Raw genomic sequence first — 144,179 nt, forward strand, 5'->3', positions numbered from 1 at the left:
ATACACAGGTGCTGAGACAGCTCTTTAAGCTAGATTGTCCCCTCCCTCCCCCCTCCTTCTGTCTCAAACTTTCTCTCTCCCGCTGTTTTCCACGTATGCTCGCAGGCAAACGAAAGAGGACGCGGAAACACACTCGCAGTCGGGCACACACACACACACACACACACACACACCACATTTCACACTATGTGCACTCGCCTCCTCCGCTGACACTCAAGGACGATTGAGTTTGTCCTCTCAGTGCACTGATTCTGATGAGTTCCACTTATTTAACCACCTCACGCACACACACACACATTCAGAAGTCTAGGGAGGTGGGGGGGTGGCAAGGTCAAAGGGCATGGCATATGCCAAAGTTTTGGAAGAACACATTTCAAGGGTAAAAACACTCTTACAAGACAATGTCTTTGCCGCCGACTCTCGTCCTTTTTTTTAAAATGAAAATTATAGATATTTATATAAACAACAAAGCTACAACACTTTTCTTGGAGCCCACAACGGCTCCTGTCTCCTCTGTGTTGATTACATATAATGATTATAGCTGCACAGTTTTTCAGTTGAAAAAAAGTCACAAATATTTAATATATATATATGTATATGTATACATATATACACACACACACACATATATATATATATATATGTATATATGAAGTCACTTTAGTGCCCACCGACATGGCTGTAAATGGCGTGTTTCGAGTCAGAGGTGGTGGAACTGGTGTGTTGAATCTTTGCACAAGCGAAAGAAGGAAGTGTGGTGCCCCGCCCCGCCCCGCCCCCCCAGCTGTGCTCCTGTGCCGCACATTCTCCGTTTGTGTGTAAGTGCATAAGAAAGTTGTTTTGAAGTGTTAACAGGAGGTCGGTCAGGCGTCTGTGGACAGGGCAGTCCGACACATCACGACTCCCACGGGGGTGAATGAGTGGCTTGTGGGCAAGGCGAAGGTGCTAGTTGTTCTCAAAAAGGGAGAGGAGGTCGTCGTTGCTGTTGGTGGGAAGGTCGGGAGGGTCCAGGTACGAGAGCAGTTCTTCTGGATTCGCCAGTTCGGGAAGCAACTGTGCACGAAAGGCAGAAAAAAACAAAAACATCATTTCTTTTGTTCTTTTTTTCAAGGAAGGCAAATTTACCTTTTCGAGTGACTTCATATGAAGTGTTGATGCTAGCGTGCACATAAACAGCTACCACCGAGAGTCAAATGTTAACAGAAAACAGCAGAGAGATGAGAGCAGCTGCGGCAGACAACAGGTCAACAGTTAGCTTACGGCACCCAAAGCAGACACACTTACATCCAGGGAGGGTTCGGGCATATCCTGGGCTCCCTGACCCATCTGCCCATCTGAGGAGGGGTTAAAGTTCAGATCGCTGTGAGGATGACTGTTCTGCCCGGGATGCTGAGGCTGCGGCTGAGGCTGCGACTGGCGAGGCGGGTGCGATGATTGGCCACTGTGATGCAAGGGCTGCCCTGACTGGACACTGTGATGTAAAGGCGGCCCTGTTTGGCCGCCGGGGTGGGGAGACGCATGCAAGCTCTGCTGCTGCTGCATGGAGTTATGGGACTGATCGGAATGGGACATCTGCAAGTGCGAGAGGGCAAACAAAGAGCGACAGTGAAGGAGAGACGGGAGGGGAAAAAAGGAGGAGGATAAAGCGAGAGAGACACAGAGAGGGAAGGAGAGAGTGTTAAGGGGGGAAGGAAGGGGGGGAGCGAAATGAGTTCCAGCGTGAATAATATGGAACAGGCTTTCTAAATGGAAGCTGCGATCAGCAGACATGTACAGCTGCAACATTATACGGTGACATGAGCATGTGAGCATGACTGAGCACACATGCTGGCTAGAGGCACAGGCTGCACCTTGGTCAGATAAGAAATACAGGTTTTCAGTACGGCACAGATTCTCTAGAGTTTCTTCCTCAGACTAAGCAGCAAACATGACTAACTTAGCATCGCATTAAAAAAAAGCCCAAATATATGAAAAGCTTAATGTGCAACTTGATTCCCATAAACCATGAGCAGCCAAAGTCAGATGTACTCACTGGATCATTCATGCTGTGGCTGAGGGGCTTATCCTGTGGGAGGAGACCACCAGGCCCGTCCGGAGGATGGGATAGCTGAGGTCCATGGATGAAGTCATTCATAGGGGGACCTCCTCCACCTCCTCCACCGCCAGAGGGGTTCCCGTGAGGGAAGTCGAAATTCCCCTGGGTGTGGTAGCTGTTGCCTACAAGGAGAGAAGATAAAACACATCTTTTGAAGGGGCTAACTGCAGTTTGGTCCCGCTCACTCATTTGATGAGGAATCCCTGATGTTGCAAATAAAATGTACCTTTATCAAAGCAGTTACATAACAGGATATACCCATTCTACTTTTTTTTTACTGATGAGAAACATTTATCAGAGCAGGAACATTTTTTAGAACAGTTTCAGCATAAAACTCTCCTTGGGGCTGTTTCTTTGTTTAATGCACTAGAGACACATCAATAGATCCTGCTGCAAAATGCACAACGGCTCATTCTACCGATAAATGAGATGACTCTCCTGTTATTTTTCTACACTGCAGGACGCTGCCTGTTTTTCATTACCTGCTCCCGGGTAATCTCCCCCGTTGCCACTAACATGTTGACCGGGGTGTGGTGGGTATGGACTCGGCCCAGGTCCGGGTCCAGATCCTGGGCCGGGGCCTGGCCCTAGCTGTGCGATCATTTCCATCACATTAGGCATGGTCATCTGACTCGGGCTCATTGTTTTAAAGCGCTTGGCCAGCGGTGCGTCGGGGTCTTCTTTGATGTGTAGCTCAGACTTGATGGGGACAGGTCGCCAGCTACATGTGGGGTCTATAGTTACCTCCTCAAACTCTGAACTATTGGAGGAGAAAACAAATCATGTTGGCTTCACGTCTAAACAATTTGTGCGTGTAAAAACAGGCCAAGCAGAGTGAACTTACTTTTGGATGGCATTCAGGATTCCCCACATGTACTGATCCACCTCCAGACCTTCTAATAACGCAGTTTTACTATAAAAAAAACAGAATAAAAACAACACATAAGCTACTGGATGGATTCCCTAAATGTATTTTTACACAAGCCTCCTTACTTGCACACAGGACACCTCCATGTCCCCCTCTCACAGTTGAGCTGCAAGTAGGACTCCAGATCAAAGCACTGCAGACAGAAACATCACAAATCCTCATTAGGATAATATTCTTCCATTCACTGCAACACCAGGCACGCATTTCCATTAACATTATTTCCACTTAAATGCACGCAAACCTGAACATGCTTGCAGTCATGCCCCCTCGCAGGTAGCTGGATGCGTCTGAACGTGATGGGACATTTCAAAGACACTTTAATGGCCGTCTGCTCCACGCCGTCTTCCCCGTTAAGAGTAGTGTTGCCCGCCGAGGCCGCAACGCTGCTGAAGTTTCTCTTAACTGAAAATATAAAGTGTCACAGAGGGAGCAGTCATAGATGTGCTTAAAGAACGATAAAGAGAAACAGGGTTAAGTTTACTGAATTTGGATGTATTATTGAACATTAACTACGCAAAGGAGCCGTACTCTTGGTGATGCAGTGTTCTGCAGGGAGGAGTCTCTTCTTCAGGAGCCCCTGGAGGACGGATCGCACAGATGGCCTGTGGACCAGCTGAAGCACAAACAGGTGGGACTGCAAAGAAAAGAAGCCATGAACACAAGCAGAATTAGTACAGACAGCTGAATCTCATTCATACTCCAGACAATGCAAATTGAAATCACGTGTGTGTAAATCACTCCAGCTTGTCTGAACTAATGAATGAAGCCGCTACATATCAAAGCTGCTGGTCGGTGCTCTGAGAATGCGAATACTCACACAACAGCATGCGGTGACCGTAATTTGGATGGTGTTCCTCCCGGGTTGGCAAACGTGCTTCAGGTGCAGGGGTTTGTGGGAGGTTTTGTTGTCTCCCCTCTCGATGGTGAGAGGCGTGGCGTTGACGCTGACCTGGACGGAAGCAGGCCAGTTGGTGTTCATTTGCCTGTCTTCATGATGGTAGCACTTAAACTGCAGCTCGAGGTCAGACCTACGAGAGTAACCAGAGGAATAACAGTTAGTGGAAAAAACTGGGAAAAACAAAACGACAACCGCACAGTCTGTACAATACATCAGGCACAAATAGAGGTTAACCAATTCCAATGAGTTTGAAAGTCAATCTTTGGTTTTTTTCTTGTTTCCCTTCCTTAGGATGACTTATTGTCAGACACCCATCCACTGAGACCATTTCTGATGAGGCTTCATGAATAGCAGATGGATCAAGTGAAGGGTCAGATGCCAGATTTTGGATTTTGCCTGTTTTTTAAGACCTGTAACCTCATCTTTTGCCCTCCACGTGTCCAATTTACTCAATTTTTTAAGAACATACTGCACACCCTGAAGACATATGCCAGGTTTTTGGCTCATGGTTATTTGTTTTTGGCAGCTATGAGGAAAGAACTGAAAATGACTGGAAAAGCAGGCAGTGCCCAAATAAAAACTTTGAAAGATCTCCAGAAATCCTGGAGAACTATTGCTTAAGACCACTTTATAAAAAACACGGGTGCCAGTTTAGCTCAGGGGGTGAGGAGATGTCGCAAGGCTGAATGCAACAACTCGGGTTTGATTCTGACCCACGGCCCTCACTCTCCCTCCTTTCCTGTGTACATTCACTATTACATTATCTGATGAAGGCAAAAACCTTGCAAAGAAAAGAAAAGAAATCTGCCTCCTTCGATGCAAATACAAAGAAATGAGGCGGATTGTATGTAGGCAACACTGTGCTAGCTTATGACAAATCAAGATTCTCACTATTAATAAACTCTGCAGTAACACGTGATTTAGTATAAATCTCACGTCTGTCACATTCATGTGACGCTATAACAACAGCTGAAAATAACAGCACCCACAATGTAGCAACTTTCACCACACATCCATTTTAGTGCTTGCTGTGCACATGCTGCACTAGTAACAACAAATACGAAACTGCAAGGTTTTTACCTCCACATGAGGGTCTGGTGGACGGACGGTCGAAGGTGGAAGACGTGGTTGCTGACAGCCAGATTGTGCTCCAGGCGGAACGGTTCCAGCACCACTCCGTCCCTGACTGGGAACGTCAGACGTAGTTCCTCGTTGGGGATAGCTGCAGACGAGGAAAACGGGAGAGGATGGCTTTTAATCTCAGAATGTAAATGTCAGGAGGTGATATAAAAGGATAAAAAGGACAAAAACAGACGAATGAGTCATGTGAACGACTCGTTTCAGGTCTGCTTGGGTACTTACTTGGAGGGGGCGGAAGCGCTGTCATATTTGGTTTCATGTCGGCTGGAAACGGGGGCTTCACATCCTGGTTTGGCGACAGATATGGCGGAATACTACTTCCCGGGGTCATGGGAGGTGTGGGGTTTCCGGGGACTGGAGAGTGTGGGTAGTTACCAGGCCTGGGGGGCTAAAGAAAGGTGGGGGAAGTGCAATAATCAAAAGATCTGTTAAAGTCATTTCACAGACATGAAAGGCTCAAATCTGGCACCAATGTCTTCACCTGCTAAGACAGAAATTGGACTTTTACATGGGTACGAAGGAAAAACATACCCCACTGCCTTGGCCGTAAGAGTATCCGCCTCCAGAGAAGTTGGTGCTCTGACCGTTGAAGGGCTCCTGCTGAATAAGGAAAAGCAAAAAAGAATTGATACAGTTCCCTTTAGTGCCAGGGATGCACTATAGTTTAGGTGACAAGGGTTCAAACGTCCTGATCTTCTGAACAATTCGCTTCCTTTGCCCCTCTTCTGACCCTGAATATGCATAAATGATGGACTAACAAACCTTGTAGTACTGGCTCATGGGCATGCCAGGCGGGTACTGCCCTTGGCCCTGTTGCCCCGGCATCCTCTGGCTGGGGTAGTTAGGAGAGGGCAACGGTCTGGAGGCATTTGATGAGGGATATTGCCCCTGCTGTTGGAACTGACTGTTTGGCCCATACTGCTGACCTCCATAGCTTCCCTTCAAGAAGAAAGTTAAAAAAAGAAGAAAAGACATCATATATATATACATGTCTCAGGTGCTACAACAAGAAGAATATTCATGTCTGATATTTCCACTCACATCTCCAGGATATGGCCTTTTTATCCCCTGCATGGGTATGGCCTGTCGAGGTCCACCGGGATAACCTTGCTGAGGCATCCTCTGGCTGTGAGCTCCAAAAGGCGCCATGCCTGGGGTTCTTGCCTGGTTTATACCCATTGGAGGCCCGCTCATATTGGGGTTGTTCATGGCAGATCCCATGCTGGATGGATTCATTCCCCCAGGGGGACCTCGTGGGCCTGGCTGATTCATAAACTGGCTATTGTAGGCTGGAGCATGGCCCATCTGGAACGATGGACACATCTGGAGAAAACAATGGAATAATTAATGGCTACATTTTGCAGCAGGTAGTTACCGTGTACCTAACATCTTCCTCCATCAAACTGTTTGCCTCATAGCAGATGTGTACTGTACCTGTCCATACTGGTTCATGTCTTTATTCTGGGTTTCCTGCAGAGCCGCTACAGTGGCTGTTGCAGTGGCTGTCGCGGTAGCAGCGGCGGCAGCAACAGCAGCAGCTGCAGCTGCAGCAGCTGGCTGGGTGAAGTCACCAGGAGGACGTGTGTGGGAGGCCATTCCCATACCTCCTGGTGGTGCATTCGGTCCTCCAGAGTAACTGATGAACACACGATTTATGTTTTAACCACTTTTTTTAAAACCGGAGCTGCTGTCTTAATGAATAAAAAAGAAGACTGGTATCCTGTTTCTCACCTCCCGCTGTATCCTCCAGGACCACCGGGGTAGCCGGGCCTGCCGTACATGCTCTGCTGCATGTATGATTGGCTGGAACCGCCTTTATTTGGGAACTGTTGCTGCTGCGCATTGAACTGGGGTGAATTGAGCCCTGCTGCATTGCCAGACATGCCCGATCCCACTGGGTTACCCCCAGGATTCATGGGGTTATTGCTGTTTGCCATTGGGTTGCCCAGCACCTATATTTAACAAAGAATCAAAGAGGAAGTGAAACTATCTGCTAGGTTTGTGCAATAAACCTGTCTTAAAACTGTTTGCTGAACTCATATAATTACAGAGTGGGTGCTTTTCATGCATGGACATACCTGACTCTGTGATGTGTTGGTAACGCCCCACACTGTTGTAACCACGGACAATGACCCAGGGGGCTGGTTGGCGTTTTGTTGCCAGGGGACAGAGTCATAGGGAAATGAGCCATCACTGGGAAACAGATCAAAACACAAACATGTGCCTGATGTCACTTAAAGTTCTGAGTAACTCTGGGGTTTCTTAAGCCGAAATGTTCATTCAATTTAAATGTCTGGCTTTGAGTTTCACACCACATTTTGAGCCAGGGAATCTGCTAATGACTGCACAAGTAAGATGAGTTAAAATTTCCAAATGTGCCGATAAGTACTCGTCTGTCCGCACGCACCGGTAAACATCTAAGTTCTTCGGATAAGGATAGGTAGTACACATCTGGAATGTTAAGCGTTCAGATTTAAAACAAATAGAGTAAAATATGAGATTCTGTTACACATGATAAACAAGCTAAGTCTCCATGAGGGGAGAGGCAAGTGGCCAGCAGTGTGGGAGGGAACTGCTGCTCTTGGAAGGCACCCTGTTTTCCCTCAGAGGTTAGGTCTCAGAATGGACGACATGTTCAATATTTCCTCATAAATACACATTATCCCAAGATCTTCAGCAGAAGCAAACAGGACTCTTGGCTAACTCCAGGCTTTTTTCCCCCCTTCTTCTTTTTTTTTTTTTTTTTGAGAGAGGTCCGAGCACACACTGTTCTCTAAAAGCATTACCTCACATCTGTCTTCCCTCTAGGTTTGCCCTTGCACTTCATATCACTTCACTTCCACAATTTTCTTTGGCTTTTCTCCAATCAGTGGAAACCCTCATGAGGCCTGAATGTTAGATGTGAACCTTAATTTCTTTAATGACTTCCTCTGATGCCTTATATACACTATATTGCCAAAAGTATTCACTCACCCATCCAAATCATTGAACTCATGTGTTCCAATCACTTCCATGACTACGGTGTATTTAAGCACCTAAGAATGCAGACTGTTTCTACAATGATCTGTGAAAGAACATGTTGCTCTCAGGAACTCCAAGGTGGTACTGTGATAGGACGCCCCTTGTACTGCTAAATATCAGTCAGCTGTTATAACAAAGTGGAAGTGATTGGGAACGACAACAACTCAACCATGAGGTTGTAGGCCACGTAAAATCAGAGAGTGGGGTCAGCAGGTGCTGAGGCGCACAGTGCACAGAGGTCGCCAACTTTCTGCAGTCAGTCGTTACAGACCTCAAAACTTCCTGTGGCCTTCACAGTGTGTGGCAAACTTCATGGAATGGGCTTCCACGGCCAAACAGCTGCATCCAAGCCTTAAATCACAAGCTCAGTGCAAAGTGTCAGATGCAGTGATGTAAAGCGTGCCGCCACTGGACTCGAGAGCAGTGGAGACGTATTGCCTGGTCTGACAAATCACACTTCTCCACCTGGCAATCCGATGGGTGAGTCTGAGTTTGGCGGTTGCCAGGAGAATGCTTCTTGTCTGACTGCACTGTACCCAATGTAAAGTTTGGTGGAGGGGGATTATGGTGTGGGGCTGTTTTCAGCAGTTGGCCTCAGCCCCTTACTTCCAGTAAAAGAAACTCTTAATGCTTTAACATTTTGGACTTTGTGGAAACAGTTTGGTATGGAAGAACTTGACTGGTCTGCACAGAGTCCTAACTTCAACCTGACAGATCACCTTCGGGATGAATTAGAGTGGAGACTGTTATCCAGGCCTCATCGTCGATTATCAGTGTGTGATCTCAGAATGGTGAAAAATTCCCATAAGCACTCCTAAACCTTGTGGAAAGCCTTCCTAGAAGAGTTGGAGCTGTTATAGCAGCAGAGGCTGGGCCGACATAATATTAAATAATAATAATAAACCCTATGGACTTAGAATGGGATGTCTCAAGTTCACATGCATGGGAAGCTGGCAATATATTGTACATTGGTGATTCAGATGCAGTTTCCTCCCACCACACACTTTATTGAAAATGTGACTTTACTGCGAGCCAACTGCAGCAGGCTTTGTAATCTGACAGGGCATGTATCTCACCTGTGCGTGAGGCCGGGCTTCATGCTGTTCATGCCGGGCTGCATGGGGACTTTCCCCTGCGGTTCGTTCTGTCTGTTCTTCTGGTGACGCAGAAGGAGGAGGCGACCCAGCTCCTCGCACCACGACGACAGCAGGGCTGCAAGGAGAGCACAATGACAGGTTCATGATTCCTCGTGTGCACAACTGGTCTGCACTGGGTACTCATGTATTATCAGACGCATGTTTATGGCTCTATGGTTGCAAATGATCACACAGAATGTCGCTTATAACAGAGTTTTAAAGTTTTCCTTCAATAAACACAATTACAGGTGTCTAACGGTTGCAGCTTGATGTTACTGCTAAAGCCTCCAGGGGGCAGCCTAATGCAACACTTCCATTATCAATCGCTTTGTGTAGTTACCACAACAGCTGCCTTACACGTCATATCAACCTGCAGAGTCAAATATAAACTGAGATCTATGTACAGCACAAAGGACCTCCCAGTTTGCTCTGCCACTATGAGGAAAAAGCTGAAATGGAGCGTGAGAGGCAGACACCAGTGAGTGATTGGGGTTACAGATAAGAGCCGTGTAGAAAGTAAGAAACAGTAACATCTTCAGTCCTCCACTTCCTTCATTCATCAGCACCACTTTATTCTTTGCCTCGTTGTCCTCTCATGTCTCTAAGGACTAATCAGACAGCCTTCTCATCCTGCCTTCATGAAGATAAGAGTTGGGATTTTTTGTTCTTGTTCCAATGATGTGCCAATTTTATTTGATTTTGTTGTGTTTTTTCCCAATGTCAATCAAGTTGTCTTCGATGGGTTATTTGAAAGTTGCCTTGACAAACATCAGCCTAACAAAAGAAAGGTTACCGTGTTCATCATTTTATTAAATAGTTTAAGATGCTATTTATAGCCTTGTAGAGCCAGATACAGCAGCTTTTAGAAGGTGCTGTTACTAGGTTTGGGGTGGGGGTGGGGGGTGTTACAAAGTCCATGACACTGAAATTGGCACTGCATTAAGATTTACACCATGTCTAAATGAAAGGAAATTAAAAACATGACATGACAAGTGATTATTTCTGAAGTCACTCGAAAAAGACAAGGAGTGAAAGGAACAACAAAGAAAGGAGAGAAGGGAAAAATAAAGAAGAGGAGCGGTTACATTTTCCTCTGCAGGGTGGAGAGAGCCAAGCCTCCTAGTTAAAGAGGAATTATTCCACCCTGCCATTACGGAGAGCTTATCTCCCCACTAAATCACCACCTCCACACAGAGGGACTGTCTCTTCAACAGGCAACCCACCATTTAGACCTAAAACTCCAAGCTCGAGTGATGGGAGTTGCTTTGAGGCAGGGAGAGACAGGCAGAGGACAAAAGAGAGCAATGGCGACTTATCACATCAGTGTGGTTATGAGCTACTGAATCTAACAAGCTGCCAAGGCCAGATGTCATTCATAATAGAGTGAGGGTCTGCTCTGGGCGTCGTGCATATTTAGCGAGCTTAGTACAGTGTACATGACCTTGTTTTCACCTCACAGCCCCCTGTGTTAAAACCTCTGCCAACACTATCACACACCCACAACTTGCCCGCCATACTCCTCTCGCTTTACCTCTTTATGGCCCTCCTCTTTACAGAGCCCCGCATGCCCTCGGTCCTCATACAAATTTAAATAGCATTCTGATGGCATCTGTCTCTACTACTATCCATTAAGTTGTTTTGTTGACTTCACTAATGGAGAACATGAGGTGCAGATGTCAAGCGTGCAGACAACCCAGCCAACAAAAACAGAAGAATATAAAGACAAGGTCTCTGTCTCATTACACCTCTCTTTATTTCATCTTTCTATTCATTCCTGTTGAATGAATAGAAAGATGAAACTAAAGCCTTCAGTTTGTTCTGGAGGTGCTAACAGCTGGCTGGTTGAGACAAGTTAAGGTCAGCTACTTAAAGATTCTTCTTTAAAGCCTTTCTCACTCTCTTCCGTCTTTTGTTTCTAATATTAAAGAATGCCATGTTTCTATTCTCTGGTATCTTTAACATGATTGCAACTTTACTTAAGAATGAGAGAATCCTGAAACCAGCAAGATTACTGAGAAAGCTTTGGGAAATGGTACTTTTAAGAGTGATGGGAGGTCTTCTGGCTCTTATGGCTCCCAAATGGCTCTTCAATCGGAGCCTTCTATTTTAGCCTAATTTATTAATTATAAATATTTTGTGTGCTGGGAAACTTTTTTTAATGCATCATTTTGACACAAGTCTTATTTTTGTGAATTCAATACTGCTATGGGAAAACATACATGGGGCTTAAGGCCTGCAGTCTACAATATCCTCGAAATGCGTCGTTACTTCACTTTTTCCTTGCATTTAAATTCGGCTCCCTGTCTCTTTGTTGCTGTGTTCCAGATACCTTGGAGTTGCGTCACTCCCTAGTTAGCACGTTCCAGATACAGTGAGGGAAAATTTATTTTGGTTCTTAGCAACTTAGAGCCATTCAGGTATCACTAGCAACACAGCATAATACTTATTTTTATGCTCTTAAAAAACACAATCGTGGATAAAGCCTGATCTGTCACATTTAGTGAGTTACAAATACACAACAGTGGCAAAACAGGTTCAAAGTTTAGTACTGTTTATGTTCAGTGCTGCCATCTTGGATCGCTAACTCAGGTTATGTTGGTCTGCTCCAACTTTCCGGGAAATCCAAAGTGACGTGGTGTTCCACAAAAAAATCATCTAAGGGAACACGAAAATTTGTACCCGGTCTGTACGACTACCCTCGCTGTCTTCCGAACTGATGCCCCCCTTCCTTCTTTTACATAATGGTATAATCTAAGTCTGAAACTGCAGTTCCACAAATGACCACTTGAGGCTCAAAAAACATCATAAAATGCCCAAATTTTACAGCACAATTAAACGTTTTTACGTTTCTGTACCAGCCTGACATTTAAAGTGTTTTGGTTCTTATTCCTATATAAATGTCACCATTCATGAAAAGTATGGAGTCAGGTGGGTCTTGACATAGTTCACGAAGCCTTTTTCCACCCGACGATCAAGTGATCATTCCTGCTGTACATCTTTGAGGTACACCGTCTAAGCTGCACGTGTAGCCGGTGCACTGTAATGTAAATTCTCTGCAGACAAATCAGCATAGTCACAGGTGAAAAGCTAGTGGGCCATTTAAAAAAGCTAGAATGAGTTTACAATATATAACCCAAGCATGGCCACTTCTGGCTCCAACCCCCTAACCCCCAAAAAACCAAACAAACCAAATGGTAACCTAAAGGCTTCACAACACTCATCCACTAAACAACGGGTTACTCACAGTGGCTACATCTAGCTTTAAACAGTGAGATTACCCTATTTCTGCTGAATAGCTACACTGTCAGGGCTACTTGATAATGTGCTGACAGTTTACAGTTGGGTAAAAAAGCATAGAGATTGTAGCTGATGGAGAAAGTGTTCCTGAAACTACTTTCTCGAGGCATCAGTCTGACAGTCTTTCACAACAATAACATCATGAACTGCTGTTTTTACCTGCATCGAAGAGTCAGCTCTCAGTTACGCCGTGCTGTGCTTTTAAATAGTTCCATCATCAAATTCTTTCGAAAGCATTTAATAGAGAATCTCCTTGTCCTTGACTTGCAGCTGGTGAGCCCACAGATATTCAGCAAATGAGTTTATCTAAGCTAATCTCACCATCTGAGACTTTCTAAAAAGCATTAAAAAAGCTGACAGAGAGTCAAGCGCTTCTTCCTAATACATGACTAAAACCACAGTTGCTGATCTGCCTGACTAATATCTGTAGACAACGGTGTCATTCAAGCCTCTGGGGCTCATCTGAAGTTACTATTCTGTTCTAACAAGTTTCAGTGAATTCTCCGGCCTTAAACAGAGCCTCCTCCTGAGCACATAGACTGCTCTGCAGGGAGAGCTGGACATAAGCTGAAGCTCTCGTGAACCCGTTCCAACCATCTCTGTTTCTTAGAAGGTGGGACTTTTAATTGAATAATGCCCAGAGACATATGGGTCCTCCTCACTCAAGCTGTATTTAATGCTATATGGCTGACTGATAGCAGAAGCCCTGGCTCATTCTCACCTCACCTCAGCCCCTCTGGGAGCAGAAGGGAGGGAGAATAAGCCCTGGTAACAGGCTGCAAGGCCCATTAACTAATGACAGAGTGTATGTACAAGTCCTTTTTACAAGGAAACCCAAATGCTAATTACTATGAACTCTGGCAGTGCTGTGTGTGTGTAAGCATCTGCGTGTGCGGTAAAAGCCTTCTGCTACTGAGCATATCATTTCCCTTAGAAATCCTGACAGATTGCTAATACTTTAAATGTATCCGCCCTAATATAATTGAGTTAGCCGCAAGACAGCGACCCCACTTTGTTGATAAACACCTGACCTGTTCTGAAATATGAAGCCGGTGCTCTGCTACGTATAAGCGCAAGGTATTCAACTTTCAGCAAAGATGCTGAAGGCAACAGCAAAAGAGTGCTGCTGCGCTGTGGCCCTAAATCACTGTACTAAGTGTACTATTGTGTGGTTAAAGATTTAAAGAGTGAACACAGCGAAGCAGCCCTGTGTCTGAGCATGCCAAGTGCAGAGGTAAAGTGAACTTCCACCCACTCAAACGACTATTTCAGAGGGTGACATCTGCATTAAAAGAGGAACAGAGTTCACCACGCATTTAATACAGCGTAATTATAGTGTGTATAAATAAAAGTAAATTAAAAAACAAAACAGGCAGGCCATTTTGGCGGGTGCAAGCACTGGCATATTACACATTTTATAAAAATGACTGAAGATGTGAAGTCGCTTTAAATATGATCAATACGCAAACATTAAGAAAAGAAGCTGGGCAAAACTGCCCCACCACGGGGTTTTTTGTTTTCTTTTTTCATTTTCAGCAGAAGAACGTAAAGACAGCATCAGCTGAGGTGCAATATCAAAAGTATATTATGGCAGCCATGTTTCCAAAATGGAATTAAAACAGTAGAAATCAAAAGAAAAGAGAATGAGCTGATGTCTAAATACCGTGAACTACGACTAAAAGAAAGTACTGTTGAGTTTTCAAAGCCTGTATGAGAAGAGTGCTCCGGAGCCCTTTCCCTTTTCTTTTTTTTAAAGCTTGCATGGCAACTGAAATTCAGTGCAAGAGAAGTGCACCTGTTTCCTCTTAAGACTGCAGTTACAGCCATGACTGCACTGTGATACCATGACACTGATATGGAATATCTATTACTGACACAGTATCACGTAGCAGCTGGAGGGCTTGGCTGTTTTATGCATACATATTTAAGGGTTAGCTGCGTTCAAGAAAGCTGCTAAAAGGAGATGTTACATAAGACTTTCTGAGCCTCATTAGTTTGGATGGCAACACAAAGAACGGCTGAAGGAGTTTTATGAAGTAGAAACAGGTAGAGATTTCTTGCTGCTCGTACTCCTCTTTGTACGATTCTGACAGAAGAAGCAACTGCAAAGTATAAACTCGGTTAAATAGCTTAATGAGGTTGGTTTGCACAAAAGCTCAAACACGTTTGAGCCACATTCAGCAAAAGCATTGTCCTAATTGTGGAGGATTTAATCAGTTTAATCTTCAGCAGGAATGCACATCCCTCATACTGTACACTCTCACATCAAGCCTGATCCTAAAATTACCACAAAAAAAAAGAAGAAAAAAAGCCTCTGTCACAAGTCGCGGCACGCTTTGATAGAACATAACACCGAACATGCAGCTCTACTGTAGTTTTTGTTGATAACAAAACACACACACACACACAAAAAGAAAATACTACATGAAAAATTACACTTTCTGAGCATGAACACTGCGGCACTAGACAAAGAAGCCTTCTGAGACAATGTGTGGGATGATAAAAAAGAAAAAAAAAGAAGCAATTTATAATAGATATAAAAAGCAGAGGTCTGTAAAACACTGGCAGGTAGAATTATGCTGTGTGGGTACAAAATATTATGCAAAATACAAATATGGAGGGGATATAAAATCCTGTGGAAAAAAAAAAAAATCATGCTTTTTGCCGAAGTGTAATGGAAGCCATTTAAGCAGTCAATGATATCCCCCTTCCTGCCCCCTCTCTGTTAAGCCAACTTCTTCCAAGAGAAGAGCATATCAAATGGGCTTTAGTCTCAACAGCTTGGAGGCAGAACAACTCAAACATGCCCTGCAGAGAGAAAGCTCTATGTCAAAAAATCACAGTCGACCAAAACCAAGCCTTTAGTTTAATGTTCACACGAATCACAGTGTTCCAGATCTTCTAGCTTGAAAGTGCCTCGTTTTGTTTGGATTTTTCAAAAAGACTTGATTATTGCTTTTTGTTAATTTGAACTGAAAAGCAAAGCGACTTCCTCATCGGGAAGACTTCCATCCTCAACCTCTGGCTGTACACCAGATATGAGGACAGAGGGGGGGGTGGAGGATGGATGGAAGGATGCTAGACAAGAGGACAGGTGGAGATGGAGGGAGTAGGCAGATCCCCTCCTCCCCTGGATGTGTGTGTGTGGGTCACAAGCCAAAAGAGATGCTGCAGCCCAAAAGGGAGGGTAGCTCTACCTGAATCACTCTGACATCTCCTGCAGGTGCTGGTTTCTGTGGGGTTCAAATTACACATTTTTAAATGTGGCAGAGTTATGAGAATCAGAATAAACACCAAACATAATGCAGTATGATGGCTAGATCTGAGCAGAAGGTTGAAAGTGCTGGAGGATCTCCGTGCTGCCACCAAAAACACTCTTTATTATGTTTTTAATGTATCCATTTGCAGGTAAGCTGAGCTTGACTGAGACTCCCTGCAAAGATTCACATTTCCTGCCATAGTATTTATTGCAGATTTAAATGGTCGCTCTAATGCAATAGATATTTTCATTATGTGTGCCATATATAATATATTAAACTACAAAATACAAGCCAATCCTTTGTATATAACACATATATATCCCTAAAATGCTGGTTCAGTAAAATCAAAATATACGTTCTGGTTAATCTACAGATTATTTACTGCTTGTTTAACCAACCAAAAGTCCAAAACCTTGAAATAGCTTTTTTACAGGGACATGCAACTTAAATAGTTGCGGACTCGTTTTGCTTCCCTTAAATCTTTCGTGCGGGGAAATCTTCATGCTTGCTTTGGTTACATTTGCTATAACTGGGAGTATAAAAATCAGGTGACTTGCATCAGATGCAACAGAGCATGTCCTCCATAAACTTCTCAGCCCTGGGGGGTCACCAGCATCCGTCCGTGATCACACAGCCACAATCCACAATAAAACAAAATGCGCTGTTGCACTCAAAGGAATCTGGAAACAAGCATGCTCGCATACAAGGACAGAAAAGCAGCTAAAGTAAATATGAAATCTGCGGTCTGTGCTGGTGAGCAAACAAACACATTCGGTCTCTTGGCGTCGGGGAAGATGTGCTTAAACAGTAAAGCACCTCGAATAGCTCGAAAGAACATCAGAGAGGAGCAAGCTGTGAATGAACTGCTCTTATCAGCCACGTGCAGCTCGCCACCACTGGAGGGAACGAGCAAATATCACATGCTTAATTATAACTAGACACGCTACTTGTCTCAACTTCCACAATGAGTCTTTCATCTCACACTGTTGTTGCTTCAATGAAATCATTAGGGTGAAAAACACAATCAGAAATTCTGAGATTTCCCGCGGCTGCTCTTTCATAATCTAAGACAATGATTAAAAAGTGATGAAATTCCAGCTACGGAAGCTGGGTTTTTTTTTTTTTTTTTTTGCACATGAATCAGTAAACAGCGATTTCACGAGGAGCGGCCATGAGAGGCCATCAGCACACCTCGACTAGATGGGGGAAGTCACCGCCAAGAATGGAGAATTTCACTGTTTCCTGAAACACTTCCTGCTGTCCTGCCCTATTGCTCTTCCCCCACTGATCATATCAATACCCGGCATCGGCTTGTCCTGCCAGAAATCCCTTGCTCAGATTCTCCAGTCATAAATCGAACGCAGTTTCGCTCGGGCCACACTTGCTCGTGGTGGGTGGAGTGACACATGTAAGGCATGGTAATGATTCACAGAAAAGAAAAAAAATGGCAAAACAAACTGCAAAAACAAAGTAGGCCACACACACACACACACGCACACAAACACATCCAGTTCAAATGTCAGGAATGAGTCACTAAACAGCCTGATGGGAAGTACTCAGAGTGCACTCACTGGAGTTCACCAAAGTGTGTGGAGTAAGTGATACAAACAAAGCGCTGGAGTCAGAGAGAAAGGAGGAAGGCTAGAGGGGGAGAGCGGCTGCATGTGGCTGCGAGGTTGAGGATGCAGACGGTTTCAGTGGTTTACACCCTGCTCAGGCTAACAGGAAGTGCTGCAGCGCCACTACCGCTAGCTGGAAGTCATATTGTGCCATAATATAAATATGTATATTTCTTTTCTTTTTTTTAACCGCCGGTCAGTGAATGGTTACGATATTGTTTACAAGGGCCATTTGCTAATTAACTTGTCAGTTTTAAGGTTAGATTAAACACTGATTGAATACCCTGCAGCGTCCTCATGTTTTTATTGCCTGGCTGCCCTTTGCTCATTCAAATTCTGTTACCCTTTAAAAGACGCACAGCTGACAACACGGCGGACATTAAACACTTTTCAGCATCACTGAAAGACTGAAAGAAAAAAAGAAAAACTAAACCAGGCCTTTCTGTGTACTCATCCAACTGCATTGTCCTTCCATGACTACACTCTACACCCCCCTCCTTCCTCCTCTCCCTTCTTCTCTCCTAATGAGTGGACAAGCAGACAGGCTCTGGCTCCAAGCACAGGTCAACAACTTAAAAAAAGAATCCACAATGGAAAAGTGGGTCATCTTTTCCTGACTGAAAGAGGGACACTGACGCACGTAGTCCTAACACCAACATGAGCACGACCTCTCTTACATTTCATAAATCTGAAGGATTTTACTAGCTATACGATGCTGCATAGCCACCAGGGCTCATACAATCATAGTGTAGCACTGTAGCATTTCTATAATTGTAATATTAAACTGACAACCCTAAATCCTAACTCAAGATAAAACGTAAAACAGCCTAAGTGTAATGCACTGTGAAGTGTGTGTTTGCACACATGAAACAGGCAGTCAGTGTAACCCCTATGACAGAACAGCATGTAGGTCAACCTGTGGTCAGCTGATCTCTTCTGATCCTCTCTGGTGTGTTACACTACTACAAAGCTAGAAGCCTGTATTATTAAGCCTGAAATGCACAAATGTCAAGGCACAGCTGAAATGATTATTCCTATTTTAAATGTACTAAAATAACATACTTTAAAGAAACACTGCAGCTAATTGTTGCTTTTTCTTCTTGTATCAATCATAGATCAAAAGCAGTTGCTCAACTGGCCTCTGCTAACCCCCTGATCATCCGCTATGCATACAAACACACTCGCTTAATACGCCAAATAGTTCTGTGCTAGAGAGGCACGTGGAGGGGGGAGCACACACACACAGACACACACACACACTCTCTCTGACACTTACCCAGAGCCGGGCAAAGTCCCTGCACATCTCATCTCATTCCCTTCATAGCGCAGAGAAAAGACTCAAGTGTCACAAATGCTCCTATTTCTGCAGAGGCCAGTGGCAACTCTCAAAGCTTTTTGCTGCTTCCAAGCCTCCTGTGCCTGTGCCTTATCACTCTCACTCTCTGCACAGATCTCTCACTCTGCTCACTCTTTTCTTACTTCCTCTGTCCTCTCCTGTCTTTCTCCCTTCTCTCCCTCTCGCTCTCTTTTCGCTTTCTTTCTCCTTCCTTGCTCTCTGATCTGTCTTTTTCCCTTGTCCAGCGTCTGCACAATGCACATCAATTATTCAGAGGCAGTCTCCCAGTTTCTCCAGCTTATCCAATCAGAGCAGGGCTCTGCACTAATGGGCTCCTGCTGTACCTGCTACCGGCTCCAACACACTCTTGAGACAGCAGAGAGGAGGAGGAGGGGGGGTGGATAGACAAGAGGGAGCAGTGGAGGAGGGAGGATGAGAGGAAGAGATAAAGACAGCGAGGCGACGCAGACAAACAGGACTAGCGATAGAGACGGCAAGATATTTGCAGCGCTTCTCACCTCAGTTGTAAGGTGCCGTTATTGATGTGTAGGTTCTAGCTCTCCATTGCTCTGTCTGTCTAAGCTGTTACACAGTTCACTGAGGAACACACACATGCATGATCCAGCAATGTGACTGCCATTTGTCAGGAAGGGCAAAGAAAACCAGAAGAAAAAAAAACAAAACAAAAAAACCCTGCAAGCTCAGATTGCAAACTTGCATAAATGGGTGGAGCTTAAAACGCTGGCTGGAAGCCTACACACGAGGAAGGAAGTGGGAGAAGAAAAAAAGATCAATCTTTTCAAAGACAGACAAGAAGTAAGTTATCGGGCTTATCAGAGAGGGGGACTCCTGCCCGCAGGACAATAAAATTGGCCACTGACAGCGGCCACTTTGCGCATCCAGCTAAGAAGACACGCCAGAGACTAGCAGAATATCTGAAGCAGATGAATAAAAATGCGAGGCACACAAGGGTGAATCTGAGTTCATTGTCTTTGCGCGCCCACCTCTTAATAATGAACAGGAAAGACCTAACCTGACATTGTTCTCGCTGCCCTTACCTAAATGCTAAGATGGGGCCGCACAGTCAAATAAAGAAGAGGGAAAAGCCCACGGGCCTCGTGACAGCTGAATAAAGTTTTTCTTTTGTGTGGTTTTTGTGCAGCGTACGCAGTCATTAACAGTTTCACAAATGTCCCACGCATAATCGAAACGCACAGACACAACAGAGGCATTGTTGGCCAGAAATATAACTTTAAAAGGGTGTGTCGAAAGCCCCTGGGGGGGAGATGATGGTGGGGGTGGGGGTGTTGGCTGAGGTCCTGAGATGTGGGTGCCAGATCAGTCAACCCTGAACAAAAGGAGGATTTAAATCATTTGCTCATCCGGTTTTGACAAGAACAAAGTCTTCTGTGTGTGTGTGTGTTGAGTACAACTGCACTGTCCTGTCAGCTGGGATATTACTAAAATGAATTCGCTTGTAACTGTATAAACCAAACCAATTAAGGAGTGTGTGATAGAGGGCCCAATCAGCCAGAGGCAGCAAATGCAGCTTCCATAATAAGTGTTTCCCCGTGAGTTTTATTTCTATAAAATTAATAGTAAAGTTCTGAAGGTAGTTTTGGGGGTTGCAAAGGGGTTTCATCATCTAAAATGAACCACTGGAGAGTGTCAGAAGAGAGGCACGTCTGCTAAAAATAAACCCAGTTTCCTGTTAATAATTCAGAGCCCTGCACTTACTCAGCAGTAATTAAATATAAAAGTCTGTAAGGTTGATTGGGTCAGTAACAAAGGATGCCTACACCTTCCTCTAGTTGTACATACACATGCACGACTCAAAGATGGAAAGAAAGACGGGCCGAGAAAATCAATCAGGTGAAAGTAAATTGAAGCAGATAAGTGGAAGACATGTCAGATTGTTGTAGGCTAAGAGAAGAAAGACAAGGGTTTGTGTCTACGCACAGGCGCTCACACGGTGTGCCTACACAGAGGCTAATAGGAGGACTCATTCTCTTGCAGTTCTTGTTAAAGTGAGGGAGTTTACTGGCTAGTGAAGTGTGTGTTTTCACAGGACATGGGGGTGAGTTACAGCCACACCCTGGAAGTTTTCTGTCACTGTTGACACAGCAGAGCGGCTGTTTTCCTGATCTGAGCTCTGAGCGTGCTCCGCTGACTGACAGAGAAACACCAGCTTTGCCAATAAATTTCATAAATGTCAGATTGTCAGTCGAGTGGGTGGAAGGGACTCCACCAGCCACCTCGAACAAAGCCTTCTCATCATTGTTTCCTCTTTTTTTCTCAAATACTCGTTGTTAACCAGCTGAAGCAGGGAAACTACCCTAACATGCAAAACACAACGCAACACACTGATCACTTGTGTAGATATTCGTAGATCTAAAATCGCCCACTACACCAATGATAATGTAGTTAGTAGTTAGTTTATGCTCTGCTATGCAGACATATCCATTAAAGCCTAACAGATATAGGACTTTTAAAACCGATACTGATATTGGTGATTTTTAAACTAACCAATAGTTTGATATATTAGCTGATATTTTTTTTCTTTCAGAGACACTAAACATAAACAGATTTCATTAACATTTGCTATGCGTAGTTACTTATTTACTTGTTTACGCTCGTGGTTGTGTTTATGGCATTGCTAATATGTGTCGTGGAAGATTCAAAGCGCCCTCTGGTGGGCAAACAATGCAACGTCAACACTCGTAACATGGTTGAAGGGTGTTTCTCCCACCTCGTCTTTGTATATAAATTTTCATTTATCTGCTGTTATAAGTGCAGACACAGACAGATTAATATCAGCCAGTAATCTCTACCCACCTATACATTTGTAAGTAACCTATCTTAATAAGAAGCATATCTCTTTAGCATGCATTTGATTAATCCAGACAAAGCGGGTATGCGTCACCATGGCAACCAAGTGACCATAGCTTTAAAACGTTGTATTTTAATCCAAGGCACAATCTTTTTCTAAACCCAACCTCACAGTTTTAGACCATAGCTTTAACCCAGTAGTTTTAATGTCCAAACTTATTCAGGAAAATATTTTTAAATAATAACTTACTATTTTACAAACTTTTGTGAGACTGTGCAAGAGTATCTCTGTGAAACAGACAAACAGAGAGGAGAGAAAGGAGAGGAGACACAGGTCATGTGAAGATGATGTATTTGAGTTTATGACTTGTTATGCACAGCTTTCCAACAAGTGCACATCCATCTAAATTCTCTGGTTGAGATGAAAGCTTTGTTTAGTTCTAACCTTGAGCACCTTGCCATTGTTCCGTGTTCTCCTGGCAACGATGGTTCTTGTTTTTGCGTTTTCCCCTCCGCTGACTGGAAAAGCACCTTTTCTGTTTTACTGACTTCTCCTTTCACAAACTAAGCAGGAGGAAAAAACCTACTGCTTAAAACTTCAGCACCGGGAACCAGTATTGTGAGCGAGACTTGCTAGTACAGGAGAGCAGGCTACAGGAAAGCTGCTGAAGGAGGGGGTGGGGACTAGTTTGCAAAATCATATATATATTTATAGCATTACACGAAAGCTAGAGTTAAGTCTATGCCATGTTAAGGCCTGGAAAAAATGTTAAATATCTCATTTTAATGTATGCAGATAAGGTTTTACAGTTCAAATCATTGTTTGGATAGGGACTTTAACCTTCTGTGTAAATTACAATAACACTCGAGATTCCAGTCTAAATAACTATTACGTCTTTGAGTTAGACAAAGGGAAAACAAGCAGCAACCTGTGTGTATCTTAAACATTAAAGCTAAAAAAGCTACCATTCCAGGGAGGAGCCGCCTCTAATCCAGGGCATGTCGAGTCACGCTGGAAACATATACACATTCAAAACAATCCAAGTCACACTTCAGATGTAATCCGAGTACAAACAACAGGAGGAGATATTGTCAAGGAGATGAAGTGACAAGCTGATAACTGCAGATAACTAAAGCTGATCTTGGTGACAATTTGTGAAGCTTTTCCTTCATAAAAGGAAGATAACTAACTGTTTATGAGTTTATATTCAGAGTAGCAGATTCGCTAAAAAAGGCAGCAGAAAAAGCCTCGACAGATTATGTGGTTAATCTAATTTCTTATGTGTTGTGTTTTGTGCATTTGTAAGGTGGAAAGGGCGCCTCTATCATCTAATGAACCTCTGAGGTGTAAGCATATTTGTGCTAGACTACAGATTATTGGGTGTAAAACATAAACACAGATTTACTTACGTTTATTTTTCTTTTAACCTGAGCTTATAGCATGCCTACTCCAAAAAAAATAAAATAAACATGGAGCAAAACATCAGTGCTAACAATCCTACTATGCTAACAGCAGTAATGCTGTGTATCTTTGCTGGTTCTGAGAGTTAACAGTGCTAATGCTATGTTGCCTAACAGCAGATAGGTCTCTTCTCTGGCTGATTCCAGATTAGAGCAACATACTAATCCCCCAGGCTTCACTGCAGGGTCACAATCTCCAGACAGCTCATCGTCAGCTGCCTGCTGTTGCTGAAAATCTTTCTACTTCACTCGACAGATCTCACAGTCAGCAGTTTATACTTTCATACTGTGCAACTATGTCTTTGTACTTTGTTCATGGGTTCAATTACTTGTGAGACACTTAATTGAGACACACAAAAGAGTTAATTAAAATTAAAATGCAAAATTAGCCTTCTTGGAAACCTAAAAGTTTAGTGATTCGTTTCTAATATGTTCACTCAGCATCTATTTGCATTCATTCTACAGTCATTTGTGGCTGCAGTTTAAAAAAAAACACACAAATATAATTTTAAATGTTTTTGTTGAACTGCTCAAATGGAGGGTGGGGATAATTGTTTTATCAATTTCTTATTTGACTGATGCTTTCAAAGAAAGTGTCAGTGTGATTGATCTGCAGTCTGCCTCCATCCCTGAGGAGCCTACAGATAGCATCCCAGACTCCTTGGCCCTTGTCTGGGCTCTCAGGTGTCAGATTCACAGGCTTCTGTCGCCATGCAGACTCCAACAACATTGTGCAGGAGCTGCACAATTAGACACACACGCATGCATAAATGCACGTACATACACACGCGCACGCAAGGCAGGTGAAAACACACAAACAGCCAACACTTCCCTGCATCTCTTTCTGAGCGCATGGATGTATCTTTGATTTCATGCACACATCTTGTCTCCGCTGTCATCCCCTTGTCTGGCTTCTCAGACAGACGTCCTTGTAAGGGAGCTAAGACGGACGCTCAGTGAGTAAGATCTGCCCTGAGTCATATCTGCTTCCCACCCCAGCAGCCTGTCTGCCCTGTTTAATGGCTGGCTGCATCATATCTCACATCCCTCCCCCAACCCCGCATAATTACACTATAGTACCCATTTGTCTCCTGTACATAAACAGCTCTTCCTGAAACCCTCGTGCTGTCTTCTATTAGATCCCAGAACCATCAGCAGGCCTGAAGATGATTCTGACTGTCAGTCGGGCCCAGCCCAGCCCAGCCAGGCAGCCTGCCAGCCAGTCCGTGCCATGGCCTGGACAACAATCATATTATCCCAACGCAGGAACACAGAGAGAGACAGAGAGAGAGAGAAACACAACAATCAATAATGTACAATGACGTCTGTCTGACCACTTAAGTTCCTCCCAACAAGATGCTTCCCGCCACAACTGAAAGCTGATATTCACCCTTAGCAAATGTTCATATCACGGACACTTTGGACAAAAAAACAAAGCAGAAACTCCCTTCTGCACATTTAACTGCAACACATTTAACTGTAGCCTGTATGAGGAATTATGGGATAAGATTTCAAAACCGTTACTGACATAACTGCAGTTCCTGTTTTCCGACAAATGACACACGTTCAACTTGTCAGAAAAACAAAGAAACCAGACAAAATATTTGACTCTTATTATTCCTACTCATGCAACCGCCAAATAAAGGTTTATCTGTGCTCTGACTGGCTGACAACAGCTTTGTCAGGTTTCTGTCAGGCAGAGCGAGTGGTCCAGCACACATCAGCGACACCTCTCCAGCCATCCATCTCTTTCTCTCTCTCTCCTTTCTCTCCCGCCTCTGCATGTTTCACTTTGACAAATGTACAAGAACAGGCAGCTCCTGCAGGACTGTGGGAGGCGGAGAGGCGGGGAGGGGAGGTATGGATCGGGGGAAATTGGATTTGATAGATAAATGTCTGAGGATAGCATTACTGCTCACTCTTTCTCTTTTGGCTTCATGTGTATGTGCGTGTAGGCTGCACGCACGCAGTGCGGAAACACTGTTGAGTGGACTCTTTTTCTCAGGCTACCTCTCAGACGGCTCATCTCAATAGCACATCAATGTTTAATGGGAACTAAAAATAACTTCACATTATAATGCTCCATGGACTTTTTGTGTGATGTTTGTGGTTGCTGGTAGAAATCAACCAACCACAGATTCATGGTGACTTTAACAGACATTTATTTTCTTTTTATTTATTGAAACTATACAGTTATTTAATTAATAAGCTAAACTGTCTGTTAGCATAAGACTTTAAAATGTGATTTTATGATATGTGACTTGTTTTGTATATAAAGAAAAGTTGTTGTTTTTTCTAAGTGATGGGTCTTACCTGCAGATTTAGGAGTGAATTTGTCCCTGTTGGCAGCACATACAGCCAGCAGCCTGTAGCCCAGGTCCAAGTCAAACCCCTGCTGAGCAGCAACGCGACTCACCACCTGGAGAAAGAGCAGCGGATTGTGAGTATAGCTGCTGTCTATCTATCAAAAGTCCCCAAGTTGAATTTCTAAATATTCTCGACTGCTGAATTTATTAACTGTGCTCATATTTTGAGCCACTTTTGTAAATAAACTTCATTTCTCTTCAGAAAGAGTGAATGCTCACACACAAATACACACACGAAAAGACAGACAGTAAGATTAATGTGGAGTCTGCAGTCTGGATCGCTCCAATGATCCACAGTTGGGACGAGTTTGATGACTGTATCCTCCTCTAAGAGAGGCGAGAATGCCAAACCACAGTCACTCTGCAGAAGCTTATGAAGGGTCACCTGAAACAAGTCTGCACTGACCAGGAAGTGAACTGGCTAGAGCGCGACACCCAGCCAGCCGGAGCGTGAGTCAGATGTCCAAACAGATGAGGAGAATGTGGGACTTTTTCATAGTGCTAGTAACTTTTTACTTTTTTATGAGATCATACTGAAAAGTGCAGGCTTTGTTGAATCTATATGCAACAGAGGAAATACTATGTAATTCTGACTGCGCAGAGCCCAATATAAACACACATTCACTAGGAGTTCCCCTGTACTCGCTACCAGGCATCCACCACCCAACTAAAAAAATCAATCAATAAATAAAAAGATCACAAGGTGATTGTGCATTACCAGCTGCTGGCCGGATATTACATTGCCCCAGATGTTCTATGAGTGGCTCAAATGAAAACAGGAAGGTATGCAGTTCCAGGGGATGTCCAGACTAACCTCTGGATAGTCTCCAGAACTGTCTGCTCTGAAAGTACCTGAAATAATAGATATTGGGGTATTTTTCTGTCGATTCAAGCTTCAGTTAGCGGGTAAATATGTCTAAGTTTTTCTAATCCATCTACTATTAAAACACAAAATTGGAATAGTTTGCACGTTTCTATCCAGTTATGCTTTTACTGCTCTGCCAGTGTGTTTAGGATTATTGCCATGCTGAAAGATGAGGATCTTTGCTGCAATCAGAGGATCTCCAGATTGTAATGCATGGTAAATCAAAATCAGACTTTTCCATCATTTTAACAAGAACCCAAACACCACTGGGTGAAATGCAGCGCAAAGCCATGACAGAGCCTCCACCGTGTTTAACAGATCCCTGTATACGGTCACTGCTGCACCTCTCTTCCAGTTTCCTCCATATATATTGATATAAAATTTCAAATTTGAGTTTGTCGCTCCATCAGACTGATTTTAGAACAGTCTTATCTAAAGTGGCATATCTCAGCCTGAAGAATGGCTTCTTGACAGTCGCCCTTCCACTGAGACCATTTATAATAAGGCTTCGGTGAACAGTAGATGGATGAACTGAAGGAGCAAATACATCTATCAGGTGGCAGGTTTTAAGCTAACAGGTTTTTGGGAATCATCTTATTGGTGCAAAAATACTTTATGCCTGCTAAGCTGTGTTAACTTTGGCATTTTTTTTATAGATTAAACAAAAAAGGGAACAAATGATGTGTTTTTGCAACAGGATGCTAGTAACAAGGTGCCAAAAGCTACAACTTAAAACTGGTTCTTTGCTAAGTCGCCTGTTATATGTAGACACAACACTGATTCATCTTGTGAGTTAGGTTCCTTTTTTATGCTTGAATGATTCATAGGCCAGTGTTACAGGGGTAAGCACACTAAAAACCTTCCTCTTAAAATAATTATTTATAATGAGTAGACTTAAAATGAGTCAAAAGGCAGCCAATGTCCAAAGAAAGAAAGAAAATATGTTTCTCAAAAACACTTTAAACAATTAGAAGCAAGTCTGGCTCCTTGGAAGCAAAACACAAAAAAAGAGAGGTGGCTCGACACTTGTGCACAATAGTGTAAAAAGCTTGGGAGGTGAAAAAAGAGAGAAAACTGGTGAAATGATGTCAATAATAGGGTTTATTTGATTGTTCGATTCAGGAGAATAAAATATGCAATTCTACACTTCCAGTGCAACTTGCATTATATCCATCTGAAGCTGCTCAGGACACATCAGGATTAAGCAAACTATTCTGACAAACGGTCAAATCGTGTTGTTGTCAATGGCTTAATTTCCTGCGTGAGTGAGTCTGCCCTACAGTTTATACAAGGCAGGCAGCCAGTTACAGAGGCTAGCATAGATTCAACATGGATTTAACAGTGTTTCACCTCATAAGCCTTTTTCAGCTTAATCTCCCTCTGAGGATGTGCATCCAAGCACATATTTCTGTCAATATGAAAACAGCGCTGTGAGAGGTGCTGAAAGGGTTAGTAGGCCACTCACTTTCTTGTTTATCTATTTGCCAAAGAGAAAAGGAATCAGTTTTGTAGTTTATTTTTAACTGCTGTTGAAGTCATTCGTGAAAGACGGCTCCTTGTGAACTACGTGGGAGAATTTAGAAAACTGTGGAATCATATACAAAAATAATACATATGTCTGCATCCACTACATTACCGCCCACACATTTTGCATAAATATAAAGAAAGAAACAAAACACAAAAAAACACTACACCTGTCATGTAAAGTGATTCTAACAGTGCAATACTTGTTATTTGCGTCATCTCTTCCTGATTCTAAAGCCCCCGGGGAACAGACGATGTCCTCCACATGGAGCATGCGTTCAATTAACAGTCATGTTTAAATTTCTCTTTGGATCTCTGATACACAACCGGCACAAAGACAAAATCCTGAAAGAATGCACAGACTTGTTGCGTGTTCTAATTCTCCAGATAAGCAGCAGTTTGCTCTAAGTCTGACGAAACAATTTAGCTGATGGAAACCGCACCATGCTGAGAGGGATCTCAGTGGGGGGCTCGATTGTATAGCTCCTTATCGGCCTTTAAGAGGCTTTTATTGTGATTTACACATTAATGAGCATTTGTCTGTTTGCTCACGTGAACGCTTGGGCTGGGAACAGCGTTCTTTCAGTGCTGCAAAGGCTTATCTTTGCAATAAACACGTGAAACACGCAGGTCTTTGCTCTAAGGGCTCGCACACATGGCTGCGCATGTAAGTACGTGTGTGAGAGGTTTGTACACACCTGGTGAGAGCCAGCTCTCTGGCCCTGTGCCCAGATCGATGAGCAGCAGCTAGCGAACTGAAAGGCGATAGCCAGAGGTGACTGGGTAGTTACAAACCTCTTCATACCTCTTCTGTGTATGTGTGTGGTTTTGTGTGTGCACAGCACAATGTAGCAGCAGCTGACGACAACTTCTGTCAAGAGCCTAAGCAGCTAGATCACCTCTGGATCCAAATTACAACGTGCTATTAACAGCTTTGTAAAACAATCTGAAATATCTACACGAATATTACACGAAACTTGTGTGTATACGATCCTAAACGTCGGCTAAAAGCCTCAGAGGTGGACACATCCTTATCCAAATCTAATTACTGTTTTCCTTGTCTTCAAAAAAGTACCTGAAAAACTCAACAAAAACCATAATTAGTGTTTGCGTACCGTCAGACATCCCATGAGACTTTGCTCGAAAGGTCGCTGGAAGGCCCGGGGATCTCCACACCAGTCGAGCAGCTCTGTGGCCGCTGAGTGGAAGTTGGCTGGGTTCTGTAAGTGCTGTGCAAACAGACAGAAAGGAGACTGCTATTAGAGACAATGGGAAATAATGAGTGTTATTTTTTTCGCATTAAGTACAAATTGGAAAAACACTGAACCCAAGTAGTTTTGCAGCCTTGTTCTCCCCTCTTAAACTGCCTTGATTTAATGTCTTGTGTTTCTCCGCAACCCTGTGAGGACCTTGACTCTTTCCAATATACGCCCACTCAGGGCTCAGCCGCAATGTGGGAAGAAGATCACACCCATATCAACAATGATGCCAGTGTTTCTTGTTAATCTCTCTTGGCAACACCCATCCCTCACCCCCATGACCCACACAGCAACCAAATCTTTCCCTCCAATTCTCCTTCTCTCACTTCCCCTCATTCTCTGCCTGTTCTCAGTGTAACAGAGCCCAGGCACCATTACTCCACTGGCTGACTTGGCTGTGCACAAAGAAAACAACCTTGGTCCTGGCAGCTATGTGTGCAGACTCAATACGAGCCGTTGGTGTGTTGTCTAATCTCTTTGAGTCTCTGTCTGTCTCTCTCGCTTGTTCACTGAGGCCTGAAACAGTTGAGTCTTTTCTTCCCAGTGTCTGAAGGCTACTGAGGCTGGCAGGACACAATAAGCGGTTTTAAAATTGGGCTCCCTTTCTTCACGGCTCAGGAGGTTAATAGCTCTGAAATGGCGCAGAGCTGCAGCTCGTTCACTCGGCGAGATTGAGCCCACTTGAAAGCATTTATTATTCTCATCTAGAGCTGAAGCGTTATGTTTTGTGTGCTCTTGGAAAGAAGGTAGAACTATTGTCTTTAGGGGGCAGCAGAGGTGAGCATTTCTGAAAGGGCAGCTTTCTGGCAACGTGTGACAAAAGGGACTCCTCGTTGCAAATGCAACGTGTCAGGCCGGTGCCCGCCCACTGAGAAAATCTCTGAGAGCGTCCAACGATATCATGGGCTTCAAGAGAGGCCTTGAGTGACTCATCTTTTGTGATGTGAAGATTAGGCATTATAGAGTTAGTTGTAGACTCTCACAGGAGTCTGACTGATGACGAAGAAAAGCAGAAAGAGTTAGAGAAAGTGAGAGATGCTCTCGTCGAGGTTCAGTGAGAGGGAGGAGAGGAGCCTGCTCTAGATGAGTGATATAATCTGGCATTATTGCTGCTTGATGGGAGGCGTATCAACCTCCAGCGCGAGAGGAATCAGAACTAGCACAGCAGGGGCTGTCTGTCTAGATCTGAACTCACAGCTCCTCCTGCCGCAGCGCTCGCCACCAACTCTGCCTGACAACCTCGACTCTGGTGTGAGGGGGAGGACAGCGGAGTGAAACAGCTCAGCTGAGTTTCAGGAGGAGGATGGGGCCTGAGCTGTTCCTGTTGTTGTTTAGGGTTGGATGAGGACAAGAACTGGGAAGCGGGGGAGAGAGAAGCGCAGCCGCAGCAGTGATGGGGCTTTAGCACACCAAGAGACAGACGTCTGACAGACTGTCCTCAGCAAGATGACGGACCGACGTACTCCTCTTTTTAGGCCAGCAGCGGTTCAGGCTGTTCAGTGCTTACCTGGCTGCATGAAAAAAACACGACACAGAAAAGGGCATAACAGCTTGCTCTGTGCCAGCGGCTTTCCCCAAACCAAAACAACACCCTGCTAGCAGAGCTACCACAAGCTCAGCGCTCAATGAGTAGCTCAGAGCCTTTGAAGTCAGGTTTACTACAAGCTCCATTACAGCAAAAGCTGAGGAGTACATAAAACAAACTACAATTAGTGCGTTTATTAAGCCAGACGTGTTAAATCCTCCTATTACAGGCTTATCGGTGACGCCAAGGAAAGTAAGCGAGGGGGATTTTAGACGTGAGCAGTGTCAGTTACTTCAAATTGTATTCACTTGAAATGAGCTGACGTTTCAAAAAACAGAGCCTTTCCAAGATTTGGTGTCGTGCAAAAGAGCCGAGGCGATCTGAGCCTGTTCAGATGGAGGTTATTATGAAAGGTGCGCAGGAGTTTAGGAGGGAACGCGTGAATAAGGGGGTGGAGGTGGGAGGTTCAACAATGGGTAAAGAGAAATTGCAAAAAATCACGAGCTAAGAAGCTCCATCATTCACTGAGTCACTCTAAGGCATGGTGTCATATGGATGTTTTCAGATATAAAGCATCACACCCACGTAGCATAAATGAATATGCCCACAGCCAGCCAGCTAGCCAACCAGTCTATGAGCTCTTGTAGACGATTAATCACAGGCAGAGGCGGTAGCCCTGGGTTATGTCTGTCTGTATATATGTGTGTCTGTGAGGAGTCTCCTGAAAGCTGACAGTCAAAGAAGTATTTAAGCAAAACCACAACAAGGGTAGGCAAACGTCAAGAGTCAGGAACGTGAAGTAAGAGAACACAGGACCAGGAGAAGAAGGGAGGGGGGCTGTTATGTTGCTAGTCGCTTTGAAGTCTGTTCCTGTGTTAGCTGCCAGATTTGCCTCCCCCTCTCTCTCTCGCTCTATGACCCTGTGCAACTTGATCTGTGTGACTGGAGCTAATGGCCAGAAAAACTGATGCCCAAATAAGGTGCTGAGGGGAGAAAGTAATGCAGGAAGGATGAGGAAATGTACATTCTTCTGTCTTTGCCTCTAAAAACTGTGTCTGCAAAGGAGTAAAACAAGGAGGAGGAGAGGGGGCTTCTACACACTGCTCTGCATACACACCTGTTTGATGCACTGCAGCCTGTCATTGGTCTGCTGGATGTGCCGGTCCATTGATGGTAGCGTGTTCATCTTGATGTCTCTATCGGGACTCCATTAAAGAGCTGTTTTACTCTGTAAAAGAAGAGGATGGGGAGAAGTACAACTGTTACAACAGGTTTCTGTCAGGTCCCCCAGTGCGTGCAGAGTTTGCAGGCTGTAAATTTCAAACAGTAGCTCAAGAAATTTTTCAAACTGAGAAGCCAGCTTGTTTACGCGCTGACTCACTGAAGGGTTTGATCAGCCTCGAGCGCATATTTTTGGCAAATGCACGAAACTGAGATGTCCTGCAGCAGCAGCATTAATGACAAACGGAAACACGATGAAACTGAAAGGAAACTTTTGCAGCTTTTTTGCTAACTATGTGAGAAAAGTCTCACACTGCAAAAGAGAAAAGACAGCTGTTAGCAACCCTCAGAGATGAAGTTCTCATTGTGCCGTGGACAAACAAATCAAACAGAAGATAAGGGTCTTCTTTTTCTCTTTCTTTGCAACAACATAAACAATTGCCACCGTGCGTTCACTTTTCTGAGCATCTCAGAGAAATATGCTGAGATTTGGATTAATGGGTATCGTGCTGATTTGCCAGCGAAGCCCCCGTCCCTCACCATCCCTCTGTGTTTATCTCTATCAGTATTGGTCCGCCTCACATTCCTCCACACAAAAGGCCAACAGAGAAACCACAGGTGGGGGTGGAAAGCTGCTCAGCACTGATAAAGGGTCCCCCAAGATCCCCTGCTGCGAGAAACAGAGCGAAAGAACAAACACGATCGAAACACAGTGCTCAGCCTGAGAGTTTTCATCTGTAGCGCTCAGTCTTGTGCACCGATCTTAGAAAGAGCACAGCAATATGCACACTCTCTCTCTTTTACACATGCGCGCGCACCCACACACACTCTCGCACTTAAGAGCATGTAAACACAAAAGCTTGAATTCTTCACTTTGATTAAACGTAAAGGTAAAACTTCAAAGCAACACTTTAAGAATAAGACTGTATTACTAATCCTCCGAGCTTAAGCATTACCAGATTAGAGTTACACAGAGTGCACTTACAAAGTCTTGAACATCACCAATACACTGCTTGCATGAGTAACAAGGAATTCTGGAGCAAATGTTGTGAAATGCCCGGCAGGGAAATGTCTCATCACGCTGCGCGGTGTGGGCGCTGACTGTCCTGAGGAAACTGCTAAATACGTACAGTGCGAGCCACAAAGTCACTCTGACTGTGCAAAACTTGACCCCTAACTTTGTGTGGCCTAATTCTGCCATGCTGCTGTGCCTCCCAGCGTCCAGCAGATGTCTCCCTCTCCTGCTGCTAACCAGCATGTCTCTTTTTATACACTACACCTGGAGCAAGTGGTCCAGAGAGGCCTCCTTTAAGCCCTGACAAGTGCTACAAATCCCCCTTCAGCAAGCAGGCAGCTCCACAGACCGCTAACAGGGCACACTTCGGCCCAGCGCTGGCCGTCTGACCTTGTGGCTATTGATTAACTGTTTCTCCTCCAGCTCCCCTTCCTGCTGTCCCAACACATCAAGACTAGAAAGAAAAGAGGAGGGCCGGAGGCTTTGGGGTGGAGATAGCTACATATTTTAACCATCTTTCCCTCCTTCCCTCTGTTGCACTTTCACAAGGTCCAACACACACACACACACACACACCCTTCCCCTCCCCATCAACATACAGCTCTTTTGTTAGTCGATGAAAAGATGGGCCCTGAGGTTCTGAAAGGAAAATGAGGTGGAAATGTGACTGGTTGGCCAGGCTGCGCTCAGTCAGCGGCATTGTAACTGAGACTAGAAGCCAATTCACCTGATTGACCGACCGTCCGGGCTGTCAGACCACCCAGCAGCACACGCCCGTGTAATGTGTTGCGTAACAGATGATGCTCCATTGTAGACGGAGCACAACATCTCCCAGTAACCCCACATCCTCACTCCTCCTCCTGTACTTTCAAAACGAAACACGCTAATCTGTTATCTGATCACTGGGAGGGGAAGCTAAATGTTTTACCGCAAAATGTTGAAATCTCTGCTCTCAGTTTTCCACAGATTCACTGATTAGGCTGGGGAAAAAAAAACTTATGTGTGTGTCTTAGTGTAGCAGTTGACTTTTTTCCCCCTCCTTTCCAGTGTTATATTTTTCTGTTTTTGGGCAACTTCCATCATTGTTTGAGCATGCACAAGCCACAGACAGACCTGCCTAATCTTTATTGTCTTCCCAACATCTTAATCAGCAACAGTCAGCACTGCTTACCCGAGGTGCAAAGGAAAGCATTACACATCCAATTATGATGTGCATATTACGACCTCTCTACAAAAAAGCAGTGGGAGGATGCTGCTATGAATCAGTGCAGAGTAAGAGCAAAATATAAGCAGTGCTAACATCCAAGGAAGCTTGTGTTCTTTTTTTTGTTGTTTCCCTCCTTCTCTTTCTGTTTCTGAGCAAAAACGAGCTGGGAGAATCGGGGCAAGAAGTAAGCAATCCTAAACAAAAGCACAGTGATATGAAAGGCCCTGAAGAATGGCAGGAAGAGGGCAAGAAGGGCTAGGCTCGGTGAAGAGAAGAGATGGAGAGAAACAAAAAAAGAGAGTGTTGAAATGATCTCTTCATTATCAACAGCAGCAGCATGCACGTGCACAGACAAAGCGTACGATCGCTCATAGCGCGAGTGATTTCTCATTTCAGACAAATGACTACCACCTTTGTCGAGTGCAGCGAGCTTTGTGAATGTGATCGGTCGTTACACGGAGGCAGCTGTGCAGGAGCTTGTGACACATCGCAGTGCTGTGCATTGCGTGGGAATACATTAGGAGCAGGGTTGGATGATATGGTTGCAATCAGCGCCTTGATAGGTCAATCACAGTATTCTCCAAAATCAATGTGCAAGCAGTGAGATGCTAATGAATGCAAAATTACCTGCGCAGATATCAGCTGACGTTACAAACTAAAACTGTAGAAGCTGTGTGCTGTGCACTGATGAAAGAACGGGCCCCTTTGCTCCCTCGAGGGCCAATCTGACGCTCACTTAAATAATCTGTTCACACACACTTAAAAAACAACTAAACGTGTTAAAAGCACATTTAAATATGTTATAGGTTCATAGCGTGCCAGTAATACATAATAATAGGTCCAAAGTTAGCTTTAACTTAGCTCTGTGGTCACAGAGCATTAGTCATAATCCCATATGACTTTTTGATGACTTGCTCATCATCTTTACAAAGGCTGCATTGTTTCTGTCAGTCACTGCAGGTCGGCAGTTGGGTCCTTACAATTCGCTTTTGTACTTTAGACAAAAGGATGTAAATGAGATGACGAATGAAAAGATTCATGTGCAAAATAAACTCCTTGTGGGAGTATAGCAGGACCTTATAATTTATTTTATTAGTTCTTAATTATAGCCTGTTGATAAATAATAGTGATGTAAAATTATCTGCCTTATTGAGGACCCAAACTTCTGCAGCTACGCATGTAAGTGCAACATGCTGTCGCCGATTCCTTGAAATTTCTTTAACGTTTTTTAAAGTTGAAGTCGGAAAAGGTTTCACGGTGCCTCGGGACGGGTCTATTTCAAAATAATGAAGGGCTTTTACATAACCGCGTGGAAAATTATATACTGCTTTAATGCTGAATCTATGCTGTAGGTGAAGTGCAGAGGGGAGTTCTGAACAATGACAAAAAAGAGCAATCTGATGAAGTCTGACCAGTGATCAACTTCATTTTGAAAAGGAGAACTCAGTTCTCTGGACTCAGCGGGGGATCTTCACTCCTCCTCTTCATCTTCAGTCATATGGCCACAGATTTTCTTTTCGCTCTCCTCTCCTACAGCCCCCCAAGACATCATTAGAGCCACCCAGCATGCGAGTCCCTTACACCACCTTCCATTTTCCATTCTATCATTTTCTTCTCCCCATCCCTCATATCTCAACCCTCCTGCCACTCTTCTTTCCTCCCTCACTCCCTCCCTCTCTCCCTCCTCCTTCCCGGGGCCCCGTGTGGGAGCTGCCATAACAGGAGGTGGAATGGATTCATTTGCTCTAATGTGGTTTGGGCTGCAGCGTGGCACGGCACAGAGCGACACTTTATCCCAGTGCACCGAGCTTCTCTCCCTCTCTTTCTCTCCCTGTGTGCAGTTCATGTGTTTTCAAACAGGCCAATCAACACCACTCAGCTGTGATGGCCTCTCTTTACCTCTCCCTCCCACAATCTCTGCTCTCAGTATGTCTGTAAAAAAGCCACCAGCCATTTCTCTCTCTCACACACACATACACGTTATTATCTTTAGTGGCAAACTCACAATGCCATACAGCAGCTATTTTCTTTATATTCTCCAGTCCACTCCATTTTGTCGTCAGCTTTCTTCATTTTTTTTTCTTTACAAACCTCCTTGCATCTTCATATCTTTGTTTTTCTGCCTTGTTTCTGTCTATTTTGTTGACTCCCTGCTAATCCTCTCCTCCGCTAATCTCTACCCTTCTCCTTTTCCCTCTCAGCAAAGCCAACTATTAGTCATATCGCTCCCTCTGGGCTTTATAAAACTCAAACCCTCTACACCATCACAACCACCAGCCTCTATAAAAATGTGAAACGACTTGTCCCAGGGGTGGAAAAAATAAACTCTAAATGTTGCTGTTTGTTTATCTTCTGTTTTAATGTGACAACCACAGGAGCACCGGGCAGCTATGTGACACCCAACACTGCAATGCAAACAGCGGTGATGTGGGGATATGCGAGCGGCTCTGCTGCCGTCTATAAATATGGAGCTTCTGTTGTGGAATATTAAAGGTATGCACCACCAGATACCCCCGGGAACAGACGATTATTTCACCACTCTATATGTAAGTTCAAAAAAGGAGCACCATGTGCTAAGTGAATGGAGAACTGAATCCTTTAATCTTTTAAGTTAATTTTAATTAACACAGTCATGGTGATGACAGCTGCTACAATTAGTTACCTTTTAAATGATCTTTTTGATTTATTTTTCTGTTTATAAGGTGAAAAATAAGTTTTCATGAGTTGCAGTACTGTGCAAAGGTCTTAAGCCATTTATATATTGATTGGAAAATAAGAAATAGGCACAGCAGTTTATTGAAACACTGGCAAACATACACGGAGATTGAATTTGTACACTTCTAACAGGCTTGAAAGTCAATATTTGTTATGATCACCTTTATCCTTGAACACGATTTCACTCCATAAGACTTTTCTCTCTGCTTCCTGCTTATGAATGACAGCCATCCTTCCACTGAGACCATTTCTGATGAGGCTTCTGTGAACAGTACATTAATCAACTCAAGGACCAGATGATCTCAGGTCCTGTGTCAAGTCTTTGCTGGATTTCTTTTACTTAACAACATGACTTTATGGTACTTTTTTTTAGACCTGCCACTTCTTCTTTTCTCCTCTATTTGTCCAGTTTCCTCAATTTTGTTAAATGCAGAGATATGCCAAGTTTTGAGAATCACCAAAAATACTGTATTTGGTGTTTTTTTTGTAACAAAATGCCTAAAGATACAATTTAATTTTTTTCTCATAAGCTGTGTCTTATATGTAGCCACAACACTGGTTCACCCCTTGAGTTGTGTGCTGTTCTTATGCTTGAACGATTCATCGGTCAGTGTTAAGTGAAAGAAAACATGACTCTAAAAACGGTCAGGTACAAGGACCAGCAAATGACCAAAGAAAAACTTTGGAAGACCTTCAGAAAGCCTGGAGGTTTGATACTGTCTTTAAAAAGCAAAACAAAAAAATGACTTCTTGGAAGCCAAAAAAACCACACATAAGGAGTGGCTCAAGACCTCTGCACAGCACAAAGCACTAAAGCAGTGTCGACAGGTGGTTAAACTTATGATTATTTCAGCTCTACCAGGACAAGTTTAGAAATATAAGTAACACAAAGCCAGTAGTGAGATAATTCTACAAAGCTTTGCTATCTTTAATGTTTTACCACTTTCAGAACCAACTAGGAAAACAAAATATTTAATGAAATGTTCTGTATTAACAATGGGTCAAATATAGTTTTGTCTGTGAAAGATATTCCCCGCTGAGAGAAATTCACGGATAATTATCCACTGACTTTGTAGTTCCATTCAGCTTTGTGGAGCTTGTGAGCTTCTTAGCTCTCTAACGTTTCAGCCACATCAGAAATCTATTTTCAGGGGAAAAGTTCTGATAAATTCTCTATGCATCACCTATAAACAAAGAGAAACCTGGAGAGGAGAGTTTCGAGGCTCCCTGGGGAGTTAGTATGCAACAAAATGGCCAAAGACATTTATTTGCACATACTCTCCGTGTGCTGCATGTGCAAATAAAGGTATGCTTTGTCATACTTGCGCTTGCGCTTTGACAGCATTACAGTGGACAAATCCCGGGTTGCAAGTTGAGCTCTACCACCCGATAACTATAAAGCTAAATGCTCAATTACACCTAATCCCATATTTTAACATAATAGCACAAACTTTTGTCACATTATTATTCAGGTCCAGCTGCGTTTACATTTGTATTGTCTATACTGGAATAATAAGGAAAGGCCATTTATCTAACCATGAGATACAAAAATCAGGTCATCCATGAGCAGAACAGAGCTTTGAGCATCACATGATGAATGAATGAACTCCTTATTCCATACAATGTTCCAGTTCCAGTTCCTGAGGACTAAAAATACCAACTGGGGGAGATTGTATGTCCTGGCTGCCACATATGATTTTCCACTGTCACCAAAGGCGAGATTCTATCACTAGAGATGCAAAAGAGACGAAGCAATTGAGCATATGTGTGTGTGTGTGTATGTAACATTATGACAGTGTGTGTAGCCTTCAGGACTTCAGAGGCGAGTCTGAAGTTTATTAAGTGGGATAATGGAAGTTTAGTATGTTTTTAGGAATGTGTGAGTGGAGAGGAGAGGAGAGGAGAGGAGAGTGATTGACAGTGCAGTCTGACAGGCTTGTGTAAAGCTAACCTTATGGGCCTGACTCCAGCAGAGCTGTTAGCTCACACACCGCCCCCTGTGGCTGCTGAATGGGTAAACTGACAAATTCCATGTCCAGCACTGGCAAACTGCTGACCCAAATGCAATTAAACAACATCCACCAGGGTGAGTGTAACACATCAGTGTACGGTAGCATATGAATGCGCATGTGATATGTCTGTGTGAGGAGAGAGTGATGAAGTGTGTGCAGGAAGGAGAAACAGAGAGACAGGGGCAGAGGGTGAGACTTACAAAGAGTGAGTGTGATTCAATCTGCTCACTAAGCCATGAAATGGTATTGGTGTCATTAGGGAGAGCAAAAATATATCTGTGCCAGCCTGCCCTCCACTCCCCTTGTCTCAGACACTCCAAATGCACAATCTTACAAAAAAAAGCTCGCAGTCCAACCTCTTTGCACATAGTGGAACAAAATGCCCCACTGTGCTCCAGCTTCTGCTGAACATCCTTTATTTATCCCTGTGGGCAAAGCCTTTAAACCATAAATAATATTTTTTAAATCTCCAGAAGTTAAACTATAAACATGTGGACTAACCTTTGCATGTAACTTTACATTCTAACCCATACCCAGTTGCCTTTGTATTCATTTGTTTTAAACACAATATGATGCTATTTTGACAAAAGAGTAATGCTAGGTCTGGCTAGCTAGCTGGCTAGGTGTGTTAGCCCTGTGCTAACACAGAGGGGAGGTAACCCCTCCCACCTATAACTAGCATATGCTCCAGCCCGACAACAACCCTGATTTTGATAAGTGGAAAAAAACAGAAAGCTTGATAATATTTTTATTAATATAATTTTAGCTAGTAAAAAAAAAGGCTTAAAAATTTACTTACCAGAGTGTACTTAAAGCTTCTTTTACTAGCATATTGCCAAAGAAGACATAAGTCTTTATAGTCTTTATACAAACGGGGGTGTTATAGATAAAACATTACCTAGCTTTATGGGAGGGCGGTGGTTAACAAAACTGTGCATTTGTACAAAAAAAAATTCTAACACGGGAGCCCCCTTGCGGGCATTCAGGGAACTGTAGTTTTTGCCACTTTTACAAGAGCAAATTTTTTCAGCTCCAAAATAAAACCACAGTAATAACAGTACAGCACAGATACCAAGTACTCCCTTCCTCATTCAGTTACCACAAATCATTAACATTACTAATTACTAAAGGTCCTGTCTTCATCAAAAGCCTTTTTTAGGTAAAAAGGCATTTTTTTTACCTTTAGGTATTTTGTGAAAATACCTAAAAAAAAAAAAAAAGAAAGAAAGAAAGAAAGAAAAGAAAAGAAAAAAGAAAAGTTGGCAATTAATGGTCACTGAAGTTCACATGCCTTCATCAGATTACAAGTACTATAATTTATAATGACTTGTTCTTGGCATGTGTTACTGCTATCCAGCAATAAATAAACAGCTAAGATATTCTAATGTTAATCTAAAAAAGCTACAGAATCCTTATTGATTTTCCGACTGCCGTGTCTATAGCCGAGCATTGCCTGGAGTCGGCACAGAATAAAGGACTTGTTCAAGGACACTCAAACAAGACTTGATGTTTACCAGTACATGCACCAGGGCCTCCCATACGAGAACAGTGTGTATCAGAGATGCAACAAACCCAAACAAATCACTTTTTCAAGCTCTGAGTGAAATCCTTTGACAGAGGATTTTTACAGAGACCGCTAAATAACCTTAGAGATAGCGAGACCTGCCTACACAGGTAGATGGTAGAGCGCATTCATCTTGTTCTTTGAGAGTTTGCTCACTGCCGCGCGAGAGCGAGAGGAGCAAACAACACAAAACATCTGCTCGCTGTGAAAATGAAACAGCCTAATGGTGTACACAGAGCACCAGTTTCATTCACTGAAGGGACAATCCACACAGGTATTATTTGGCACAGTGAGCGCAAAAAAAATAAATAAATAAAAACAGCGCTGAAAGGCTAATGTGCTTCACTGCAGCATTTACAAAACACTCTTTCGGAGCTACAAAGCACTCCAACCGGGGTGTGCGTGTGTTTATTTGTCATCTCAAGTCCATCACATCAGCTTATCTTCACGCATGCATGTGTGCGTAACATGTGGTGATGTGTGACATAGCGGGCACGCTCATAAGCAAACGCCACCAAACCTCGAGAGGCTTTAAATGTGTGTACATTTTTTCCTATGAAAGAATCATATTCTGCTGTGACTTCGTTTGTGAGATTCAAGGTATATGTAGAAAGAGCTCAGGAGGACGCGACAAATGGATGGGAAGAGAGGGGGAGACGGAAAACACTCACACAACATATTACGTGGAGGCAGGGTGAGGCAAACAGGGAGGGGGGGGGGGGGGGGGGGCTTGAAGAGCAGCAGAGAGAGAGAGGGAGATGGCGAGAGGTCATCCTTGGGTAATTTGTTTTGGTCCTCTCAGAGCGCAGACACACAGGGAGCAGGTAAACCAATTACAGTGTGACATGAATCACTAAGACCTACAGGCAGCCACACAGCTGGCCAGCCAGAGCAGCCAAACAGTCGACCGAGAGCGTGCTTGTCTCTTTCTCTAAGTGCTGGTCAATCACAAGCCGCAGCCCTCGTCCATCCCTTTGACCACGACTGCACATCTGGAGGGAACCGATGAGAGAAAAAGACAAACATAATTTCCCCCATCCGCTGAGAAATCCCGCGAAGCTCTATCGCCAATGGATCTGGATGCTTTTGTGAAGAAATATACTTTACCCCAGCCACATGACTGACACCACCCCCCCCCCCCCCCCCCCAAAAAAACGCAATGCATCACGGACAACAGCGGAGAGGCATTTACCAAAAGTGATGATGGCTTCATCTGTGATAAATAAATCTATCTGACAGTCCTTTGGTTTCTCAGTTCCGTCCCATTTTTGAACCGCAAACAATAACGATAATGATAGTGCTCCTTTGAAGAGGTTGTATGTCAAATCCTAATGGATGTTAAAGCCAATCCAAATACCCCAGGGGGAAGTATTTACACGACAAAGACTTAAGCTTTTACTTTAATTTCCTTAATCACCCGACGGCTGCCAAAATGATGTTGTGTCAGGCCTCAGTCATATCTACGCCAGTGGCTATAAAACAGAGGAGCAACTTGAATAAACAATCATCTAGGTCTCCTTCTCTAATCCTCGAGCTGATGCTAAACTGACAGTCGCATCAGGAAAAGCCACCCAGCATCAGAAAAGGGAAGAGAATGAAGTTGACAAGGAGAGGGATTGGACTGGATTAGATATCGCTTTGGCACTTGGTTTTATTTGATGTGGCCTTGGTGCATGTTGTAGATTCAGACGGGGTAAATATTTGATGAAGGGCGTTGGTGTTGGGCTTGCTGCTGCCAGGGGCTGTTCTCAGGGAGCAACTAATAAAGACGCCGGCGAGCAGGTTGTCAATCACCACTGGGGGCGCCGGCTGAGCTGAAGTGGCAGGAGACTGCAACCTCAACCCGACGGTTACCCGCTCCTCGAATATGAGCCACCTTTTTTCTCTCGACTGGACATCGGCATGCGCTCCCATGCGCAGACACACACTGTGGCACGCACCAGCGGGGCTGTGGCGAGCTTTCCTAAATTTTTAAATCTTACCATCTTGCTGCCCCCTTGAAATTAATAAGGGCCTCCGAGCTGCTCTCCCAGAGCCACTAACTGGCCATTTGCACTGTCTGGCTCTTCTCACAAACCCTCCCCTCCTTTCCTCGGTCTTCTCTCCATCACACCCGCTGCTCTCTTTCCTCCTCTCTGTGTCTTTAACCCCACAATTTCCTATTTTCCTTCCCTCCATCTCTATTGTCTTCCTTTGATCTCCACCCTCTTCATCTCTCCTCTCTTCCCACCAAACCTCCTCCCCTCTCCTGACTCCTTGTTTCCTCCTCCCCCCCTCCCTCCACCTCCTCCTCCTCTTTTTTCCTCTCTCTCTCTTTCTCCATTCCTCTGGCCCTAAAACCAGCCCCTCGGCCGCCCGCTTGCGCTCACTCAGATGGCTGTTACCATGACAACCCCGTTCTTTCAGCTCTCGCAAAATAATGAAGACAATGTGTTTTCCATTTAGATGAGTTTTCTGGTGCAGCGGGGAGATATGGAGTGTCCATCTTGCCTCCTCTTTCACTGCGGAGGAAATGTAATAAAAAAAGAGGGTTTCTAACCTCTCTCTCTCTCTCTCTCTCTCTCTCTCTCTCCACGACACTCCCTTGTTCTGCTGCTACAGGCTTGTGCACAGGCAGGTTAGGGTGCTGGGAGCCAGATGGGTGTTAAAGCGATAATAGCAGCAAATGGTTGGAACTGTGAAAAAGCGCATCATCTAATCCTCTACATGTTAAAAAAAGCTTTACAGGTTGTTATGGCATATTGCTGATTCTTTAAAAATAAAAAACTGCAATGAAGTCACAGGAGCTAACTTGTCAGTGACAGATTACAGAGTCCTGCTCCCTGTTGTCAAATCCAAGCTGTGACAATGACAAACTGTGAACATTTCAAGTTTTTTTTTTTTTTTTAAAGAGTGGGGGGCTTAGCGATGATATTTTTTTTAAAGCATAATGCTCCAGTGCGGGAATAAATGCCATAAAATTGATGGAAAGAGCTTTCTTTCTTTCCTTTTCTCACTGGTGCAGATTTATTAACTTCACAGAGCACACAAGGGGAGCTGCAATCCAACAACTTGTTAGCGCTGAAAAGTAACATTTACGCTCCTTTAAGAGGTAATTCAGTTGGAGCATGCTGGCATTTTCACCCAGGGGTGCAACGTAAACAAAGCAAATCCTGGTTTGTTGATTTTTTTCTTTTTTCCTTGCAGTGCATTCTTTCTATTGCCAACTGTTTTGCAATAAATAAATAAAAAACATTGCATGAGTCCTGAAACCTCTATAACGCAATGTTTTGTCTCTCTAGCTCCTTGTTGTTTGTGTTTATAAACACTGTTTGGCCTTTGCAACGCCTGAAATATAACGGTCATAAATTACAAATCTGAAGCAGCTCATACACATAGGTCGGGTTTCTGGTTCGCACGCTCCAGACATATGAAGCCTTCTGCTCGGGAAAGACATATATGCGAGAAAAGCGAAAAATGGGAGCAGTATATGTCTGTGTGTATGTCTGTGTGTTTACAGTGGAAATAGTGAGTCCGGGACATTTTCTTTGGGTCTCTTTTCCAGTGTTTATGGAGAGTGGTGAGCAACAACACTTCCTGAGAGGAAAGCCAGCTTTCCGAGTCCAAACCCCATTCCAAGCCGCGCAGACGGGGAACGCTCTGTCTCCAATTTATGTTTTCCACCCAGCGCCGTGTAAACACGAGCACAGAAGAACTGGTGTGCGTGTGCGTGTGCAGAAGGACGGGTAGGGGGGTGTTTCAGATAATCCACACTTGCAAAACAAAGGCAGGCGAGCAGACTAATCACAGACAAATGAGCCAAAACATCTCAGAACAAAGTGATAGCCCAGCAGCTCCCAGTGTTTACCAGCTCTAACAGGCCTCTCACATGAAGCTGTGACAAGAGCACGACACAACTCGGGTCAAGCTCCATCACAATCCAGCTCTCCCGACCTACTCATCTCTACCCGACCTGTCAACACAGTCGACAGAAGGATCCAAAAAAAGGGAAAAAAAGAAAACGAAAACTCTGCTTCTCACTTGCCGTCTCTCTGCCGGCCGCCCTCTGCTCGTTCTTAATTACATCCAGATCAGACTATTAATGAAGTCAGTCTGATTTTAACAGCGTCTACGGGGAGCGAAGGAGGGGTTTCCTCATCCAGGGAGCATATCAAATAAAATCGGGCTCTTGGCCTTGACAGGTTTTGTCGCCAATTAAAATGGCACGCCACACCGAAGTAGGGGTTAGGGCTAACTAATAATTATTTTCACTGTTGATTTTCAGTTTTTTTGTTTTTTGTTTGTTTGTTTTTAAATTAAAAGCCCCCTTTTAGCATGACTGGCACTCCCTCCATTTTCAAAGTTGTCTTCAGGCATTAAAAATCACAACGTCCATCTGGCTCCCAATACCTGGTTTTGGTGATGACATCTTCATAACGGCCTCTAAAGCATGAAAAGTCTCATCTAGAACCCGTGAATGTTAGAAATGTTTCTTTTTTTGTTGCTTGACAGATCACTTTAATGATTAATTGATTATCAAAACTGTTATTGCTTAATGTTCTGTCCTTTGAGGTGATTAATACACTAATCATTTCAGCGCTAACGCTGTTTTCGGCACTCTGCGGGGCCGGCTAGCTTCCTTTACGGAGATGCATCAGCCATCAGCTCATCCGTTTGAAGTGCAGAGAAGGTTGTGACAGCCTGCCATGTGTGTTGATGTATACATTTAAACAAACCGAAGCATCAGCTGCAGAAACTCCATCACATTGCCTTCTTTCTTCTCCTGCTGTGAAGTAAAACTAGCTGCGTTTGATCCTCAAAGAGTACCCTGCCAGCCACGCACATACAAATGCACGAACAAATATGAGGCAGAGAAATTATACAACTCCATATGTATACAATAATGGCAGTCTTTTGATGAGCAGGCTGTCAGTATGGGGGCTTTAAAGTGCTCCAGTGATGCAGTTGCTTCCCACATGCGTTTCTATTTGATGTACAGCATGTGGCGGGAAACAGCCTCCGTGCCACAGGCGCTCTGATCTTCTTAAGGCACTCCTGTCAGAACGCACGATGGCAACGACACGCGCCTTAACAGCCTCATCTACTGTGTATGTTTACACATGTGAGCCCGTGCACGTGTGTGTGTGTGCATGCATGCATGTGTGCCATCAGGTGTGTTCTGCGTGCGCTCAAATGTCTGCCTCTGTCTGTAATACCATTGTCCGCTGCCACCTGCAGCGCACACACACCAAATCCCGACAGATCAAAACACCGCACTCCATCAAATCCAGTGAAAAGCCTGTTTACTGATGATCTGGTGTGAAGACAACAGGCAGCTGGAGTGGGAGATAGGAAGGGAGGAAAAGAGAGGAGAAGAGAGGGAAGGCGAGGTGAGGGGTGAGAGCGGTTGAGGCGGTGAAGCTATCAGGGAGTGGCCCACTGCAGGGGCCTTTTATTATAAGCCATTGTAAAGGAACTAGGTGGGATAATTGGTCTCCTATGCCCAATGTGAAGCATGCATTTTTAATGAGCACACACTGTTGCTCATTTAATATATAAGCAAGAGACAGATGACACAGAAATGCATTGAAATGTTGATGTTTATATGGAGTGTTTGCTCAGGGGAGACAGAGATATTACACTTTTGCTCCATTCAGTTTGTCGTGCCAGAAAGAAAGAAATACAGATACAGACTCCGCGGCACGCTCTTTGTGTTAGATATATGTTGGCATGTGATTTGCTGTGTCTCCTGTAGCACCACAGCAGTAATTAAAATTTTTATTTCTTGTCCAAATCAATGTTCCTGAGAAAGATTCAATTAAAAATAGATCAATGAATATTATTTTTTGCTGTAAGCTTCAAGTTTTCTTTTTTCCGCACATGAAGGCAAACTCAAAGGTCTGCTGTTCTTATTCCTGTTATTATAAGACAGACAGGATTATGGATTTGGTGACTGAATCTCATCAGTAACTAGTTGATCATCCCATTCAAACTCGCTGCCTGTAAGCCAGCAAATTAGATGCCCACTCTGCTCACCCAGGCGCTGCTGGAAAGTACAGTCAGGGAATAAAACACACACCAACACCAGCCAAGACTTCTGACCTGTCAAAGCACCTCGTAATGTTCGCACTGACCTCAAAGCAACAAAACGAGCAGTGCTTCGCTTTACAGCTGTGTCAGGCGGGCATTAGAGGGCTGCGCCGACCAGGAAGTTAAGAGCTTGGTGGCAGAGAGCAGAAGCACCCGAGTTTAAGTGAATTAAGAAAACTAAGTCGTGTTTAACCCCGGCACGAGTCCATCTCTCCTTGTTGGAGGGCACGCTGCCTGGGCCGCCACCTCATAATAGCATTAAACACATCCCAAATTGATGTTTGGGAGGGAGCATGCTGCAATGACTGTGAAAGGGCAGCAACCAGTAGAGGACTCCACTTGGACGTGGAACAAAAAAATAGTTAGGCACAGTGCGGGGGACTAAAGAGGGGCGGCAAAGAGAGGATAGAAGACAGAGAAGAGAGGCGGCAGGTGGAGAGGGGTTTGAAAAATGAAAGCAACCCCAACCCCACACTTCTTCGGGGACCCCACAGACCTCCCCCAGTATCCTGCTCTGAAGCCCTCCGTGAGATCTCCGGTCTGGATCCATCCATCAACCCTGCTCATATTCTGGATGCATGAAGCAGCCAGCCAAAACAGAAAACCCCCTCTGTAGTAACCCATATACTGTTTATACAGCCCCACCTGCTCTCCCAATCATTGTCCATTCTCTCCCCTGGGTCCACTAACAATGAATGCACATTACATCCAGTCTCAGAAACCTTTTAGGACCGGGTGGAGTATCAGAGATAAGGATAATTTGATACTGTTTTATACAAGATATGGGAAATGACCATTTTTGTAACACCGAAAAGGCTTTTTCATTTGAATATAAGCCTGGTTAGTGAGCTACATTTATAAATTGCATGGGTGTGACCCACTGATACGCAAGTCTGCTTACTAATGCTAAGTAATGGACTAATAAAATTACAGAATTTCATTCACTTTCTTAGATTCAATTAAAATCACCATAGTAGCCTCAAAGCTCTTTAGACTGTAAGCTGGAGACCCTAAAACAATACAGAGAAACCCCAATAATTGGACGACCTTCTATGAGCAAGCACTCGGTGACAGTGGGAAAAAAAACTCCCTTTTAACAGGAAGAAACCTCCTGCTGAAACATGCTGAAGGAAGGGCAGGCATCTGCTACAACCTGTTGGGAATAAGGGGAGGAAGACAGGACAAAAGACACACTGGGCTGCACCATGCAAGCCAGACATATTATTCCTGCATCCAAAAGCTCCAACATCACAAACACAATGGAGATGTCTGGTTCAATGGGTGGAATTAGTGGAGGTGAAGCCTAGTAGACACCTGCCAGCTTTAGCTCCCTGTGTCAATACACCTCTATGCCAAAGCAGCCACACCCCTGACTTTAAAGCTTTAAAGCTACCCCGTCATACAGTTTTTAAAAAGGAGGAAACAGAGGTTCAAACTGTAAACATGCTTTTTAGTTCATTTGAACGTAACACTCTGTGACTGACTTGCTTTTAGAGTCAATCTCAAGTGGCCATTAAAGGAACTGCAGCCCTTAGCAATTTAGAGGTTGCAGCTTGGTTTTCTATTGGTCGTACCATTGTTAAATAGTGAGTGTGTGCACACACATGACCAGCCAGGTGTGTTTTCTCTAGCATGTGTTCTATATTGCCTACCTCTAGAAACCTAAATGGCCAACCACTTTGAATTGTCCTTTTCTGTGTTCTAGCTTTTTTTTTTTTGGCATTGCAGTGAAGTCCATAGTTGGAGTGGATAGGACCTATGTGCTCAACACATACAGTGTGTCAGTGCACATTTCTGTTTATACTGTATGCTGTCAGTGTGGTTAAACAAGGGATCTAGTCATCAGGTCATGGCCATTCTCTTTGATGCCAGTACAAAAGCTCCAAAGCGGATGTGAGCTAGCCTGCACCTCCACCACCAAACACCCCGCCCCCCCAACAGCCCAATGGCCAATCCTCTCCTCTGACTGAGCAACTACTACACACACACACACACACAGACACATACAAAGAGAGACGCAGAGAGCTGAGCATAAGCATCTGGATCACACAAATGAATTCTATTTTCTGACGGTAGACAGACGGACCCGCTGGACAACCGCCACTAATCTGCTACCTCCCCTCCTACTCTTCCTCCTCCTCCTCTCACCAGCACCAGCACCAGCACCTATAATCCCTGACAGGGAGACAGGGAGTGAGAAAGAAAGTGTTTAGGACAGTGAGTGAGAGAAACAGAGAATTAGAGGGAAGCACATTTGCACAATGAAAATAGGCTTGATCTTATCCCCGTGCCTGAACTGAAATGGACTGCCCGCTCGCTAAATAAACACTTGTTGGCCACTTTGCTAATGCTACTCAACACAATGGAAGACAGATGATGTTTCATTCACACTCTTGGCTGCTTTGTTTGATTTGCTGGCAGAGCACAGTTTATATAGTAGCAAAAATAATAAACTTTGGAGTCCAGTGAAAGCGGCGGCGGTGTAGGTCTCACTCAAGTCTTGTTAGGTGACTGAAGACTCAGCGGCAAACACGCTCAGGACGAGAAAACACACAGCGAGAGCCATATTTCTTCCAATTACGTGTAACTGACTTGTAATTTTGCCCAATCTCCTGTGGGTTTGTATGTGACCCCGCTGCAGTATTGAAAAATGAAGCAGACATAAAGATGAGGTGTATGAGTGTCTGTCTTGTGTGCTACAATATGTGCTTTGTATTCATTGCAGATAACAGGAGGCCATTGGAGGGGAGAAAACAGCAGCCATTGATTTTGTGTGCTGGGCAGGCATTTCTCCATTCCAGAGTCTGGTCGATACATTCACCAAGAGCAGGGAGCACAGGAGTGGTTATACACCACTCTGGACACTGCATTTGCACGCACGCACACACACACAAAGACACGTTTGTATTGGCAGTCACCAGCAAATGGACACAAGGCCCATCAGGCAATCAAAGCTTTCTTATTACCTGCCAGCGCATTCACAAACAGATACATGCACGAACAGAGGCAACAAATACTACCGCTTACAGAGCGAAAGGAACAAATGCATTCAACGAGGCGATTTCTTTACCACGAGCAGCCCATGAGAGGGTGGGGGTGTATCTCAGCATTAAATCCTTTATCATGTACCCGGCAAATCAAACATTGATTTCCTTGAGCCACTGTGCCGAGGGCAATAAGGATCTCCTTCATCAACAGAGGCAGCATGGGCCACACACACAACACAGCAAGCACACAAGCACACAAACAGCAGGCACTAAATGAATATTAGGTGGAGGAGTAATAGCTCCAATCGGAATAGGAAAAACATAGGCTATTCTGTGTGAACCGCCTGTTTTGGAGCCAGAGGGGAACGCCGGTCAGCTTTGATCAAAGACACGCAGCTTCAGCTGGACAAGTGGCCATTAAGGGGTCACAGTGACAAATATGACAGTTCAACTCATGCTAATGTCTAATAAAGCCCTTCAAAAAAAAAAAGCTTTTACTAGAATAGCTTCACTTGAGTTTTTTTTCTAGTGCATTTCTGCACAAGATCTGCCATTTGGATGTATCAAGGCTTTACAGTCTGAAATCAAATATTTACTCGTCTGCAGAGTACAAAGTTCACCAAACTCCTTTTACTTACTTACTTTTCATAAAGTGCTTGTTGCTTTTTGAATACCACCTGTTCATAAATACATGTTTGAGCTTTGACCATTAACACCTCTAAAATTGATGAGATAACCTTTGTTATTATTATTATGTGCGCAGCTTTTATTTAAGCAAAGCACAGCATTGTGGATGAAGAAGAATTTCACACCTCAGTGCTCAAAGTGAAAAGTAAAGAGACTGAACACCCTGACCCAAGAATATTAGAAAACATTGCTGTCAACATGTCAGCGCAGAAAGTTACCTTGACAGAAGAAATTGGTTTGACATTAAGTTAGATGTGGAAAAATGTCTTTCAGCAGCAAAGTGATCCATGGTGTTGAAGGCCAGGAGGAAGTGGAGGGAGGGAGGAAAGAGTAAAACCAGCAAACATCCATTACAGGTAGTACGATGCTATCTAGTGTAAAATGGGAACGCTGCATGAAGACGACTGAGAAAGTTTTCTTCGCAAGCGCTGAACTGTATAAGCTGCTGTCCCAAAATATGCCAATAAAATCTGGAGGGTATTGAGATTCCCTGATTGAAGTTTTTGTCTGTTTGATTGTTTCTTGATTTCGGGAACATTAAATGCCAACCTGCACTCAGTCATTCACTCCGAGATGCCAAAACACACCATGGGAATAAATCTCTGTCTGACACGCAAAATAATCTTTCACAAAAGGTTGAATCGTCTTTGCATATAAACTCACCGGCCACTTCATTAGGTATATCTGCTCAACTGCATACTAATTGGTCTGATAAGAAGGTAACGGTAACTCAAATGACCTTTAACAGCCAAGCTATGCAGAAGAGCATTTCAGGAGCAGAAGACCACTCCTGTCTGTTAAGAAAAGGAAACCGAGGCTACAATTCACACAATTTCTGCCTTGTATCAACAACAGAGTAATGATGTCAGGGTGTATTTTCTTGGTACACTTCAGGCCTCTTAGTACCAGCTGAGCATCATTTAAACACCATGTTGCTGACCCTTGATCACAGTGTACCATCTTCTGATGGCTACTTCCCTTAGGATAACGCACCATGTCACTAAGCTCAAGTCATCTTAAACTGTTTCTTGAACATGACAGTGAGTTCACTGTACTCAAATTGCTTCCAGAGTCACCAGATCTCAATGCAAAACAGACCTTGCTGGCATTTGTTTTACCCTGTCTTAGTTTTTTCTTTGCTGTGTTTCTTTCTTGCTTTATGCCTGAATTATACTTCAGTGGGAAATCTACACTGTAACTCATGATGTAACCGGAAACCCCTTTTAACTGTACGCCAAACTTCCATGAAAAATTTAACTACACGTCAGGCCAACGCAGTCCGCAACAACTGGATGGTACATAAGGTTGCGGTGAGGGGTTTCCGGTTATTTCATAAATTGATCTGTGAATTCCCTGCAGAAGCATAAATCAGGTTTTAGCCACGTGTAGGTAAATACAAAGAAACCAGGACTATGTGAAACCATGACTACATATCTTTTCCACCTTGTCCTGGGACAACAAACAGAATGACGATCCATGGAAAAATTAATTGGCATAAGTTCCTTTTTCGTGAGTCTCCCACAGTTTGAGAATTCCTTCTTTAAAGAAGGAGATGTACTGGCACTGCTGCCTATCAATAACGTGTTTGCACAACATCTAAAGACACGTTTTTTGATGTTAGAGCATCAAGCTGAAAAAGTCGCGATCTGACTCAAACTGCACCGTGCGCATGAGGTCACTTTCCAAAAAGCTTGCTCTCGTGAAATTAAACAGTTGTGACATTTTAAGCTGTTAGCTGAGAGCCAGTCAGAGACGGGGGATGACGAACAGGCACACACAGAGGAACGCAGAAACATATGCATGTAAAAGATACATGCACAGGGAAGCAAAATGGAAAAACAGGCTCAGGAAATTGGCCAGTTCCTGTATAGGAGAGGTACAGAGGGACAGAAAAAAAGGTGGGGGTCGAATGGAAAAAAAACCAAGTGGGAGTGAGAAAGACTGACAGAGAAAGACAGACTCTGTGCCTTATGTAACTTTAGTGTCACTGTCCTTTTGTTTTTCAGACACACCAACATGTCACTGTCAAGATTTTCCCTTTAACTATTACAGCCACTTAGAGAGTGTCTATGGGCTAAAATTTACCACAAGTGTTGTCGTTTGTGAGAATGCTAACACACATACAGTCGAATAATAATACTGTATGCCATATATATAGTATATAGTAAGAACGCAATAATTAATTTTTAATGGAAAACAAGAATAAAGTTACTAAAATGTTTACGGTAATGAATTAAAAATGCACAATTAAACAGATTACTTACAGCTAAAACAATTAATTGATTAACCAACCCCCAAACTAATAATAATACTAATAATAACAAACATTTTCATTTTTTTTACTCTGGATGTAAATACCAAAATCCCTCTAGGTTCGGGAAAACTTCAGTATCTTTTATGACAATCTGGAAGCAAAACAATCAGTTGTTATAATAAAAGTTATTTGTCAGGTTCAGTATAAGTTAATTTCTTAAATATAAGCATAAGGTTGGTGTATGGATCGTTTCACTAAGGATATCCAGTTTTCGCATGTTTAGATGCAAAGGTATTTCTGTACAAATGTGCAAACGCTTCATTTTCACTGTACCAACAATATAAAAAACATAAATAAACCCTTTTCTACCTATAATGTGTCTTTCGCATGTTATATATGTGTGTGTTTCCGGAAACGTAGCCTAGCCCTCTGTAACCCTCAGCAGAGTAAACTTTAACCTCTCAGACACACAGAGCAGAACAGATGACCCCCGCTGAAATCTGAGCTGCTGGGTTTCCTCTGTAAAGTGAAACTAGACAGACACCTGACCCCGACTGACATGTGACACACACACACACACACACTACACAATCAGAAACACCTGTTCAGACATGCACTAAAGCACACATGGGACACAAACATTACCACATCCACATTAAGGGAATTTTCACTGAAGCACAGAACCCACACTCAAGTGAGCCCTGTGTGCTGTTATCCTTGGACACACAAGCAGAGCTCGCCCTAAAACAACCGTGACAGTGTCTGCTGTATCTGCAGGACAGGCAAAGTGTGAATGTGTGTCTGGAGAGTTAAAGAACATGATAGGTTCACGCTCTTGCTTCTCCATCCATCAAGTCAGTTAAAGGACAGTCAGAATTAGAAAGAAAAGCTGCAGGAAATATCGGGAGTCACGGGAGCAAACTAACAGTGTCATGATTTGAGCTCTGAGTCCATTAAGTCGATTCCTTGCATGCTTTTGTAGTTATGTTCATCTCTTTGACCTCGGCATATGTCGCAAGAAGCGTCAGCATTAAAGGTCGAACGCCAAACGTTCTTTTTCCTGAACTCAATGATAATTTAAAAGTTAACTTCAGTGGCATCAGATAACATCAAACATGGATCCAGTGAAAAGTTTCTGTGTCAGTGACATTTTAACATATTGTCTCGTAGTTTTGTCTCGTAGTTTTTCTTCTTGTTATCGTCATAAAACAAATAAAAACAATGCAACAATATGTTGTAATGTCCCTTCACTTTTGGCAGCACTAATCCTCAAGCCCATTCCTTCAAAGGCTAAATTGTTATAGTTATAATGGAGGCATTTGAGTCATAAATGCACATTTACTGCACAAATGAGTAGTTAAAGCAGCAGACTGGTGTATAAGTATTGGAGTAAAAAGAAATTAATATTCTTTTTAATTTGTTAAAAAGTTCAATAAAAACTATATTTTTTAATCAGTATTTTTTACCAAGTACTTCATAGTTCAGGCTTTAAAGGGTTAACAAATTTTAGACACAGTCTTGTGTGGCACAGGAGAACAGGCTTATATCAGGCTTTGACTGCACACACATTACTTGGAGACTCACTTCATGGCTGTTTTTGTTATTAGCACGGATGGCTGAAGGACAGATAATCTAAAAAATGTCCCAAAAGCTTCGAAAAGCTGGTATTCTGTATTCGTCATGAATGGAGACCCTTTCTGCAGGATGAATGGCATGTCCATGTGCGTGCATGCATGTAAGAGAATCCTTTTCCTTTTAATAGTTCATTAAGAGGAGCCACTTCACCGCTGGCTGGATGAGGGAGCAGCAGCTCCTAGGCTTTCTGCAGATCCACTAATCCTTCACTTACCTGAACCACGTCAATACTGCTGCAGGCCCCCACCTTCTGCTCCATTCTGCGCTTTCTTTATCCACAATACCACCCCCCAGCCTTCCTCGTCCTTACCGTTCCCGCCTTGCAGCTCTCGTTTTTAGCCCTCAGACACACACGCACACACCTTCACCCCTTCTTCCATTCCCCAAAGGTGCTGCTTGATATCCATCCTATCTCTTTTCCTTCCTCTGGACAAAGCAGAGAAGGTACAGGGAATAATAAGGCAGAGCAGCAGGGGTGGGACGGCCCCAGTGAAGTTATTAAGCCTCAGACACAAACACACAATTCGCCACAGGGCTACAGAGGTGAGACTCCAGGGGGTCGGGGGGCCATTTCTGTTTGTGCATGTGTGTGTGTGTTGAGAAGGCACTATGTGTGTTCACGCTGGGAGCCATGAATGATGAGACCACACACCTTTACTGACACTAACAACTAAAGCTGGTACTGGCTAGCATCTTTAATCTGAAATCTCTTCGTCCTGAAATTCTGCAGGACCCTTCAAAGTGTATTCTTTGAAGGGAAAGGGTCTCTTTAAACAGCATCTGAGCCATCATGTAAAAGCTAAACTCTCCACTGAATAATAAACAAATTCAATTCATTTAAATGGGTTAATGGCACCTTGAGGCAAAGTGAGACGTGTTTCATTGAAGGTTTTAGAGACTGTCAGTCCCTGCAGCTGCTGAAGTAAAAAACAAACAAAAAAAACTCCCACATCTAAGCTGTACAAGGTTTGATGTGGAAGAAGGTCGTCCGTGTACATAACTATACTACTGTACTATGCAGGGTCAACCTGCCTGAGACTAGAGAGAGGAGAGGTCCAGTTTTAACTAGCTCTATCTTCACAGCTATAAGGATAGGACAGGATTTGGCTTGACCACTCCATAGCTGGGAGCTGATAGCGCAGTGCACGGCCAGCGATGGATCATTTTTCATCTCTAAATCTGCTTTGGCATGGTCAGGAGTGCCACTGTGTGTCTAAGTGTGTGTATGTGTGGCAGGGGTGTGCAGGGGGTGGGCACGGCAGACACAGAAAACTCAGAGGGACCGCGAGAGGGAGGGGCGGCCGACCGGGGAGCATTGTGGTTCATCTCTTGTGGTTTTTATTGGTGCTCTGACAACACAAGGCTGGGTCTTCCCTCGCTGCTCAGCTGAGCAATCAGGTCACCTCAACTTGACAGACGCAAACACGCGCGCACAAAGACGTCAACACACAGAGGCGTGCACGCGCATGCGTGCACACATCGCACATGCAGCCTGCAGCTGTTGCCAATGATGTCAGTCCTGATTTGGCCAAAGTAGCCTTTTGTTTCACAGCATGAACAGAGGAAGAGGCTTCATTTGGCAGTACAGTAAGATTGTTTGGATTAGGGCTTAGCTACTGGTTGCTGACAGAAAAGTCTCACAGCAAAATAAATACTTGTCCCCCGGTTAAACAGGGAATAAAAAGTTGAAAATAACTTTGAAAATCAGTTAATAACTCAAAGCATCTTTCTGACTTCTTGTAGCTTGTTGTATGTCAGTATTTGTAATGTAAAGCTGCTTCTTGGAGCTACAGGATAACAAGATTGCTATATTGATTAAAATAAAACTGAGCTATGAAACTATTGTGTACACACCAACAGTTGTGATGCAAGATCAAAAGTACATATACAGCCTCAAATACATACATTCATTCAAAAAAAAAAAAATTTAAATAAGTGGTGCTGAAGGTTCTAAAATATCTGTTAAGTTGAAGAGGCCAAGGCCTATTAACTTCTCATTAGTGATCAGGACTGACTGCAACTACAACTTTCTCTTTGCCTGCATAAAAAGGATTTGTTTGACAGCACTTAGTGGACTGAACGACATTAAGAACAATGAGAAAAGTCAAGGAAGTCAATGAAGTAGAATTGTAGATTTACACAAGTGAGTGAGGTCTCTTGGAGACATTTCTAAACACCGATCATTCCAAGATCATGACTTCAAACAGTTCTACAACAGCAGACTTCCTCTGGGAGGTCTGGAAGAAGACCTGAACTGTCACTGTCAGATGTGAGTAAGGTGAGGGTTAGGATGTTCAGGAACAACCCAGAAAACACCAAGGCTCAAGCCTGGCCTTAAACTGGAAACTGCTGTAACACCATTGTCACTGTCCACAATAAAGTGAGTTTTAGAAAGAATCCCCTGCCCAAAAAATCAACACCTTCAATCTTGGTTTAAATTTGCAGCTTCCCAGAAGAACAAGCCAAATACCTTCTGGGGAAAAGTTTTATAAGTCAAAGAATGAGCTATTTTACCACAATGACAAGAGGTATGTTTGGAAGAGTAATGGTGAGGGATCAAGCATCAAGTGGTTATAGCATTATGCTCTGGGACTGTTTTGGTGCCAGTGGTACTGGTACACTGCACAGTGGAAGGAATAATGAAGAAGAATTCTTCTACTTCACCTCAAATCAACAGCTAGAGGGCTGAAACTTGGAAACTGTTGGGACAATGATTCCAAACACACATCAGAACTGGTTTGGGAATGGGTAAAGCAGGCTAACATTAAGCTTCTGGAATGGCCTTCCCCCGACCTCAACCCTCCTGAAAATATGCAGACTATGCTTACAAGCCAGTTCTGTACCAGGAAACTAACCAATTTAAATGAACTCTGCCAATTCTGCCAAGAAGAGTGGTCAAATATCCAGCCAGAATTACTCCAGAAGCTTTATTATGCCTGCCAAAAATGCCTGATCGAGCTGAAACTTGCTAAGGGACATTTAACCAAATATTAGTGAGGGTTTATATATACTTTTGACCCCGTGCAGATTAGAGAAAATACAAAATGAGCTCAAACCAATACCACCTGATTCTTGTTTCTTTGTTTTATAATCACCCCACACTGGAAAAAGAAGAAATCATAAAAATCATGATGATTGCATGTAAACCTCTCCCCACAACTACAGTACAAGAATCTGAATGTTTTTTTCATTTATGTTTTGCAAATATTTCAAAATCTACAGCGGTGTGAAAAAAATGAGTACACGGAGCAACAATACAGCATATAATAGGAAATTGTCAACAAACAACTATAAAAAGTGACAAGCTCTTGATAATTGCCAGCCTCCTCAGCAGGTTATTGACACCTTGCGGTAATGAGTTGTTTCAAAACTTGCACAAGTACAAAACTGACAACGCAAAAGTTAGAGACCTCAGCTCTAGTCAAACACCCTCTACCCCCTTATCCAACACACACACACAAACACGCAAACACTCACCGCCTCCAACCTCCTGATGCCTGTTGGCAGAACTGTCTGAGGAGCTTAATTGGTACTTTCTTATTTTTTTCCTCCTCTTTCTCACTCTCTCTTTCTGTCCCTCTTACTCTGTCTTTCTCTCATTCAGCTGTGCGTGCGCGTGTGTGCATTTCTGTTCCGGTGCGAAAGCATGTGTGTCTGCGGGCTTTCATGGCAAGAGGATAAGAGCGTGGGTGCCACTAAATGAAACAGAGGCTGAAGCAACTGCACACTCTGTGGCAATGCGATAGGGCGAGCCAACTCGGTTAACCAAATCTTGGAATGAGCCGCCGAATTAGGCGCATACCACGAACACACAAGCTGCAGACAGACACGCACGCAGATGCACACAGGAGTTGTCCCGGTGCCCGGGCAGCTTTCCCGCTGCCAATAATGAGGAGGTTTTAAAGATGTGCATTTGTTTGTGCAGATCTAAAAACACACACTTTAACGTCTAACTCCACGGTTTGCGCGCACACCGATCGCGCACCAGTTTCACTCAACAGATCCCGCTTTCTGTTTACGTTTGTGTACAGTAGCTTTTATGACACACACCGAGTTACACATCACACCTGCTGACTTGAGATACAAACATAGCATGAGACACTCTTCTGCTAAGCTATTATGCTGTCAGTGACATTTTCGGGAATAATCCTGCTTCTCCTGACATTTCATCCGGCGGTTGCTCGAGCTACACGACGCCGTCCAAGCAGCCTGTTGATGCGAGATGTGTTTCGTGGAAGCCCGGCAGCCAGTGCTGCTTGTCGGGAGCGATGATTAGATTAGGTCTGCACTGATTACAGTCTTGTTGGTTACAGTATACAGTTGTATCACAGAGACCAAGAGGGCAGAAGCGGGAGTCACTGAGAGTGGGAATGTCAGTTTGTCAAGCTGTCAAGAGCGACGTTGCTATGTTGTATCCCTGTGTTTAGCTGAAGTAGCCGGGCAGGGAATGAATCAGCTAATATGAAAGAGCACCAGAGAGGATATTAATACGAATCTTTTAGCAGTTATCAGCACTCAGGAGAGCGATACAAAGCCGTACGTGAACGAGAGCCTTTGAATCAGATCACGGCGAACAGGAAACGCAGCTGCACATGTGAACGGCTCCCATTTCAAAAACAATGCTATCACAGGCAAACACTTTTAAAGGCAAGTGCCTTTCTTTGGCATTGTGCAAGGCAGTTGCAGCACAGTGGCACAGCAGCTCAACCGTAGCGTGTAGTATTGGCTGAGAATAAATAATCTGAAAAGCCTCAAATGCCCTTTGCCTTCCTAAGCTTTATGAAATATTAACCAAATTAATCTACAGTATTTTCTCCCTGAGAACACATACTGTGCTGCCACTGATTCCCTGTAAGCCAACAATCATTCCTGAGATTAATTTGAAGAAATGCAGGAACATATTTGATCTGTGAAAGCCAGCGACAAGGTGTAATTATTCCCTTCTATATATTATGGTTTCTATTAATTGCGCCTGTTCCGGCGAACGTTACTGTGCTTGTTTAACTGACAGCCACAGGGCCACAGGCATCTCTCAACACAGCTTTACTCCTAACAGCGAGCATGCTGGGTAAAACGCATTATTATAACAGTATGGGCTTGCCAGTATATCACCTGATCAGAGGTCAGACTGCTCTTGTACCCTGTGAAGATATTTTTAAAGACTGGTTTTGATACCCTGTTTACTAAAGTCATTTCTAGAGGCCTCAAGGCAGAACAAAAGGGCAGAGTTCACTGGGAGCCGAAAGAGCTTCGCTCCAAACATGTGACCAGAAAATGAGGGCCACAAAGTAAAATAAAAAATCATTTGAAGGGATTTTATAGATTGCAGATTTAATGTGTCCGTCTGATGGAAAAAGAGAGAGAGAGAGATCAGAATTAATCCTCTTAGCTGTTTGTTTGGTAATCTGATTTAGTCTGATTTTTAGGCTGCTATCTCTGCTTGTGGTTACTGATGCTGTCTCTGGATTGACCACAGCCATTTTCACCTTCAACACCCACCCAGGGATTTGGCTCGACATATAAACAAAATATCGGTATATGTAAATCCTGTACAATTCACCAAATCCAGCAATGTGTCTGCTTATGAACTTATTCCCCGCTCTGACATCGCTCAAGAGAGGCACACCACGGCTGTCCCTGCTCCAAATAAATGACCTACTTTGCACATTAACACACATTTACATGCAGGCAAGATCCAGAGCGGGCTTTGTAGTTTCTGTTTTCTAACTAAGACACTTTGCGCTTTAACTGCAACGTGTCTCCTGCTCAGTTCTTAGAAATCGCAGCTCTTTTCTTTCCTGCTCAGTGAATGTGAATGCAGACATGCGTCCCTTTAAAGTCTAACTGAAAAACAGGGGAGTAATATAGTCCAGGTTTGCGAGTAGAATTGTACTTTTGTCGTGCATGCATGTTAAAGGAAGGTGAGGCTGGCACAGAGGCCCACCTAAGGTGCTCCCAGCTCAGGCAGAGCTATTTCCAGACACCCCCTACCACCCAGCCCCTTCCAACTCCTCTGTGGGGGAAACCACACCACTGCGCAGACCCCAGTCACGGACACGACTTAAGAATGGATTCATTATTCACATACACACAGGCGCTGGCACATAAGGGTGCGATGTGGTGGTAGTTTGGGGGGGGGGCAGGGTAAACATACTTTTACTTAACTTTACTTAGAACTGCTAAAGAGGGCATTAAAGCAGCCAGCTCAGCTTTTCGGCAGTTAAACAATGTCATGTAAATGCCCAGTGGGGCAGATTTGCCACTGTGTAAACATGCACGCTCAAAACTAACGAGATGGCACGTGCGTACCAAAAGGAGCCGTGTCGCCATGGACATATGAAGCAAAGCTACACAATAGCAATGTAAGTCAACCCGGCTTTAGACGTGCACGTCATAGCAAGTTTTTAAGAATGCCTCACAGCACAAGACAACTCCACGCAACTTGACATGGATGAATATGTAAGTGCTCTCTCCCTCACTCTTATACTTCCTGTCTCAAACAAACGCGCGTGCACGTACGCACAAAGAGGCCAGATTGCACACAAGTTTGCTCACGGACCATGATAAGAAAATGTGGTAAATGCGTAATCTGATATGCATGACTTGAGGTTTCTCTCTGCCTTTCTTTTCCTCTTGGAAATCGCACGTTGCATCCATAATTTACACCAGCCTCCGTCTGTTTCTCTCTTTTCCACTCTGCTCTCCCCTTCTTTCTTTTTTCCCCTCCTCTCCCCGTCGCCCCTTCTCTCTCCTGGCAATCTGGCTTTTGCAGCTTTGCTTATTAGCATATTGCAGAATGTGCAGATGCCACCAAAAATTATTCACCTTCAAGCGCTTTGATGCCGTTTCACATGTATACAACTAAGGCTGTCGACATTTTGCACAACCCTCCCAAACAAAACCAGAAGGACTGGGCCTCTTTTTACCTAAAATGCGATGGAGGCCTTAACATGACATCCTTTAGTGCACTGTTTCCTCATATCCTCATCCAACCCAATTACTTCATGCATCATCGTGGTCACTGTCACATGACGACTGATGGGGTGTTTCATCTCGGCTAAGGTTTAAATGAACACTTAATATTCATGCAGTCCGAGGGTTATCTGAATACATAATGTACATGCTGTTCAAAGGAAAAATGAACAGAGTATTCAAGCATGTTTTCGCATCAAATGCAGCTTTGTCCTTACAGTAAAGATCGGATTGGAGGATGAGGAAATGGGGATGAGCAGTTTGCTCCTCTTGGAGATTGATACAGGCAAATCAATGGTCACACACAGAAGCTCCAGCACTGGTTCAACATGGATAACGATGCCTTGAAAACAAGCAAAAAAAAGGTAGAGCTCCACTATAGCACGCATGCAGGAATGTGCTCTTGTAAACATCCTTTAAATGGGCTTGATCTAAAATGACCACATCAGAGGAAAGACCCAGCAAGAAAGACTTGGCATCCCAACTTGTTTGGTCTCACTGACTGACTGACTGCCCCCGTTCCTCCTCCACCCCTCACCTGACAAGCACCAGCTGTCTACCATGCAAAGAGGAAATGCCATCACCCACTATCACGCAACTAATCCCCGTAAACATGTGCTTTCATTCAGAACAATGGTGGCCAGTCATGGTGGCAATTAATTCAGGATGTTCTGACGCGTATGTGGTCTAATATATGAAAGCGTTGGGATAACAGAATGCAGCATGTAACAATTTAGGTATCGCAGGACAATCAAACAACACACAGATGATTTACGTTAAAGCTTCGCGTGTTCTTTTGATGCCCCGAATCGCAACATATTCAGGTTTTTATATTGTTCTTGAATACACAAAGTCTTCTTTCTGCTTCAGTTACCAAATAACACGATCACGAGAGCATCCTTTTCTAGGACAAAACACCTGGTATGATACAACGCGGGGCAATATCCAAATGGCAGCCATATTGTCTTATTTGCAGTATCACCACACGAGCTGAAGCCTAACCAGTCAGATGAACACGCAGCTGATAAATCAAGATTCTTACCAGTTTGGTTAAGGATGTTCTTGTGTTTCCTGTTAGGCAAAATCCGTTTCTTAATCCTCATCAATCACAGAGCGAGTCTAAAATGAACAAAAAACAAAGTGCCATGCACATGAGGGAGTGTGACAAAACACAACGTGCTTTTTAGTGATAGGAAAACAAGGCTTAGGTGGCAACATTTATCGAGATGCAATAAAGCACCCCGTTGTGCATCTGACAAAATGGAAGCGCATAACAAGGACTGACAGAGCTGGAGAGAATATGCATCTCTAATCCCTGCCAAATATGAAGCATAAAATACTTAAATGACAAATACAAGCTGATTTCTTGTCTTCCTTGTGAGTGCTTTGTGCCCATCTTAGCTGAAAAAAACAGCTGTCTTTGAACTCTCCCGACTCTAATCATGGAGGAATATTTCTTCTCTGCTTCTGGCTCTTCTCTAACTAAGATGTGCAGATCTCCTAATGGGACAGTCGCTCGCTGACTATTAATGCACTAGCCTACTTTACAAGACTGCATCTTTGACTCGCTTATTTCTATGCTTGAAACTCACATATCATTTCATTAATATTCTGCAAGACGTCTCCCCCCCGAAAAAGCCCCGTCTGGCTTACATTTCTTCCACATGTGTACTTGTACAGTAGGCAGAAAGAAAAGACTTGAGCTATCTTCACAGGCTACAGATTGCCCCACATTTAATTACTGTTAACACCAGTGCTAGCAAGCTAAATACGCCTCCATGATTTATTCACTTTCCCCACATTTGAGTCAAATTAAATTAGTCATATGGGTTTAATTAACTAAATATGATCTGATATTGTAATTTCACACTTGGATATGGGATATAGAGAAGGGTACTTCAGTACAAAGAAACCACAGTAAACCAGTGTTCATTAGAGGCTCTTGTGTACAGTTGTGTTGGCATTACCAATAGTAGCATTAGCTGAATGATTGCTTCTAATCAAGGTTCGCACACTGGGAGGTTAACGTTATTCCTGAAGAACCAGGAACACTCTGTTTACACCATTATTCACTTTCCCATTAGCCATCCAACCGTAGCTAATATAAGCAACTCCCCCCATATTTTCTAGGACCTGCACTAATTATTGTTATTGAAGATTGCAGAAGTGCATTTAAGGAAAACAAACAGTTTAAAAGTAAAGGAGCTGGGCTTAGTTGGCCAGATATTAAGATACTTGGATCCCAAGATAGACAGAGCTGCTAGCACCAAATCCTTCTTTAAATGTACATCTGCATGTACAGTCTTGTGAAAAACTGAGTGCACCTACATGATTCACTAACTTGTAGAACAACATTTAGCAACAATAACGTGTTGCTTTTATGACATCATCTCTTTATGTACAGCTCTCTTAGGTCTGGGGTTTGACTCGACCATTGCAGAACCTTAATTCGTTTCTTTTTCAGCCATTCTGTTTACGTTTTCTGCTGTGCTCGGGATCATTGTAAAGCTGCCTGACCTATTTGGTTTCCGCCAAATTCTGCATTCTCTCCACTTTGATCTTATCTATCCAGAGGATTTTGTTCCAGAAGTCTCAGTGTTTGTCCGCATGCAACTTTAAAACGGTAAATGGGGGCTCTAGAGTCTAAGATATAGCTCTTGTTTTTCCTTTCTTGCAGTTTCTCTGAGCATTGGACGTGCTGACCTTTGGGGCCGTGTTAATTTAACTGACCAATAATTTCCGTCATTGTTTTCATCAACGACCTGTCTTTTCTGACAAACACAAGACGATAAATTTAAAAAAAGACTAATGCATGCAGACAAAAAGGATGATGTAATGTAAAGACATCTTGTTTTCATCAATGAATGCTCCATGTTTCTCATAGAAGCGTGACAAAATGTCAACAGTTGGGAGGAAGAGAAGAGAAAAGTAGACATATGGACCCATTTTACATTTGATGTCAAGGAAATTAAGACACTTTGTAAACTGTGTAGAGCAACTCTCACCGTTAAAAACACAACTAATCTTTACACTTTATAGTTTAGTCAACTGAATCATCTTTAGATTTAGTCTACTATAATCTTATGATATCTAGTCAGATAAAACTAGACTAAAAAAAACAATCATTTAGAAGCCTAAATGACAACTAAAACTAAAAACATCTGCTGGCAAAATTAAAAATGCTTTGGGTTGAATTTGCTGGGACGTGTGTGGCACAGGTTTCTGAATGCACCAGACCAGCAAACTGCCAAATCTTGTGCTTTAATAGAGGTGCTCACACTTGCTGATGATCTAATAATGAAGTGCATTTGATTAGCAGGACCTGGGTTCTACTTACCTGCTTCATTCCTATGGAAAGGGTACTTGCATTAGCCTAGCATTGAGAATAAAATAGATGTTATTGTTTTATTATGATGCTTATGCTAGCTGCCACGTAAAGCTGTTAAAAGCCCAGTAAAGCACTGGAGTCTGGTGAAAGCTGCAATGTTTAAAGATCAGATTAAGGTCAAGAATGAAATGGGAAATATATCTAAAAAACAGGTTTTTTGTTGTTTTACCTTCCCTGTTTGTTTGTTTTTTACTTAAACCCCATAGAAAAGGAAAAAAAATCAAGATGAGAATCGAACTGGACTGTGTATGCTGAGAGTCATCAAAGCTCCCATTAAGTGAGTAAGTGAGTAAATATGTTTTACTGTCATTTAAGTGAACTAACCTATTCAAAACTCCTTTTTAATAACCTGCAAAGTTCTTTACACTTTGATTATAACATGAACATGAATTCAAAGAGTGCATTACAAAGCGCGTTGTAATATTTAATATCCAAACATTTGTAAGTACTTCTGTTGGGGAAGGTCACCGTTGATTGAAATGCATTCACCACAGGGCCTACTGTGGGTTATTTTTTTCATTCAGCTGAACACAGTAATTTCTATGCCTGTCTGTCTTTAATTGACTGAGCAGCTCTAATGCTGGTGTTTTTTCTCATTCATACAAAGGCGCCATCATGGTGCTAAACGAGCTTCAGTGAATGATATTAAAAAAAGAAAGAAAAAAGCGCGCGGTAATTTACTGATCCTAGGTAATGAAACATGAGGCCAGTGTGGCATGTTTTCTCACTCTCACCAAGAGGAAATATGGCTGCTGAGAGCTACGCTGGCTTGCAAAACACTGTCACACCGCCTGACGCCACAGGCAGAATTATCAGAGAAAAAACAAATGGAGGCATTGATTCACTAGTTGTTTATTTACAGCCCTCTCTGGAGAAGAAATAAATTCCCCTGTTGAGGCTTTGTTTCCCCATCACACGACACAACGGGACGCATGAGAAGAGGGGTGAGCGGGCAACGCACACACGCGCGCGTGCGCTTGCGTTCTTACAAATGTAAGATCGCACAAACATACGCGCACAAACGTCTTACATCTGGATTAATCTCGAATGGGCGTCTTCACAGATGCCATTAAACGTAGCAGAAGGCGAGAATCATACAGGAAAGAGGCTGCCATCTGAATAATTTATTCAGAGTCTCATCTTGTCTCACACCAGGGGGATTTCTGCTTTCAATTTACACTGTTTTCCTCCCCATATTCAAATCGGGAGAGCAGATTTGTTGTGATTGGCACACGGAAGGTCAACGTTAGCAAGCTAGCGTCAACGCTGTCCTCAGTGGGTTGATATGCTGGTCTATTAGCACACTAGGATAGTGTGTGTGTGTGTCTGTGTGCGCGTGTGTGGCAGTCTTTGTTTACCTCAGTGTGTGCTGGCTGACGCTGGAGAATAGGCCTGTGGTGCACAGAGACATCAGTGTGTGTCTGAGCTTATTAGGCTGCTTTCCAAGGACACAGGAGGATCTAGACATTACACTGGCTGGGGAAAAAAACACTATTGCTAATCATAGCGGGAGGATGTTAGGGATGCAGACAGAGTGAGGGTTAAGGGTGGGGAGGGGGCAAAAAGGACAAGAGAGGGACAAGAGCTGGAGAAGTCAAGAATGCGAGCAGGAATGGAGCATGTAACGAAAGGGAGAAAGAGTGCCTGTTGAAGTTATGACTCTCATGCATGTCCTCTCTGTGTGTGCCACTCTGGGACTGAGAAAAGGACGGAGAACAGTTCACCAAGACACAGGTCAGCCGTGACAGGATTAGCCCGACGCATGTGGGGTGGGGGGAAGCAAAAACCCTCTCAGAGTGATGAAGTGTATTTTCAGCTCTTCTGTTTGAGAGATCCAGCGTTACAGGCGGCACAAAGGATCTGTTTTGTTGTTTTTTTGGTTTGGTTTTTTTTGTGTTTTGCTGTTGTTGTGTGATTCCTTGGGGAATGGATCAGTGTATCCCACTATGCGCTCAATGGCGTACATTCAACAGAGGCGGAAAACATCTCTGAGACGCGAACACCGCGTTTGTCTGAAGAGGCTTGTTCTGTTAGAGGGGCGTGCTCTCTGAAATCCAAACTTCAAAAAAATGGGTTAGGAGGTTGCTCGGGGGAAACTGTGCTTACCGAGCAAAATGCCCGAGTCGTTTCTAGTAGTAAATTGGTATGTTGCTAGCTAACACTGGTGACAGGACTTGGCTGTTGCACGCAATGAATGGCCCTGTAGTAGTCAGGCACGGTGCAGTTGTTCAACAAGGCTTCTTTAACCAGCTGAATGACAGGCAGGCAGACGGGGCGGTGAGCCAGCCACAGACATTCGGCTCTGGCTGTGCTGTAATGATGCCCAGTTCAGCTATACCACAGAGGCCACGTGATGAGAGCAGAAAGCAACCAGGAGAGCAGAGTTCAACTCATGAGTTAGGTTGCCAGGCTATATATCCCCCCTTCTTTCCATGTATCCCACCCTCACATGCCTCCATTTTTTTTTATGTTGTCTTTTTGTTACTGTGGGGAGTGTATGCATGTGCTTTTTTGCTTTGTTAAACTTTAAATGTCAGCATCCACAACCCCGAGCGCTGCGTCAGTAGCTCTTTGCACTCTCCACCTTGTGGAAATCTCCGTGCAAACCGAGGGGAAACTCAGCACCAGTATGACACAGCATGCAGGAATGCACCAGCGGATGTGGCTCTCTCCCTTCTCTCTCCTTCTCAGTCAGCTCTGGTCTCCTCCCTCCCTCTCCCTCTGTGGGCAGGTCCATATGCACCCAGTAATTATCAAGGTTATTTTCTCCAGAGGGCTAAATCCCTGTTTATGGCCATGAGCGTGTGTCACAGGGCCCTGGCTGTCAACCCACAGGACGCTGACTCTGTAGACAACCCCAGAGAAAATCTCAATCTCTGCGGTTGTCAGATCCAGCAGTTTTGCTGCTTTTGCACCCATTTGAAAATTACAAAAAAAACAAAAAAAAAACAACAACTCAGTAGCTGTGTCATGACCTCAAGTGAGAAAGCAATAATGATGTTTTCCCACCAACCATAGTTATTATCAAAACCGAGGAGTTATTTCTAGAAATCACAGACTAAACAAAGGCTATTCACTCAGCAGAGGAAAAAGTGATATTCGCACAGAGAAAGAACCCAAAACGATCATTTATATCAGTGTTATTTGCTTTTCTTTTTTTATGTCACTTTGCAATGAGAAGTTTTTTTGTATTATTGGCTCGATTCAATTCCTTCCCAGAGCCAGACACTCTGGAGAATTGTGACCTGAGCTACAGCATACATTTCCTTTTTGGCAACAGCTACAGAGGAAGTAAAGGCCAGTGCTAACAAGCCCTGTGAAAAAACACTAACCAATCCAACAAGCCAGGAATTATACCAGTCAATTAGAGGCAAACAGGAGGCAACTTTGTTTTCCTGAATGGGATACAGAGTAGGCTTGTTCTTGTGGTACAGTAGGCTTGTGAGCAAACAAGAGCCTGGAGCAACCTGAACTGCAAGCTGAAGAGTAAATTTGCATGTAGCGAACTGTTAGCCAGGGTCAGCAGTGCACACGCACACGCACCCACACACAGACGGAATTTGGCTGCTCCCTTCACAAAAGCTGCTTCCTCTTCGTTTCATCACTCAGGCAGGGCTTTGTTGGTGAGCGGAAATGCCTCTAGAGGGAATGAAAATACTGGCAAGTCCCTGCAGCTCTTTCTGGAGGGAGACAGGTCCTGCAGCTGCACACACGCAACCGCACACATGTGCCAAAGTGCCCGTGTAGGTTGACGGCTCCGGTTGCGCACAGAGATAACTGTGTTAACCTAAAGAACATAAACAGCAGTGTGCGGTTACAGGGCTGCGGAGGCAGCTGAGGAGCCAGAAGAGGAGCCAGAAGAGGCTGACACTGACAGCACAGGATCTAAAGTTGCACTAATGTTGTCACGGCTGGCGCAAAATTACAGGCAACGTCAATGTGGGAGCTCACGCCGCTGCTGAAATTAGCCTGGGAGACTTAGGTGACGCTATTTCCTTGATTCATTAAGTCACACGAGTCTTGCCGTCTTGCTGAGATAACCCATCGAACAGTCAGAGAAAGGTCAAGGAAAGTTCAAACATTGAGAGCGCTCTCTAAACTGTACAAAATCTATCCATTTCCCCAGCCCACATCCAGCTCAGGTTGCACACATTCACTCCAGTGGGTGCAAACTCTCGACTTTTAGGATAACCACAGAGCCACCGTGCAGCCTCAAGCCTCGCTAATGCTCTTACATCTTTGTTTTAAATATTCCATTACCTCACTCCAGGGCCATCTTGATTGTTGAAAAGCACATGTTTGTAATCAGATGACAACACTCCAACAACAGATGACTTCAATCAAAACAATCGATGGTCAAAAACACACCATATTAGTAAAACATAAAAACCTATATTTATATGAACAAACGAGATTGTTTAAGTACTGAAAATGCACGCACTGAAAATCCTTCCACTTGGTGCCTTTAACTTCTCTTCAGCATGTTAAATGATAGCAGCTGTTATGACTACCATTATCCAGCGTGAGAGGCCAAACCTTTTACTAAACAGCCGTCGGCGGTTTTTGACGTCTTAGCCTTCACATTTGTAAACTGACAAACATTGAATATTTCAATAAAGACTAAACAGACCATCTAGGTTGACTTTTGGAAGTATTTCGGGTGGGCACGCTCTGTGCACAGCGATTTTCAGCTTCACACCGTCTCACTGTGCCTCCCACACTCACATTCTGTTGACCCAGGAAATTTAAAACCGTATGCTATTTTTATTTAATATTTCATGTAAATTGTGCCACCTACACAACGCTGACAGACTCGCCTGCCTACTACCATGTCTTCTCATTACAGCTTCTACAAGTTATTCTAAGATTAAACTAACCCTGTACCATCAGCCAGCAGCGTGTGCACTGCATGCTTAAAAGTTCTGCTTTTTCAAAATGTGGGTCATTATTCACTGTCTCTACTTATTAACAGTGTAAGATAGTAAAAATTCTGTTCTCACTGACTCCACAGGAAACAGCTTCAAATTTCTTGATAGTCCAAGAAAATAAAAGTGTCAAACCTTTTCGATGGTGACATCCTACATTGCTTTATTTTGAAAAATGTATGACTTCTCGTGTGATATCACCACACACTGTAGTTGTACACCATATTGGATGTGACTCAACCACTGGCTTGTAGGGGGAAAAATATATTCCCCAACTGGTTGGTGGTGGTTTCTGGAGATTGTCGGATGCTGCAGAAATCCACAGTTGCTTGCACTTTTTCGTGTTTCTCTGCAACGTCTTGCTAACTACTCAGGAAGTAAAGTGGCACACTTTCACCTTCAATGTAAAAGATAAGTCTATGTGTTTCAAACTGTTGCTTTGAAGGCGAATCGTCTTCATTTCCAGTTTGGTTGTGACTTTCTACAGTTTCACTATAGCTCGGACAGTAGCTGCACAGTGTAGACAAGACCATCACTTCCATTCAAAGTAAAACCATAGCAATATGCTATGAACCAAAGCAACCAACACTTTTCTCTGGCAACAGGTGGCTGCCAGTTCTATAAAGTGACATGTTCATATGCCTGTGTGGCTGGGGCTTAGGTAATAATTTTCCCTCCAACCACCATTAGGTGAACTGGCGGTTGCCAGATGGTTGCAGATCAGTCTCTAAGCCTGTGTGAATGGGGCCTTGTTCGCTCTATTCTACATTGTGACTGTAGCTGTCCCACGTCCAAAATGTCACGTCACTTTGCGGTTACGTGTCTGCAAAACTTCAATACAGCAGTGTTCAGGCTGACCAAGAGAGATACTTCACAAAGCCTGTCATTCAACAAAGCATGAGCACACCAGCGCCGCGAAGCCGCTTTGAAAGGTGTGGCTCAACCAGGCTAATCTGGGCTTAGTCAAGGATGGGTATCATATTTTAACGGCAGTTTACTGATACTGTTTATCGACACGGTACTCTAGCTGCACTCCTATTCTCTCATTTTTGATATTTTTAGAAGAAAAAACATCAATCATCAGATATTCGTATCATGGTGAACCTGAAGATAACCACCTTCGGCTCTGCTGGTGTCCTTTACGCTTACTTAGCACTTAAGATATAAAGTTCTATATGTGCACTGTACACTCAATACAGTATACTAAATTTTGCTGAAGCTTTTGAATACTCTCTCAGATTCTGATCTAGTAAGTGTAAAGTCAGTCCTGTAGTGTAGTGGGGCACAGCATCCTTGCTGGGGAGGCTGCTGCAGTAGGGGTGTGCTTTTGCCATTTGGGGTTGTGCCTGGTCTTCAACCATGATCGCCAAAGCTACAACCACATAAAAGCAGTTTTGCTACAAATACAGGCAATGTAGATGTATGTAACACATATTTACTGACTAAAATTACAACATTAAACAGTGTGTTGCAAATATAGGCTTTACAGCGCTTATGATCTCGTTATCTTATCAGATAAGCTACACAACATACTGTTTTCCCCAAAGTGTTCCTTTATCAGGGAAAAACTGAGACTTCTGACCAAACATCTGACTAAAACACTGCCTCAGTGAGGAGATATCAGGGGAAAGCAGATTCTAGATGTACTGACAGAGTGGAAGAGCTTTCAAGACAGCTGCTCTAGTTTCTCTCTGTCACTCTCGCTGACACACACACACACACACCCCTGTGCGCACACACGCGCGCGCTCGCGTACACACTCCACTCCCTCTCTCCTTTTTAGCCAGTGACAGCAGGCACCCAGCGATGACACGAGGAGTGTCTCTGGCAGCCAGTAAGGCAGCACTAAACAGACAGAAATATCTGCTCTGACAGACGGACAGACCATCACCCAGTACGACATGCTTGCAGCTGTCACTGTTCTCACCGCTCCTCTTCCCCTCTGGTTTGACTTTGCTTTATGTGATTCTCCCTCCACCCTGAACAGTGCTTCCCTCCTTTTCTCCTTCCTACAGCCATCATGTACGACATTAACGACCCCTCCTACGTTTGAGACACTGTGCTTGGCTCCTGTTGGTTTATGGCAAGAAGAGGAAGAGATAGAGAAGATCAAGGGGCGTAAAAGAGGAGCACCCTCTATGAGCTTTGGCCTCCACAGGTTTAGCTCTTTGCTCCTTTCATTCGGTCTTTCTTTTGCTCTTAAGAGTCATGTGCTTTCACACAAGTATCTGTTCTCAATCTTTCTCTGTCTCTTTAGCTCGCTCTTTCTCAGTAACAGCCGTTCTCAATTAGGAGGGTCAGGGAGCGGAGCGGAGAAATAACTCAGCCTCTGGTATCTGGAGCTGCAAGGACCCGGAGATCAGCAGCAACAAGAAACCACCGCTGAGTCGAAACCTGGGCTGCGGATACATGTTTGCACGGTTGTGCGCGTTGCATAAATCTGCGCTGTGTCAACAGGTTGTCAGTGACCTCTGACTTCCATATTTAAACACACACGAATATGACAGAGCTGCTAATGTTTTGACTGGCACATTCTCCTGGAGTGCGGAGCTCTTTGCCGTTCAATCTAAAGATTCTGGCTTTAAAACAATGGAAAATCATTCGCGCACAGGCAGGCACACCCATGGACCGAGTCTTCGCCCCGTGGAGAGAGCTGCTTTAATTGCTTTGTTTCAATGGTCCCCTCTGAATGGGAGAGGAGCTGGCGGCTGCCGTTTACAAGACACATCTGCAGGTGTTGCATTTCAAACTGAGAAACTCAAGCTGTGAGAAAGAAAACATACGCTAACAATGACAGAAACATAGGAATATTAAGGCAGATTGTCCCTCTGTCTTTTCCTCTCTGTCACACACACACACACACACACACATTGCAGGTGCAGCAATGCTCAGCAGTCCCCTCCAGGCCATTGAGGCACATCTGAGTGATGCCATACTCAAAACTCTCTTTACCTCAGTGTCTCCTTCTGTAAAAATACTGACTTTAATGTGAGACAATGTAAAACATAAGACCACACAAAGCCAAGGCACACTATATTTAGGAGGGGCTTGTCAAATTTTCAATGAGGCTCCTGCACTGTGTGATGCTTCCCAGTAAGAATTAAGAGTCAGATCAAAGCCACCTAACGTGGCTTCGGGTTAGGTTGGTGTATGTTTTAGATAACCTCTCCACAGCTGATACACTGCATGAAAAACTACTTTACTTTGTTGCCATACAGCCACTGCTGCACAGCAGCTTCCCCCCTACAGACTCCAAAGCTCATTTGGAGCATTTTTTCACACTTTTAATTTGAAACCTCGCGGAGCAGTGTCTCTATGAGAATCAGATCTGTTTGTTAGAGCTGAGAGTCGAGTAGTTTGGAGGATCTCGGGTAGCGTGTCTCCTAATTCACTGAAAGAAAGAGCAATCAGCTAAGCTTCAGATGGCACCCAACAGACGACAGATTCAATCTCCTTTCTTCGAGCGTCTCTATTGTGACGTTCCCACATGCTGGTGAGCACGCCGCGTTGCTCACATTACTGATAATCTATGCAAATAGGCCACAGATTGACTAGAATGTATCTAATTGAGAAACATATGTGTCACACTCAAAAATAATAATTCTTACATCTCCCAGTGTGCGTGTGTGTTTATTCTCCCCCTTTACTTTATTTCTGTCAGCATTCGTTCATTTATGCAGTTACATGTGACTGTGATGTTGGCGTCTTGCCGTTTAAAATGAGGACACGGTGTATCTTTTGTTTGTCGGTACAGCGTTGGGAATATTCCTCGCTCTCACCTTCTCTCGCTCTCTCGTTGTGAACCCTTCTGCGGCATCACAGGAACGTCCTGGCCATTATGAGAAGCCATTAATGAGTGCGTGGCGTGGCGTGTTGTGATGCGCGGCATATTACAGCCATTCATCAGAGTCAGGAGACACTTGACAGGCGACAGCCAACAGGTTGTGTAATCATATAACACAGCCATGTCAGGCCTGCCACAGCTCCGTGTCCCATTCAGGCCTCTAATGTTGTTTTCCTCTGGGTAATTGACAATACCAGACAGAGAGACCCAGTGAAGGATAACATAATGGACCGACAGGCACACAAAGATGGCGGCCCACCGCCAGAGTGATGTCATTTCAATTTATATCAGCTTTTGGAGATATCTGCAGCAAATTTGTGCTTCTTAAAGCTTTGGTCTGCTTTTCCTTCTTCTTGGGTTTGTAATTACTGAAATGGGGCAACACAGCGATCTCATGAAAACGAGAACTTCAGCAATGTAGTAGCTCACGCGGCTACTACTACTACGGCGATGTACCCTTGACCTTGACCTTGAGCACAGTGTGGTGAAAACCCATTAGGTGATTACTGTGTGCAGGTTTCACTATAATTTGACGGACACTACAGGATGAATCAGGTGATAATCATCCTGATCATGTTTTGTGATCCGAGATCAAGAAGTCGCTCTCAGTGCAGAACAAATAGATACTTAAATCTCTCACTCCCTCAGCTATTAGATCGCTTAACTCTTGACAGGGGTTATTTAGTTTGACTTCTTTTAATGATTGCTCATTTTAGACACATTTCTTTCTCAATCTATTTATTTTCTTTGGGTTTTTTAAATGAGTTTTACTATTTACTGCTCTTTGCCGACCGACCTCTTTGCCTCTTTGCCGGTGTTTGACACACCTTGACACTCAACAGTTTGTACGTTGTATGTCTATAATTAGGCAGGTTGTGATCAATAAAGTGAGTTGAAAATGGAAAAGTGCCAGTAAAACAACAAATATGACGCTGAACTTGAGCACAGTTTCGGTAATGACTGATTACTGTGAGTGATTACACTTGTAAGTTTGACTGAATCCTGTGCAAGGAGTAGCAATTGTTGTGAACTGACACCAGAGGCCTCGTCATGGCGTGAGCTCAGCCGTCCACAGGAGCTAGCAAGAGAATTTCAAAACAGCAGAAATCCCACCCTGAGAGCTTCCTGTTTCATAGTGACTGTTGAGAATGATACGTTAGCAGAATGCTGGTGTTTTAAAGGCAAAGTGAAACGACAGCTGTATTGTTTCATTCCAACCAAGAGTGTGGCTGACTAAACTAAACTAAAATAAAATGTTGGCCTTGTGTGTTTAGAAGCAGGTGTCGAGCTTACGTTTGTTTTTTTGTTTGGAAGGAGTTCAGAAGTTTGTGCACTTCCTATCTGGTCATACCTGTATAAATGCCTGCCTGCTCTGCATACCTGTTTGCACCCCACCCTTCCTCCTCTGTGTCTGCTTGTCTTCCTCTTTTGCAATTGCTAAGAGGATCTGCCTAGCTAGGGAGCTCTTACATGCTTTCCCCAAAGGGCAAATACTGCCCTAGATGGTTGCTTTTCATCTGCTTAAGCATTTTTTAAAGTATTTGCGTCCTTTCCTACCAAATTTTCCGTCCCAAAAACCGATTTCCTGAGATCTGCCTAGGACCATCTGATGAGCGCCCTCTAGGTAAAGCGCAGATCATTTCATTTAAGTGAGACCAGGTGAGAATAACTCCAGGGAGAGCCAGATTATCTAAACCCTGTTATCTAAATATAGAGCTAAAACTCAAAGTGAGCAGTAGTAACACAGAAAGAGTTAGAAAGTCAAAGCTGAAGCAGGAATTCTGTTTGTAAACCACAATGACCGTTTAAAGCGATTGGCCAGAGTCATAAATATGAAAAGCGAGACAAATATCATCTTTATCCATTAAATAAAATCATTAAAACCATTGATCCAAGTTATTGTGGTGATTAGGTCTAAAGATGACAAAGTTAAAGCAATTACAGTGTACCAGCAGGCCATCTGACGCTCAGGAATGTGCGTCTCCTACTCTGCACAACTCCCAGCTCCGTCAGAGAGGAAGAGGTGGCCCTGAGGCTGTGTTAGACATTGTTAAGGATAGCAAGTATCCTCACACAACCTGTTCTGCTCTGTCCCTAAGCTGGAGAAGAGAAGACAATGTTCTCTCTTATCCTCCCACTCTCACCGCTTCATACCTCTGCTTGTTTGTGAAATGCCTCTTGCAGCACAAAATCCAAAAACGGCCAGCTTGTGCGTGTGAAAAACAGGGCGTAAGATGTTAACCACAATGAAACTCACCAGCAAGGATAAAAATAAACACCCCCTGTCTTTTGAATATCATCACTGTCTCCTAAGCTGGAGGTAAAACTCCTTAGAGAATAATGGTTTTGATTAGACTCGCTGTCTGTCATTGTGTCTTCGTCTTGCCTTTCTCTCACCCCTTCACATATAGTCAATGTACAGTATACGCACATAAAAGAAAAAAGAAGATGGGAAGAAAGGGACAAAACAGAAAAGGCAAGAAAAAATGAGGAGGGTGTAGGACACTGGATGGCGGAAAAATAAAACACGAATGAAAAAGGAACGCCGAGAATGGGATCATAAATCTGTCACAACAGAATGGGTGAGAGGCCTGGAAGACCTAAAAGGGCTTATGTCATTGTTTTCCAAAAAGCTCTGTTTTCCTTCTTCACATGTACACAGGCCCCGCAGCTACGCTGTAACCCTGTGACGCAGAAAATTTCCCCTTTAGTGTGGTCACACACTGAAGGAGTCCACCTAACCGCGGCGAACAAAACGCACTCCTCCTCTCTCCTAAATCTCAGCTTCATCGCCTCACAACGGCCGCATTGTTCGACCTCAACAGTGGCCACGCTGTGCGCCGCTGACGTTAAAAAGGCGTGCAGTTAGAAGCTACGGGGATAAATACTCTTCAGTAAACAGCAACAGTCTGTAACGTGTTTGCAGCAATGATAGGCTTTCTAAACAAATTAAGCCAAAGCGGCTCTACATTACTCATCCTGGCCGGCTGTCTGGCCAAATTCTGTCTCCACTGCACAGTTGTTTGATCAACTGTTTGTGCCGAGTCTATGCGTTAATGTGAGGGAGGGAGAGAGGAACAACAGATATGAGTCCACGGGCTTGAGCTGAGACGAATACAGCACGACAGCCGCAGGGAGAAGCAGTGAAACTAGTCTTCCTATACTTTCATGTGTCTGCAGTCATGTGCTGTCACATTCGGAAGCTCTGTTCTTTCTTTCGCTGTGCATTACTTGTCAGTCTGCTGATGGTCGGCGTGTGTGTGTGTGGGTTAAACCTGTCACTTTCTGCACTCTGAAGTCCGTGTCCTAATCGCTTTGGCTGATCCCTGCTAGTCGGGTGTGTACAGTATTTGTGTCGGGCTGGCTATATGTGCACACGAGTGTTTGTGTGCAGGGCAGATGCTCCCAAAGCATAGCCTTTGCTCAGCATTCACACACACACACATAGTATTAAGGAAGATTACCTTGCACTTTATTTATTTATTTGCTTCCTAAACTGCCCCCACCCAACTCCCAAAGCCCCCCCTCCCCCCAAGTCATTTTTCTTAATCCCTGGTGGAAAAGAAAACGGGAGGCAAATAAAGAGTGTAATATTGGAGCACTACAGACACTACAGACCTACTTTCTAAATGGCCGATAAATTTTCAGATTTAGGGCAATGAAAAGTGCACTAGACCTTTGAATGGGAGCCACAATAAGGTCCCGGTAAGCTCTTTTAAAGTACAGTGTGCCCTACTATTACTGTTTGTCACTACAAATCTCTTTCAAGCTAGACTTTTTGGGGGGTTTTTTGGAAATCAAAGGTTCTTGAATCGTAGCATGTTTTTTTAATGATTTCTCATTTTGACACTGGCCACAAGCATCATGGTGGGGATTTTATTTTAAAGCAAAGCCTGCACAGCGCCTCATAAACAGCAGCTGCAGACTGCTTCCTTAGCTGCCAGCTCAGGAGCGTCCAGTCAAACCAGCCACATCACTCCCTCACTTTTTCTCTGCGTGCCAAGTCGGCTCCAAGTCAGGGGAAAAAAAAGGAGGCAGGATTGATTCAACCAATGTGCACAATCGATGAGATGCGGAATGAGAGAGAGATCCGTTTACCTGCGTGAACCTTGACCTCGGTGGTAGTGCCGCTGTGGTCGCCACCCCCTCCCCCGCCCCGCCCCGTCATGTATTCCTCACGCAGGGTCCCTCGCTGACCTCTCCTTAAGTGGCGATCTGAAGGGAAAGCGAGACAGAAGAAGAAGGCTGTTACATTTCTTTTAATGGAAAGCCAGTGAGAGCCTGGTTCAGACAGAGGACAAATGTATCACAGAAAACAAAAAAAATGCACCCCGGAGTTGAAAAATGTGTGCGGGAAGCCATGAGGGAGTTTGCTATACTGCCCCATTTACTCTACCTCCTAACCCTGCCGGAGAGCCAATGAACCAATAAACAGCTGCACCACCAATCACACTACCGTGCGTATATACTGCAGCAGCAGTCCTGTGTAAACCCCCCACCACCCCCATCCACGCGACCCCACCACCCCCACCCCTGCTGCACAGGAACAATGTCCTTCCTAAAGGTTATCAGCAGCCTGCTGCTTGGTCAGCCCTCATTCTGAATCCATTACACACAGAGCATCGAGATTCACTGCCTTAATACACCTCTCTTAGTCTCTCCTCACTGCTTCACTGCGCCCTTTACAGGCCGATACAAATCCAGCGTAGGCCCAGAACACACACACCAGAACACACAAATTTACACGGGTTTTGAGATTAGCCTATCAGAACTTTTCCTTTCTGTCTCTGTGATTGGTACAAATTTCATCACCACAGAAGCTGTGATGATGAAATGGAGTACTATGCTAGCCCCTACCCTTGACCACTGATGTCCAAATGCTCCAAAACTGACTTCGTCATACACTTTGATTTATGGCCAAATAACTTTGAAACTAACCACATCCCCGCCAGCCTCAGCTATAGTCTATGTTTGATGTAAAACAGCAAATGTTGCTTAATATAAAAAGCTAACAGACTAAATCATTTTGGCGTCCTACAACATTACTGCAATAAAGTTTATAATAACTGACAATAATAGTCCCCCAGGAAGATACACAATTCCCCTACTTCCTCCAGTGTTTCTTCACATGCAATCTGGTCAAGAAGTAGAATAAGTCTAAAAACTGCAGTTTAGAGTCAAAACGCGGACAGCTAAAATCTTGTTAAAAGTCTGGGGATCCAGAAGTGTATGATTGATTGATTTCTCTTAGATCACTTTTGTTAGTGTCCATATTTTGCAAAAGTTTGAAAACAGGAGTTTTGCTTCAATCAGCAAAAATCAGCACTCTTTGTCCTGGCAGCAGATGTTAGCTGAAGCTATAATAAAAGGAATAAAAGATAACACCATGTAAAAAACAAACAAAAAAAACCACCTAAAATCGCTGATACCAATATTGAGAGAACAACAGACATATGGTTGGAGAAGCGGTGGTCACTACCATCCATATTTCCTGTCTCTCTTTACTATTCCCATCAATAAAGGCACAAAATCCATGTGATGCAATGGCAGGCACCTCATACATCACGGCACCTGCTCGTTCATTTATTCCATGATGGGAAGGGAACATACTGAAGACTATAATGTGAGAGGGGGGATGTGTGCTGATTTTGGACAGAGTCCAAAAAAGAAGAGGACAGGGCAGAGAAGAAAGCCATAAATACGCATGGAGGCGAGCAGGTGTTCGAGAAATATGATTTGCGGGGGTCTACGTAGCACGCGGTGCTGACAGGTAAGCCTATTAGGTTGCTATTACCCAGCTATAACATGCACCAGTGTTTAAAGGTGATGGGTTTAAGAGAGAGTTATACATTTAGTTTTAAAAATGCAGCAACTACATCATTACTGAGCTGGCTTCACATTGATTTAATTCACTGCGTCGCCTTTTTTTGTTTTTTCCGAGCTGACATAATTCGGCAGCCGTGAAAGAAATACGTGTTTCGCTTCGCTTGTTGAATAAAAAACAAGCAAACAAACAACAGCAAGCTTGTTTTATTGCAGTAGATGTTAGGTCTGATTCGGCTTTAGAGAGCAACACCAGGTTTTTCTCTTCTTTTTTTCTCTCTCATATTCTGAAAACGACATTAGCCTTCACATCCAAAAGAGTGCAAGAGAGAGCTAAACACTGAGATGGCAGTGCATTTCTGCGCATTGAAAACTGCCAGGGAGCAATCAGTGAAGAATGCAAACGTTTATAAGAAACCCAATGCACTAGAACATGGAGATCTGCAATCGAATTTCACTTGAAATACTGCACGAGAGACACAAGACTGCGAGAAAATTGCTACCACTTGAGCAGCACACTACAGATGGTGTTGAGAGCAACACAGCACATAGCAATGTGTTCTTTAATAACGCGGTGAATATTGCAGTGAAAAGCTGAGTAGCTTCTGCAGACTCCTGCTTTTTTTTCCCCTTTCCTGTCAGAAGTGTGAACTCTTTCATCCAGGATATAAGAGGCTGCGGTAAAATCCTCAAAGAGACTAATCGCGTTAAATGAGGTTTGTGTCTGTATCCATGACTTCTGAGTGTGCGTGTGTGTGGGATGTCAGGGGCTGGAGTGAGGGAGGTTGTAGGTGCCTGTGAGCGACTACAAATTCTTGACACCTTTGAATCTAAACTCTGTCCTGTCTCCGCTCGAGTCAGCCGTCTCCTGTTTTCACTCGGTTAATGCTTCAGTCCTGGTAACTGTATCAGTTGATCGGGGTGTACATTTACGGAGACACGAACACATTTTCTGCAGTCTTAAAAGTGATTCAGTTTCTGAAGATGACAAAGCCTAAGTTTGCCTTTTAAAAGCCTTTAACACCACCACATTTACTTTGGCTTTCTGGAGGGGAATCCTCGCCTCAAGTGGCCGCTCGTACAGTTCAGCTCATACAGACGCATTCATACAGAAGCATGTGCACAAGCACGCACACATATGCTATGCATCGAAATAAAAAAAGCAGGAGAGCTTTAAAAGCAAACCTCATCTTCCTTAAAACAGCCAGGGCTGTCCCTGGGTGTCTTAACACAACTCATCAACTGTTAAACCAGAGAGAGAGGCAGAGCAGTAAAAATCAATGCCCCCAGCACTGCAAACAGCAGTCAATTATGTTAGTTGGAAGAGGAAAGAGCGAGAATTTGCAGCAGTGTCTGGAGAGGTAAGGAGAAAGAAATGGGAGGAATCCAAGGAAGGAAGGAAGGCAGGAAGGAGAAAGTCCATCTTAAGCTAAAAGCAGCAGGCTAATATATGTAATTGATTACCTCTATGCAAATAGAAGAACTTTAAAAAAACACCGACTGCAATTTAAAGCAGGAGCAGAGGCTCTGAAAATCGATTGACGCCATGAGCGAGAGAAGCCATTTTCCTCTAGCCAAGATAAAACACTTTACTACGAGCTGTCAGATACTTATCAGGGGGAAATTAGCAGAGGAATACCATTTTCCCAAAACAAACAGGTCAAGTGTTTCTCCTCTTTTGAGTGGCCTGTCCCACGCTTTCACCGTCTCCCGCTCTGATATCATCATCTGTTATTTCCTCCTGTTTAAATGCCAACAGTAAGGGAGCCAGGGCTGTATTTCATTCAAACAGATCATTTGTAATAAAAGAGGAGGGGGGTGGGGAGAAAAGCCCCACGCAGGCAGGCCTTGTGCACCGGCAGTAGCCGTCTGTTGTTTGAAACAGAGAGGATGAGGTCTCCGGTTTTGCCTCAACTCCCGGGAGCGACCCCAAAGCCTGCCAACACCCGCACGCACTCGCTGACGCAAGTCCGTCCTCAATCTACGAGCCCGATCTCACCAAAACAATATCTGAGTTTCTGGCCTGCAGTCGGTGTTACTGGCTGGAAAAAAAGGAGAGAAAACAAGAAAGAAAGAAAACAGACAGAGAACAGAGCACAAAGAGATGTCGAGGCAGGCAGCAGCCCACACAAGACAACTTTGGTGGAGAGAGAGAAGAGGCCAGCTCGGCGTCAACATCAACACCGGTTCTGCAGTCACTGCTCAGCAGGTAATTATGATAACAACGTGTTCCCTAGGCGGCCTCTCTCTGATTTAGTTTCCAAGCACTTACCCTTCCTAAAATCTCCCCCCTGATAACATCTGATATGATTACAAAGTCGAGATCCCTTTCAAAGAGCGCCCACTTATGTGCCTTTAATTTGGTGTACACTAACTTTCCCTCTCGTGACTACTCATTGAAGCTTCTCGTCTTATTGTGTACGCCTAGTTAAGATGTTGCCCCCTTTGGATTGTCATAACATTTCGGAAAATGCAGTGACATAAACAAACCTCACCTACCGACACCATCCGTTACGGAGCGCGCCACTTGCTTTCTATTACCTTCCACTGTAAACACAGCTTTGCCGCATGGGGAAATACGCCATTTCATTGTGTCTGTTAACATCCAGTTTTAGCAGTGGGAATTCGGCCCTGAATGGAATCAACCGAGCTGACCCTGTGATTACCTCTGCGGTGCGGCATTTTCCTTGGCTGTCATCACAGCAGACCCTTTAAACGGCCAGAGCTGCTCTGCAACAGAGGCTAGGCTGTTGACATACTGAAGACATTTAAGATAATCCCGGAGATGTCTCTGTGATTTCCAAGATTACATCTTCAAAGGGGAAATGCGCCCGGCAGCCTGTACTTGAAAGGGAGAGAGATGCGGAGGGCTCTTGTTCTGAAGGAGGGGGTGGAATAGCTCAAGAATGCAATCATGGTTTTGGAGTGGAATAAGGCCTGTCCTGGCTAGCTAAGCTGGCAGGAGGGTGAGAGGATAGGAGGGGAGCGAGGCGAAGGAGAATCAAACCTGAGAGAGAAAACACACCTGTCGGAAGGGGACAAAACACAGCGGGGCTGAGACAGAAGTCTCACCTGTGCAACCAGACCTGGGCCTGCCTTGTCAAGTTGTCAAGTTGAGATTAAATAGTTATTCATTTCCTCCACATGAATCAACTTTTTTTGCCTAAGAAAACAGACCTAAATGCTTCAAAGTGTATACTTTTATATTTGATTGTGTGATAATGCTGAGGTAGAAATCAAAACTTCTCAAACCTGAAGGATACGGTCGTTGCTAACCAGGTTTGGGACAAAATATTGCTCTGGTAGCAATTTTCTACGCAAGCACTTTATACCAAATGCCTCACACTAAGATGAACACACTAGAAAGCAACTTGGGGTTCTGCCCAACGATTTGGAGCAGTCAGGGATCGAACCACCAAACTCCTGAGGTACAGACACCCTTAATATGGCTGTGATATACCGATATATGCTCACGCTTCCTCTTGTGATATGTGTGGAAACACTCACTACTTCATGGCTTCTTGTAGAGGCAGAAATCAACCTAATGCAGCTAATACAATAAAATCAACCTTTACTTTGTTGCCACATTGTTTCGTTTTTATGCAACAAAACACTGAACTACTCTTTCCAGTCCTCTTCACAATAAAAGTCCAACAGAAATAATACTGGTACTTTTTTTCTGCTCCCTTATTTCCAATGGGTCACTGCATGTTTGATTTGGCACAAATGTTACACCTCACATTTATCCAGGCTTGGAACCAGTTTGTGTCTGGAATCTTTTATAAGTATGATAAGCCTGTTAACCACTATACTATGAAGTCACTATAATTAAAAAAAAAACAAAAAAACAAAACTGGTGGAAACACAAAGAACCTCATGGGGGAAAGCAAAGAAAAGCAAAAAACGTAATTATTAAAACTGAATGATATCATACGCAAACACTAACACCACAGTTCAGTGAATACATAATTTGTTTTTCTTCAGTTACACAGATCATAAACTACAAGAAATGAGTGTATTGTAATGTACTGAGATTGCAGATTTGCTTAAGCTGGGAGCGACGTGCAAACCGGAGACCACAGGACGTGAATGATATTTGGCAACTTCAAGTGACTACAGGTGAAATAACTTCTAGGCAAGCAACTGGAGCATCTACCAATGAGAGGATAGCATTTATTGACAGATGATTTGGACGTAAATACATTAGAGACTCACGTAGGCAAACAGAAACTGGAATCTCCACAAGCGAGCAGACGTAGCTTTAGTTTTCATGGTGATATATCGCAAGCTATCCTGTAACTCCTGTCCATATTTCCAGTTCTGACCCACTGATTGGGACCCCCTTCTGTGATGGTTACTTTGAGGTTAAATAAAGCCAGTTTCCCAGTGGATCCACTGACACACCTCTCAGTTAAAACAAATTGAATGCCCTGACTGCTAGATGCCATTTGTTTTATATCTGATCATGCATGCATGTAGATGCGCTATTGGACAACTAAACTGGGGCTAGGAGCCATGTACTGTCCGCGGTATTTTAGAATCCACCTGAACTTTACAATGAACTGAATGCTGGCAAATCTCAGTCCCTGAGTCATTTAATCACTTGAGAAGCGTTTTAAGCGTCTTTATACCATTTGTTTTTTGAGTGCAGATATTTGCAGAATATGCTAGATTGAGTCCACACCATCAAAATCTGTTACAAACGTCATTATCTTAGGTCCATCCACTCATGGCGCGTGCCAAGTAAAGTTAAGAGGGCAGATTTGTCCTCTGAACACGACCCGTTCTGACAATGAAGGACTTGGGCGCTGTAACTCCAGCGAACATGACTTCACTCCCGTGCAGCCTCCAGGCAACTCTCTCCCACAGAGTGTTTACTGCATCATCACAAAGCATTTTTAGATCCAGTGCATGACATCTGCAAGCAGCCGTGAGCGGCTGCATCTACGCAGAAGACCCGAAAGAGAAACGGTAAATCGAATGCGCCACGTCAAATTAATTAGGAAGTATTAAATAAAAGCAAGAAATTATGACTCATATCTGCAACAAATGTCAGCAGTGACGTCCTGTGTGGCTGTGAGCACCTCTTAATGACTCATGGAAGTGTTCACTAATGTGGCTCTGACGGACATTAAAATCATTCAGCGGGATTCTTTCCAGTCGCTGACCGGCATTGTGATAACATCGGGGTATTTTAACACAGCACACGAGGAAGAGCTGTGAATAACAGAAGTAATAATGGCTATTTAACACCACACAGAGTGGCAGGCAAGAACCCAAATGCGTGTGCTTCCTCTCAGCTGGATTGATGACATCATCGGGACCAGAGCCCAGAGCTGGGATCAAAAAGCACAGAGTGAGGCCTGCCTATTACCAGCTGCACATACTGTACAGCATGAGAAGGCACAAACATCCAGTCAAAGAGGCACACAAGTCACACAACCACCAGAAGGCTATTTATGAGCCACGGAAGAAAGGGAGACAGAGGAAAACAAATCTGTCATCAGCAGGAGGCTGGGAGTGAGTAGACGAATCGGCTGAATCATAACTGCGTCTCGCAGAAAAGAACTTATTTTAGAATGAGCACCGATAAACTGCTTTACAAGTGTAGGCAGCATTAGGTACAGTATGTTTCCTCTCAGTGAGCTCTGCATCGAGGGCCCCTCCTCGCTTCTCCAGCCTCACTGGCCACAGTTGAAAAATTAATGCAGCAAACTGACAACACTTAGGGCCTCCCTCCCTCTTGCGCTCACTCGCTCTCGCTCTCTCCCCTTCCTCCCCATGTACCAAACAGGATCAATTACCAAAGCAGGGCTCCACTCAGCAGCGCTAAAGAAACAAGAGGCACTCTCCATCACAGCTGCGTGTGAGCGTGCACATGTAAGCATATGTTTGCGTGGTTCGGGCAGCTTATGATGAGCAGAAAGAGGAGGAGGTGGTGGTAATAGTCTGTTTGCTTCTCTAATGACAGCAGCAGAGTGGATTAGTGAGCCTCCAAACCCTTCAGCATCACTCTTCTGAGTGGAGCTTGTAAATAACCAGTTATGGTCAGTGGGAGAAGGAAAGAAAAGATGGAGACACCGAGACTAATAAGCTAACAAGCGCTAAATATGTGAATGTGCAAGCATTTTTTTTTCTTCGTGCACCTTCATTTGTATGCAGGTGGAGATTTCAAGGAGTTCCATTCCTACAACATCAGCCAAGTTATTCAAATGCAGCACATCTGACTGGAGAGGATAACATAAAGAAAGGCATCAGCAGAAATGGCAGCAGGCAGTAATCCCCCAGCCAGGCCACTTGTGTTTGCCACGCAGGCAGGCAGCGCTGTCAGTGGCAGCACCCATACAGGCCTTATCAGTGACAGCCACAGGGCTATTCTAATAACCCCGCTGATGCTCTGCGGTGCAGGGACAGACGGGGAGATGAGCATGCAGACAGACAGGCGGACAGGTTTCACTTCCCGCATAAAGAAAGAGCCTGAGAGCCAGGTATCAGCTCATGCCTGTGTGTGCTCGTGTGTTTGTGTGTGTGGAAAACTTTCTAACATGTAATGCTCTGACAGCTTCATACATGCTGTCACTGTCGTCTGAATACGCTACAAGGTTGACCAGCCCACCTATTAACCCCGCACACGTGCCCACTTTGCATTTACGACAGCGTTCTCTAAACTCAAGCGTGCTGGTTTTGCAGCCCCCGGTAGGCGCGTATCTGTCTCCGGCATCATTATCACCATTCAAAAGGTCAAGCACAATGCTTCCAGCCTCTTCTTTGTGATTTATGCCTTTGTGCTATTAACTCTCTTCCCATTACTCTCCATCTGTAAATCTAATCACACTCCCTCACTGCTGCAGCGCCTGGTGCTCTCAGGACAGAAGCCGCGGCCGACGGGAAACAGCTTATGTAAATACAACACTGTTGACATAAGACGAGCAGTACACGGTGCCTCGCTGCTATGATGAGACACGCCGATTAGCGTCCAGATAAGAACAGCTATCGCTTTATTGTTCTTTCTTTTCATTTGCTGCAACTGTTCTTTGCTATCTTTTAAAAATCCCGACGTCTTAATGTTTATTTCATATCTACAGGATCATTTCCCTGAGCTCACCTTAAGAGACTGAGGTGCTGTTGTTAGTAAAAAGACCAAAAGAACAACAAAGAAATGCAGGCGCAGTGCTGCAGGGCTCCATTTGTAGTCAATGAATAACTCGAATATTGACACCAGTAAATGAGGGTGTCACTCATGACGCAAAGAAACAGAGCAGCGTTCAGCAGAAGCGCTTCCAGGCATTCTCTGCATGTATGTGAGCCAATAATCATTACCTTGGCTTGAGAAAGGCTCCACAACCACTTGAAGCCCCGTGAAAACATCTACTCTCGCGTGCCTCGAAGCAGCCTTGGAGCTCTTTGAGGAAAGTGGGCTGACGAGCCACTCTATGGCTGCCACATGCAGTATAAAGACTTAATCAGGTCTCCCGTGTCTAAGTACAACGATGGCTTCTGAGAGAATTCCCTCTGCAAGGACTGATGGGAACTTCGGTGATGACACAGAGAAGCCTGCAGGCCTGTCAGCTCATCTCGATGCGGCTCAAATCAGCGCTGGCCTAACGGAGAACTTTTTACCGCGGCGCTGACACGCACTCACACACTGGCTGACACAAATCTCCAGCATCACTTCAGCCATCCACTCAGTCCTTCAACATCATACTCGACATGTGGCATCTGTGCGTGAGATTTGCAGCATACACACAGACTGAGTCGTTCCAGGTTTAAATTTGGATGTTGCATGACACACGACCATCTCAAAATAACACTCTGATATGCAGAAGAGCGGCAGTGCTTTAGCACAGAGCCAGCTGGACCAGAGACTACAGTGAGAATGAACTGGTAAAGGTTACGTTCAGTTCACTTGGCACAAACTCTTTGGTCTGCATCAGTTTCTGCGTTGTATCGAAATGTAAGATCTAATCTTAGCAAAGCAATTTTAGCTCTAGATTTGGTTTCAAGCCCTGGGATAGATTGGCAACCTGTCAAGGGTGTACCCTGCTTCTCACCCTGTGACAACTGGAATAGGCCCTCCCAGCATGCCTAAATTGAAGAAGGAGAAGAAAATGGATGGATTTGGTTTCATTTGATTAATACAAGATTAAACAGAAAAACTGTCAATGAAAAACTTAGTACCCAATGTAGCAAAATGCTAGAAACTTTGCCAAATGCTGCTTTTCTTGCAAGCATCTGAAATGCACGCTATTCAAAACACAAAAGAAGAGAGTTTTAAGAAATCAACGCAAAGCCCTAATCTCTTTGACAGATATCATAACTAAAGATTTCAAGATGGTGACTTATTTTTTATGTGCCACCAAAAAAATGCTAGGAAAGAGCGTTTAATTATTGATGGTACTGGAGTAGGGAGATAACCGCTCTCCTCCTGTTATCAATCATTAATGGAGTTTCCATCAAAAACACTTCAACCCCTCAAGTATCAAATATCTCTTGAAGGTGGAAGACCCACATTCAAACATCCCACTTAATCAAAGGGCACACAATGTGCTCTCAGTTTCTCTCATTTTCACTTGCTCAAATTAGGATAATCACAGCACAAATTAGAAAATTGTTCACAGCTTAAGTGTAAAAGTAGGCATTTTCGCAGAGGTCTTCTTTTGAGTGATGAGGGTTAATGTGCAAATTTTAAATGTTTAAATCACGGGGGAGAGAAAAAGAAAACAAAAACAGCCAGTGCTTTTATTTTCTTACAGAGACAACAGATCAAATGCTGAATCTGAGAAATGCTTTCTTTCTATTTTTTTTATATGATGCAACACCTCAAAGTAGTTGGAAAAGGGCTATGTTTACCCCTCTGTTGCATCAACTCGTCTTTTAATGATATTCACAAGCATTTGGAATTTGAGGAAACCTATTTCAGCTGCATTAGTGGGCCTGCTTTTTCATATTTTTCATTTCATAATGCAACACAAGAAGTCAGCTGAAGTGCAGGCAGGTCAGAATCTGCACTCTTTTACTGTGCAGTCACGCTGTTGTGATATACGAAGAACGCGGCTTTGTCTAGCTAAAAGAGCTGAAATTTAGCATGGCCGACAATTTGTACTGTGGTATTTTGAAGATTTGTTACTGCTATTAATATTATATCTGTAACACGAGCTAGTTGTCTCACAGAAGTACATGAAATACAAATCTTTTTAAAGTCATTATCAAAAAGGAGCAACACAAATAAACCACATGACCAAAGCCAATAAATTATCTACTTTTAGGCTTTGTTGACAAAAATCAAATATTTGGCACATGAGTGGCACGTGGAGTCAGTGCTTAGAAGGCTGCTTTTCATGCTTTTACCAGATGTAGTGTCGGTTTAGCGGGCCTGCTGTTTTCAAACAAAGTCAACATATGGCTCATTAGCATATCTGTGCCTCACCTGGCTCCCTCTTTGTGTGTTTGTGTGTGTGTGTGTGTGTATGTGTGGAGGAGCTGCCTGAGCCCCACCCACAGTCAAAGACCAGCACACAAGCAGCAGAGCAGAAATGATTTAAAGTTAAAAACTTCCAAAAAGCAGACACAACTCCTGTCTTGGTCTTGAGTTATCTCGGTGCATCTCCGCTCTCTCTTCTTCATTCTCCATCTGTCTGCACTGTTCTCAGCAACAGCTCCTCTCCCAGCTGTTAGCGAACTATTATGCTACCTGGCTAGTTAGCGTCATTTCCCAGCATGCTCGTAAGCGCCGTAATTACTGTTAAATTATTTTATGTTTCACAAATTACTGGGAGCGTCACTGAGAGGTGAAGAGAGCTAACTGTGGATTGTTAACGCCCGTGCTACCGTACTGCTCGTTCTGTGATTTTAATCCTTGTTAAGTGGTTGCTAGGCAATGGGATGAAATCAAAACAGAACTTTTTTGATATAAATCAGATGTTACAGTTGTGAAATTAAAATGACACAATGCTTAATTAGGAGTTATATGTGGATTAACACTACCAGTAGGTCACTTTAGCCCGTTGGTAGGTGGCTGCCAGGTAACGTGATGACATCATAACATCTGATGTGGATAAGAACCTTTGGGAGCTTTAATGTAGCTGTGTGCCAATTCTGATTGCTAAACTTGTGATCGTGCTCACCAATATGCCAACCATATGAGTCGTGCGATTAGAACTATGAGTGAGAAGGGTTCAAAGTTAGTACAGACCCACTCTCGTGCTTTTTACTGCTACCGGTAGACAATAATATAATCCATTTAAGCCACTTGAAAAGCCCATGTGGATGTTTTATCCATTCGCCACTATGCCACCCGGCACTACAAGCTACCTCTTTGCTTTAACTCAGAGGATTTACTGTCTATGTTTCCTAAAAAGGAAAAGAATGTATAATTTAATTGGTAATGCCACATGACACTTTTCCACTTTGCCTCCGTCCATCTTAAACAGATGACAGCACTTCTAGATCTTCTCTGTATACATTATTTTCTTTGAATGGTAGAGTTTTAACTTGCATTTGTGGATGCAGTAAAATGTTCATCAGTTCAACAGCTTTCAGATGTGATCCTGAGACCATGCAGTGGTTTCCACCACAGCGTCTCTTCAATGCATTTCTTCTAAATTTATTTTGGAATTGTTCTTTGTGTGCGGTGATTTCTGTATATGAATCCCAGAATTTGGTGCAATCTTATGCTGAGACATTTTTTTAATTATTATTTACTTATCACACCACATATAGAGTGATAAACCTATCCCCATTCTTACTTCTGAAAGCCTCTCCGCCTGTTTTAACATAATCTTGTTACTATGTAACCCTAATTAGTTGTTAGATGTTTCACCAGGCTTTTTATAGCCCTACACAAATTTTTTAGCTTGAATTTGATACTAGTTACACTGTAAAGTGAGCATATAGTTTTTTGAAAAGCAGTACAGCTTCTGAATCTCACTGTTTGATATATGTTGTCTCCGTGCTGCTTTCAGTTAAATATAAGCAATAAATTAATTGCACCATTCATTTACATTCAACAACGTGTCTGAACTTGTATATGCAGCACTGTTTGAAGAAAAATCTGTCTATCCGGCTCGCTCTGTAAAGCTGAAGGCTGGCCTGGTCAAAGTCACGCAGGACACGATGCGCATCAGCGACACTCACAAAGAACCGTAACACTGCTGTTACCCTTTAAAACAAACACAAGGTTACACACAGCCCCGTGTGTGTGTTTGTGCATGTAAAGCTGCACACACACACAAACACACACCAACACACACGAGTCAGTTAGAGTTTACAGCTTTGGACTGTCTTTAAGGGATCAGCCAAGATCCTTCAGTCCGCCGCCCAGCTAAGGCTACACGGTGTAAAATTGACTTTTACGGTATCCTTGCAGCATCTCCTCTAACAGCCTCGCAGGCTCAGATTTCACATACACACCATACACATTCTACACTACATAAGCACTGCAGCTAAGTGATACCAAAAATGACAGAGTATCCCTAATTACCCATCAAGATGGTTCTGACAGTGTTCCGTGTGCCAGTGATCAGTGTCATGGCGTATCGCCAGCAGCAACTACAGTTTGTCTGATTTGTAGCTGCAGCTCAGTAGTGGGTGGTACACCATCAGAGCTGCAGTGCCATATACTTTCTCTCTCTCCCCCTTCTCCTTCTGCCCCCCCCCCCCCCCCCCCTACACACACACATACACACACACACACACACACACAGACACACACACAGACACACACACACTCACACTGTCCTGTTTCACTAGCCCCGACCTTGCCTGTCATCGGTATAAAGCAGCTTTTCAAGGCTGCTGCATTACAGAAACACAGGGAGGACACTGAGAAGATTCTGTGGAGAGAATTCGTCTTAAAAGGTTCAGACACAAACGTGGGCTCTGCTTTAATTTAACAAGCAAAGCAATATGCTTACATGCGGTGTTGAAAACACGAGTTAGTGAGTGAAAACAGACTGTCTACAGTCATGCAGCTGTGCCTTGAGCTGTACCCCAATACCAACGTGCTCACAAAAACTGTGGTAACACGCAGATGGTTATGTTTACTACATTTAACACCTAGTTTTCTTGTGTTAGCGCTGTTACCTGTACTAAGCACAAAGTACAGGTGAGGCTGATGGGAGTGGCATCAGCATTGCAGGCAGCTGGTCATAAACACACAAGTGTTTGGAAGCTGAAACTTTTGCCAGAATGTTGCGTGAGCAGAAATGATAATGAAAATCACAGAGAAGAGAAGTCAGTTTGTGCACAGTCCATTCAGCAGCTGTAAAAGCACTTGTAAGAAAAAAACATCACCAAAGTCAGTAGTTTTCTGGGGAACATGAATGTCAGTGGAAAATGTCTGGGAACTCTGTCCCATAGATGCTAAAATAGGTCAGTATACACCAAAGTATTCTACCAACTGACCATCACTGCTATAACTAGAACCACATCAACAACATAGACTATATCAGGGGTGTCAAACATAAAACCCGGGGGCCAGAATTGGCCGGCTAAAGTTTCCAGTCTGCCAAATGAACATCTTTGGAAAATGTGAAGGAGAGTATAAATTTATATTTTATAGCTGTCCCTTCTGATCCAGACCTCCCCACTTAGCAATTTATACAATACCAAAGTAAATAAGCAACAGAAGAAAAAAAAAGAAAAAAAAGACAAAGTTCCTGTTTTTTCACTATCTACTATAGAAGAAAAGACAAAATATTAGCAGCATTTTTAATCATGTAAAAAAAGCACTTCTTTATTATTAAAATATCTCCAGGATTAAATGGGCAGTTAAACTTCTTTACACTGACAAAAAGAGGAGTTTTACTGGTCCAAGCCACTTAAGATAAAAGTGGGTGTGGCCCACTACGTGAACAAAACTATATAAACAAAAATACCGGGTCACCGACAGGAGGTGTTCGACATGCCATGAAGCTCCCAGTGCACAGTTTATGTGTCGATGTTAATGCCAAAGAAGTTTTAGAGCTGGTTTATTAAGTCAGCACTGTGCTGGGGACTTTTATGCACTCAGCACCTGGCTCTGTAAACCTTACACGTCTGACCTGCTGTGGTTCCTAAATGCTTCCACGTTGCAGTAAAACCACTTACAGCTCATTGTGGAATATAGAGGAAATTTCACAAACTGACATGTTGCAACAGTGGCATCCTATTTCAGGACCATGCTGGAATTCAGTGAGCTGTTTGGAACAAACCATTCTTTCACAAAAGTCTGTAAAGCCAGACTGAGGCTGAAAACACCTGAATTACAGATTAAGAGGTGTGGCTCAATACTTCTGTCCACGGAATGTAGCTAAACATGAAACGCCTGTCCAAATACGAGGTCTAGTCCATGTCAGTTCTATACTGTGAAAAAAACACTTACCTTCAGACAAAATAAAATAGTTGAAAGCACCACTTAGAAAACTGAGATGACTACAAAAACAACAGACTTATTGTGTTAGCAGTTGGCCTGTTTAATTGAATAAAAGAACCTATAAAAACAATAAATGCATGCGTGGAAGATGTGTCATAATTTATCTCATTAGTGTTGGGATAGCATATGTTATTACAGTGCCATTGTGAACCTATGAAAGGCTGATTTATACAGTGTAAGCACACTGTGAGCTTTGGCTATGGTGCTGTAAGTGAACTGAATTAATGCACAGAGCCAGCCAGTTAATATTTGCTTAGTGAAATGCTATCTGAAATCTGCAGCGCTGATGGGTTTTTTTAAATGCCTTTAAAGTGTAAACCAGCCATGAGTTTGTCAGGTCATATGAGCTGTTCTGATCTTAAACCAGAGGCAGCATTACTAATGAAGGGTTGATCTATTCACTACACTGTCTACAATGTATTAATTGAGTAAATTAACCTCTTTGCAGCGACAGTATGTAAACATTTATTTTCAGGCTTACTGGAAGAAGCCTTTGCGTTTAAATCATGGAGCCATCATGGGCTTGGGTTCCTGCCAATAAAGTGTCAGAGGTCAATTACCTTTCAAAAGATAACAGCCACATCTACCATTTATCTTATCGCAAGCCTGATTTCCATCTTGTGGACTCATAAGTAAACAAGATGTTGAGATATTTATTTTGAAAGGGAGCAGGCGTAATAAAGGGGACTAATCTACTTGTCACACATGCTCGCCTTTTACTTTGTGACTCTGCTGACTCACACGAGATGAGCTGAATCAAAGCGGCTTCTGATTCAGTGACTTGGGAGCTGAGTATTCGAGAGGCTTTGAGCTAACAAATAGGTTTACTGCTTTATCTTAAAGGACCATACCTGTGGTTTCGTAGACCTTTCATTTGCTGCGCACATCTCAGATTTTTTCAGTTTTTATTCAAAGGCCTTTTGCTCATTGATGGCTGTCTGCCAGGACAGAAAAATACAAGACAACCAGAAGTTTTGTTGTTCCTGTGCCAGAGCCAGACAAATCGAATCAGAAAAAGGGGCATGAAAATAGCAAAAATGCATCAGCTGAAATGATCTTTGAAAGTCATCAGACTGAAATCATAATTCTTAAATACCTTCCTTCCTTCAACATTAGTCTAACTACTCCAACCAAGCAGTAGAGCAATCTAAATCTGAAAATGATTTTGACAGACAAAAAAAGACACAGATCATTTGTTAGTGGTAAAATAGCTCCTTCATCTCCCTAACAAAAAACATAGCCTAATGTCTGATTGAATCAAGAACCAAAAAGAAAAGCTTGATTCAGTCAGACTATGTTTTTGCACATTGAACTTAACATGTATACTTTAAACACCAGCCAATGTTAAAGAACAGTATACGGGCCATTTTATTAGTTACACTTTGCCAGAGTAGGAGTGGACCCCCTTTTGCCTTCAGAACTGCATTAATTCAACAAGGTGCTGGAAACATTCCTCAGAGATTTTGCTACATATTGACATGAAGCATCACACAGTTGCTACACATCCATAATGTGAATCTCCTGTCCCAACACATCCCAAATGTGCTCTACTGGATTGAGATCTGGTGACTGTGGAAGCCTTTTGACTGCAGTGAACTAACTAACTGTGATGCTCAAGAAACAGTTTGAGGCGGTTTGAGCTTTCTGACATCGTGAGTTATTCTGCTGGAAGCAGCCATCAAACATGGGTACACTGTGGTGTAGAGAAGAATGTGGACAGCAAGCATATTCATGTAGGCTGTGGTATTTAAATGATCATCATTTGGTACTAAGTAGTCCAAAGTGTGCCAAGAAGATATGCCCTGCACCATTATACCACCAGCAGCAGCATGAACTGTTGATACAAGGCAAGATGGATCCATGCTTTCATGTTGTTTACACCACATTCTGACCCATTTCTTCCAATCTTCCATTTTTCAGTTTTGGTGAACCCATGTGAACTGTAGCTTCAGTTTATTCTTAGCTTCTTAGTGTGGTCTTCTGCTGCTGCAAGCCCTCTACTTCAAGGTCTGACGTGTTTTGTGTATTCAGCGTCACTCTTCTGCATACCTTGGTTGTAACGAGTGGTTATTTCAGTTACTGTGTCCTTCCTATCAGCTCAACAGAGCGTGGCCATTCTCCTTTGACCTCTGACACCAGCAAGGCATTTTTGCCGAGAGCACTGACACTCACTGCATATTTTCTCTTTTCTGGACCATTCTCTGTAAACCCAAGAGATGATTGTGTGGAAAATCCCAATAGATCAGCAGTGTCTGGAATATCCAGACCAGCATGCTTGGCACCAATAACCACGGCACAGTCAAAGTCACTTAAATCACCTTTTTATCCCATTCTGCTCCTCCGTTTGAACTACAGCAGGTCATCTGAAACATGCCTACATGCCTATAGGCATTGAGTTTCTGCCATGTGATTGGCTAATTAGACAACTGCATTAATGAGCAGTTGAACAGATGTGTTGAAGTTTTTATGCTGATTTCCAAACTGTTTGCTTTTGGGTTTTAAAAACTAGAAAAAATTATTGATTCTTAAATAAGTTAGAGTTTGTCACAGTCTGCACTGTGCTCTAAAATTGTAAGACACTTAAATTGCAATCAGGAACCATTGTCAAAACCGTTGTTGCAGTCAAAAGCTGAAAAGGCACTGCTTTGACAAGCTGCGCTGTCAGAAATTCAAATCAAAATGGGAAGTGAGTAAACATGGATATGAAACGGCACGTGTGAATCTAGTTTTCTTTCTTTCTTTTAAAGGTGGCTCACAAATCTCTGATGTGGCGTCTTCAAATATACTCGCAGAAGGAGTTTTCACTCTGCTGTCAACCACATCACTAAGTGCTGATAACATAACTTAAAGACAACTAAATGCTGTGTGTGCTGTGATGGATTAGCTGTGTCAATCAAGCTTCTGTTACACTTCATAATCTAGTGAAGTCACTGGAAACAAACAGCAGCTTAAAAACAATCAGAAAAGATATGCATGTGTAAAATACAGTGTAAGTGATTTGGTGTCAATGAGCTGGGACATGCAAAAAAATCATAATATTAGTAGCAAAACGAAGTTACGGTCCTTTAATTGTGAGTTTTCATTTTCCCATGACCGAGTGAACATTCACCAGTCTCGTCACTTGGCAGGAACTCACCTGTTTTGGGGAGGGGGGGAGGAGGGGAGCCACTACTACAACACCAATAAATGTCAAAACGGTGAGCGGGATCAATATGCAGACATTAATCTCTCGAGAAGGTATGCGATGTATCAAACTTGGCAGACGCTGTGTGTGTCAATCCACACTTATGCTCTCTTTAACAAAACCGAGCAGCCGCAATTAACGCCTTTTTATTCGTTCTGTCATTGGTTTTGTCATTAATAGCGTTGCCCCAGGCACAAAGAGCCAGTTTAACTGTCAAAATCCTCCCTTCAGATCAAGTGCACATCATCATGGCTGATGAACAACCTGATAAAGCTGACATTTCCCTCCTGCCTGCACCTGTGAGTCTAAGGAAGAGCGTTATCAGAAGACATGGGACGGTGCCAGCCCAGCTTGACTGAGTGCCACACAGTCCAAAGGACAGACGCTTCACATAAAGACAACAAACAACTTAATACCCTGATGTGTGTGTGTGTGTGTGTGTGTGTGTGTGTGTGTGTGTGTGTGTGTGTGAGGGCGCCTGCGTGTGTTTGGTTGTGTGCAGTGTGAATTTTAATGAGAAACGCAGAGAAAGACACTGGGAGACCAAAACACAAGAGATAGAGCTCTGAGATTGTCTCCCACTGTGTCTGGACTGGCGGCTGCTACTCTTCGTGACCCCGATGCTTCGAGCCACAGATCAGATCAGGGACGCTATGCGACAGATGTCTGCCCTGGCGCTCTGTTCCAGGCATGAGTGCTGCTGGCACACGAGCCGACGAGGGATGGCGGCGAGGGGCAAAAAAGGGAGAGAACAGAGTGAGCACAGAGGACGAGGTGGATGGCATGAAAAAGGAGAGGAGGGAAAAGAAAACAGGAGAAGAAGAAAGGGGTGGGGGAATTCACATGTCACTTCCTGCAGACTTCATCAGTAGGACGAGATATACTCCGTCACATCTCTGTCAGAAACCAGTTTGGGCAGAAAGAGATGCTACAAGTTCAGACACACCTCCAGCTGACCCCGACTGACCTGGGGGACGAACAGGAAGTCCTCACGCTCATTTTGAGAAATAAACTCTTGCGTGAGGCAACACACAAGCCTCGTCTCTGTGCAGCAAAAAAAACCTGATAAAACTACAAGTTTTCAATCAGGCACCGCTACACAAAAGTCAAAGCACGACCTCCACACAACAACTTGCTTCCACTCTGAGGAGCAACACACGATAAAGATGATGAGAAGAGAGAAGAAGGGAGCTAATTATAGCCGCGCAGCAGGATGGCCAGAAACAAACTTGATTATCATCATCGTCAAGAAGGCACAAAGGAAACCTGCTGCCTCCCCTCTTCCACCACAATCCAATAGAGAGGCTTTTAGCCTTCGTAATGATTTAGAAAGTGACAAGTCAAACAGATTTACTGTGACAGCCTGAAAGGGACCAGCACGAACACTATAACAGCTCACGTGATCCAGACCTCCGAGCACTTCTCCTATTCCCCCTTCCTCTTCTACATCCCCTTTCTCAAGCCAGCCACCCCTTCACCCACCGTTCCAGTGGTCAGGGAAGAATGAGGCCGGCTCAATAGAGGTAGGCAACAACCCTATTCATTTCCCCCCTCACTCAACACGAGCCCCCTTCAAACGAGAGGGAAAAGCTCTGCTTTTGTAGAAGTTAGTTACTTAAAGCGACAGCCCACCAGATAAGGATCTGGTCACGGAAAACTTGTGGTACGGAGTAAATGGAGATACCTTTGTACAATTTTAACACCATTACCCATGGTTTATCAGATTTAATGAGCCATGAATGTGAGGTCAAATTTGCAGCTCGCAGGAGCAGCTGACAACATTTCTAAAGCACTGTTTGCCCTTCCAGCAACCATAAAACACAATTAAAAATCCTTATTAATCTGCAAAGGAGAATCATTAAATGTGGTAAACATAAGGCAATCATTGCAACATCCTTTTTTTTTTTACCATTATTAGTTTTTGAGTAAAGACAGTGCTTTTTCTTACCCTCAGTTTTTCATCCATATTCATTGGAAGGTATCTTTTGTGCCCTGAGTGACAGGCTCTACATTTGACTTTCATTTCCGTGTCTGAAACATGGAGAAAATTTATGTTTGAGCAGCGCCGGTCCCTCCAGGCCTGAGATGGTTTTCCTGGTGCAGTCATCTGATTTTTTTTTTTTTTGCCTGCCTCTCTCCCTCTCCTTTCTCTGGAAGGTGAATAACACCTTGGCTGTTGTGAGCTTTGAAAACAGAGCTACCGCTAAAAAGCCGTCAGAGATGGCAGCAGAGGGATATGCGTGGAGAATACTCAAGAAGGAGAGACCCTTAGGCTACCCAGATTTGGTTTCCACTCGTTCTGGCTTCCAAAAACAAAGGAATTCCAGAGAAAATCAGGGCAGGACCTCACCCCAAGCCACCTTTACTGCTGCTGCTGCTGTTACTACCACTACCCCCATTTCCCTCACAAACACACAGCACAGCAAAGGTGATTTCATGCACCCATCAATGAGACATCCCTTCTCTCTCGTTACACATTTATGCTGATTTGATATCCAGGGAGACATGACAAGCAAAAGAAGATGGCAGTGTGTGTGTTTGTGTGAAGTTTGGTCCTAAATTTGGTCCAACTGCTGCTCTTGTTTACCGTCACTAACCAGCATGACTTAGACATCATCTCTGGACCAGAGCACAACACTGTGCAACCGCCTCAAGATATTGCAGGTGAGGCAATGATATGACAAACTGCACCCCCACCCCATCTTTTCCAACATGCCCCTTGCTTGACTCAGACATGAAACGTGTGAGGTCCTCACGTGTGTCTTTAACAATGTCAACACATGCCATTCAGCCTCCACTCAGCTGGAGCTGCCAAGTAAAGGTTGGAAGACGGCTGTGAGAGCAATACAGCTGAGCCGTATAATAACTCTGGTAGATCATTAACATGTAGGTAACGGGAGGATGTTGGGACTGGAGCAGACACGGCTGACTGAAGAAATATTATCGCCTTTTTACTAACAATATTCACAAGCATGTTGAATATAAATCGCTTTACTCAAGCTCACATATTTATGAACAGCAGCCCGCATCCTTAAAACACAAGGACTCTCGTTGGTTTGTCAATAATGTTTGCCAGATAATTAAAGAGCCCTGGGAGACAATGATAAACATTGTTTAGAGGCTGATCCCTGGCAAGCGCCAAGCAGTGTATCATTGCTGTCTCCGGAATACACACGATTACCCTGGTCTCATTACTGATATGATAAACGACGGCTTCCACCGTGGCTTTGGTGTGCCGGGAGGACGCACGCAACAGGGGTAGATTAGGGGAAAAAAAGTGGTTAAACACATTGCCCCTGTAATAGACCAGCACTAAACAAGAAAGATGGGTTATCTGCAGGAGGACTGCAGATAATGTTTGTGATATTTGCAAAGTCAGGGCTGCAGCCAGCTTTTATGGTGCTTCCAACTATTTATTATGAATTGCTGAGATTACTGTTTAATAATGTGGACTCAGACTCTTTGCTTCTTTATTTGCTTCACTCCTCATCATCCCATTGCTCCCTTCATCCCTCTCCTTCTCTGTGAAGTTAATGCTGTTGCTCGGCCCCGGCCCACCAGCCCGTCTCTTTTTACAGTTAGCGTATCCACACAGAGGTTTAAAATATGCCCCTTTATCTGAGCCGCCCAGGCGGGAAAATGAAAGGGATGTCAGTCCTTAGAACCCTGGGAAAGCGCCTGGCTCAACCGCCAGTGTCAAAACTGAGGGAAGGGCAATAAGCGGGCAAACACACTGCACACGGTAATAGACTTTCTTTTTTTTTCTGTCACTGAGCAACGTTGAGAAATAGGAAGAAAACAGCCTTATTAGAGCAGCGAGGCTCACGATTATATGCCAATATGATTTGAGGAGGCTCTCCATAACAACCACAACAGGCATCATTAACTGACCAAAAGGCAAAACTGGAAAATCAAACCCCAGCGTACGGCCGACTCCCCGCCCTTAAAGCTGAATGACATTTTTATTGCTCGCCCGCACCTCGGCAAAGAAAAACGAATGCCGCTTTTTGCTATTGACCACGTTATCAGCCCAGCGCTCCTTGCATGCGTAAGCAGCAGGAGTTGCGTGAGAGCAGATATTGCACGACTCCTTCGCAGCCTCATAACCCACACTGCGAGCTGGAGAATAAATGCTGTCCCTTTGCATTAGTAACATCCAAGTTAATTTACGTTGTCAGAAAACAAGGAAGTATGTATCCCTGGAGGCCATGATGGGAGACAATTCGACCGCCTTCATAGAATCTCTGCCATCACTCTGCATCTCCCACGCAACCTCCACCAGAAAATCAGCATCAGTGTGCACTCTGAGAGACAACAGTGCCGACTAGACAAGGCGCTGTTTATAGCACAAATGGTATTATAAACACAGCATGTGGTGTATTATCTTTAGAAAATGATTCATTATGGCCTATAAGCTAGAAAGATTTGCAACACGCTGAGTGGAGGGGGTAACTAAACTGTATCTAAAATTAATTCCTATCATTGGGAATCCTCCTCGAGATGAGGTGCTGTTGCTTGAAAACATAACAGGTTATATTGACGCGGGCCCAGCAGGTCGGTCGGCCCAGCACCTGGCATGAAATGAAGCGCAGGACAAGCCTCCTGACATAGCGAGAGGGAGTCTAAGCGCAGACCTGAGTGGCTCTCTGGCAAATGAACCCACGTGGGACACTGTGCAAGGTGTGAAGACCTCTTGGAGGAGGCTTGCAGACGTGCTCGAGTATCAAGAGAAGGAAGGCAAACACAAGAGATCAGTGCCAAAACTGTAAACCCTCTGACCCAGCGTGAAGAGGGAGAGGGGAGTAATTAGCGACTGTACTTACAACTCAAAGGAGGAGGAAAGAGTAGAGGAGAAAGTAGGGAAGAGAAGGGGGCGGGGGGGGGGCTGAGAGCACACAGTTGGAGGATGAAGACAATGAGTTTGTTTAGCTTAAACAGGATTTACAAGCCAAACAGACACACGCCAACGCCACTCACTCAGACACATACTATCTCTTTTTCCCGCTGCCTCCCGCCCCTCCCCGCCCCCTCCCTGTTTCGCCAACACAGACGCACAGAAACGCAGCTGAGACGGGGATCTCTGCGAGGATTTCATCAGCTGGAGGAAAAAAGTGAGGGTAATTGCTCGCGATGGTGAGAAGTCTTGAGTGCATGCAGCGGCATTGGGGCGAATGGATGGATAGAGGGAACATTTTGTTCCTCCTGTGCGGGCTCCGACTCTCATATTGTTCCTGATGAGGCCGGGTGTCATTTATGATTCAAGGGCCCCCGCTCTCTCACGGCGGATGGGAACAGGACACGGCCATTGTGACGTCCTGTGCACTCGTTTCTCAAAGAACATTAAATCAAACATGCATGAGATGGTGACAGGGGTGGGCCGGCAACTTCTCCCTATTCGCTCTCCTCACCTTCTCTGCACTTTGTTTCGCTCTCGTCTCAGGGAGAGAGAGAGAAAAAACAGAAAGCACTTAGAGGACTGCGTCTCCCTGATGTTGGCAGAGCTCAAGAGCTGAAATGACGGCTCTTAAGAAAGAGGAGTTAAGCTGGTGTTTTGTCTATATTAAACCGATATCTGTCAACAAGGAAACAACTGACAGGCAAAGCAAGGACAACACGGAAAAATTATATCCCCGCTGTAGTTCCTCATAGTAACCAGAGCCTTTATTTACCTCAAATGCAGAAGGTAACAGGCCTTTATCTGAAGCAGGATTGCATTAGAGGCAGCATTTTATTTCTAATTCCCTCTGTTTGATCAGCGTAAGTGGTCACGATTAAACAAAGCCTCATTGCAATCCCCCACCATTTGCCATGTTAAAGCTCAATCTGTTAATACTATGGCGACTTAGTCTTGAGAGAAAACAAGGACGCTAAACTGCACCTACCCACTGCACACATGGTATTAGTTCATTTCCGATCTAACATGAAAGTAAATAAAACCCAACGGGAGCAAACAGAGCAACTCATTCATGACAGCACGTGCAAAACATTTCACCTGATGTCCATAAACATCTCCCGCATGCCCGCTCGGGCTCACGGCTACAGTCCTACACGGTCGTTAACGTAACAATGCTGCTTGCCACCACCGCTTGAGGTTCGGTGCCTTGCTCGAGGACTCAGCATTAGTCATGCTGACTGTCCAGCCTACCTCAAGCAACTCAGGAGTTTAAAAGCAGCGGTCTCTTCAGCCACAAACCCGAACCGCAGCGTAAGGTTGGCAGCTTGAAGAACAGTGGTGACAGGCATGTGGAACTGAGGGTTTTTTTTAATCCCGGCGCCTCATGTTGGTCCACTTTTGGCTTTCTGCACTGAACTGATGTCATTGCACTCTGTCAGCAGGATGAGTTACATCTGCTGTATGCTTCATTTTCTCTGAATTAGTTAGCCTGCAATTACCAGGCTTTAACTTGAAGGGAGCTTAACTGCAGACTTATGGGTAGAATTACAACAACATTTAGGAAGTAGTTAAGTGTCTGACAAGAGGGCAGAACCTCAGCTCAAACTGAATATTTCAGGTTTTAACTCCCTCTAAGCTCTTATTCTCAGATTGAGTCTTTAAAAACGATCTGATCCCTTATTAAAAAGACCAAAATAGGCACATTGAAAAACAAAAGGCTGGGTTTTTAGATGACAAGTAATGCCGAGTTTGAACCGCACTCAAGACACAGACAGCGAGAGAGAGATGGAGAGAGAAACAAGGCCTGACTTCTGCTCTGGACACGAGTGGGTGGGTTAGGGCTGCTGGTGAGACACCAGACTACAAGAATCTGTGTCAAGTTGAACAGGCAGCAAGTATTTCACAGTAGTCCTCGAACAACAGGAACAGTCAGATGAAATGTCAGGCTGTCAAAACATTGATTAGCGTTCGCCAGGTTTTTAAGCACTTAGCTGGCTGCAGCTGTGCCGACACACACAGCAAACAGCGGCAGAGATGGTGCAACTTGGTAAATTGCTGAGTAACAAAAAGCTAATTACTGAGACACAAGTAATTAGTTGTTTTCCTGCTACGTACTTCTAATCAGCATTACCTCACTGCTTTACCGAGGTACAATGACAGGGGGTAATGTTAACTCACTACCTTAATCTTTTCTGTGACTAATCAGCATGTGAGACTGAACAACTGCACAACTTAAGCATGCGTCGCAACTTTCTGCAGCCCAAACCATCAGAAAAGATCGATTGATACTAAAAAGATTTGGTTTTAAAAGATACATATTTCCCAATATTTTCCCCAATATTGGCTAATGCTGCAGCTTAAAGAGAATAAGAGAATAATCTCCACATTCTGCCTCAGGATCAAACACGCTGTTGGATGCAAACTTAATTTTTCTTCCCATTTTGCTGCAACTGGTAGCGGGGCCAGTGCATGTGTTGTATTTCTATCTGCTGAAAATTTCACTATTTTTCCAGTAAGATCGCCTTCACATTCTTGCACAGGCAGCCAAGCACTCCATTCTCAGAGAGCACGCCTGCAGTTGTGTCCAGCACCATCTTAAATGACTTTGGAGAAGAAGAAAAAAAGAAAAAGAAAAATTTGATTTCAAAGTGTGTATGCTGGAGCCTTTTAGCCTGTTTAGTGAATCAGACACTTCTGTCTTGTCTCTCAGTCTGGCTGGCTGGCTGGTTGCAGAGAGGCCCCATGAGGGACAACAGAAGGAAAGAAAACTCACACGAACACACACATACACAAACAGACACACTTCCAAGTTTCAAACAGTTGCAGATGGCTTTAATTCCTTGCCCTCTTTCTTTCACAATTTATCAGGTAACCTACTCTGAATGACTGTGCCGCCTTTTCATGCTTTGGTGAGATGACTTAATGCTCCTTTGTTTTGTCAGAAGAAGGGGGGCAAACAGCACTAATTAATGTGGTGCAGCTGACAAGTGTTGCTGCTGAAACAATTTCATTACATCACCAATTTAAATTACCCAGGAAGGAGACACTGGAGGGTGCACCCATCCAAAATCTGTTTATACACTTTCTGAGACATACAGGGAGTGGACACAATAATACGAACACCTGCAATCCAATGCAATACTCCAGTAATGAACCCAGTAACTGTTTTTAAGCCTGTAATATCAACTTTTATGCGAAGCTGTATCAGATTTCTTAGGAATCTGGTGCTTCTGGGCGTTTAAAGCATGATGACATTATAACAGCAGTTAATTTGATCATCCGCTCCAATCACGCTCCCTTCAACTTCAACCTTACTTACAAGTGAAGGGCCCTTTTTGTCACCCTCTCTCAAAGTTCAGCTGTCCTGTAGCAGGGTGCACGGTAATGAAAGAGCAGCAGTCTCCACCTCCTCCTTCTCCTCCTCCTCCTCCAATCGTGAGCCCCCCTCTTCTCCACTCTGCCCAGACTGGCCTCACATCCAGACAGGAGGAATTTAACGGGGAGGGTCCATCAGACTTAAGGCAGAAGCCTGCACTGAGTCAAAGCTGCTCATCCACACTCCGCTGCAGAAGGGCTTGTAAATGTGGCAATGCTGTTCTCTATCGGGGATAGTTTAATGTAAAGCAAGCCAGATGCACAGGCTAATACTGGACCATTACAGATGTGAGTGCACTGCAAGGCTCCAGTGCAGACATACAGCTATTATAAATCACCTGAGCATTGTCTTAATTGTAATACTCACACTGCAACACACAAATACACACAAATACATATTGAGCAAGTAAACAATCTATCAGAGGCCAGATTCACAAGGTGTCCCTGCAAAGGTCCCAAACGACCTAACACGTTGAGCCACTGATCTTTGAATGATCCCTGACTACATCCAGCAAACACAACTAGTGTTATCAGATAGCAATTACCACTGAAGCTGCATGACATGTGCTGTTCAGCAGAACAGAGCAGGGCAGCATATGGGCATGCCTACTAATTGCATTACAACAGGTAGCGGATAATAGCCTTGAAGGGAGTCAACAAGCCCAGGCACACTGCTGACTGTTAGCTAAGTGACACACATTCTCAGTTTAGCATCAAACGAGCCATCAGCTGATCCACCGAGACGAGACATTCACCCACACACATACACACGCAGACCTGCAATCACTGACTTACTAGCGCATTCCTTTCTAGTGATTTTAAGAATAATGTACACACGCCTCACGAAATGATCCTACAGACCCAGTGACTTTGGACGTGTCGCTCCAGCGTAACTACACAGGTAGAGGGGATACGCGGCACAGTCTGGATATTACGCCGCGTAAACGAGCTCCGGCTCGGCTCTTAACGTGCACCCGCTGGCGCGAGACTCTCAGCGGCTGCTAAAAGGTTTCCAGGAGGTCACCCTATTGTTAGCAGGTAGTATTTGTCCAGCGGGAGGCAAAACCACACACACGCACGCAAACACACGTTCAAAACCCCGCTGTGTAACACAAAAAATAACCAGGCGCGAAACTTACTTTGAGCTCGGACCCGAGCGGCAAAGCGGCGTATTGTGTCTCCAAACCGCGTGTTTACGATGCTCCCCTCGCTCACTCGCTTCCCTTCCACAAAGACGACGTGAGAGCTCCGAAGACGCTGTGACTGAGTGACTGAATCAACTATCGTAGAGCACGGCAAGTTGAAGTGTCAGATTACACTGGCTATTCAGTTACCAGAGAGAGCCGTGCTCGGCGGCCGGCGTGAAAACGTGACCTAGACTTTCCGCGGAAGGACACCCGGGTGTGAAGGCGTAAGTAGACGCTAACAGCCTGATAACGGCACGTTTCACACTGGAGCGGACTGCAGCCGGCATCTCCGGCTATTGTCTGCTTTTGTGTCATTACAGCAGTGATGCCTCAGAGCTGCACTGTGTAACCGAGCCAGGAGTTAATTGCTAATTCAGCCATTGTGTGAGTTTAATAGCTGTTAGTAAAACATGATAGGAATATACATGAAAGGCAACACCGTAAGCTTATCTGAGATACAGATTTATTCACGTTATTATCAAAAAACGACTTAATTAACTAGCTAGTAATTATTATTGTTTTGTTGTTGTTAGTAGCAGTAGTGATGTGAACTCTATTAACTTTATTAGCCAATTTTATTGTTCTTTTTCTTATTATTATATATTATAGTGCCTTTATAGTGTAGTGGTTTACACATTTGCCGAGAAAGCAAACAGTCCCTTGTTCAGTCTCAGAAAAAGACACAAATCCCTTTGGAGTTGTATCAGGAAGGGCATCGGGTGTAAAAATCTACCAAGTCAAACATCCAGTGTGACCACCTGTGCATAAGGGAGAAAACAAATCTCTTAATAACTGTCTAATTATTATTATTATTATTATCATTATGCTTTAAGGTTAATTACAGGTCATGCCTCACACCACATCTTAAATCATCATTAAATCTGAGAAAGGATTCAAATTGAAGAAAAGTCAGAAAGACCCTGTACTTGTTGGTTATTTATTTGTTTGTTTTTTAAATCATTTCACTTTAGCTTCACTCAGGGGCGATTCTAGGTTCAGATTTTTACGAGGCCTCAGCTCATTAGTTGGATGACCTATTGTAGCATCTAAGAACAACCAGAGATTTCAATCCAATCCACCCCTTTTCCCCCGTTTCAGGGTGGAGCCTTTAGTTATCAAACTAAGGCTAAGACTCATTTGTTAAAGAAGTTAAAGAGGTATTTGTGGCAAAGCAGATAAGATGAGAAACACGCACAACATTATTTTAGTCTCTTAATCACATAGAGGCAGTCCACCAAATCATCAAGCACTTAAAGTAGCATTAATCAGTACAGACACTGGAAAATCACTCTGCAACACCATAGACCTGTACATGAAGCGGGCTGGTAATAGAGTTGTTTTAAAATTGTTATTAAACTTTTTGAATTCATACAAACCCTCTGTTTATTATGCAGACTCAGCAGAGAGCATCATCTACCCGAATTTCACGAGTGGAGAAATGATTTGTAGTCAGTCACTTCAATAGTGGCAGCCATCCTGTTCGAGCCATATTTAGAGTGGTATGAATCTTATAAAATGCTGCCATTCATATCAATATTTTCTGTCTAGAACGCCCACTGGCATTTTTAAGTGCGCTACTAGAAAGCACGCAAAGCATCTGTGAAATGCATGAAAAACTACTAAAAATAATTGTAGTTTTTCCAGCTAACGTCACTATTTGCTTCTTCATTCTTCATGTTCTTGTACAACCTCTCTGTCCTTACTCTCCATCCTCTCTCTTTCCAAGAAACTAGGAAAAGATAAGATAAGGTAACTCTTTATTGTCATTGCACAGTCATACATAGTACAGTAGTACAATGAAATTGGAAAACTGTCCTACGTCGGCACTACATATAACACAACACGACCCGATACGACACATCACAACGCAACACAAACAACACAACACAGTATAATAACTTAGTAATAAAAAAGAATAAGTGTATTTGTATTGCACACTGTTATTATTGTACATTAACTGTTATTGCACCTTGTTATAAATATAAATATTATTATTGTTACTGTTTTTACCGTTGTTACCTCCCCCCAAAAAAATTGTCCAGGTAGGTAGCCAGTCAGGTCAGCTATTTGCATTGATCAGGGCTATTGCCCTGTTGTAAAAGCTGTCCTTGAGTCTATTTGTTCGGGACCTCAGCAGCCTGAACCTCCTGCCAGACGGCAGCAGCTTAAGCACCCGGTGTCCTGGGTATGTACCGTCCCGTAGGATGCTGCGTGCCCTCTTGAGACAGCGAATATAATCTTATAATAATAATCACAAGAGCAAGTGGGGGATCCACAATCTACAACAGTACAGCACACTGCCGTGTTATGTGAAATCATCATTAATGAATGTGGACAAACGGAAGCTACAGCTTTATCATTTTTGTGAATTTGACCACATGTCCATTCTCACCTGTTTCTTTTTGCTCTTTCTTTTTGCTGTCTTCATCCTGCTCTCTCAGTCTTTGTGCCGTCACCCAAAAGTTCAATGTTACAGTCCATGAAAGACATAAACTGATCCGTCAGTTCATAGCAATATTCAAACTGAATACAGGCTGCTGCTGCACATAGACAGGTAAAATCATTTTGACCTGCTGTCACCTGGATCTGGAGCTATACTGTAAACAAACACTGAAGTCCAATTTAACCAGAAAAGGAACAGAAGTTTTTTTTAACAAGATAAAATAATAAAGTACAACAGCTTCTTGACTGGCATCTAGCGATATACCAGCAAACTATGAGATCAGAAGGTTAAAATTAGCTAATAATCTCTAATGATTTAAGCTACGTTAACTAACGTTTTTGACGCTATTTTGAGAACAAATAAAAATTAGCACTGTACAAGTCAAACCACTATCCACGCATTATCAGAATGGTTTTCATTTTGCTGTATTTCAGTTAAAGTGTGTTTTAAATCGGCATAACTGATTTGTGTCATTAAATTAGCTCTTCATCTTCTTTCTGCCGCAGCAATGAAAGTCTTATCTAGGCGATTAATGATTAACAACATTGCTGAAGCGGCAACACCTCTGTGTGAGCACACTGTAACATCATCACATCAACAACACTGGACACTTCGTTCTATCCTGTACTGCTCTCAGTCGACAAGTTAGGAAAACAGAACATTTGACGCTAATTCCAAAAATATATAGTAAAATATGTTATTATTAGCACTGTTAATATAGCTATTATTAGGAGGTACTCTGATGGGGTCGTTTAAACACTTGCTTATGGCTTTCCCTTGTTCATCTCTGCCCAACCTGCAGTTGCTTTATGACCCACCAGTGGGGCCTGACCCACAGGTTGAGGACCTCTGATTTAAATAATGAGCAGGTTTAGTTTGAAAAGTAATCAGTCACTTTAATAACTGTCATTTTTTTCTCCCAGTTACCTAATTACTTAAACTTATATTAAGCAGTTAGATGTGTGTTATAAGTCAGCAAGACACAGTAAGAAACTACTGTTTAGTTGACCATATCTTTCTCTTGGGACCTGCCCCACAGTTAACAGGTAATCGGTCATGAACAATTTAATTAAGCATATTAGTTAATTAATTATTATAAGTTTCATGTGTATTAAAATATATTTATTGAAGTGTTATTTACAATGAACAAAAACCAGCCTTAATGAACAATTATTATTTTATTATTATTATTGTTATTATTAAACATAAAGCATTATCCCAGTCACAGCAGTTCCAGCAGAACATTAAATATTGTTTGAAGTAATAAATAACATTAAACTACAGAAACACGTTTTTATTTATTTATTATTATTTGTTTATATTTGAACGTTTCATTAATAACTTCCCATGTGTGAAGCCTATGTGCCGTCTGCACTCCGCTCCAGCAGTTGTGCAGGCCGGGCTCCAGGTTTTGCAGACGGCCGGTCTCTGGTGGAAGCCTCAGAATAACAAAGACATGTTTGAGAGCAGCGGCAGGCTGGGCTGAGCGGTGACGTCAAGGAACAATGTCTCTCCTCCCGACACGCACACGCGCGCACGGCAGCACGCAAGCTCTTCCCCTCTCTTCCTACTCTGGCGAGGCTGAACTGCCCAGAGGGAGGGCCGGTCAGCTCGTGGTGAATCAGATAGAATCACTCACTCCTCACGCTGTGCCTACATGCAGGATGTCTTCAGTGTGTGTGTGTGTGTGTGAAGAAAATTAAAAAGAAAGAGTCCCAGCTAGTCACAGCACAGCTAGACCTGCATGCATGTTTTCCAAACATTGTATTTCTTGTCGGTGATAAGCATAAATCCAGTATTATCAGTAAAGGTGATAAAGATTGACAAGATCAGGGCTTCTGAAAGGTAACTGACAATTTCCCTTCACACACTGTCCTCAGTCCAGGGGTCAAATTCCTATCAGCAGCTCCTGGCCCTGGCTCTTTTCCTTTTTGAAGGGAAGGAAGAGACTGCCATCCTTTTAGCTTCCTGCCTGCAGGGCTCCTGACACTGATGCAGCACGGCCCTAAACGGGGGTATCTGCAGAGAGAGGGGGTTGGTTGGGTGTCTGCATCACACTGTGTCTCAAGGACACCCCAGCCCTCTGGTCGAAGCAGCTATCCACACTGATGGGGACAAATGTGGCCAGTGACATCACCGACTCTGGCAGTCACTCATTTTTATTTCAGGGGGCCAGTTTCTTAGACGGAGATTGGGCAAACAGTCAATGTCACAATGCTGTAGCTGTAAGCTCATGATGTGATTTTTTTTCTTCCCCCCTTTAAAAATGGCTCGTTGAGATGACCCCCTGTCTTTGTGGTGACACCTCTTCTGTTATGGATGTTTCTCACCTGTCGTGTTACAGCAGTAATATTGATGTTAACACTGTGGTTCACATCTGAGAAATCACATATATATGTGTGTGTGTGTGTGTGTTTCCTGAAATCCTCAGGCCGTCGTGTTGTCAGACATTTTGAGCCTTCTTCAATTTAAAAGAAGACAAATATAGGTTTCCTTATTACTCTTTCCTCAGAACTTGGGATCAGCAACTGACAGATCTATTGTTGGCTTTTGCCATTTAGTTTTTATTCTGATCGTAATATTAGCCGTTCTGGATCATCCATCAACGCTTTGTTTAATACCAACTCAAGGCGACAAGCCCTGTTATGAGTGTCAGGGGGGCTTGCAGCTGGTCGGGTCATTCTTCGGTGGCACTCCGCAGTTCAAAGAATGGCTTGTTGTCAGAAGTCCTCACTTTCATGGTAAGGCATGCGCCTCAGCTTCTCCAAATAATATGGCCAGATGGCTGCCAATAAGATGGATGGATTATAGGTGGGGTGACTTCGGCTTGACTTTGGCTCTGTGTATAATTTCATACACGCAGCATTTCAAAGCCTGAGCGAATGCATCAAAGGAGAACAAAGAGAACTCGCAGTGAAGCATGCTCCGACAAGGTTAATACATATTGCATTGTGTTGGGGTGTATCAAATTAACATATGAAAACTGTTTAGCCCTTTAAACATTAGTGAACATCAAGGCAAGCCTCGGCTCCCGACTCGTGCTCAAACAGGAAATGATGTACATTTCCTTTGGCCACCGTTCTGCTGGTGACAAGGCGCCTCTCTATAGAGGCAGCGCCGGGAGTGATGGATGCTGCTGGGGCTTCATGTTGCTACATGATGGAGGGAAAATTTCAGTTGTGCTGACATCAGCTCTCCCATTCACACAGAGGTGTGATGGTGGTTTATATGCCACCCTGTTGTCGCCGCCATGACTGAGTGACTGACAGAATGACTGATATGTCTTTCACAGGACAAAGACAAAAGAATGTTTTCCATTGGTGTAAGGCGTAAATGTGTTTTCTGACCCTGCTCCTAACCAAGCTTTCTGCTACTTTGCTAACAAAGACATGCAATTATACAACTAGCAGTTCTATAACAGTGCACTCCAGTACTTTAGAAGCAATCCCAGGATATTTCTCCCAATAAATTCTGCTGTGACCCTTCGGGATGCTTGTTTAGCATTATTTATTGCATTAACCTTTCATAAAGTGGGAGTAGAAAGAAAAGAATCCCATGAAGTTTCAGCACTTTGTCCATATATGTAGAAAAATGCTTCAGACCTCATGTGAACACAAAACACCCATCACAATTTTTCCAAAGCCCACTTTAAGCCTTTAAATTGTTTGTTCTGCGTGATGACCACCAGCTTTTTTCACTTTTTTCACTTTTTTCTTAACCACCCAATTCAGGGTCACAAGGGCCTGGAGCCCATGGAGCTGTCTTGAGGTGATAGGTGCAGTGAACCCAGGATCGGTTGCAAGCATGGCTTAAAGAATATCTGACAAATCATTGCATATAATGGAATTAGTTGCCACAACCCGGTATGAATCATGGGTTAACCATGGGTTAAACCCACATGCAGAATATCTTGTTTTTAAAAAAAGGAAAAAAATAAATGTTTGGGTGTGAAAATGATTTAATTGATTGACTGGGTGACTGAATCCAGAGGAGGTGAGACAAGGGTTAATTTTCAGGACAAGTAGAGAAGATGTGGGGCAGTAAATGGATCGTCTCCTGCAGAGAAAAGGCAGAAGAGCACTATTTTAAAACAAGACAAGAGAAGTCTGGTTGAGTACGCCATTGATTGTCTCTGGCTGTGAGAAGAACAAGGAGCAGAGCGAGAGAGGGAGAAAGGGAGAGGAGGAGAGAGGACAGAAAACAGATGATGTGACTGCTGGACTCTGGAAGCTTGGACAGCCTTTTATAAATGCTCGCTCTCGCTCTGTCTGCGTGTTTGTGTGTGTTTCTCTGTCTCGGTTGAACTCTCCATTTCTCTTCTGTTTTTCATGGTGTATGTTGACTGAGCAGTAAGGCAGACAGCCCGGGCCCCATGCTGACTAGTCCGACTGGCTGTGGGGAGCAGAGAGGCAATCAATGAGTGCTCACAATAGAGCGCCAGCATCCAGATAGCTAACAGCTCCCCGAGGCCATGGGAAATAGGTGGAGAAGAGGGGGATGATAGAAGAAGGGGAAAGAAAGGAGAGAAGAGGCAGAAGAAAGGTACAGAGCATTGAGCAAAGAGATTTTGTGGGTGTCATAGGTGGTTTTCCAGCCACTGGCAGAAATAAAATAGAAATAATAAAGAAAAAAAAGCCTGTTTGAAATACTACAGCACACATTCCTTTGTGGTTGTTTATGCTCACTAAAGCATGTGTAACTTGAAGATTACATACAGTTCAGGAAGCAAACTCTTGGCTATATCCAAAGCAGGAGTCTTAAGTTATGAGATGTAATGTGAAGAGTGGTGGTGCAATGCTTGGGGTGATGACTGCAGTGATAGCACTATTTTTAGTTGGCTTCTTATTCCCCTCATTGTTGCATAGTTTGCATGTTTGCATACGTGTGCGTGTGTGTGTGTATGTGTGCATGAGAGAGAGACAGAGAGCGCGAGAGACTCTTTTTTTTTATTATTATTATTATGCAATGCAGTATCTGACCTTGGCAAGAACATGAGCCAGAGGGATAGGGAGAGAGCTGAGTAAATGTGTGACCATTTCAACCTCTGTGTCATCCTTGACTGCACAACTAGCTACCTCACTAGTCACAGGGGAGCTCTCATGAGAACTCCGAACATTATTAATTCAGTTTATTCAGTTCCATAGGTTGCCTGCTCCGCGTGTTACACCACCATCGGAGCTTGTTGCGAGGCTGGAATGGAAAAAAGGGTGACTTCTTTTTGTACTAAATCAAACATAGCTAATACTCCCTGGTTTTGCTTGTTGAAAACGGTCAAATTCCCATTTAAAGCACAACCATTACCTGCCGTTTAAAACAGCTGTCAGTAGAAATCCTCTTATTGCTACAAGGAAACCTTGACCAGAGTTAAAAAGGAAAACAGGCTGGCAGACAAGCCACCTAAGCTAGTGCCTATTTCTCAGGATGACATTAATATAATAGCGCTGGTGCCCAAAACAACTTTGTATTGATTCGCATAACCTTTTAAGCCAGTCGATTGCTGCACTCTAACTCAGAATGCTTTAGCATGGCTATGTTTTCAAGCAAGGATTTGTTGCAGTGTTGCATGTTAAATATTATGTCTGGTGTTGTCGTTTTTTTATATATAGCTTCATGAGTAGGCTTTCTCAGCTCTTTCTCATCAAGTTGTTAAAAGTAAGAAGTGCCATCTTTTACTGACGTGGCTCTTTTTGGTATTGCGACCCCTTCAAAGTTTAAGTATTATTTAAAGCTATAAATACTTATGTAACGTCTGTTTTAATGTGCTTTTATTCCTGATGTGCTGACTCATACTCTTCAGTGGTGCTATGGCTTCCCAACTCACAGGTCATGGTGACTCATCCTCAAACACAGAATCTTAAGATCTTGAGGGAGTTCATGAAAAAAGCTGAATGGCCAAAGACACTGGGGTTGTTTGTAAGTGTATGGCATGCTCACTGCAGTTTCCACTTGAATGTGCCCGAATATGTTGTGGCAACAGGGTGTTTTTGGCGTTTAACGGGGATTCTGCCTCTCAAAAACAAAGCCTGTTTCAAACATGCGACACTAATAACCACCACGTAGTAGTTGTTATTGTGCTGCAGCTGAATGTTTGCGGGACATGTTTACAAAAGAATCTCCACCCTTTCCTTCTTTCTAAGAAATCTCGTGTGACAATTGAGCCATTTGAAAGCAGATGTTGTCTTTTCCACATGTAACACCCTCTGAGGCAGTCAAATATACTGAAATGCACACAATGAAACCACATACAGTACTTTGCAAAAATATTGAAAACAAGATTGTATTGAAACAAAGTTTTTATAATTCTAGCGAGCTTGAAAGTCGACTCTCTTAACTCTCTATGAATATTCAGAGCTCTTTTTTGGATGTTGGCAGGTTTTTGTTCCATTCTCTGTGAAGCTGATCCCACACTGCTTCAATAATATTGAGGTCTGGGCTCTGGGGAGGCCAGTCCATGACTGATAGAGTTCCACCGTGTGTTTTTAAATTCAGGTGTACTTTTACTGCATTGGCAGGCTGTTTGGGGTCATTTGTCATGGTGAAAAACAAAGTTGTTCTTTCCAGACGGTTTTGCATGGTCGATCAAAAGCTAATGGTACGTTTCTGTGTTCGTAATTCCATCTATTTTGACAAGATCTCCGACACCACTGAATGAAATACATCCCCAAACCATGACAGATCCTGCAGCGCGTTTCACAGATGGCTCTAGACACTGACTGAACTCTCTCCTGAGTTCCTACGTACAGTGGGGCAAAAAAGTATTTAGTCAGCCACCGATTGTGCAAGTTCCCCCACTTAAAATGATGACAGAGGTCAGTAATTTGCACCAGAGGTACACTTCAACTGTGAGAGACAGAATGTGAAAAAAAAATCCATGAATTCACATGGTAGGATTTGTAAAGAATTTATTCGTAAATCAGGGTGGAAAATAAGTATTTGGTCACCTCAAACAAGGAAAATCCCTGGCTCTCACAGACCTGTAACGTCTTCTGTAAGAAGCTTTTCTGTCCCCCACTCGTTACCTGTATGAATGGCACCTGTTTGACCTCATCATCTGTATAAAAGACACCTGTCCACAGCCTCAACCAGTCAGACTCCAAACTCCGCCATGGCCAAGACCAAAGAGCTTTCGAAGGACACCAGGAAAAGAATTGTAGACCTGCACCAGACTGGGAAGAGTGAATCTACAATAGGCAAGCAGCTTGGTGTGAAAAAATCAACTGTGGGAGCAATCATCAGAAAATGGAAGACATACAAGACCACTGATAATCTCCCTCGATCTGGGGCTCCACGCAAGATCTCATCCCGTGGGGTCAAAATGATCATGAGAACGGTGAGCAAAGATCCCAGAACCACACGGGGGGACCTGGTGAATGACCTGCAGAGAGCTGGGACCAAAGTAACAAAGGTCACCATCAGTAACACACTACAACGGCAGGGAATCAAATCCCGCAGTGCCAGACGTGTTCCGCTGCTGAAGCCAGTGCATGTCCAGGCCCGTCTGAAGTTTGCCAGAGAGCACATGGATGATACAGCAGAGGATTGGGAGAATGTCATGTGGTCAGATGAAACCAAAGTAGAACTTTTTGGTATAAACTTAACTCGTCGTGTTTGGAGGAAGAAGAATACTGAGTTGCATCCCAAGAACACCATACCTACTGTGAAGCATGGGGGTGGAAACATCATGCATCATGGGGCTGTTTTTCTGCCAAGGGGACAGGACGACTGATCCGTGTTAAGGACAGAATGAATGGGGCCAAGTATCGTGAGATTTTGAGCCAAAACCTCCTTCCATCAGTGAGAACTTTGAAGATGAAACGAGGCTGGGTCTTCCAACATGACAATGATCCAAAACACACCGCCCGGGCAACAAAGGAGTGGCTCCGTAAGAAGCATTTGAAAGTCCTGGAGTGGCCTAGCCAGTCTCCAGACCTCAACCCCATAGAAAATCTGTGGCGGGAGTTGAAAGTCCGTGTTGCTCGGCGACAGCCCCAAAACATCACTGCTCTTGAGAAGATCTGCATGGAGGAATGGGCCAAAATACCAGCTACTGTGTGTGCAAACCTGGTAAAGACCTATAGTAAACGTTTGACCTCTGTTATTGCCAACAAAGGTTATGTTACAAAGTATTGAGTTGTATTTTTGTTATTGACCAAATACTTATTTTCCACCCTGATTTACGAATAAATTCTTTACAAATCCTACCATGTGAATTCATGGATTTTTTTTTCACATTCTGTCTCTCACAGTTGAAGTGTACCTCTGGTGCAAATTACTGACCTCTGTCATCATTTTAAGTGGGGGAACTTGCACAATCGGTGGCTGACTAAATACTTTTTTGCCCCACTGTACATATCGATAGAACTTTAAATTTGCATTCATAACTCCATGAGATCTGTTGAACTGATTTTTAGTGCAGTTTTTGTGTGATTCTGCATAATTCAGCCTATTATTTTTTTCCCCTTCTTTAACAACCATTCTTTCACTGAGATCATTTCTGATGATCAGCTGAAGGGCCAGATGCATCTCTCGGGACCTGTGGGATCGTTTTTAGGCCTGTCACTTGTTCTCTTGTCCTCCACTTGTCCAGATTCCTCAACTTTTTTAAGGACACACTGCACCCCATGGCAAGATATGACAAGTTTTTAGCTAATAGCTCTTTGGGAATCACCTTGTTGTTGCAAAAATACATTTATACCTGTCAAACTGTGTTTTCTTCCTCAGTATTCATAAATGAAAACTTATATGTGTTTTTGTGACAGCCTGCTAGTAACAAAGCACCCAAAGGTACAATTTAAAATTGGTTGTTTGCTAAGTTGTCTGTTATGTGTAGACACAACACTGGTTCATCTGTTAGGTAAGTGTTTATGCTTGAGTTGACCAAAAGGCCAGTGTTAAATGGCTTAACAAAAACGGCATTCCTTTGAAAATTGTCAGGTATGAGGACTGGAATGAAAATGAGTGAAAAACACAGAAACTTTGAAAGACTTTCAGAAAGTCAAAACTGTTGCACAAGACCAGTTTTAAAAAACTGCAAAAAAAAAAAAGGCTCCTTGGACACAAAATACAAAGAAATGAGGGGCAACAGACTTTTTCCACAGATCTCTAAATTTTGTAAACAAAAGAAGTAGTCTAGTAGTAGTAGACATATATACATGGATATTAGAGAACTGAAGAGACTAAAGTAGAAGTAGGGATTCGTGACACTGCAAGAGAACACTCACAATGTCCACTTAACAGAAGAAACACAGCCGGTAGTCTGCTTAAGAGATTTAGCCATCCCAGATCTCTGTGATTATATCCATTAACAATGACTAATCATGTTATAGAACCTACCACTATCTGCTTTGCCAAAAAAACTCTGTGAGTGAGCTTACAACCTCTCGTGTGTCTCTGGAGGGAAAGTGCTTTGTACCGCAGATGAATCTTGGAGCCATGAAGCAGCGGGAGTAGGTATTGAATCTCCTCCAGAAAAAATAAATAACGCCCTTGTCTGCGAGTGACCAGTGCTCGCTTCCAGACTTTCAAGGCAGCTCGAGTTACTGTGGCCCCTAAAAGGAGCAGACAGGTTGTGTCTGAGAGAAATACCTTCCCACAGATGACATCATTGTGCGGGAGAGCGAGGCACAGAGCAAGCCAGGGATGGCTCCACCACAAAGGCTCGATACTCTATCAAAATATAAGATCATGTCCTGATCTTTTTCTCCTAACACATCTAACTGCATGATGTTATCGCTGAGAACACTGTGTCCTCTGTCAGAAGGTTTGGATGTATTGCTGACTGATCAAGACCCTTATTAGACTGTTATGTGTCCATGGAGAGGAAAGCTCCAATCTTCAATTATTAGTATTCAAGAGGCATGAAAACATGACCTTAATTCCCCGGAGTGGCAACGCTCAGACAGTACAGTTTTCTATTTAATATGTGCAAGCTCGCACACATGCACATACACACGCGCACACAAAAGATGGTGTGATCTAACCAGGCAGTCTTAGAGATGAGTCTATTGTGTGGGTTGAAATTAGCTCCCACCACCCTTCTCCCAATGAGGGTGGTCTCCCCTGGGCGCTGTGGATGACATTAAAGGGATTTGTCCATGAAGATCTGACTCCATTACTGCAGATAATGCTCTGGTAAGACAACCACAGAGATCAGAGAGAGAAGTGTGCCGCTCCCAACTTGTAATCATGTGTATCTTAATAATCTGAAACAGACTCATCTTTTCATCTACTTCATCTTCGCTTGTTTGCAAAGCAGCACAGAATCATGGAGGTTAACAGGGAGCAGCACTGTGAGAGCGTTTACTCTTAAATGTTGCCCATACAGTTAGGTGGCTGCTATTAAAGGACGGTGCTAAAGGGTAAAACCAAAACATTTTAAGCCAAAGAAAACAAAGTGATACTACAGAAGACAGCACCACCTGCTGGCTGTGTCTAGTCAGTGGTGTGGGGGGTGGGAGGGTTGATACGTGCATGCATGCAAAGACGCAGAGATGTAAGTGCACTGTGAGCGAATGAGTCCCTGCAGCTGCAGAGCCTAAAAGGTGTTAGAGTTATGGTTTGTGATCAAAGAGTCCCAAGTTAACTTGTTGCATTGCTCAACTTGATCAAGTTTAAGCAATGAAACCACGAACCAGGACAAGCGGTTATGCTCTGTGACTAAGACAAGAGAACAAGACGTTCGTGTTCAATCGAATGTTCCTGCACAAGCACAAGTGAAAAACAAAAAAAACCATTCTGTCCTACAGCGGTCATTCACGGTCTCACTCTGTTGTTGACACTCCTGTGTGACGTGATGCAATAAATGACGTTTTAGCTGTGCAAACATCTCACCGAGAACGGACTCTGGACCTTATTTACCAGTGAGCTGTTAACCTCCCCAGCCACAACCCACCCACATGTTGCCACATATGGGACCTACTGTGCACAAACAGAAAAAATGACTCATCCCTGTGTTAGGAAAGGAACCGCCCAGGTCCTTCGACGAACAGTATCAGTATGTCTGCATCTATATAACACCTGACCCAACACTCACCGCGGCTCAATGCCCTCATATCCTAATGCTGTTTGGAATGTGTTGCCAAGCAATGGTCTCTGTAAACACAGCACCTGGCAATTCTGACAGGAAACCTCTGTAGCTCTCTGGAAAATTAGATGCCATTATGGCGTGCGTGCCCATTTGTTCAGATAACTGGATATCCGTGCATGGGATCTTTTTGTCAGTCTCAGCTGTTTTGCTTCTACTGTAGCCCCGAACTGTTTTTTTCCCCCTGCTTTTGTGCATTTACAATAACTTTTCCTACAACCTTATCGTGTGTTGGTTAATGAGCTCCTAGCATCAGCTCCCATTCCTCCTCATTACTATAAGCAAGCTTTCACCAATTAACTCCCCCTCTGATTTGCACAACAGAGGTGGCCAAGAAAGTGCCATTACTGAACCGCCGAGCTGCTTACTCTGTCCCATCAATTTCCTGTTATTGTTGGCAGTTGAGCTGAAGCCCCAGTATTGATCTCTCACCCTGGGAGAAGATAAGGTGAGGAATCGAGATGGATTCCATATCTATTATCTAATGGAATTCCTCCTCCCAGAAAGGGCTATGGATTTTCTGCCATTGGACCTGCGAAAATGTGTGTCTATGTGTGCCTCCACTGTGCGTGTGCGTGTGTGTACGCAAGTGTCCCCTCTTCAAGCATAGAATGACACTTTTGTAGGATAGATTAATGCAGCAAGCACAATATGGCGGAAAGTGGCACTGAAGCTTTACGGACTGTTGAAGCATTCAGGGAAATGCACTCTCTATGAATGTGTATTGACCTGCTGCTCTTCAAATGGCCCTCTCAGGGAAGTGCAGATACATAGGCTCTCATGTGTGGAGTATTGCATCAAATTTTGACACAGAGTGGTACTGTTATGGTGGCTTTCTTTAGACTGCAGCTTGTATATATCCAGAGCTATTACTTTCTCAAAAGGCATTTTTCTTAAAGTGTTTATAACATAGACAATAGATCAAATGTGGATGTAGCCACAGTGGCCTCACTCAGCATATTTGGGGTTTTTTTATTTTGCAGACTGAGGTAGCCATATTTAGATAATAATCAAACATAGCTGCATCATTAGTCTGTATAAGTGCACATGGACACAGATACCCGCTGATTAGTGGAAAGTAGAATGAATGAATTAAATGATTATTCACTCGCCAAGACTTCTTGGATGGACAGTTGATATAACTGATTACACAAAAAGCCTCGCTAGTTTCGACAAAAATGCTCAAAAAGGCAGCACCAACACCGCAAATACTTAAGGTCCTGTTAAGTGGTCCGAGTAAGCTGAGATGAGAGCTAGCAAAGAGCTAGCAACTTTTTGTTTCCACATGTATGTGTAAGTCAGGCTACCACAAGTCTAATTATGCAAACTGTAGGTCCTGATAAAGTTTTTTTTTTAAGTCATCCTCTGTGCAGTTGTTGAAGAGGTGGAATTGCATATTGATGTTTTGCATGTGACCATTAACCACGTGACAGTGTAGGGTCAGATGAATAAGATCACACAGGCCCAGAGACCATCGGACAATCGCCAGTCGTGTGGGAAAAATACGTGTAGCTGTGACTGGTTGCTGGATTTTGATGGCAGTTGCTTGGACCCGGTCACACAGCTCTACAGACCGATCAGTGACTCCCTGGCCACCACCTTTGCTAGGGTAAAATGAGTATTTCCCGGCTAGATGGCAAAAGCCTCCCTGTGATCGCTTTGGTCGCTACTCCTGCAACTGTAGTTTTAATGGAAGTCTACCAACACTGTCCAGCTGCTCTCCGAGCTGTTGGAAAACTGAAAAATGCGGCACAGACTGGAAAAAGTTCAGCTGTCTGGAGCGCTGAACCATCTCCATTTCTGGTTTTCGGCACGGTCTTTCAAGTTTTACTACTAATGTACTACTAACGAGAGCATATACATTGTTCTTTAGCAACTTGTCATGTCATGCCAGATAAATCTTGAGTAATGTGCAGATGATGTCGCTTGAAAAACCTCAATGGTGACTCAAACTGCTTACATCAGGCTCTAAACATGTTTATTTCTACTCAGGGATGGACTAAGCCTCTGGTGGCCTTTTGAGGAATTGCACATTTTGGCATATTGAGTTTAGAAGTTACTAGTTGGTTTCTAAAAATGATTTATTGGTTAATTATTAATGTTTTTGTTTTTTGTTTTTAAATTTGGTTATGTTTTATAGTCAGGTATGAGCAATAAGACAATCTTTTAGAGTGTCAGGCTGTGCAAAAAAAAAAAGAGATTCATACTTTTTAAAGTAACAGCAAAGGTTAGTTAACTTAAAAGTTTCATGTCAGGTCCAATTAAGTCCATTAAGTTGATATTCTTTTAGTATTCACAGTTAAATATGCATTAGCTTTATTTTGGAGAAAATGCATATGAAAAACTCTGGATAGACTTCACTATTTACACTTCCATTAGATAAGCAATAATATTATGCCTCATTTGGAGTCTTGATTGCATCCCTCTGTCCTGGTGTATACTGTAAATGGAAATGGTGCTGTGAAAAGCTGTGATTTTATGCACCATGCACAACATATTTCACTTGGATTTAATCATTTTATTAACATTTAAAATACTTAAAAAACAAACAAACCCCAAAACAACTTCACATTTAAGCCTTTAAAAAAATAATGTATGGCAGCATTTTTCAGAAGGTTAAACATGATTCTTAATTATGGATTGTCTATAAGGAATATGCAAACGAGTTAACAAGTGTGTTTGTAGAAAGTTGTGCATCAGAAGATTAACCATTTTCGGGGGGGAAAAATCATTGCAACTGTAAGTATAAATTGATGTTTATACAAGTTCATTGTACTGCACTGTTTTTAATTTATCCTTTCTTTTTAACATCTTGCATGCTACTTTATCAGATCATCAGATAAACTATGCAGATTATCCTCTTTTTTTAATCACACACAGGCATAGGGTGACTCTGCAGAGATAGCACCTCTGATTTTCATTTTCTAATATCCCACAGACATTAAGAACAGTTTCATCCCCTTCAAATAGCGAGTGCACGGGTTAGACGGGAGTTGCTGGAACTATAATATTACTGTATCCCATTATGACTTGATTATCTCCCAAAAATAATAAGAAAAAGGTGTTTGGGCGGTGTTGGAAATAATGAAGAATCAGCAACGCGCCACCGTGATAGCTGCACTTCCAATAACTATACACAACAATATTACAAAGAAGCATAAATCGATGCGCTGTGCAGCAGAATGCAGGTGTCTGTGTTCGGGGACGATAGAGTCCCTGCGTAATCAAGCTGCGGCACAGCTGTATAGTGAATATTGTCATTCTGAATGACTGCTGATAAGACGGCACCTGCTTTACAACACACAGGGGACAGAGCTGCAGTGTTTTTTGTGCAATCAGGGAAAGGGAATTGAAAAGCTGTTTTGATTACAGTATGTGAACTGTTACAGTTACTGTAACCTACACTGCATTGTAATGGATAGATAAATACACTTTCTTCTGCGGTAACAGGCTAAAACCTGGAAGACAGACGTCGGTTCTTTAATGGGGAAAGTGATAGCGTTAGTGGGTAAATGAATGTCAGCAGCAATTAGAGGCCCATCTAATAGCATCAAACAGAGAGGCCAGAGCGCAGACGGGTCAGGAGTTTACCATGTATCACCAGCATTACGTCCACACAGAGCTGATACTTTCCAGCCAAGGACGTCTCGAGGGCAGGGAGGCAGCAGGACAAGTAGGCGATTAATGTGCATACAGCGGAGACTAACAATAAAATACAAAAAGCTACCATCACTGAATAATTCCCTGAAGGGTATATGCAACAACTTGTTGTCCTTCATCTTGGATTTGAGCCTTGAATGTTTTTGGAGATGCTGAAATAGGTTTAACAATTAAAAAAATTAACTGTAGGGATAAGATTGGTAGGAAAGGAATAGAAAAAGACTCCAAAATAAACATGTAATTAAAAATAGGTGTAATCAGTCCTGTGCAAAAGTCTTCATTTCTTTACATTTTCCTAAAATAGAGGGAAAGTTGTCCAGTAGTTTATTTAATCATGTGAAAACATATGCAAAAAACTGTAACAGCTTATAAAACTCTAACAAACTTGAAAGTCAATATTTGGTATGAAGACCTTTATTCTTCAACACTGTCTGAACTCTCTTAGCCAAGCTTTCTTGTAATTTGTTTAAGTAGTCTTCGGGAATAGTTCTCCAGGCTTCTTGAAGGACATTAAAAGCTCTTCTTTGGATATCGGGTGCCTTTTTTTCCTTTCTGTCAAGATGACCCCGCACATTAAATCCGGGTAGTGGGGGTACCAGTACATGAATGAGCTCAAACAATAACAGAGCCTCCACCATGTTCTACACATGGCTGTAGATCCTCACTGTTGTACCTCTCCCCAAACCAAAAATGTGAAATTTTGGATTCATAACTTCCTAAGACCCGTTGCGTCTGATTTTCAGACAAGTCCAGATCCATCTTTCAGTTCTGTATCAATTCTTTGCCAGAGTTTCTCCTTTTATGAATGATATTATTTTGAGATACTGTTAATCTGGTGTAGATATTCTTTTGTTTTTTCACATCTGTCAGATCTCTTTTCCCACTTTTTTGAGGACACACCGCACACCATTCCGAGATAGGGCATGTGTTCTGCCAATAGTTGTTTGGGAATCACCTTGTTAATGCAAAAATGCTATTTTATGCCTGTCAGATGGTGATATCTTTGGCATTTTTCATAGACTAAAACTTAAAAATAGGAACAAATTATATATTTTTTGTGAAAGAAAAAAAACTTTGAAAGACTTTCAATGCGAACAAAAAACAATTAAAAAAAATTAGAAGGAGGTCTGGCAAAATATAAAAAATTCAGTGGTGGCTTGAGACTTTTGCACAGTACTGTTTCTGGTCATGCACAATATTAAACCACAATTACTGCAGCACATGTCTGGCCAGGGACTTTTTTTTATTAGGAATATAAATAAAAGGATATTCAAAACTCAAATAAAGCACTAAGAAAGAAAGAAAGAAAGAAAGAAAGAAAGAAAGAAAGAAAGAAAGAATAAATGAAAGAAAGAAAGGGGCTTTGGCTGCATATTCAGAGGTTTTCCCCATGGGTCTGGCACACTGGGCTAATCTCATCCCATGCTGACAAAGTGTCTACCTGCAGAGAGAAGGTCCAAGGATAGAAAGACAAAAAGGATGTGTGTGAAAAAGAAGGAGGTGAAAGGAGTAGGGGGTGAATGGAGAACAAGAGGAATGCTGTTAGAGAGCAGACGATGAGTGGAGTGACGTTCACAGCAGCAGTAAAAGAACAAAGAGCAAAGAGGACACAGATAGTTTATAGTGATGAGTGCCCAGATGACGCAGCGATACTTAAAGCTGTGACATCCTGAAACCTGGGAAATAAAAATAAAATGCTGTAAAGCTATAGAACAAAACACATGTGCGCATTTTAGATGGAGGTTTAAGCGGTGGTGCTTTAGCCTGCATTTCCAGCCCAACTAGACACCTTTTGTGCCTGTCATTACTGAAGTGTGTAGGAGGCAGCGGCAGAAGATGACATCAAGCTTAATTAGATATAATTATCCCTTTCTGTATTGTCATCCTCCAGACCTCAGAGCTATACTGTATAGCGTACACTCCAAACAATGCGCACAGCACCCTCTTTTGGCAGGAAAACCCTCCTCTCGCTGATGTTTACTAGCAGTCAATGGGCCATATGGAAAGTGAAGAGGCTCCAGTTTTGACACCATTAGCTTTAATCGGTCCCTTGGTGCAACATGTCTGAACACACTCTGTACTCCGGCGCCGAGCAGGATAGTTTGTCACCTCCTCTGAACGTTTAAACCTGACTCTGATTGTGGAGGAGGAGCACGTCGGGTGCTTTAAGTGTAATTTAATAGAATCAAACTACAAAATAAGGCATCGCAGAAAGACTGCATTCTGCTTAATTGCAGAACAAACCTACCATATGCCAAAAAAAGGGGTTCATCTATGTAAACATATGATTTGACTTTGATTTGAGGCTTTTAATCTCCCTTCTGTCGTATGTGACTCTGATCCAATTTTTAATTAACAACATCTTATTGCCACAGTAGTGTACTTTTTAACAACACTTTTTTTTCTACCCCAGATTAGAGACATAAAAAAGAAACCATGGTGCATAATTAAATGCTAGAAATGGGACTAACAGGATTTTAGCATTATAGACGCCAACTCTTCTTGGATGACTTAGTTTATATAGGAATCTATTGGCAAAAATGCAGTCGAGACATTTAACAGGTGCATGTGCACACTGCCTATAAGGGTAATTTAATAGCTTTAATATGATACATGTATATTTTTCTTCTTTTCAGTGATGCTAACTTAGTCGTTTCCGAGATTCTTGCAGATCAAATTCGCCTTGTATCCTATAATAATCACCCGTGTCCATGGCAACCATGTTTCCTCTGGCACCAAGGAGCTCAGGTGCATAGTCTTCCTCCACACATGCTCGCTCTCTTCCTCACACACACACACACTCAGGCTAACGGCTCCCCTGACAACTGAGCACAGCTTGCATGGAGTGAATGAAATGAACACCAGAAACACCCAGCAAACTGTTACATCAACCTTTTCTGGCAAAGTCCTCCCATCACATCTGCTTTTGTTATCAGCTCAGAGGAGCTGCCTTCTGTTGGGTTAGGGTTTGAAGGAAATCTGTCCTTCCCTGTTCTTTTTACTTTCTCTTTATTTTGAGAGGAGGGAGGGGAGCGTATGGAAATCAGAATGGTAAAGACGAGTAAAGGTGCCTGTGACATATATGTGCATAATTGGAGCACCTGTGGTTATTTTTGGTTCCACGCTTACACCACGCGCAGATAGGATTATGATGGATTTTAGCGTCTCTGTGCACAACAGGGCACTGAGTGACACTCAGAAGATTGATATTGTCTTCGGTAAAAAGATCTGTGTCACGCTGAATACAGAACATTATGTTATAATGCTCCTCGTGTCTGTTTCCCGATACGACCTTGCCCGTCAAAGCCTCCTAAGTGGGGTAATTGCTTGTACAACCTTCAGGAGGCTGCGCATGCTTGTCCCCATTAGATTCAAGCATTTCTGGACAGGGCATGGACAGTGCACATTAAGGGCGGCGTCTATTCCCGTCCTCTCCTCCTATCTGCCTTCAATTTCTCCCTCTAATCTCTCCATCATTCTTTGTCTTTATGAGAACTTGTGTTCATTCCCCTGCTCTCCTGCTGCAAGTGAAGTCCCAGCCAGCCGCCAGTCTTTGCCTACAGGCGTATGACAAAAAGAGCTTTCATTTATTAACGATTATATCACTAACACAAACCAGACCAAAGAGCTCCTTCTTCTCTTTTTTTTTTCTACACTGGAGCAGCACTGGTCATCAGAGGCAAGAGTGAAAGATCCCATGTGGTTGAGATCTGATAGCTTCAGATGCAGTTCTCTGATCAGCAACATCAGAACAGAAGAAAGAGTTGTCGTATATTCAGGTCTGCATGGCTTGCATCCAGACAAAAAAATACTGATTAAGTGGCACGCTGTGATCAAAATGTTGGTTTTTTTGTCTGATCTTAAATCTTAATGAACCAGTGAAACACTTATTATATGGAAATATTGCTATTTTGCACTTATAACCATTTAAATAACTCCTTCCAGCCAGCTGGCTCTGCAATGCCGAAGTCTTATTTTCAAAATCCTATTTCCCTTCCTTCCCTTTTTATGGTAAATGGCCTGTATTTGTATGGTGCTTTACTAGTCCCTAAGGACCCCAAAGCGCTTTACACATCCAGTCATCCACCCATTCACACACACACACACATTCACACACTGGTGATGGCAAGCTACATTGTAGCCACAGCCACCTTGGGGCGCACTGACAGGCTGCCGGACACTGGCCACTCTGACCACCACCAGTAGGCAACAGGTGAAGTGTCTTGCCCAAGGACACAACAGCCAAGACTGTCCAAGCCGGGGGCTCGAACCGGCAACCTTCTGATTACAAGGCGAACTCATTTTGCCAAAGAACCCTGGTCTGAATAAGAAAAAAAAATAAGCTGATCAACATGCTGATTTTATTAATTATGAAGCTGTGGGTGCATAATTATTAGATTTTTAGTTGCAGAAGACTGGCAGAAATAGCAGCTTTAGTGAAATCCAGCTGACAGAGCTTCCTCATAGCTGAAGCTGCCTTACTGCGATTAGATTTTACTCCTGTTTTGTGATTCTTGTACATCTGAAACACCTTTGCCTCACATGTTTTAAGCTTTTACATGACGTTTAAACAAGCTGTCCAACAGATCATCCTTACACTGCCAAAACAGCTCTGACCCATCAGTCCCGTGTTTGTGTTTTGGTGATCTCTCATATCGGCAGGAGATCCTTCAGGTCCTCCAGGTGAGACAATGGGGCCTTAGTGGATGTATGCCTTGCTGCACAGCCTGCAGATATCTGACTGAATTGGGATGCTGGGAGTTTGGAGGCCAGGTCAAGGCTCTAGGCTCTTCTGGTGTGCCAGGGTGCATCCATGCCCTGCAAATGGCAGGACCTAAGGTTTCCCAGCAGAACACTGCAGCATAACTACATGTTCAGTGTTTCTCAGTTCACCTGTAAGTGGTTTTAATGCTGAGGCTGACTGATATAGGTTGTTTTTCTCTACTGCACTGCCCTCCAATAACACCCAAAGGAGAGTTTAAACTTGTGTAGGGAAAGCTAATGATTTAAAACAAATATCCCACCTTTCAGCTGAATTTCGTCAAATGGGAGAAGAGTAGGAGGGATCAGGTGATTTGAGATTAACCAAAGTTGTCACATAAATAAGGCTAAGCATAAGTTTTAAAAGATGTTATCCGATGTGTCAAACATATAAACCACTAAAGGGTCCAGTCAGGTCTGCTTAACTACCTTGAAAATTGTGATACTTCAGCATAAAAATGTGGTCTCATGACTAAAATGAGACTGACACTCCTAATATAACCAGTTCCAAACATAACCCGACGCAAAATTTTCATGGAGTCAAATCTACTTCTTTTGGCAGTGTGTCCAGTCATACTATTATACTACTTACCAGGCAAAGGTGGAGCCAACACAAAGACATGTTGGCTTAGCCGGTCTAATGGTCGCTCTGTTAGCCTGCAGTAATCCAGCCCAGCTCCCCTGTCTCAGCAGCCCTCCATCTGTCACTGGAAAAACCGCAGTGGTCCCCCAGGTGGGGGCGTTGTGTCAGCCTGGCAGGGTCATTACAGCAGGGCCTGGGAGTACGGCTGGTGCAGTCTGCTCTCCTGCAGTCCCTGGCCAGCTCTAACCCCTGCCAGGTAGCAAGCTCTCACACAGACCTAATGTATTCACACTAATTAAACTGTGCCAGGCGCCACAAGCCTACGGCCGTTAAAATAGAAAGACCAACTGTTTGTATCAAAGGACGGGGAGTGTCACACGTTTACCCCCTCCAAAACCACCTGGATCACCTGGACCAGAGGATCACAGACTAGTGCTTTCCTTTTAAATATCCACAAACATTTACTTTTTAAAAATATTTCCCCGGGTGTTTTTGGCTTAATTAGATGTTAGAGCCAGCAGGGAGCTGACATAAAATGAGGTGAGACAGATGAGAAATAATATGCAACAAAGGACTCTGGCTGAAATTTAGTCAGCCAAGAACATCTCCCACTGCTACTTTCTACCCTTAAAATTTGAACTTTGTCTTAGTACTTTGCTAATTTAACTTTTTACACCTTGCAACTCCGTTAATCTGCTTATAAATCTTTATTGGGAACTAGCAGTTTTCAACAATCACACCTCAAGTCCAATATTAGTGCATGGATGGAGGCCTCTAGCTCTTCCTGGACCACGATTGACTTCTAAGTGATCTGTGATGCTGGAAATTCTGCTCGCAGGAATGTGCCCTAAACCCTTTTGGTGAGGATGTGAAACTTTCCACTTTCAGCGGATGAATTTTTAAACAGCCTTCTAGCGCAACAATCCGCACACCGAAATCCAAGAGTAGGGACGTTTACCCAAAACACATTTTTGAGTGGAGGGGGACTTTGAGGGTTGCCGAGGATAACGGGTAGCCCCTCACCTTTTTGTGCAGCGCACATGTGCTCTCTTGAGCTGTTAAAAAACATATACTCCAGACTTTATGTACTCCCTTCACCGATCTGCTTCCACGTGAAAACAGAGAGGGGAAAAAAGATGACATAATAACAATTAACATGCGTTACTTTGGCAACATGTGAAAGAAGATGGAAGGATGAGAGGAAGACCGGGGACATTTTTCACGGTTAAGGTTTCTACTTTGAGGGAAATTATGTCATAAAACCAGTTTATCTCTTATTTCGTGCACTTCTTTGTGTGTTTTTAAGTGCTCTCTTGACTCTGTTTGAGGTGGGAAGAGTGCTGCCTGCTAAACACAAAGATGTGGAGAGCTTCGTGCATCAGTCCAATATGTTAGATTGCTTATTAGTGATCTCCTTCCAGAAGTGGTGTAGGAGTGGACAGTGCCAGATTGCGCACAAGTAATCATCTGAAGTGTTCGGGGAACAAAGTGAGCAGGTGTTTGATTGTGAGAAAACCATTTGGGAGACATTTGAGTCCAGGAGTTGGCATCAGGCGTGATTGATAGATATTTCTCCCATTTTGCATCGCAGAGGAGTCTGTGTGTGCTGTTAATAGGTTTTAGCTTGTACAATTTGGTATTTATGCTGCAGTTATTGGGGCTTGGATATTATGTTTTTATGATTTTTATGATTTTTATGATTTTTATGCTCATTTGTGACATTTCAACAAGTCTGACTTGATCATAATACTGAATTATGAGTCTTTCTGGTTTGGTTTTGTTAATTTTAGCAATGTTTAAAATCTAAATATAAATTTATTTTCTTGTTTTTAAATCATGTTGGGAATGTGTGACTTCAAATACCAATAAGCTGCTCTGATTAAGTTAGTAGGTTTAATTGCTTTCTTAATTTATAAATTATTATCCTTATGCTCTGTAACTGTAATTTCTTTCATTTGATGGCGGTACACAGTGTAATATAGGCCGCATTACTGCTGTTGTTGACTTGCCTTTGTACTCTGTCCCTCTGATGATCTTACCGCATATCGCTGCTGACCCACAAGCCCTTGCCTGCCAATTTGCATAAATCACAGTCTATATCTGACAGTTACTAGGCAGTGCAGGCGGGGAGATGCCCAGCCCCCGTGCAGAAACCAGGCCACCAACCCGGAGAATGGGAGGCCTGGCTGCCAGAGTGACAAATGTATCCGGAGCCTATCTTAACTGCCTCCTCTTGTGTGAATGGTGTCTGCGTGTGTGTATGTACGTGTGTGTGTGCACATCTGGTTGCACATGTGTGAGTACGCCACTGTATAACATGACAAATAAAGGTTAAAAAGTGCTCAGGGGCTCTAAATAGAGTAACAAAGAGTGTATCTAAAAAATACCCTTAATTCGGTGACCGACATATATAGAGCCTTGTTATTCACTTCTCTACACCTCATCATACTGGAGTGGCAGATAAACAGAGCCAATACAAGTGAGCTGGTTGGTGAAGCATGAAGTTCTGTGAACCATGACAGCAGGTGAATAAGGAGAGCCCATCACTCTGAACCTTCTCAAACATGGCAGTTACCCAAGGAACCCAGCCTACCACTATTATTCCACCTGCAAAAGTCTAAATCGATGACCACATGAGATTGTACCTGTGATACGAACACAGCGGGACACATAATTAAAGGCCCTCCTGATGTAAACGGATGTTTTTTCTACTGTAGAAAAAGGTTTTTGTTCAATATTTTATCTGGCAGAGAAGCTGAGACTCTACTGTTGACATTACTTTCAGCACTGTGTATGGGTCACATGTAACAGAGCACACAGCTGAGCAGATGGCGCCTTTATGTTAGTTTGTGAACTATGTTCCTGGAAAGTCAATTTAGTATAAGATTTCAACTGATATGTCAATTTTGGAAATTTTTTTATTTCTTAAAAATGTATACTAGCGTCAGCCACAAAAATCAGGTACCTAATTAAACCTCCAATGTGCATATTCATTTAAGGAGCATTACGGTCTCTTCTTAATGAACCACATATCTGATGTTTTAGTTTTCAAAAAGTCTGATTTTTTTGTGCAAAACCTACAATGTGCATCCCAAAGAAGTTAGAGGAGCTTCTAAGCCTACAGAGGCAGTTGAAATGTTGGGTCCTATCATCCATGTGGATGTTACTTTGACACTTACCTAAGCAAAAACCATGTACTGCATTTTATGGAATCAGTAATCCTTGATGGCTGTGGCCTCTAACAGCAGGATAACATGCCCTGCCACAAAGCAAAAGTGGTTTAGGAATGGTTTGAGGAGCACAACAATGAGTTTTGAGGTGTTTATGTGGCCTCCAAATTCCCCAGATCTCAGTCCAATCAAGCATCTGTGGGATGTGCTGGACCAATAACCCTGATCTATGGAGACCCCAGCTCTCAACTCACACAACTTAAAGGACCTGTTGCAAACATCACAGCACACAATCAGGGCTGCTTTGGCAGCAAAAGAGAGACCAACCCAATATTAGGCAGGTGGTGATAATAATATGCCTGATCTATGTATATTAACATACACAGAATTTAGGTTTACAAGACAAATAATTATTAGTGAACAGTTCTGATTAAGCTTGTATTTTTGAAACAGGTAGGATGGACAGTGACCCTGTCATCTTCCATAAAGGTGCCACTTACATAACATCACCCAAATATAAAAAAAAACACAATAACAAATCTCTCAAATCAATACATACCTTTTCATTTAGCGTCTAATACTAGTCATATAGGTAAATGTACCCCCTGGTCTCCATTACAAGCATCACGATATTAAGGAAAAGTCTGCCACAAGGTTGTGAAAGATTAGTACATCCTGTACAGTGGAGCCAAATCATAAAGTACAGGTGTGTGTGCAGGAGTGTGCTGTTTGTTTGGCTACATTAGCAAAAATGCTGCATATTGCCCAAATGACTTTTGATTGGATCAGTTATGATGACTGAGCCTGATTGCAAACAACATGATTTCTGTAGTTTATAGATAATGTTTCATTATGACACCTATGATTTAATTTTAATCTAATCTTCAAAAGAATAGCCACAAATGACTCTCATTAGGTCAGCTGATGACACTTACCCGCAACGCTTGATACGGAAATGTCAGGTGGAGCTTAAGGACCATGCTGGAGAGTTTAATGAGTGTCTAAGTGCTTGAGTAGCCGCATTTGGAGACACCGCGGGGCTCGAGATGCGTCTCTCATCTCTCCAATTAGACATGAGCAGAGGCTTACTGTACTGTGAGGCCAATCCAAAGTGACAGTCAGAAAACAACATGGTGGGGATTGAGGGGATGAAAGATGGAAGTCAACTGGAGCGTGACAGACCAGTCATTTCCCAGAGTACGCCACTGACACTCCTGTCTGTCTCTCTCAGAACGACTTGGGCTAAAACAAACAAACAAGCAAGCAAACAACAAAAAATAAACGCAGTGATTTGTTACACTTATTTCTATCACAAAGCCGGGGATTATACATCTCTGGGCAAACCAACTAAACTGTGATAATGTGACCATATAGACAAAGACAGCAAATCCACTAGAAAGGTTTTAGTAACTGTGGGTCACTGTGAGTTTCCGTGTAAACCCCACTTAAACTCACACTGCCTCTGCTGCATGTGATGTGATGCCTGGGGTCCTGTGTTATGCTGTGATGATGAAGTGTGCCCAGCACTGACAATGCAGCTGTTTACACATCCTCTGCTCTCACCGCAACACCCAGCCACCAGGTTACGTAATGCTAGTCCATGTGGGTCGTATGTGAGAAAGAAAGGGAGGAGTGTTAGGGCAGCACAAGCTGTAATGATACAATTGGATATATCCTCCACTTTGATACTGATCCCTATACAACTGTGCTTCCTGCCTCCTCTTACACATTGTATATACTTGTCAGGATGTGTAGAGAAGCTGCTGAATCACCCTGTTCCTTAAAATAACCTGGGTAGTCTCTCCATATAGCTACCATTTCAGTTGATCTGAATCTTATCTAGATAGAGGCATAATCCCCAAAAAGACCGTTTGGAGGACGGTGGTATACCAATCAGGATTCAGGTGGAAACATTTAGCTGTGGTCTGACAAAACCCCCACACTTCAAAAGCACTTTTGATGTTTCGCCCTTGTTTTTTCAGGCCACTCATGCATCAGTACTTTTGTGAAAAACAGACTCTGAGACAATATTAGAAACGATGCCCGCGGGCGGTTCTTTGAAGCTGAACGCCAAAGCCAGTCGGCCAGTCAGCCCATTGATAGCGTGCTACTCTCCCCACTAGTTTGTATGATGCTGGTCTTCAGTCCAGCTAGTGGGAATACAAAACAGCTTTTTCCTCCAACCCTTGTCAGCACTGATGTTAAATCTTAATATTGCAGCCCGGGCTTCAACAGAGGCCAGTAAAAATCTTGCAGTCATTTGCTCAACAGAGCATGTAACATTTGGCATAAAGCAAGTCAAGCAGCTCATAACGCATTCATTCCAAGTTAATATAACCAAAGTCAAAGAGTATCCCGGTGCCTTTAGTCTTCTGAAGTACTAAGTAAATATTCATGATGGCACGGGTTCATATTCCACATGCTCGCTCATTTTGCACTCGTTTTCTTCAGTGCACTAAAATACTTAAGGAGATATATATCCCATGAAGCCCAGAGCAATAAACTCCTCACTGAATAACGCTGGCCTGGAAGTAACCATAAACCGCAGACGAACGCAGTGTAGCTTTGTTTCATTTTATTTGATTAGATTTTCTTATGCTACATCTTTGCATCATGTCTGAGATTCAGGGGCTGAGCCTTTCCCGGGCATAAACATCGCTGCTACGGCGCCAAGGATATCTGTTGCTCTTAAAATAGCTGCACCAGAAGGCATGAAATTATGCATGTGTTACAGTGCCCATCAGGGATTAACAAAGGTGTTCTATTTTATGCCTCTTCTCCAACAAACGCACAGAGGGAAATACTTTAACCGCTCCTCCTTGTAATGCATGATAATGAGCCTTGTATTGAAATGTAAGACAAATTATGGTCTATGGAGACAATTACTGCTGCCTAATATTCACGTGATGTCACAGAGCCAGAGCATGCAAACATATGGTAGTCATGATATCACATGACCGCAGAAACTGTACAAGACACTCAGACTGATATGGTCAAAGTGTTAGCAGCTGGATGTTGCTTTCATCTAGTAAGTCTGTATGCAGTTTTGACGATTTGTAGTGTTTACACATGCCTTTGGGCAGAGGTTATCAGTCGTTGTATGAACTGTAATTATTATGTAATAATCAGATGCTCAAACTACCTCAACTGGCTCCTTTCGATGTGGAGGAGTGAATTGCCAACTTATCGTGGTGGAGGAGTTTGTGTGTCCCAGTATTTACAGGGGCTATGTTGCCACCTGGTAGGGTCTCCCAAGGCAAAGTGGACCTGGGCAAGGGGCCAGATTTAGAGACTGCTATGAAAGGAATAAAATCAAGGAACCAGTGTGCCCTACCTGGAATAGGGTTACCAGGGCCCGACCCTGAAGCCAGGTCTGGGGAGGGAGCTCAAGGGAGAGTATCTGGTGGCTAGGGCTTGGCCTATGGGTCCTGGTTGGGCACTGCCCAAAGAAGTGACATGGGCCCACCGTCATGTGGCCCCACCACCCACACGAGGCGCCACAGTGGTCGGGTGCGATGTATGTGAGGTAGCAGTCAGGGGCGGAGGGATTGAAAAACTATTTCAGTGATCATGAGGATGTACAAATGGTGGGCGGGGAAGCATGTTGGTTTGAGCAGAAAGTCATGGAGGACATTTGTGTTTATTTAGAAAGTGAACATCCATGAACTGAGGAGGCATAAGAGTACATTGTTCACAATCTTACTATTCTGTGATTGTAGTCAGTCCCCAATTCTGTGTGAAAAGTAATCATGGCCACTGATGAATGGATGACAGTGACAGTTCTTACATGAGCTTGTGGCTTTCAGTTATTATGCAGCTGTGCTTTTTGTAAGGCCGGGGAAACCTGCAGTCTGGTGAGACTGAAGAAGTAACTCATGTGAGTGATGAAACGTTTCTCCCACTGAAAACGTGTCCAGATGAACAGAATCAGCTTTCTCATTACCTGAATGATGGAGCATTACTAGCTATGTGAGTTATGGAAAAAATATGGTCCTGGACACACTGTAGTAGATAACCCCCCAAACATCACTCTTCATGTCTGAGTTATTATAGTTATGTATTTTGTAATTCGTTTTCTGTTTGTTCTGATTTCATTTTAGTTTCAGTTAGTCTCCAGAGTGGTTTTGTTCATTTCAGTGTATTGTTTGAAACTTTTCTGTGTTTATTTGTTTCTATTTTTTTTTTTAAGTCTTAGTGCTTATTTAGTCTTTCTAATTATTGTTATATGGAGGGAGGCAGAGTTTAGGAGTTAAGAACAAGTCTGACAATGCAAAGCTTGACTTAAAGGTATGTAGCCACCCAAACCTCAGTAAACAGCAAAGCCTCTTCAGGGTTTTTACATGAACCTCACAGATTTTTCTCAACAAATAGTTAAGTAGTGGCTGCAGTTACTGCAAAATGACATATGCACTAGCCTTACTTTTATATGGGAATAATCAGAATACAACCACTTTGGAACCAGTTCAGTGCCCTATTGTAAGGCTATGGGTCGTAGATGATTTGTATTAATTGGTGCATGCTGACTCAAATTGACTGGTAATCTGTCTGCTTTCAGTTAGATTCAATTATTTGTAAACCTTCACCAGTATTTCTGTCCTGTTACTCCTCTATTGTGACACAGTCAATAACTATAGTAACCTCACTGTGGACAGATTTTGCCACAGTGATACCTTCACAGCCGTGTCAGATTCAACACCTCGCTAGTGTCTTGACACCTAAACTGATGTCATGGTTATGGAGAATTTGGACCCAAAATGCAGACTCCAGGGCAGGTTTAAATAAACAAAAACAAACCTTTATTTACACGAGGCAGCAAATCCAAAAGGCAGACAAAAACAGGAAACGCATGAGGGGGGAAAACACTCAGGCAGACAAACAGAACTCCACGACAGAGAACTAAGGAAAACCTAGGGCTTAAATATAAACGAGGTATACAGGGAAAGAGAACACAACTGGGGAAAACAAGACTCAGGTGAACAGAATCAACTAACGAGAAACAAGGAACGCAAAACCAACACCACACAATCAGGACAAGAGACTATCAAAATAGGACAGGAAACACAAAGAGAAGACTAAACACAGGAAACCTAACAGAAACACAGACTAGACACAGTGAACATAGGAGGACAGGAAACCATGAGAATAACTAACAGTGATAACTACAAATGCCAAGTATGAATGAAAACACAACCTAAGCAAAGGTAATATTCAAAACTACAACAAACCAAGTCAAACAGAGAATATCAAACAGAAACTGAGAGTCCAAAACTGAAAATGCTTGGGCCAAAACCAAATAAAGGTTGAGTGGGTGTGATCTGCACTGCACTGCAGCAGATGTGATCCCATTGCGAGATGGTCTCTAGTGTTGATTCACTTCAATTAGCTGCAATCTCTGATGCAGAAATGTATTCAGTTTATGAGGAAAAGCCTGGTGACTTCCCTGTTAACTTTACAGGAGTTCTCGCTTCCTGCTATTCATTTTTTATAAACACTTCTTGCTATTCATTCCATTTTCCTCCAACCCTGCTCTTTCATGCCAGTGCAGTTGACTGCACAACAGGGGGCAGCTTATATTCTGGGTACTGCTTAATTATTAATGTGCTTCTTAACACGTAGCCTAATCCGTCTACACAACTTGAAATACTGACACAGGGAGAAATCTGCAATCTTCCTTGCAACCTTTGTCATAATATTAGAAGTTGACCCAGTTGCACCAGGTTTTACGGAGAGTGCAGGAACATCTGGATTTATGGTGTTAGGCTGGTAAACTATTGAAACATAAAACACAGTTAGTGAAAGCAGGGTTGCTTTTTCTTCAGGCCCATCCTTTCTATTCTATTCAAGTAAATTATGTAGCACAGTATAAATTCACTACAATGCATAATAATCAAGGAGAGGCTGCTGATTTATTTGCCGCATTCACTTATCTGCACAAAACTTTTGTGTCTTTTTGAAATTGTAATGAAATCAAGGAAGATCAGTATGCAAACATGCTCACTAAGATAACATTGACATGCAGATTTTTGTTTTTGCAGATATAATATTTACTGTGTTCATGATCTTAATTGAAACTATGCCATTTGTTTATTACACATACACACACACACACTCACCCCACCCCCCTATAGAAAACCATCTGACTATCATGAATGCATTAAAAAAGTAAGAATAATCAGTATGCATTCACTCGACACTTTATTAGAGGCAACATGCTAGTACCGGGTTGGACCTCCTTTTTTCCATCGTGCTGCCTTGATTCTTTCAAAACTGCTGCAGATTTGTCTGCTGCACAACAGTGATGTGAATCTCCCGTTCCACCACATCCCAGATCTCTATTGCACTGAGATAAGTTGACTAAAATGAACTCATTGTCATGTTCAAGCCCTGTGGTAATACAAGGATGGGCAGATTTAAACTTTAAAATACAGCTTTTGGAATGACTGCAACAAAACTGTAATAAGCACTATTGTATGTGTAAATATAAATGCATCAATGATTTACTGAGATTGCTGCAATGGTAACCTTTACCTTTCACAAGAACTCAGCTACTCAACTGTCACCTGGTAGCTTTAGTTGTCAAGTGCTTGTACTGAGACAGCAGAAGACATATAGTGGCCTGATCTGTGTGTTGGGGCCTCCAACATAGCCTGCAACAGAGGTAAGGTCAGAGCCTATTGATTTTTAACACTGTTCAACGAGACAGCAGGCTACTCAGTGAAAGACACCACTGTGGAGCCTGTGTAAAGAAACATGTCTGCAGCTCAGTTCCACTAACTGCTACATCCATTTCAAGTAGGTGTACTATTATGAAAAAGCAATGCAAGAAATCTCTATATGATTGCCTTCACGCTCTGATGCTTTCATCGTTTTATCACTCAGATCTGCAATCGCCTCGAAGAAGAAAGGCAGCAGAAATGTGGCGCTTCCATTGCAACCTCATGCACCGCGTGAGCACGGCCTTTGTATGCCCTGCAGTGTAGGTGGGAGGGAAAGTGGGGCACGGGGTCTTTAATGTGCAGGGTGGAATTATATATCCTTTTAATCATACTCCCCCACCCAGCAGCAGTTTAGGATGAGAGTGACAGAGAGCCAACACAAAGCTAATTCTGCCCCTGTCACATCCGATTGTCTCTTACCTCGCAAATGAGCAGCAGTAATGACACTCGCCTGATGGCCCATGTTCGTGCACATTTGCAGGGATAATGTTTGATAGAAATCAATCCGTGATAATATTGTGGATGGGAACACTGAGGTGATTTCCCTCAGATGGGTTTTGTCTAGTGTGAATATTTCAGCTGTGAGGGTGTCGCTTTCAGGTTCTCATTTCATCTTGGAAAGGACGCAGTGTTTTCCAGCATGCTTAACCAATGAGTGCAGAATGCACGATAGGAATACAATTTCATTTTTGCCTTTATGCTATTTACCAGTGCGTGTTGTGGCAGTGAATGGAAGGCTTTTACATTAAATTCGTTTAGAATTCTTGATTATACAACACAAAATGCTTTTAATAAATGGAAACTTTGCAATTCAAGTTAAATAAACTGGGTCACTAAAACTATGGCTATGATTAGTCACATGATACACAGACTGTATATCAAAGATGGCCATAGCCATGTCACCCATTGGCTGGAGAACTGTGTGTTATTTTAAATGTCAGAGAGTGTAGAAACATCTGTTAGGCTGGTAATGTTAGTTGTCAGCTAAAGCTAACAAGTTTGGTTAGCAAGATGCATTCTGTATAATAAACTGTACTGCACAGATAGATGCCATAGAATTTCTGAGACTTTTTCCTGGAGCACAGACTTTTTAAAGTTCCTGTATTACACAGAAAACTTTATTCGTCAAATAATTGCACCAAAATGTCTCCAGAGAGCACCAACCATCACAAACAGGGTCAAGCCGTTCACATCAGCGAACAGAATTAGCCGAGGTGAAGCCTAGAAGACAGCAATCGGTTACAGATACCTAAAGCAGTCAATCAAAGTCCCTCACTTTAAGCCAAAATTTAAAAAGAAATTTAAAATAAAATAAATAAATAAAATACACACCAACAGTAAGTTTATTAAGAAGGGAGTAATTATATGTGGAAAACAAAACCATTCTTGTATCCAGCTGTAAACATGTTAATCTCATCTCTGAATTTGGTATTTCCCATAGAGAGAGTTTGAAAGATGGACTTTGCTTCCAGGTCTGAAAAGTGAAGCTAACATGTCCTGATCCAGATATGTCAGGGCCATGAATTACACAAAGATTTGCCTTAAGCAAGTTTTATTTTTAATGACCAAGGGTGAAGCTCCAGTGGTTTAAAACAGACTTCTGGTTGTATAGAAGTCTATAGGAAAGTGGACTTCAGTTATTTCACTATGTTACCTCAGTAAACACTTTTCTGATGACTTTATGAGATTTTTCACCAATTTAAGGTCACAACGCACAAAACATTAAGTCAAAATTTCATTTTGTTCTTTCTGAGATTCAAATAGAAGCTATACAGATGCAAACAGATGTATCAGCTGGCTGATTGTATTGGCTGATATTAGCTCTTCGCATTACATTAAAAAGGAGGAGACCAGAAACATCCTTCAAAGATGTTATGAGTGTTGATGTTGCATAGTTTGCCCACCAGGGGGCGCTCTTTAACTTCCTGTTGGCAACACACATTTGGAATGGCACAAACACAAAAACCCGCTGATCTGTGCACTGTCAGTCATAGTGTGAATAAATAATCACACATAATAAATGTTAGGAAAATGTGTTTATGTTTTATGTTTCTGAAAGACAAAACACTTTAGGCCAATATATTGGAATATCAGGTTTTTAAATTACCACATATTGGTATCAGTATCAGTCTTGAAAAATCCTAAATCGTTGGGATCTATTAGCTAACTTCTTGTCATTAGCCAGTTTGCGTAGGGTTTCACAGTCATACACTCTTTGCTCGTTACTTACAGTTTCAAAACACGATAATGATGATGTCACCATGTCTACATCCACCTACTGCCTCTAGTATTTTTTCATGGGAGTGTACGGGACTGACTTGGGCTCGTAGCCCACCTGAAGTGGCTGTTGGCAGCATTGCAGCTTCATTTGTCAGCCCCTGGAGGTGGCCGCTTGATCCAGACATATCAGGGCGGTGAACTGCACCAAAATGTACCAGTAATGAGATGATGAGTAAAACAGCAGTAATAAGGTTTATTACATTTTAATTACTTGTGCAAGTGTTAAAAGATCAGTGAATAAATCTAGAGCCCCAAACTTAAACAGGGAACATTAATTAGTCCAACAATGACCTGATATAATGATGCTGAGTAATATCCCTTTTCCTCTAATTTCATATAGCTCCATGAACTTAATGCGTGGATATGGTGAGAGCCACTAACAACACCATGAATTATAAATTTTTTCCGGCGACAGAACATATTATGGGATCAGAGAGGCAATATGAGCAAATCTTCCTTTTTATTCATGCCAGTCCTGTTTAATGAATCACTGGGAGATTGCTCTCACTGTTGCCATTAATCAGAGCTTCTATGTTGCTGATTGAGGAGGGTAATATGAACAGGAATACCAATGAGTGGAGGAATGTGCACGGGCTGAAAAATGGCAGAATAACTCAGCCATTCAGACAGCCAAGTGCTGTGTGCAGTCTAAACACAACCTTGTCCCATCCTTACCAGGAATGAAGTCTATTACCATTTGACCGTGTTCTCAGATAGGGATTATATCTGCTGCACACCCACTGAGACTGAGACTATTTGTTTTTTGACAGCTATTGGAAAACCGTGTACCACAGTCATATTGGTACTTTGGAAACAGCATGATGCAACATCTAAAACACAAATTTGTTTCATTGATTGAAGAAAACTGGACCAGACTCAGGCACTGGGGAGCTTTGCACTCATAAATTGAATCTATAAATTTGCCTGCATGCAGTTAATGCCCCGAGAATAAGGATAGTTTTTAGAACTCATCTGGGGGTTTGTTTTTCATATTTTGAATCTTCCATTCACGTAATTGTAATTTCCAAGCCTTTACAAGTAACTGTAACTCACATTAGTGACCAAGAAATTTAAAGGAATAATTTCACAGTGCAGAGAGCATGTGACATACAGGTCTGCGGATACGTAACAAACACCATATTAGGACAGGGTGGCATAAATACTGGAAACCAAGAAATAGTGCTGCACGCCACAGGCAGATAAAGAGTTTGGTTTGGGCGCTGGGGTGACTCTGGTATTGTGCTTCAGTGTGAGCAACATATTGTTATACGGACAGCTATTATTACTGTTATAATATACACAATCAACCCAACATTTGTCTGGTAGAATTTCCTGATTTTCTACATGGTCCTGAATGTCGCAGTGACTGATTTTGTTCCATTTCATTTTAAAAAATCCTCTAAATGCCCCTCCTGCCTGCAAACTCCTTCAAAAACCCAAATTCATCGTCTTTAAGCTTCAGTATTTGAGATATAATGAGGTAACTGTGGCTAGATTGGCTGAAAGAAAGGGAAACAGCTGTCCTGGCTCCTTCAAAGCAGTAACAAAATTTTACTTCCATCAGCCCAAAACATTGTAATTAACACTGATATATTTCTGGCATCCTTCACGGTAGTGGTTGACTTCATAGAAAACCCTAAAGGTTAAAGTGACACTTAGTAGAGCTAGTCCCTGCCCAGGTGTCCCAGGAACAAAGACAGAACGTGTTAAATCGCTAATTTTGTTTGTTTTTGGCTTCTTTTTTTCAGCTGTCCACAGAGCAGACAGATGCAGAAGTTTCATCAATCCTCATGTCTAATTTTTGTCCAAAGAGTGAATGAGAAGCCAGCAATATTACAACTGCCATATTTGATACAGGCAGCATTAGGCAGCATTTTGGTTTATTTCAGTTTCATTAGCAAACTGGAACACTGTGATGCAATGTTTGCAAGGCACAGACTTGGATTATTTTTGCATCACGCGTTCTCTTAAGCCCGAGGGCACACGTATGCGCATATATTTCCTCAATAACTGTGCTCACATAAACACACACAGATCCCGATGTGGAGATCATGACTTATTACACACAGCGCTCCATCATACAGTCACCCACATCTGCTGCCCTTTCTGATTACTCCATCCTCCTTTACCTCCCCTTCTGCCGAACCCTTTTTTCTTTCCCGCTCCTGCAACCATCCGCGTTATCCCCCCATGCCCCGGCCCCCGACTTCCTTTTCTTAGTGCTCTGCAGACTATCCTTCCGTGCCAACCAAAATGAACAGAATTCCTGAGGACATTGGAAGGTAGCCGGGACGCACGTCAGCTGGCACATTTTTACTCTGGTGTGATGTCCTCTGAGCCTCAGATGGCATGTTAACAACCTGGAAAAAAGGACCACAGAGTGGTTTCAATAAACCTCGCATGATTGAAACCGAAAAGTGTTTTTTTTTCTTCACATGGGCACACTGGTTAGAATACCAGCATTAGACAGCAGGTATGACTTTTTCCCCCCCACCTTCCTCTGAATGGGTGGAAGCATTGATGGAAAATACCATTGTTGCATTTCAGCGACTATACGGGACAATAAGAGGAGCTCTGTCTGTTTGGGCAGATGCAGTTTGCTGCAGTCTCTGCAGGGTTTTTTTTTTTTTTACCTCTTCCACCATTTCCAGAGAAGGATAAATGACAAAACCATGTCAGGCTGGCGATGCAAAGAGGATAATTAGGATTCACGAAACACAGTTTGTCCTCAAAAGCAAATCACATCCCTGGTGCTCAGGGGCTACCAAGGCACAGATCATTTTATATATCAGCACCTAGCAACTGGCAGATGGAGTGAACTTAGTGCAGGCTGCCAAAGCTGATAGGACACTGCAGGACTGCAAAATGAGCTGTGATGATTCCCCTGCTGAGGCCAACAAGGGAGACATACCTCATTAAGATGCAGCGCATCCTTGAATGCCCGGCCACACTTTACAGCAAGTTGCTCTTTTGCAAAATATATTTACAGAGCTATTGAATACATACCATTTGGAAGCAAATAGCTGCAAAGCAAACACACACCAGTGTGGCAGTAACAAAATGTATTTTATTAGAGCATCAAATACTAGTAAGGTTGTATAGTTTCCAGTTCAGATGAGTAACATTGCACATTGAAGCAGTGGCACACACACAGTATCATAACATGGAAAACAATAAGGCCTTTGTATGAGACGTGTAGGCTATTGTTGCTATTGATTACTGCACGGACATGCTGGCAAAACCACATAGTGAGTCATCAGGAATTCTGTCCATCTCCTTATTAGTTTAATACCATAACACTGCACTGCATGGAGAGGGACAGGCCATTAAAACGGCACCTGTGGTGAGGGCATAAACATGTGTTCCTCATAAATATCCATCCTGAAGAGGACTACAAAAAAAAATCCCCACCTCTTTTTCTACATGCAGGTAGACGAATACTCTCATTACAAATCCCCTTCGTGTCTTGAAGGAAAGCAGAGGTGAATGTTGTCCTTTATCTGCTTTGATGTGGCATGTTCGAGGGTCCCTGGAGGCCCTTGGCAGACTCTCGCTGCTGAGACTGCAGGTACTGTACAAACACACCAATCTGCAGCTCAATGTCACCCACCGCCTTCTTAACAGTCTGCTTATTTTTCTCTCATCGATATCGCCTACCCTTTTTTCCATTATTTCGCATCACATTACTAACCCTTATTCGTCCACGGCTTAATTCTGTAAATTACAATTTATTGCATTAACCTGCTGATGTCACCCTGCCTTCTCATTATTAGAAGAGAAGCTGGATTAGTGCAGAACGAAACTCATTTAGATACTTTAATGCTAAAACAAAGGAGGGGCAGAGAAGATATGAAACAGAGGCAAGAAAATAAAGAGTTAGAGACACTGAGAACAAGAGCCGCGAGAAGAAAGAGAGACAAAAGCGAGGGAGAGACTCCTGGGACGGACCAACAGGGCTGCGGCGAGTGGAGCTTAATTTCCCAACACCATCTGTTACCAGTCCCTGGATTGAAAGCTCCACTTATGTCAAACCTCCCACCACAGAGTCTTTTTCTCGTCTGTCCCCAGTAACTCTTCGCGCTCCACACCTATGTAGCATACTCTATCTTCCTCTACAGGGCAAGATAAGACGCTTAAGATGAGATAATCTCAATCTGAGCAATTTTCCGGCTCGTGGCAAGGAAAAAGAAAACCATGCCGTGCTGGAAAAATATGCTCAACTTTACCAGCTCACTGCACACTTAATTAGTGGAGTCTTCATACAGGAACTCCTTTCTGTTGTGTCGCGGTCCAAATGATCTCGATAAACTCTCAGTGTTTAATCTTTGCCGACTGGCACAGATTAAAGGAAAAGCCCATCGGGGCTGCCCGGTATATATAGGGCTTTCTGCTGGGAAACAAGAGCCCATGACACAAAATGTGTCAATGGAAGTGGCTCTAAGGTACTGCCCCCCCTCCCATTCCTTTTTTCCCGGTGGTGTGTACACTGAGGACTCCGGTAGAGAAGTGTCTGACCTACATTTAACAGTGCAAAGGCATGGAAATATGTCAAACT

At 43.2% G+C, this 144,179-nt stretch overlaps 1 protein-coding gene across 6 annotated transcripts; it reads right to left on the bottom strand.

Moving 5' to 3' along the window:
- Positions 1-762: 762 nt before the first annotated feature.
- Positions 763-105,059, bottom strand: zmiz1a (zinc finger, MIZ-type containing 1a). 6 transcript variants are annotated; one of them, XM_006783808.3, is made up of 25 exons: positions 104,881-105,058; positions 77,153-77,269; positions 61,940-62,016; positions 31,677-31,787; positions 28,891-29,004; positions 25,334-25,439; positions 15,713-15,748; positions 9,159-9,294; positions 7,140-7,254; positions 6,793-7,013; positions 6,496-6,697; positions 6,103-6,384; positions 5,824-6,000; positions 5,593-5,658; positions 5,284-5,449; positions 5,002-5,143; positions 3,841-4,051; positions 3,552-3,657; positions 3,265-3,425; positions 3,089-3,156; positions 2,940-3,008; positions 2,578-2,855; positions 2,033-2,217; positions 1,285-1,572; positions 763-1,053 (listed from the first exon to the last, which is right to left on the bottom strand). In XM_006783808.3, the coding sequence occupies exons 4-25, from the start codon at positions 31,743-31,745 to the stop codon at positions 946-948; spliced, it is 3,306 nt and encodes a 1,101-aa protein (XP_006783871.2). In that variant the 5' UTR covers positions 31,746-31,787; positions 61,940-62,016; positions 77,153-77,269; positions 104,881-105,058; the 3' UTR covers positions 763-945. The 6 variants fall into 6 exon arrangements, with proteins under 6 accessions (XP_006783871.2, XP_006783870.2, XP_035760588.2 ...); XM_006783807.3 differs by having other exon boundaries at positions 5,593-5,661; XM_035904695.2 differs by lacking the exon at positions 1,285-1,572 and having other exon boundaries at positions 5,593-5,661; positions 104,881-105,059.
- Between the last annotated feature and the right edge of the window lie 39,120 nt (positions 105,060-144,179).

The sequence above is a fragment of the Neolamprologus brichardi genome, chromosome 13 (genome assembly GCF_056152115.1).
Source record: "Neolamprologus brichardi isolate AB-2024 chromosome 13, ASM5615211v1, whole genome shotgun sequence".
NCBI classification, from domain to species: Eukaryota; Metazoa; Chordata; class Actinopteri; order Cichliformes; family Cichlidae; genus Neolamprologus; species Neolamprologus brichardi.

Excerpts from the sequence above, each read along its gene's own strand:
- zmiz1a (XM_087850198.1), bottom strand. The coding sequence starts at position 31,745 with ATGAACACGCTACCATCAATGGACCGGCACATCCAGCAGACCAATGAC. Across the intron at positions 5,662-5,823 it reads CCATGAGCCAGTACTACAAG|CAGGAGCCCTTCAACGGTCA; the intron begins GTTTGTTAGTCC and ends TTCCTTATTCAG. Across the intron at positions 1,054-1,284 it reads TGCCCGAACCCTCCCTGGAT|TTGCTTCCCGAACTGGCGAA; the intron begins GTAAGTGTGTCT and ends TTTCGTGCACAG.